Source organism: Chlorocebus sabaeus, chromosome X (assembly GCF_047675955.1).
Source record: "Chlorocebus sabaeus isolate Y175 chromosome X, mChlSab1.0.hap1, whole genome shotgun sequence".
Classification (NCBI taxonomy): domain Eukaryota; kingdom Metazoa; phylum Chordata; class Mammalia; order Primates; family Cercopithecidae; genus Chlorocebus; species Chlorocebus sabaeus.
In genome coordinates this window covers 18,957,765-19,071,154 of record NC_132933.1, presented here as the reverse complement: position 1 = coordinate 19,071,154, position 113,390 = coordinate 18,957,765, and the positions used below count along the sequence as shown (strand labels likewise).

The window sequence follows — 113,390 nt, the reverse complement described above, 5'->3', positions numbered from 1 at the left end:
TATCCTCTTCAGTGAAATGTCTGTTTATATATTTTGCTCATTTTCTAGTTGGATTGTTTTCTTGCTGTTGAGTTTTGAGAGTTCTTCATGAAATTTTGATACTACTCCTTTGTCAGATATGGGGTTTGCAAATATTTTCTCCCAGTCTGCCAGTCTGTAGCTTGTCTTTTCATCCTCTCCACACAGGCTTTTGCTGAAGAAGTTTTTAATTTTTATGAGGTCCAATTTGTCAATTTTTCCTTTTATTGACCATATGTTTGGTGTCTAGTCTAAAAACTCTGCCTTGTCCTAAATCCTAAGAATTCTCTCCTATGAGAATGGCGTGAACCCGGGAGGCGGAGCTTGCAGTGAGCCGAGATCGTGCCACTGCACTACAGCCTGGGTGACAGAGCGAGACTCCGTTTCAAAAAAAAAAAAAGGAATTCTCTCCTATGCTTTTTATGTTTTACATTTAGGTCAGTGATACATTTTTAATCAATTTTTGCATAAGATGTGAAGTTTAGTTTGAGGTTTTTTGTAAATGGATCTTCAATTGTTCCATTGCCATTTGTTGAAAAGGCTATCTTTTCTGGTACTTTTGTCAAAAATCAAATGTCAGCTGGGCACAGTGGCTGACACCTGTAATCCCAGCACTTTGGGAGGCTGAGGAGGGTGGATCACTTGAGATCAGGAGTTCGAGACCAACCTAAGCAACATAGTGAAACCATGTCTCTATTAAAAATACAAAAAAATAGTCAGGTGTGGTGGTGCACGTCTGAGGTCACACCAACAACTGAAGGATGGTGAAGGTAGAGAATTTTACTGAGCAATTAAAATGGCTCTCAGCAGAGAAGAGAGCTGGAAAGGGAATGGGAAGGGCAGGTCATCTTCCCCGAAGTCAGGAGGTCTCTTCCCTGAAGTCAGGCCATCTCTTTCTCTCTACTGACTGAGTCTGGGGTCTTTTTAGGTACAGGATGTGCGCAGGGTGGGCCCTAGGTAGTATTGGAAAAGGCAACATTCAATTGGTTAAAAGGCATTATTCAGAAAGAACCAATCAAGAGAGAGCAGGCAAACAGGAATAGAAGTTCTCACTCTGGGCCCCGGGTTTCAGGCTGTTTTGAGTTTGAAGGTGGGGTTTAACCAGGGACCCACCTCTATCTGCCTAGGCATTTGGCTGCTTCCAGTCACTATCATTGTAATGGAATATTACTTACTCATAAAAATGAATGAAGTACCAATACAGGCTACATCATGAATGAACCTTTAAAGCATTATGTTAAAAAGACAGACACAAAAGATCACACACTGTATGACTCCATTTTTATTTATTATCTGGAACAGGCAAATCCATAGAGATAGGAAGTAGATTAGAGGTTGCCAGGGGCTCAGGGGGAGGGGAGAATGAGGAATTTCTTTCAGGGTTTCTTCATAGGATGTTATTTGGTACAGGGTTTCTAAAGTTGATTGCAGCGATGATGGCACATGTCTGTGAGTATACTAAAAATCTGAATTGTACACTTTAAGTGAGTTAATTGTATGGTGTGTAAATTGCATCGCAATAAAGTTGTTTACATATATATTTACATATATATATTTAAATAAGAGATGGAGTCAACATCACCAATACCCCCTCATAAAGCCAAGACAATTTTTTAAGATAAAGAGAACAAATTTTACTCATAAGATATGAAATCATACTGTAAAGTTATAATAATTAAATAAGTGTGGTGCTGATTTGGGATTAGGTGAGCAAATCACTAGTGCCCAGAAACTAACCCGTGCATTTGTGGATTTGATTTATGATAGACATAATATTTCAAATCAATAGGGAAAGAAGACTGACTCCTCAATAAATGAAATTGAGACAATTTGCTATCATCTGGAAAAAGGTAAATTTCTACCTCCTACCACACACGTACACAAATTTTGGAAGGGATGGATTAAATCTTTATATATGTAAAACCCAACTAAAAATGTATTTAAAGAACATGTAAGAGAATATGTTTTTTACCTTGAGGTGAGGAATAGCTCTCTAAAAAGAACCAAAACAAACCAACAAAAAGCAACCAAAATCATAAACAGTAGCCTTCCTTAAATTGCATCCCAGAATTAGGCAGATTTACTAAAGTGGACACTGCCAACCCTTTAACGACGAGTGCACCCACCCTCCAGTTCCTGGGAGTGCTGCTGCTAACAGCTTATAACTGCAACCTTCTCCATAGAATTGCACTCAGTTGTTGGGAAATACCTTGTTCTATTAGTTTTCTATTGATGCAGTTACAAATGGCTACAATCTTAGTGACTTAAAAAACACACACAAAGGTATTATCTTAAAGTTCTGTAGAAGTCCAACAGGGGTCTTTCTGGGCTAATTAAGACAGAGGATGCAGCAACAAGGAAGCGGAGATCAAGCCCTCACCCACGTCAGAGGCGTTTGAACCAGAGCAACTCCATCTTGAATAGGAGCTGGGTAAAATGAGGCTGAGACCTACTGGGCTGCATTCCCAAGAGGTTAAGGCATTCTTAGCCACAGGATGAGATAAGAGGTTGGCACAAGATACAGGTCATAAAGACCTTCCCGATAAAAACAGTTTGCAGTAAAGAAGCTGGCTAAAACCCACCACAACCAAGATGGCAATGAAACTGACCTCCGGTCATCCTCACTGCTACACACCCACCAACACCATGACAGTTTACAAATGCCAAAGCAACATCAGGAAGTTACCCTCTATGGTCTAAAAAGGGGAGGCACGAATAATTTACCCCTTGTTTAGCATATAATCAAGAAATAACCATAAAAATGGGCAGTGCCCTCGGGGCTGCCCTGCCTATGGAGTAGCCATTCTTTTATTCCTTTACTTTCTTCATAAACTTGCTTTCACTTTGCTCTATGGACTTGCCTCGAATTCTTTCTTGCACAAGATCCAAGAACCCTCTCTTGGGGTCTGGATCAGGACTCATTTCCAGTAACAACCGGACACCAAATCTGTCCATTCCTTTATCTTGGACCTTCCAGATTCTGGAACTATGAGAAATAAATCTCTGTTGTTTATAAATTACCTAGTCTGTGGTATGTGATTATAATAGCACAAACAGACTAAGACACCAGGTTACCATTACCATTGTGTTAGCTAATTGGCTTTATCCAGGGGAAAAATAAAATTCTCATATATTTATGACAGGAAGTGATTCTGACATTTGGAGTAAGATGGCGACCGAAGTTAGGCTGCTACCCTCCCACAGGAACTGGGAAATGAGGATGCTTTCTCCCTTGATGTTTACATTTCAAAGAGATGACTCTTAGGTCCATTCTTGAGAAAGTTATTTGTGGGTCACAAAGATGGCAAAAGACCTATTTAGTCTGCAAAAGGATTTATGCACATTTAAAAGAGAGGAGAAAGTGCTTACAATTATAAGTTTTCTCAAATAAATGTTCTGGAAAAAAGGAGGGGAGAGAAATCTCATGCCTTATTTTCAACTGGGGTAACTAAGCCTCTTATTGTTAATTTGTATCTGTCCTTACAATCTCCTACCTGTATTACTATAAAATAGTAACGTGAAATTTTTTTTAGTTATCTTTATTGTGGTTTTTTTCCCTTTCTCTGGGCAGTTGTAGCCATCTAAAATCAGCAAATCTGTAGTAAAATACAAAGCAAAGCAATTATTAGAAGCATGATAGAACATCAGAATTACTAAATTTGTAGAAAGTGAAATTTTTAGAAATTTTTATCTGCCTTGGGGAAAAAACCTTTGAATATATTATACTAATGCTGAATAGTTAAATTAGATTTTTAAAAAATATTTGAAATACACTTTTATTCTGATTCTAAACAAAAAGGAATGGCAATGACAGGAACAAACAAAATTTCCCCACTGAACAACATAAGGATGTTTCACATACTCATACCAAATCTCTATGCCAGTTAGGCACAACTGAATATTGTGATGTGACAGTAGCAGTCTTACATTTGAAACTCAAGAAGAAATCAATTGCATTCCCAAACAGCTAAATATGCAGGTCCAAACAATGAAGGTATTTTTTAAACTGTCACATTCACTCCAAAGCCCATTCATCTCCTTCAGCATCCCACAGATGGAGCACATGTTGCCCTTAGCTAGATAATAAAGTGGCACACACAGTATACCACTTGACATCACAGAACAGCTGCCTATAATAGTAGACTTTTGACACTGGGCTCCAGCTTCATTCTCACAGGTCATCATCCTCATCTGTGGGAGCAGTTGTCCAAGCAACCTCTGATTTAGAGTATGTTCATACTACACTGCCAAAGTTGGGTCCATGACAACCTCTGGTGAGGCACGAGCAGGCATGGCAACAAATTCCAAGTTAGGGTCTCCAATGAGCTGTCTAGCAAGACAGAGGAAGGGCTTTTCAAAGTTATAGTTACTTTTTGGCATTTATGACAGAAATGTCATAATACTGAAGATTCTTTTTTCAGTAGAAGACAATAGATGTTTCCTTCAGTTTCCCATCTTTAATATCCATTTTGTTGCCATACAACATGAGGATGTTTTCACATATTCATACCAGATCTCTATGCCAGTTAGGCACATTCTTATAAATAACTCAGGATGTTACCTCAAATGTTATAATGGCACACTGGGCTTGAATATAATAGCCATTTCTCAGTATACCAAATTTCTCCTGGCCAGCTGTATCTCATACAGTGAACTTAATAGATTCTCTGTTGGTGTGGAACACAAGGTGATAAACCTCAACACCTAAGGTGGCTACACACTTCTCGAATTCACTGGTCAAATGACATTTCATGAATGCAGTTTTTCCAGTACCACCATCACCAACCAATACCAATTTGAACTGGACTTGGGGCTCTCCTTGGGCAGCCACCATTATGTTCCTTTCAGAAGTGTCTCTGTGCCTATCCAGCTGAGGCTGAAAAGATGGCAGAAGCCCGGAGTCTTAATTAGCAACAAAAAAAGTTTCATTCATACATTAATTTTACAAATTGTTGTGATTTCTTTATTGCTTGCACTTTCAAATAATTAACTATGGAGCAATATTTTGTAGTTCCTCATGAAGTCTTGCCCAATCCAAGCCTATAGAGTAGCTTAACTCAGAACCATGCTAATTTCAGTTTTTAATTAAGAGTTTTTCTTTGATGCCCCAATAAATTTCTCCGAGTTTCCATCAATTACATGAGTAACATCACATTTACATGGTAATTTAGGCCATTCAGTGATTGCTCCATCTTCCTAAATAACTTTAAGATGAGAAGTAGAAAGAAATCCATGGCCATCATCTAGTTAAAAGTCTTATAAGGCACTGATTTTAGAGTACGGATTGAACTTCTAGTGTTTAATGTGCACAACTTTAATTTGCTTTGTGTTTGGTTTTTGGGTTTTTGTTCGTGTTTTCTTTTTTTGTTTTTGTTTGTTTTGTTTTGTTTTTTGAGACAAGGTCTCACTCTGTCGCCCAGGCTGGAGTGCAGTGGCATGATCATAGCTCACTGAAACCTCAAACTCCTGGGTTCAAGCAATTCCCCCACCTCAACCTCCCAAGTAGCTGGGACTATAGGCACACACCACAACACCCAGCTAATTTTTATATTTTTGTAGGGCATGAGGCCTCGCTGCGTTGCCCAGGTTGGTCTTAAACTCCTGGGCTCAAGCGATTCACCTGCCTTGGCCTCCTAAAGGGCTGGCATTACAGGTGTAAGCCACCATGTCCAGCCAACTTTAGTGTTTTAAGCCTTAAGGAAAAATCCATCCTATGGGCCATTTTTTCCACTGGTCTAAATAGTTATATAACAGTCAGCTAAATCTCTATAAATAACAAGCATCCACCTTTGTTTATCCACCCATACTGGAGAAAATCTGCCTCCCAATATTAGTAGTGACACTATATCTGTCTTTTGTGGTTGCTAGTAATCTGTAGGTGCCAGATTTCTGTTCATCTGTTAATTAGATATTTTTCTTTTTTATGTCATTCTTTCAATCAAGCCAGTTAATAAAACATTTTTGTGTTAAAGTTAGAACTTGAGTACCTGGATGCATACTAATTACTTTAACTTTGTTATTATCAAAAATTACTAATGAGGATGATCTCACTTGTACTCGGCCAATAATCCAGAGCATATCCACAATGGGAGTACAGTTTAGAGCTCATTGGAAATATGTAGTTGGAGGAACCATTACTGGGAGTGCAGAAATTTGGTGTAATAATAATGTTTGCTTTCTAATAAATGTGATTCTTTATTGTGGTGATTCAAATAACCTCTGCCTGAGTAGTACTATGAGAATAGCAATCAGTTTTTTAGAATACATCTTTTTGAGGCAAGAGAATCATTAGAATCTGGGAGGTGGAGGTTGCAGTGACCAAGATCACACCATTGCACTCCAGCACTCCAGCCTGGAGGACAGAGTGATATCATGTATGAAAAATTTTTTTAAAAAATAAAGAATACCTCTTTTCAGTTGAGTTCAGTACCAATATCCATTACTCTAGCAAAGTTCTTTGTGGGAACAACTGTCTAGTCCTCCTGCGGTGCTGGCTTCACATAGAAAGCATGAATCCAGCTATGGTTCTCCTTCACTTTGATAGCAGTATGAGTGATCAGCAGCACCTGAAAGGGTCTCTCCCAATGGTGTGACAACCTGTCTTTCCTTTGAAATACCTTTATGTGGATGAAGTCTACTGTTCTATAAGGGTGGCAGACTGACTCAGGCAAGTCCTTATGACTTTAAGTCTCAGGGTTTCTAGGGGAAAGAGAAGGCCTTTTAACTATTGAACATCATTATGAGAGGATTCAGTTAAATTGGGAACAGAACATGGTCTCAGACCCAAGTTCATAGGCCTGCCAACCATAAGTTCAAAGGGAGAGATACTATGCTTACTTGCAGGGGTCACTCTAATTTTTGATAAGGCTAGTGGCAAAGCTCTAAGCCATTTTAACGTGTTAGATTACTAAATCTTGGCCAAGTAGTTTAATTTTAGAGTTTGATTCATTCACTCTACTTCTCCAAAGGACTGAGGTTTATAGGAATCTACACACATTTGGCATAATTCCTGGGCAACAGTAGAAGTAAAATGACTTCCTCTGTCCTAGTCAATGTGCTCTGGTATCCCAGAAGTGGGAATTGTGAGTTTTAAGATACACTTTACCACTGCCTGAACATCAGTTTTTTATTTTTATTTTAAGTTCTGGGATACATGTGCAGAACGTGCAGGTTTGTTACATAGGTATACATGTGCCATGCTGGTTTGCTGCACCTATCAACCCGTCATCTAGGTTTTAAGCCCTGCATACATTAGGTATTTGTCCTCATGCTCTCCCTCCCCTTGCTCCCCATCCCCTAACAGACCCCACTGTGTGATGCTCCCCTCCCCATGTCCATGTGTTCTCACTGTTCAACTCCCACTTATGAGTGAGAACATGCGCTGTTTGGTTTCCTGTTCCAAACATCAGCTTTTTAAATTGTATTTGATTGTGGTAAGAACATTTAACAAGAGATCTACCCTCTTAACAAATCTCTGAGAGTACAATATAGTATTACTAGCTATAGGCACAATGTTGTACAGTAGATCTTTAGGTTTATTCATCTTGCTTAACTGAAGATCAGCTTTTGAAGACAGAAAGATTTCAGGCCATCCAAACGTCATACATACCACAACTAGACAATATCTCTTGCCTTTTATAAGCATTAGTTCTGTGAAATCTAACTGCCACCACGTTCCTGGTAAAGTTGGTTACAGAGAATTTCCTGTGCTTATATATGGAGTGCCCGTAAAGAATAGCATATCAATAGCATACATTACATAGCAAATCTCTTTAATATGTTGTGAACAATTGTATCTTTTTGGTAGGCCTAGTAGGGGTCTAATGCCTTTAAAATTCCTCTTTTGTTCACATCATTGTGTCCACATAACACCACTAACCAAGCAAATTGGGACTGAAGTATAGGAATTACTGTTAGGTAATTCCCACAGTCCAATCAAATTTCTTTTAGCTCCTTTTTCAATTCATTTGCTCATTTCTTTTTGTGAAGCACATTTTAAAAAATGAACAAAAACTTCTTGTCGTATTAAAAATAGAGCTTCTAAGTTTGGAGCCAGCCATGTTTTAGAAGCAGCTTTTGGCAGGGCGCAGTGGCTCACGCCTATAATCTCGGCACTTTGGGAGGCCGAGGCAGGCAGATCACCTGAGGTCAGGAGTTCAAGACCAGCCTGGCCAACATGGCGAAGCCCTGTCTCTACTAAAAATATAAAAATCAGCTGGGTGTGATGGCACATGCCTGTAGTCCCAGCTACTTGGAAGGCTGAGGCAGGAGAATCGCTTGAACCCTGGAGGCGGAAGTTGCAGTGAGCCAAGATCGTGCCATTGCACTCCAGCCTGGGTGACACAGAGAGACTTTATCTAAAACATAAAAATCAAAAATAAATAAAAGCAGCTTTTACAGCTCTATCAGCAAAATGAATTACTGGTACCTGAGAAAGCAGGTGTGAAGTCCCTAACAAATCAGCTATCAATTTTCCATGTGATTTTTTTAGTTGTTATTGAAGTCAAAAATCCTCTATTTAGAAAATGTTATCTGTTGCATGACAGACACCAAACATATATTTATTATGTTTATATTTTTATGTTTATTTTTACTCCAGAACTAAGAATTGCAGTTCTACTAACTGGTATTAACTCATCTGCTTATGCAGAATTAATTGCAGATAAAGCATAAGCTTCCGAAGCCATGTGATAAGTCGCTGCAGCTAGGAAGCTTTTTAAGTGGGTCACTTTTAGCCATACTACATTACCAATTCATAAACATTATTATATCATTTTGAACAGGAATATTACATAAATCAGGTCAGATTTTTCAAACTTTGGACATTTCAAAGCTAACAGAGAGGCTATCACCAATTTCTGCTGTTCAAAAGCCTCTTCAGATTCTAGGAACCAAACCAGAAGATCTGAAGGATTATCATGGAGTTGCTCCATCAGAGGTTTTGCCCACTCTGCAAAACCTGGAATCTACTCTCTTTAATACCGCATTAGTACCAAAACTGTGTCTCAGTCCATTTGGGCTGTTATAACAAAATACCATAAACTGGGTAGCTTACAAACAACAGGCATTTATTAATCACATTTTGGGAGGCTAGAAAGTACAAGATCAAGATGCTGGTAAATTCAGTGTCTGGTAAGGATTCACTTCCTCATAGATGGTGCCTTCTGGTTGCATCCTAACATGATGGAAGGAGCCAGGAAGCTCTCTGAGGCCTTTTTTTATAATGGCATTCATCCCATTCATTAGGGCAACACCCTAATCACCTCCTAAGGCCCTATTTCTAATACCATCACATTGGAGATTAGGGTTCAACATACGAATTGGGGAGAGAATGAGACATAAACATTCCAACCACAGCACTACATTTGGCTGTTAGATCTGCAAAATGAGATGACTCTTAGATTGTACCACTCTAAGACCCACAGCTGAACACAGATGCCTTAAATAGTTTACTCAGAAAAGCAATGTTGCAATTTATCTAGTGAGGCCTTATGCCCTTGTGAAGCAAAGAATTGTAACAAAGTCAAAGTGTTCGTTTTGCATTGCTCCTTAGTTTCTGAAGCTACCAGCAAAATCATCTATATTTTGAAAAATTATAGATCCTTCTGGTGAAACAAATTTCTCTAAGTGTTTCTGTAAATGACTAGATAAAACAGTAGGGGGAGTCTCAAAACCCTTGAGGAATTGTCTGCCATAAGCATCAGACTCCTTTATGAGCAAATAAGAATTTAGACTTGTCCACTTACAAGAAAAGAAAGAGGGGGAAGGAACAAAAGAAGGAAGGAAAAAAGGGAAGAAGGGAAGGAGGGAAGGAAGGAAAGAAGGGAGGAAGGGAAGGAGAGAGGGAGGGAGGGAGAGAGAGAGGAAGGGAGGGCAGAGCGTAGAAAAACAAAAATCAGACGATACTGACATCAGAATAGATGAAGGATTAGTAACTACAGGTGTTAACGGGAAAACAAATTAATTTACTTCTCTAAAATCAGTACAAATCTATACAGAGCTTACCCACCTTTATCAAATTTACCTTTCTTCTTTACTGGAAATATGGGATTACTACAGGGTAAGTACCCCTTCTAAATTATCCTTTGTTTTTGTTTGTTTGTTTGTTTGTTTGTTTGAGACAGGGTCTCATTCTGTTACCCAGGCTTGAGTGCAGTGATGTGATCATGGCTCACTGTAACCTCAAACTCCAAGGTTCAGGTGATCCTCCCATCTCAGCCTCCCAAGTAGCTAGGACTACAGGCACCTGCCATCACGCCCGGCTAATTTTTTTTTATTTTTATTTTTTGTAGAGACGAGGTCTCACTATGTTGCCCAGACTGGTCTCAAACTCCTAACCTCAACTGATCCTCCTAACTTGGCCTTCCAAAGCATGGGGATTACATGTTTTTCTCATTCTTTTATAACTGGTTTTATTATGTTTAATTGAGCTCTCAACAAAGGATATTGTTGACACATAGCCATGGCTCATCTTTTTGTTAAGCTATTTTTTATATCTCAAATTAATCCAATATTGTCATTCCCTTTGATTAAATGCTCCTTCAAGTCTTTTGTTTACTTTTAAATTCAGTTGTCTGACTATTATTATCATTATTATGATTGAGTTGTCAGAGTTCTTAATGCATTCTGGATACAAGTCCTTTATCAGATATATGATTTGCAAATATTTTCTCCCAGTCTGTGGCTTGTCTTCTCATTTCCTCAATGGAATAGTTTGAAATGCAATTTTTTTTTCATTTTTTATGAAGTTCAGTTTATTTATTTTTTCTATTATGGGTCATGCTTTTGGTGTTGTATCTAAGAATCTTTGTCTAACCTAAGCTCATGAAGATTTTCTCCTGTGTTTTATTCTAAAAGATTTATAGTTTTTTACTTCACATTTAGGTGACTTGTTTCAGCTTATGGGGACTTTTCCAGCACAGTATGAGACTGCCACTCTTTGCCATACCTCTTTTCTTTCAGAAGTATATAGTATCCAAATCAGGTGGCTTTTCCCAAAAGGCTCCACAGACACTTCATCCACAGTACAGAATCCAGTAGCTATTAAGTTGCACAGCAGGTCTCTCACCAGTAGGTTTATAGGAGATTCAGGAGAAATGAAGAACACATGTTCCTTAGTCAAAGGACCTATCTCTATGGGAATGACAGAGGAAAGCGGACAAGTAGAAGGCTGACCCAAAACATTCATAACCTGTATTAACCTGTCATCAGATGGGAAAAGTTATTGACACATTACAGTCCACTAGTTCTCACCTTTGGGATTCCCTCAATTTGTCAATTTTGAACCATCTGCCAAGTATTTCCTCGCTGAAAGTTTTGTTCTAGGCTCTCCTAATTCTCTTACCTTTGCAGTTTCTGCATCATCCAGAGTGTCCTTCTGCAATCCCTCTTCCAACACCCTGGCTTCTTGCAATAACAACATATAGCCTCCCATCTTTCTTTCTTCCCTTTCTGGATTGGTCATTGCGGGGTTATTCCCTTCAGTAAAGAGTTCTAACTAAGCAGAGAACAAAGCAAACTTTAATCACTTCTTTTCTTTTTTTGTTCTTAAATTATCCCAAAACTGAGTAGCTGCTGCTAAGATTTGAATAATAGTTTGCCTTTGCCATCCTACTATCTTTTCCTTAATTTGGGTTTGGATAGTCAGTGACAGAGCTAAAATAAAGGTGGTTAGAGCCAGAGGGCAATTTTTATATGACCTTGGATCCATGCCAATAAATTTTTAGAATGCCTGAACAAGTCACTGATGGAAATTAACGAGGTACTCACCTGTCGTATGAGTGAACATCTGCAATATCTTCCAGTTCCTCTTTACAAGAAAGGTTTCAAGGAACCTCTATCCTCAGATTATCCATATTTGTGGGGGATGGTGGATAGTCAACTTCTCTTGGCCACTATACCCCTGATGTGGTAATCTTCTGGGCACCAACATCCTTGCTCCATCAAAGGATCAAAGTCTGCTCATTGCAAAATTCCATGCAGTAGCCAGTACACATCTCCACACATGGGGCTGTAAACTGAAAACATGCTGCATAGTACTGCATATTTCTGGGGCACAGGGAAGAGAAGCCTTTAAATGAGTAAGAAAAGGATCTGAACCACCCAAGAGTCCTGATAGCTAGCTACTCAATGGCATCAGCTTTGCTGGCTATCCAAATAGGAAGGTCTGGTTTTCCTCACATTGAGACAATAAAAATGTAAACTACACAACACTTCAGTTCCAGTTTTGACATTCATAAGTTTAATACCTTGGTTGCCTGTCTTTTTCCAAGTGACAAGTGCAGCTATTCTCCATTCTGTTGCCTCAACAATTTTTTGTTGCTATAATTGAATACCATAGACTGAGTAATCTATAAAGAACAGAGGTTTATTTACCTTATGATTCTGGAGGCTGGGAAGTACATCAAGGAGCCAGCATCTAGTGAGGGCCTTCTTGCTGTGACATAACGTGCTGGAAGGTATCACATAGCAAAAGAGTAACAGCATGTCAGCTAAGGTCTCTCTTCCTCTTCTTATAAAGCCACCAGTCCCATCATGGGGGCCCTACTCTACTGAAATTATCTAATCCTAACTGCCTCCCAAAGGCCCCACCTCCAAATACTATCAAATACGAATTTGGGGATTAAGTTTCCAACACATGAAATTTGGAGGACACATTCAAACCACAGCACAGTCTTTTATCCAAGTTCTCAATCATCCCATGATAATGTCTCTTTATTATTTCTGCCTTTCTAGTTGTGTGTTGTGTGGTATGTAGATGATAAGACCTCCTGGAGGTGGAATCTGGTCTAAAACATAAAGTAGACTCAGGGCTAGGCCACCAGGCAAACTTGTATCCTCAAATAGAGCAGGTAGTTGTAGAAAGTTGTACCTTCATCTCCCTTTACAGGGAAATCTATTCTCTAAAAGATCATCACCTCCCCCTTGCCTGGGAGCCACTACAGTCAGTTAGAAGCAAAGAAGGATAAGGACATGCAGGGGAAGCAGAGGGAGCAGGCACAGCAGAGAAAGGAGGAGGAGGTCTCCATGAAAAAGAAAGTGCCTTTAATTTTTGCATTTCCCCTCTTTTTTCTTTTCATCTGGCTATCTGAATCTTTTGTTTTGTTTTGTTTTGTTTTGTTTTGTTTTGTTTTGTTTGGATAGAGTTTCGCTCTTGTTGCCCAGGCTGGAGTGCAATGGCGCTATCTCGGCTCATCACAAGCTACAGGCATGCACTACCATGCCTGGTTAATTTTGTATTTTTAGTAGAGACAAGGTTTCTCCATGTTGGTCAGGCTGCTCCTCAAACTCCTGCCCTCAGGTGATCTGCCTGCCTGGGCCTCACAAAGTACTGGGATTACAGGCATGAGGCACCATGCCCAGCCTATCTGAATCTTTTTTAAGGCTAGTCAAGTAAAACAGTTGGAGTGGAGAAGACACCAAGAAATCTATAATCAGTTGTGATCAATTAGTTGTAAACAGCACTGTACTTTGACCAGCCCTAAATTATTTTTAACACTACTCTTAGAACAATATTTATCCCATAAATACCAGGAACTCATTCATTCAGGATGAAACCCCTCCAAGGTTCTATTCAAATCAAAAGAACCATCCTCCCACCACTACATAACTGGATTCTCATGTGCATAACCATCACAAATGTGACAGAGAGATATTAGCTATTTAAGAGAGAGACTTGAAGGCAATATTCCTGTCTTCCCATATTTTTCAACCATATGATGACCCTGATTGAATTTTAGAGTCTACATTACCCATGTTTATTTAATAGTAACATATTGAATTTGGACAGGTTGGATTGTCTAGGTAGTAATCCCAAAAAAGAGAGCACTAGAAAGAAGACTTTTTATAATTCCGGGTCTCCTACCTGATTGTTTTATGGTTACAGACTGTCAGTTGTCTGCTCATGTCAGGAGCTACCATATATTTCCATGTTCTCATCAACAAAATTGTTGGGGAAATATAATTAAACACAAAATCTTCTCCTAACCCAGAATTCCTCTCCACAATGGTAGTAGAGAAAGAACGTTTTATTATTGAGTCAGCATTAAACCAGAGCATGATTCACATTCCAAGTAACTCACTAAGAGACTGCAAAAACAGAAAGGAATCTCACCCGCTAATACAGCCAAGCAGATACAATCCATTATTTACATGTTTTCAAGTAAATAAATAATGACTAGTCCTCAAGTAAGAAGATTTGGCAGCATTGTTGTCACACATATTTCACCCAAACTTTACCTAGTAATTGAGGTGACATTCTGTGCTAGTTAATTGGCTTTATCTAGAGGAAAAAAATAATCATATCTTTATAACAGGACATAGTTTTGCAATTTGGAGCAAGGTGCCCACCAAAGTTACATTTCTACACTCCCACAAAAACTGGGAGATGGGGTGCTACCTCACTTGATGTTTACATTTTAAAGAAATGGCTCCCAGGTCTTTGAGAAAGACATTTCTGCGTCATGAAGCTGATAAAAGGTCTATGTAGTCTTCAAAAGTCTTCACTGAAATTTCAATGAAATACACACACACACACACACACACACGAAGAAAATATAGTTGACCCTTGAACAATGTGGGGGCTAGAGGCACTCCCTGTGCAGTTGAAAATCTCCATATAATTTTAGACTCTTCAAAAACATAATCACTAATAACCTACTGTTGACCAGAAGCCTTACTGATAATTCAGTCGATTAACAAATATTTTGTATGTTAAATGTATTATATACTGTATTCTTATAACAAAAGCTAGAGAAAAGAAAATGTTATGAAGAAAATCATGATAAAAAATGTATTTGCTATTAAGTGGATCATAAAAGTCTTTGGCCAGGCACAGTGGCTCATGCCTGTAATCCTAGCACTTTGGGAGGCTGAGGCAGGTGGATCACCTGAGGTCAGGAGTTCGAGACCAGCTTGGCCAACATGGCGAAACATCATCTCTACTAAAAATATAAAAATTAACTGGGCGTGGTGGTGCGTGCCTGTAATTCCAGCTACCCAGGAGGCTGAGGAAAGAGAATCACTTGAACCCAGGAGGTGGAGGTTGCAGTGAGCCGAGATCACGCCACTGCACTCCAGCCTGTGCAATGGGAGCGAGACTCCATCTCATAAATAAATAAATAAATAAATAAATAAATAAAATAAAAGTCTTTGTCCTCGTCTTCAGGTTGAGTAGGCTGAAGAGGAAAGGTGGTCTTACTTTCTCGGGGTGGCTGAGGTGGAAGAGGTTGAAGTGTAGTCAGGAGACACAGGCACACTTAGTGTAACTTTATGGAAATTAAATACACGATAATTTCTGTCTGACTCTTTTGCTATTTAATTTCTCTAAAAATGTGCCTATATGGTACCAATTCTTCCACAGTTTGCTTTAGTTTCAGTGCATGCATCATAGAAGGGTACATGTCATAAAAGAAGTCAAAAGCAATCTTGAATAATCAGAACCCTTCTGCAAAATTGCCTAATGTCAACTTATTTTCTCATACCGCTTCTTCTACATCTTCTTCATTGTCTGGCACAGGTTCAGAAACACTCATCTCTATCAGGTTGTCTTCTGTTCATTCCTCTGGTGTGGTGCTGATTAGCTCTTTAATTTCTCCAAGATCCACATCTTGAAACCCTTCCCACCACCCACCACCACCTTTTTTTTTCCACCTCCACAATCTGCTTCATTATTTCCTTGATTGGCTCTGTTGTAAATCCTGTGAAGTCACGCTGGACACAGTTTTCTCCAGCAGGAATTTATTGTTTTAGGCTTGATGGCTTTTTCCATAACAACGATGGCTTCTTCAACGATGTAATCCTTCCGGATTTTCATGATGTTCTATCAGAGTTCTCTTCCATAGCATTGACAATCTTTTCCATAGTGTACCATGTGTAATGTGCCTTAAAGGTCCTTATGGCTACCTGATCTAGAAGCTGGATTAGAGACATTGTGTTTGAGAACAAGGAGACCAATTCAAGGCCTTTGGTGTTGAACTCATAGGGATCTGGATGGCCAGGGGCATCATTCAATATCAAAACAACTTTAAAAGGCAGTCCCTTACTGGCAAGGTACTTCCTGACTTCAGAGACAAAGCATCTATGGAACCAATCCAGAAACAGGGTTCTTGTTGTCCAAGCCTTCTAGTTATACAACTGGAAGACTGGCAGCTGGTGTTTATGTTTTCTCTTCAAGGCTCAGGGGTTTAGCTGTTTTATAGATAAGAGCAGTTCTTATCATAAAACCAACTGCATTTGCACAAAACAGTAAAGTTAGCCTGTCCCTTCCTGCTTAAAATCTTGGTGCTTGCTTCTCTTCCGTACTAACAAATGTCCTTTCTGGCATTCTTTTCCAGAATAGGCTACTTTAATCTGTACTAAAAACCTGTTCAGGCAGATATCTTTTCTCCTCAATGATTGTCTTAATGACATCTAGAAACGTGTCTGCTGCCTTTTGATCAGCAGAAGCTGCTTCTCCAGTTATCTTGAGTTTTTTTTTTTTTTTTTTTTTTGAGATGGAGTCTTGCTCTGTCGTCCAAGCTGGAGTGCAGTGGCGTAATGTCAGCTCACTGCAACCTCCACCTCCTGGGTCCAAGCAATTCTCCTGTCTCAGCCTCCTGAGTAGCTGGGATTACAGGCATACACCACCAGGCCCAGCTAATTTTTGTATTTGTAGTAGAGATGGGGTTTCACTATGTTGGCCAGGCTGGTCTCAAACTCCTGACCTCAAGTGATCCGCCTGCCTCAGCCTCCCAAAATGCTGGGATTACAGGCATGAGCCACCATGCCTGGCCTATCTTGACATTTCTTTTTTTTTTTTTTTTTTTTTTGGAGATGGAGTCTCACTCTGTCACCCAGGCTGGAGTGCAGTGACGAGATCTCGGCTCACTGCAACCTCCACCTCCTGAGTTCAACTTCAGTCTCCTGACTAACTGTGATTACAGGCGTGCACCATCATGCCTAGCTAATTTTTTTATTTTTAGTAAAGACAGGGTTTCACCATGTTGGCCAGGGTGGTATCAAACTCCTGACCTCAAGTGATTCATCCGCCTCAGCCTCCCAAAGTGCTGGGATTACAGGTATGAGCCACTGCGCCTGGCCAAAAGCTGCATTTTCAATACAACATAAAAAGGTATTTTGCAAAAAGTTCAAGGTTTTCATACCTACTGGCACAGCTGCAGCAACAACTTCATCAATTTCCTTTTCTTTTTTATAATTAGTCTTTACACTGGATTCATTTATCTTGAAATGGTGGGCAACCAAAGGTCGGGCACGGTGGCTCACGTCTGTAATCCCAGCACTTTGGGAGGCCGAGGCGGGCAGATCATGAGGTCAGGAGATCGAGACCATCCTGGCTAACATGGTGAAACCTGTCTCTACTAAAAACACAAAAAATTAGCCGGGCGTGGTGGTGGGCACCTGTAGTCCCAGCTACTTCGGAGGCTGAGGCAGGAGAATGGCATGAACTTGGGAGGCGAAGCTTGCAGTGAGCCGAGATTACGCCACTGCACTCCAGCCTGGGTGACAGAGCGAGACTCTATCTCAAAAAAGAAAAAGAAAAAGAAATGGTGGGCAACCACAGCTGCAAATCTCAATCTATGTTACATATCAAGCAATTCACCTTTTTTCTTGTAATGTCATGATTTTTATCTGCTTCTTAGGAGTACATCACTAGTGGCTCTTCATCCTGTGGCATTATTCAAGGTTTGTCCCACCATAGGTCCCATGGTGATATTCAAGGTTTATGGTATTGCACTGAACACAATGAAAAACACATGAAAATTGCAAGAGATCACTTTTTATTGTGATATGCAATTTACTGGAGAGACAAACTACTCATGCAGAGATGATTAGTGTCCCACGAAGTTCTAAGCAGATGCCCACAACACTTGGGCTCACAACAATAGCAACAGGAGGTGGCTACAAAATTGTTACAGTAGTACAGTATATACTACAGTTAATTTTATGCAGTTATGACTTAACATTGCATCTCTACTGTTGTTTATATTTCTCTCTTGGACTGCACATGTTACTATGTATGGTATATGTTTGTGTGTACATGTGAGATGCCCCATACTTTTAAACAACCAGATCTTGAGAGAACTCACTCACAATTGTGAGAACAGTACCAAGGGGATGGTACTAAACCATTCATGAGAAATTCAACTCCATAATCTAGTCCCCTGTCATAAGGCCCCATCTCCAACCTTGGGGATAACAATTGAACATGAGATTTGGTTGGGGACACAAATACAAACCATATCACAAGGATCAGAAGCAAATCATAAGAGCAGCTAAAATTCAGAGAAGGTTGAATTCTCAGTTTTGGTGAGTCTCCTACACCAAAATCAGGGTCCCAGTAAAGAGTGGGACCCTAAGACTCGGAAGAGAGATTACTGAGTAGATGCATTTGGGAACCTTGAACTCCAAGATCCTCCAGAAACTTCTGGACATGCAGAAGTGCTGCAATCCTCATTTTAGAGGACAGCAGTCCCCCCACCTCTGGATTGAATATCATGAAAGGAACTCAAATGAGGCACTGTCTGGGACAATGCCTGCCCTTCTCAGGATCTGCCCCCCTCCCTTCCCAGCAATTAGAACAATAACTATGGTCAAATTTCAACATGGGATAACTGGAGAAGTGCTTGACCTGCTGAGGGAGGAGAGGAATTATACACAAAAAGAGAGTCATTACATACACAAAAGGAGCTACAGAACTTAGCTGACGTTTACCAGCAAAAACTGGAAGGGTATATCCGAGGATGCTGGATCTACAGGACAGATTACAAAACTGAATAGAGAAAAGTGTGTTAATATGGAGGTACTCTCCTGTGACACAGGATTCAGCACACTGGCAGGGGCCCCAGAGGCCAGTTTTGAAATGGTTTTAGGAAGGCAGAAAAAAGCAGTGGTCCACACTAAATGAAGTAGCAATACTAGAACTTAGTGGTAGACTATAGAGGAATAGATCAAAAGGCTTAGAGAAGTGAACATGTTAGGATGGATTTATTACATGAGACAAGAAGACCGACCAGTTGACTATGTTCATTGGAGGGGCCCAGAGTATAGTTCACTTACCAAAACAATAAGGAATGTGATAGTGAGGGGACACAAGCATTATTGAAAAGCTTCAGCCAGGCGCAGTGGCTCACACCTGTAATCCCAGCACTTTGGAAGGCCAAGTGGGGAAGATCATTTGAAGTCAGGAGTTCGAGACCAGCCTGGCCAACATGGTGAAACCCCGTCTCTACAACAAATACAAAAATTAGCCAGGCATGGTGGCACATGCCTATAGTCCCAGCTACTTGGGAGGCTGAGGCAGGAGAATCACTTGAACCTGGGAGGCAGAGGTTGCAGGGAGCCGAGATTGCACCACTGCACTCCAGCCTGGGCAACAGTGAGACGCCGTCATAAATAAATAAATAAATAAATAAATAAATAAATAAATAAAAGCTTCATAGTTCGTTGGGCATGGTAACTCATGCTTGTAATCCCAGCACTTTGAGAGGCCAACGTGGGTGGATTCTTTGAGCCCAGGAGTTCAAGACCAGCCTGGGAAACATAGGGAGATCCCATCTCTACAAAAAGAAGAAAAAAAAAACAAAAGAAAAGCTCCATAGCAGTAGCTGTCCTCTGTAAAACTGGGCTGATGATAGGAGATGCTCATACAGAACTGGGCTCCCTAGTGCTAATAGAGGTGATAGGATTCTGAAATAGGGGAAACTAGGTGGCGACACTTAACCGTCAAAAGTGAATTGGTTCTAAGTATAGGCAGCAAGGTTGAAATGACACGAAGGGATGCCTCCTGACTTACAAGGATTTAATGAGATGGCCCATAGAACACTGTGTTCCTAGGGGCAATTCAGATAAACAGCCAGCAAAGGTATTACTATATATAAATATATAGATAAGCAGAAGTCTGAAGTCAGTTGCCTCAATGGAAAGTCACAGCTTCTTTTCTAACTTCCAGACCTAAGCCAGTTCTCAGACCCCAAGCCCATAAAATGAAGAAAAGGTCAGGTTCCCATGAGAAAGGGCCCTACAACAACATGGTAAGTATATTTAGTAGTATTCTCCAAGCCTTCTCCAAAAGTGTCTATGACCATTTACTCAGATAGCTGGGGAAAGGGGAATACAGAGACTCTTTCAAGTCTGCTGGACCCAGGAAATAAGTAGACACTGATACCCAGGGGCCAAAGTGTTACTGTGGCCCACTTGTTAGAGAGAAGCTTATGGGGGTCAGGAAATAATTGGGATATTGGCCCAGGTTTGTCTCACAATGAGTTCAACAGTCATCTCCATGACTCCCAAATGAATCATCGGATTGAATACATTAGCAGTTTGCGGAATCCTTACCTCAGTTCTTTGCTCTATGGAGTGAGAGCTATTATAATAGGAAAAGGCCTATGAAAGCCCCTGAAAGTCACCACCATCCCCGAAGAAAAACCTTTCAATGGCCAAAACAGTAAATAAAAACCAATATTGCATCTGGGGGAAAGGAGAAATAGCAAAGATTAGTGTCACCCTCAAAATATTAAATAATGCAGGAGGCATGGTCCTCGTCATATCTTTCTTTAATTAATCAGTCTGGGGGCTGGGCATGGTGGCTCACACCTGTAATCCAAGCATTTTGGGAGCCCAAGGTGGGCCGATCACTTGAGGCCAGGAGTTCGAGACCAGTCTGGCCAACATGGTGAAATCCTGCCTCTACTAAAAATACAAAAATTAGCCGGGTTTGGTGGTACACGCCTGTAGTTCCAGCTACTCAGGAGGCTGAGGCAGGAGAATCACTTGAACTCGAGAGGTGGAGGTTGCAGCAAGCCAAGGTCACACCACTGCACTCCAGCCTGGGCAACAGAACAAGACTCTGTCTCCAAAAAAAAAAAAAAAAATTAATCAGTCTACCACCTGCCCAGTAAACAAAATAGTCCCAGTTGTATCTACTGAACTTGATGTAGTATCTTTACTAAAGCAAATTAACACACCTCTGGTAGACGGTATATGGCTACTGATTTGGACCAATACATTTCTTTCATACGTGTCAGGAAGGAAAATCAGAAACTGGTTCTATTCACATGGCACAGACAGCAGTATATATTCCCAGTCTTACCCCAAGGCTAAGTTATTTTTCTGCTCTCTCTCATAACTTAACAGGACCTGAACCAACTAAATACTTTATAGAACATCATATTGGTCCACTCTATTGATGGTATCATGTTAACTGGAACTGATGAGCAAGCAGCAGAAGTACCCTGGGTGTCATAATAAGATGCACATTCTAGAAAGTAAAAAAAACCCTGCAAAAAGATTCAGGGAGGAGCTACATGAGTGAAGTTTTTAGGGATCCAGTGGTCTAGGGTCTGGGGAATGCTGGGACATCCACTCCAAAGTGATAGACAAATTATTGCACCTTTAACCGCCCACCTTTAAGAAAGAGTCCAAAGGTGGGACTCTGGGTCTCGAAGCAATATGGTCTACACTTAGAAATACCATAATAACCCATTTACTGAATGACATAGAAGGCTACTAGTTGTGAGTGGATCCCAGGACAAGAAAGGCCTCTGTAGCAAGTCCAAGCTGCAGTAAATGCAATTGCACCACTTGGGTAATATGCTCCAAAAGATTCCTTGACATGAGATGTATCTGTGGTAGAAGAAAAATGTGGACTCCCTAAGCAGCCCAAATAGGAACCGTGCAGTGCAGACCCTTAGGGTTCTGGAGCAAGGCCATGCCATCTAGAAGCAGAAAGCTACATACCATTTGAAAGGAGCTCCTGGTATGCTCTTGGGCCCTGGTAGAGACTGAGCACTTGCTCTTCAGATTTTTTTTGTTTTTAAGAACCGGAGTCTCACTCTGTCACCCAGGCTGAAGTGCAATGGTGCGATCTCGGCTCACTGCAACCTCTGCCTCCCGGGTTCCAGTGATTCTCCTGCTTCAGCCTCCCCAGTAGCTGGGATTACAGGCATGGGCCACCACACCCAGCTGATTTTTGTATTTTTAGTAGAGACAGGGTTTTGCCATGTTGGCCAGGCTGTTCTCAAACTCTTGACGTCAGGTGATCCACCCACCTCAGCCTCCCAAAGTGCTGTGGTTGCAGGTGTGAGCCACCACACCTGGCCCAGATTTTTTTTTTTTTTTTTTTTTGAGTACTTGCCCTTTGGATATCAAGTATCCGTGTTCCCAGTATTACTCATCACGAGCTTGGGTCTGTCAGACCCATCCCATCATAAGGTTGGGCAGGCCCCAGCAGCAATTTATTGTAAGATAAAGTGGTACATCCAGCAGGATTGGGTGCTAGCAGGCCAAAAGACCCAAGCAAGCTATAGAAACAGGTGGTCCAGACACCAATGTCACCCACAACTGATGCCCTGGTGCTTCTTCCTTAACTGACACCAATGGGCACACGGAAGGGGAAGTATTCCTTATGATCAGCTGGCATAAAAGGAAAAATCTCAAATTTAGCTCATGGATATATCGGCTCAGTACTTGTGTACCAGCTGAAAATATGTAGCTACTGCCCTACAACCCCACTCAAAGGTGTCTCTGAAAGACAGTGAGCAGAGCTTTGGGTGGTACACTTGGTCACCCACTTTGTGTGGAAGAAGTGGCCCAAACTTATTATACTGATTCATGGGAAACAGTGAATGGTTTGGCTGGTTGGTCAGCGGATTGGAAGGGAAAGATGGAAAGATTGGGATCAAGGAGGTCTGGGGAAAAGGCATATGAGTGGGACTATGGGAATGGGTACAAAGTGTGAAGGGTTTTGTCTCTTTATTTTAACATTAATCAGAATGCATTCACTGCAGAAGAAGCACTAAATGACCAAGAGGACAGGATGATCTGGCCAGTAGATGTCAGCCAGTCTGTCCTCTGCCATCCCAGTGCTTACACAATAGAGTAGCCACAGTGGCAAAGACGGAGGTTACGCATGCCCAACAACATTGGCTTCCTCTCACCAAGACTAATGTAGAGATGGCTGTGGCTGAATGTCTAATCTTCTAGCAACAAAAACCACACCAAGTCCCCAGTATGGCACCATCCCTTGAGGATATCAACAAGACATGTGGTGTCAAAATGATGACATTCAACCCCTTCCCTCTAAAAAGGTCAGTGGTTCATTATGACAGAGATTGCCACATATGCCACATACAAATTTTTCCTTCACTGCCTGCAAGGACTCAGTCAGCACCACTACCTGAGATCATGATGTATCTGATCTACCAACATAGAATCTCTCCTAGCATCACCTCAGACCAAGAGATTCACTTTATGAAAACTGTGATGCAGCAGTGAACACATGACAATGAAATTCATTGGCCCTACAACATTGTGCACCATTCAGAGGCTGCTGGTGTAATAGAGTGATAGAATGGCATTTTAGGGCCGGTTGCAGTGGCTCACGCCTGTCATCAATCCTCGCACTTTGGGAGGCCGAGGCGGGTGGATCATGTGAGGTCAGCAGTTCGAGATCAGCCTGGCCAACATGGTGAAACCCTGTCTCCATTATAAAATATAAAAATTAGCCGGGCATGGTGGTGGGTGTCTGTAATCCCAGCTACTCAGGAGGTTGAGGCAGGAGAATCGCTTGAACCCAGGAGGCAGAGGTTGCAGTGAGCCGAGATCGTGCCATTGCACTCCAGCCTGGGCTACAAGAGCAAAACTCTGTCTCAGAAAAATAAATAAATACATAAATAAATGATTTTTTTTAAAAAGGCACTTTAAAGGCACAGACGAAGCACCAGCTTTGAAACTGTCCCTGTGAGGATGGGGCACTATCCTTCAAGATGCAGTATTTGCAGACAGTCCCTGACTTATGATGGCTCCACTTAGAATTTTTTGACTTTATAATAGTGCGAAAGTGATACACATTCAGTAGAAACTACACTTCTACACTTTGAATATTGAATCTTGATCTTTTCCTGGGGAAGTGATATGCAATATGATACTCTCTTGTGATGTTGGTCAGGGGCAGCAAGCTGAGCTCCCACTCAGCCGGGCAATCACAAGGGTAAACAGCCAATCCTCTACAGTGTACAACGTTGCCAGATGAGTTTGCACAACTGGAAGCTAATATAAGTGTTCTGAGCATGTTTAAGATAGGCTAGGCTAAGCGATAATGTTCACCAGGTTAGGTGTATTTAATGCATTTTTGACTAACAAAGTTGAGGAGCATCTGTACTCTAAACCAGGGATCAGCAAATTATGGACAACATGCCAAATCCAGCCCACTGCCTGTTTTGATAAATATGATTTTATTGGAACATAGCCATGCTCATTTGTTTACATACTGTCTTTGGCTGCTTTCATGTTACAACATCAGAGTTGAGTAGTAGCAACAGAGACCATATGGACTGCAAAGTCTAAAATATTTACTGTCTGGCCCTTTATAGAAAAAGCTTACTGACTCTAGCTCTAACTCAGAGATCATCATATAGTGTTCTGGCCCCAACAGGGTAAATACATGGGTGTAAGAACCAAGACATGGAAGTAAGAATGACCCTCTCATCATCACTCCTAATGAACTACTTGAGGAATTTATGCTTCCTGTCTCCACAACTTTAGGATCTATGCATCTAGAAGACCCAGTTCCCAGATGGGGATCACTTCCACAAAAGGACATAGTAGGAGTCCGACTACACCCAAAGCTACACCTATTAGCTGGTCACTTGGGCTCCTTCTGCCAATAGATCAGTAGGTATGAAAAACAGTTGCCATATTGACAGTGGGGATTGGCCCTAGATTATCGTGAGGATGTAAAGTTGCTGCTATATAATATGAGCAGGGAAGAGTATGTTTGGCATTCATGTGACCAACTGGGGCATCTCTTGCTACTGTAATGCCCAGTTTTAGCCATGAATGAGCAAGTGAAGCAACCACAGACCTGATACGGGCATGAAAACGAGCTCAGACACACAGCGATAAAGGTATAGGTCACCCCATCAGGAAAGCCACCCAGACCAGCAGAAGAACCAAACAAGTTAGGGAAATCTAGAACGGGTGATGAAAGAAGAAAAGGAGAATATCAGTTAAAGTCTCAGAACCAATCAGAGCAGTCAAGGCTGTGGTTTGTTTAAATCTCCTCTTTAAGGCTGTGGTTTGTTTAAATCTCCCACCAACTAGAATCCTGGAAAAACCATGCCCAAATACAGTGAACTTAATAGGAAGTAGCAGGTGGATCTGATTGGTCCAAGGAATGAACTGTAGACACTGTTGGTGCCTTACATTGATCACCTTCATTAACTGGTGCATCCATTCCCCAGCTACATTGAGTGCTGTGGCTAAGAGTTTACACCTTTAAACATCTCCAAATAATTACCCTTTGCTAAGAGGAGCCACCTCTTCTGAAGACAACTGGGAAATTCAAACACCTCCCACCCCCACCCCACACCACTACCAACAATGACCAATGACTGACTGATAGGCCTAACTCCCTTGCCTCCTAATGGAAGAACTCCTCAAGTTCCTCATTGCTACATGAAACAACTCCTGACACGTTACAGGCCATGACCACACGCATTCCTCCCCTGTATCTTCCTACTGTCATTCTTTTACAGGTTTTTCCTAAAGAGCCCTCCCTCAATAAATCACATACACCTAAATGCCTGCCTCAGGCTCTGCTTCTGGGCCTTTCATGCAAAGGCAGAGCCATTTTCCTTAAGCTTACTGACCAGAGCACATGCTCCTTGCAGGCAGGAATGCCCCAAAGAAAGGGGATAAGTCACAGATGCCAAATTCTTAGTCCCAAATCACAATTCAGCAAGTCACTCCTCCTCCCATGAGGAGCAACAAAGGGCATAGAAAAGCCTGGAGTGTGACCTGAATATGTGTCCCTTCACCTGAAAACTGGGTAAATTAGGAATAAGTAATCCCCCTTGTCTTGGGTTGGCTCCCCAGAAGCAGGCTCTGAGATAAGGATTCAAGTACATGCAGTTAATTTAAAGCAGTGCTCCCAGACCTCAATAAGGAAATTGAGGAAGCGGGACAGGAAAGCGGAAGTAGCTAAGCAAATGTGTAATTTCAGGCAACATCCCATGGAGGGTTCCTTCCATATGATCCCACAGGAGAATGCCGAGCATAAATTATGTCACAGGGTTTGTCCCTACTCAAGACAGAGGAATTAAACTTTCACCCAATAACCTTCATTTGGTAAAGACTATCCAGAACTTGCAAGCGGAAAAGGGTGGGGTTGCAAAAAGATGAATGTAAATTCTCAGGCATTGTCAGTTCTCTGCATGTACAAGCAAAGCAGCTCCTGAAAACAGGCTTCCAAGAGAGCCAGAGAGGCAAAGGTGCAGGCCTTTAGAAGTAAATATACACAGCCAGGCATTGGGGCTCATGCCTGTAATCTCAGCACTTTGAGAGGCTGAGGCAGCCAGATCACCTGAGGTCAGGAGTTTGAGACCAGCCTGGCCAACACAGAGTGAAACCCTGTCTCTACTAAAAATACAATTAGCTGGGAATGGTGGCATATGCCTGTAATCCCAGCTACTCTGGAGGCTGAGGCAGGAGAATCACTTGAACCCGGAAGGCAGAGGTTGCAGTGAGCCGAGATTGTGTCACGGCACTCCAGCCTGGGTGACAAAGCAACACTTTGTCTAAAAAAAAAAAGGAAGTAAATAAACACAAAAGCCAGGGAAGGAGTTCAAGAAATTGTTAAAGGAATCTGAGAGGATCTGGGCAGAACAACAGTAATCAGTACAACCTCCTAACATTTAACAGGTTTTTTTTTTAACTGTCTTTATACATATTTTATGTATCATATAATTCACCCATTTCAAGTGTACAATTCACTGATTTTTAGTAAATTTACCATGCTGTGTAACTATCATCATAAATCCACTTTAGAATGTTTTTATAACCCCAATAAGATCCCATTTATTGCTACTCCTTTTCCCCATCATGAGCACCAAGCAACTACTTTCTTGTCTCTATGGAAAATCATACCATTTGTAGAATTTTGTGACTGGCTTCTTTCACTTAATATTACGTTTTTAAGGTCCATCTAGGTTGGAGCATGTATCAGTACTTCCTTGCTTGTTATGGCCGAATAATATTCCATTGTTTGAATATACCACATTTTGTTTATCCAGCCCTTAGTTGATGGACATTTGGGTTGTTTCTACTTTTTGGCTATCATGAATAATTCTGCTCTGCAAATTCTTGCACTAGCCTTTGTGTGCACAAGTGCTTTCATCCCCTTTGGGTATGTACCTTGAAGAGGAATTGCTGGGTCATATGGTAAATTTATGTTTAACTTTTTAAGAAATTGCCAAACTGTTTTCCAAAGTGAGTATACCATGTACGTGCCCATCAGGAATTTACGAGGATTACCATTTCTCTGTATCTTTGTCACCAATTCTTTACTGTGTGCTTTTTTCTTTATTTCTGCAATTCTAGTGCATATGCAGTGATATCTCATTGTAGTTTTAATTTGCATTTCCATAACTAATGATATTGATCATATTTTCATGTTCAATGTATTAAAAACACCTTTCTTGAGGCACAATTTACATACCTTAAAACTCACTGGTGTAACTGCTCAAATCAACAATTTTTAGTAAATTTCCAGGGTTGTACAACCATCACCACAATCCACCACAAAGTTTCCATCAACCAGAGGAGATCCCTGATGTTCATTTGCAGTTAATCTCCACTCCCTTAAGCCTAAGGAACAACTACTCTATTTTCTATCTATACACATTTGTCTTTTCTGGACATTTAATATAATACTGGCCAGGTGTGGTGGCTCATGCCTGTAATCCCAGCACTTTGGGAGGCCGAGGAGGGTGGATCATTTGCAGTCAGGAGTTCAAGACCAGCCTGGCCAACATGGTTAAACCCCATCTCTGCTAAAAATATAAAAATTAGCCAGGCACGGTGGCACGCACCTGTAGTCTCAGCTACTCAGGTGGCTAAAATATGGGAATCGCTTGAGCTCAGGAAGTGGAGGTTGCAGTGAGCTGAGATTGTGCCTCTATACTCCAGCCTGAGCAACAAAGCGAGACTCTGAAAACAAAACAAAACAAAACGTCAGTTTATAGCATTGCTCAAGTCTTCGGAATACTTGTTCTATCCATTACTGAGAGCAATAATGAAGTCTTGAACTGTTCATTTCTGTCTTCAATTCTGTCTGTTATTCTTCTTGTATTTTGGGGCCCTGTGGTGAGTATGTGTACATGTTTATAATTATCATTACAATTCATATCTCTAATGAATTGACCTTTAGTCATTATATAATGTTCTAATTTCTCTCTAGTTACATTTCCTTGTGTATTAGAGTCTAGTTTACCTGATATTAATATAACCACACCAGTAGTCTTATGTCTACTGTTTGCATGGTACATCTTTTTTCTTTCTTTGTTTTTTTTTTGAGACAGTCTCACTCTGTCTCCCAGGCTGGAGTGCAACAGCGTGATCTTGGCTCACCATAAGTTCTGCCTCCTGCGTTCAAGCAATTCTCCTGCTTCAGCCTCCCGAGTAGCTGGTATTACAGGCGCCTGCCACCACACCTGACTAATTTTTGTATTTTTAGACAGGACTTCACCATGTTGGTCAGGCTGGGCTCGAACTCCTGACCTCAAGTGATTTGCCTTTCTCAGCCTCCCAAAGTGCTGGGATTACAAGTATGAGCCAACATGCCTGGCCATCGTTTTTCATCCTCTTAATTTCAACCTACTTGTGTCTTTGAAATTAAAGTACATCTCACGTAGACAGCATATAGTTGGATCTTGGGATATTTTTCCCACTCCGACAATATCTTCCTTTGATTCAGTTGTTTAATCCATTCACGTTTAATATTATTGGTATGACTGGATTTATGTTGGCCATTTTGATAATTTTTTCTGTATGTCTCATCTTTTATGTTCATTTGTTCCTCTTTTTTCTTCTTTTGTATTAAACATATATTTTCTACTGTACCTTTTTAATTCGTTTGTTGAATGATTTCTCTATTTTGAGGGTTTTTTTCTTTTTAGTGATTGCTCAATTCTTTTGTACTAACTTATGTATTCACCATTTGTGGTACTCTTCAATTTTTTCTGTAGTTTCAAATTCTTTTTGGTGTCATTTACTTACTGTAATGTAGTTTCATCCCTGTCTCCTCCTTTATGCTATTATCATCATATATATCACATTTTGGCTGGGCACAGTGGCTCACGCATGTCATCCCAGTATTTTGGGAAGCCGAGGCAGGTGGATCACTTGAGGTCAGGAGTTTGAGACCAGCCTGACCAACATGGTGAAACCCACCTCTACTAAAAATACAAAAATCAGCCAGGCGTGATGGTGCACACCTGTAATCCCAGCTACTCAGCTACTCAGGAGGCTGAGGCAGGAGGATTGCTTGAACTCGGGAGGCAGAGGTTGCAGTCAGCTGAGATCATGCCACTGCACTCCATCCTGGGCGACAGAGTGAGACTCTGTCTCAAAAAGTAAAAAATTTAAAAATTTTAAAAATCGTACATATTACATCTTTATATGTTAAAAGTCTAAGAATATGATTTTATAATTGCAGTTTTATGGAATTATTTTAAATCTATTAAGAGAATAAAAGATTAATTGTACACATACACGTATAAGGGACTTCAAAACGTTTGTGGGAAAAATGGAATTAAAAACAAAAATGTAAGGTCGGGCGTGGAGGCTCATGCCTGTAATCCCAGCACTGTGGGAGGTTGAGGCAGATGCATCACCTGAGGTCAGGAGTTCGAGACCAACCTGGCCAACATGGTGAAATCCCATCTCTACTAAAAATATAAAAATTAGCGCTGGATGTGGCAGTGGGCACCTGTAATCCCAGTTACTTGGGAGGCTGAGACAGGAGAATCACTGAACCCAGGAGGCGGAGGTTGCAGTGAGCCAAGATTGTGCCATTGCACTCCAGCCTGGGCAGTAAGAGCAAAACTCCATCTCAAAAAAAAAAAAAAAGTAAATATAAACTTTATTTCTCAACATAAACTCCATCAAGTTCAAGACACTTCGGTAACAGATGATACCAGTCATTTAGTCCATCCCTAAAGAACTGACCATCCCTAAATGGTCCTGGGAATTTAACCATGTCTATGCTGTCTGTTTTATATTACTAGCAGAAGAAAAATGGGTGCCCTTTACAGATTCTTAAGATTAGGAAACAAAAAGAAGTCAGAAGGAACCAAATCGGGACTACAAGGCAGATGCCTAATTATTTTTCATCAAAATTCTCACAAAATTGCCCTTATTTGATGACAATGATGAGCAGGAAAATTATTACTGTAAAGAAGGACTCTCTGGTGAAGCTTTCCTAGGTGTTTTTCTGCTAAAACTTTGGCTAACATTCTCAAGACATTCTCATAATAAGCAAATTTTATTGTTCTTTGGCCTTCCAGAAAGTCAACAAGCAAAATGCCTTGAGCATCTGTAAACACTGTTGCCATGACCTTTGTTCTTGACTACTGTGTTTTTGCTTTGACTGAACCACTCCAACTGTTGGTAGCCATTGCTTTGTGCTTTGCCTTCAGGATTGTACTGGTAAGGCAACGTTTCATATCCTGTCACAAGTCTTCAAAGAAGTGCTTCAAAATCTTGATCCCACTTATTTAAGATTTCCTTTGAAAGCTCTGTTCTTGTCTGAAGCTGATACAATGGTTTTGGCACCCATCAAGTAGAAAATTTTCTCAACTCTAGTTTTTCGGTCAGAATTGGGTGAGCTGAACCAACTGAAGGGTCTATGATGTTGGCTATTGTTTCTGTCATTGATCATTGGTGATTATTAGGTACTCCTTCAATTAGGGCATGAGCAAGATGAACTCATGCCTTAATTGAAAGAGTACCAATTAAAGGAGCAACTTTTCTCCTCACAAACTGATATGGATGGTCTACCACTGTGGGCTTCATCTTCAACATTGTTTCATCCCTTCTTAAAATGAGTTATCCATGCTGGGCACAGTGGCTGACGCCTGCAGTCCCAACACTTTGGGAGGCCGAGGCGGGCAGATCACTTGCAGAAGTTCAAGACCAGCCTGGGCATTATGGTGAAACCCTATCTCTACAAAAAACATAAAAATTAGCTGGGCATGGTGGTGCACACCTGTAGTCCCAGCTAATAGGGAGGCTGAAGTAGGAGGATCACTTGAGCCTGAGAAGTTGAGGCTGCAGTGAGCCACGAACATGCCACTGTACCCCAGCCTGGGTGACAGAGCAAGACCCTGTCTCAAAAAATAAAAAGGAAATGAGTTACCCATTTGTAAACTGCTGATTTATTTGGATCTTTGTCCCCACAAACTTTTCATAATGCATCAACGATTTCACCATTCTTCCACCCAAGCTTCATCATAAAGAGGCATTAAGGATGTTATAACAAGTTAGTACAGGTTTATTTGGATACTAAAATTTTTGGAATCCATGTATAGTTTTTTCATAATATGCATTTCCATGAACTTTTAGAAAACTCCTTGTGTGTGTGTATGTGTGTGTAGATACATACACCTTACACTGTTTATTTATAATTGCCTACATAATTACTTTTACTTGTGCTTTTCATTTGTTTGTGTGGATTCGATTTAATATCTAGTGTTATTTTCTCCCTAAAGAACTTATTTTGGGCCAGGCGCGGTGGCTCAAGCCTGTAATCCTAGCACTTTGGGAGGCCGAGACGGGCAGATCACGAAGTCAGGAGATCGAGACCATCCTGGCTAACCCGGTGAAACCCCGTCTCTACTAAAAATATACAAAAAACTAGCCGGGCGAGGTGGCAGGCGCCTGTAGTCCCAGCTACTCGGGAGGCTGAGGCAGGAGAATGGCGTAAACCCGGGAGGCAGAGCTTGCAGTGAGCTGAGATCCGGCCCCTGCACTCCAGCCTGGGCGAGAGAGCGAGGCTCCGTCTCAAAAAAAAAAAGGAACTTATTTTGGCATTTCTTTTGGGTTTATTCTTATTCTTCTAATTTCTTGTAAGGCAGTTATGCTAGCAATACATTTTACCATTCATTTGGGAATTTATTTTGCCTTCAGTTTTGAAGAATACTTTTGCTGCATATGGATTCTTGCTTGAAAGACTTTTCTTTAAGCACTCGGAATATATCATCTTACTGCCTGCTGGCATCCATTGTTTCTGATGAGAGGCCAGGTGTTAATCTACACGTTTCTTACATTTGTAGATTCATGGAATCATCACCACAATCAAAATGTAGAATTGTTCCATCATGATAATGCTCCTTCATTCAGTCTCTATAGCCACATTCAGCCCCTCCATCCCCACTCCTTGGCAACTATTGATCTGTTCCCCATCTCTATAATCTTATTATTTTAAGAATGTTATTTAAATGAAATCATACATTATGCAACTTTCTGAGGTTGACTTTTTCACTCAGCATAATTCTTTTATCTAGGTATGTGCATGTATTGATAGTACATTTTTTTTTTTTGCTGTGTAGTATTTAATGATATGCATATAGCACATTTTGTTTAACCATTCACCCACTGAAATGTGTTAGGGTCATTTGCAGTTTGGGCTAGTATAAAGAAAGCTGCTTTCAGCCAGGCACAGAGGCTTACACCTGTACTCCCAGCACTTTTGAAAGCCAAGGTGGGCAGATCACTTTGAGGTCAGGAGTGAGACCAGCCTGGCCAATATGGCAAAACCCTGTCTATACAAAAAAATACAAAAATCAGCCAGGGGTGGTGGCAGCAGAGGTTGCAGTAAGTCGAGATCGTGCCACTGCACTCCAGCCTCCTGGGTGACAGAGCTATGCTCTGTCTCACAAAAAAAAGGATGGATGGATGGATGGAAGGAAGGAAGGGAGGGAGGGAGGGAGGAAGGAAGGAAGGGAGGGAGGGAGGGAGGGAGGGAGGGAGGGAGGAAGGAAAGGAAAGCAAGCTGCTTTCAACATTCACATACAGGTTTATGAACCTAAGTTTTCATTTCTCTAGAATAAGTGGTGGCCAAGAGTGCACTTGCTGCATCACATAGTAAGTGAGGTGTAATTTTTTTAAGAAACTACAAAAATATTCTCCAGAGTGGCTATACCATTTTTACATTGTTACCAGCAATGTATGAGTGATCCAGCTTGGTAAATCCTTACCAGCATATGGTGTTGACATGGTTTGGCTCTGTGTCCCGCCCAAATCTCATCTTGAATGGTAACCCCCATAATCCCCATATGTTGAGGGAGGGACCTGGTAGGAGGTGATTGGATCATGGGGGCATTTCCCCCATGCTGTTGTCACAATAGTGAGCAAGTTCTCATGAGATCTGATGGTTTTATAAGTGTTTGACAGTTCCTCCTCACATACTCTCTCACCTGCCACCATGTAAAACGTGCCTGCTTGCCCTTACACCATGATTTGGTAAGTTTCCTGAGGCCTCCTGAGCCATGCAGAACTGAGTCAATTAAACCTCTTTCCTTTATAAATTATCTAGTCTCAGATAGTATCTTTATAGCAGTGTGAGAATGGAGTAATACAGGTTATCACTATTTTTTTTTTTTAGTTTTTGCCAACCTGATAGTGATATAGTGATCTCACCACAGTTTTAATTTTCATTTCTGTAATGTCTAATGATGTTATCTTATGATGTGCTTACTTACCATCCATTGTCCTTTTCAGTGAATGTCTGTTCATATCTTTAGCTCAATTTCTTTTTCCTTTTTTTTTTGAGACTAAGTCTCACTCTGTCACCCAGGCTGGAATGCAGTGGTAAGATCTCAGCTCACTGCAACCTCCACCTCCCAGGTTCAAGCGATTCTCCTGCCTCACCCTCCCGAGTAGCTGAGATTACAGGCACCTGCCACCACGTCCTGCTAATTTTTGTATTTTTAGTAGAGACAGGGTTTCACCATGTTGGCCAGACTGGTCTCCAACTCCTGACCTCACGTGATCCACCCACCTTGGCCTCCCAAAGTACTGGGATTACAGGTGTGAGCCACCACACCCAGCACTCTTTAGCTCAATTTCTAATTGAAATGCTTGTTTTTTTAACTGTGGAATTTTGAGAGTTCTTTGTCAGATATGTGGTTTGCAAATATTTTCTCAGTCTTTGCCTAGTCTTTTTATTCTATTAATGGGGTCTTTTGTAGATCAAAAGTTCTTTATTTTGATGAAGTTCAATTTATCCATTTTGTTTCCTTTGTGGATTGCACTATGGTGTCAAATCCAAAAACTCTTCACCTGTCTTTAGGTCCAACAGGTTTTGTCATACTTTTTTTTCTAAAAGTTTTATAATTTTACACTTAATATTTAAATATGAGGTCCATTTGGAATTAATTTTGTATAAGTCATGAGGTTTAGGTTAAGATTAGCTTTTTTATTTTTAACCTAGATATCCAATTGTTCCAGCACTGTTTATTAAAAACGCTATTCTTCCTTGAGTTACTTTTATGCCATTGTCAAAAATCTTTTAGGCAGCTAGGCATGGTGGCTCATGCCTGTAATCCCAGCACTTTGGGAGGCTGAAGCAGGCGGATCCCTTGAGGTCAGGAGTTCAAGACCAGCCTGGCCCACATAGTAAAACCCCATCTCTACTAAAACACAAAACTTAGCCAGGTGCGGTGGTGCATGCCTGTAGTCCCAGCTACTCGGGAGGCTGAGGCAGGAGAATCACTTGAACCCGGGAGGCAAAGGTTGCAGTGAGCCAAGATAGCGCCATTGAGCTCCAGCCTAGGCAACAAGAGCGAAACTCTGCCTCAAAAACAAAAAACAACAAAAATCTCTTAGGTATATTTGTATGAGTCTATTTTTGGGTTCTCTATTCTGTCCTATTAATCTATATGACTACCCCTCAACAAATACTACATTGTCCAGATTATAGGATTTGTGTATTAGGCTTTAACATCAAGTAATTTCTCCTACTTTACTCTTTCTCAAATTTAAGTATTTTAGAGACTGTTCCTTTTCATGAAAAATTTTGAATAATCTTGTATATGCTATCTGCATCAATCGATATATTATTATTTTCTTTTTTGGGGGGGTTGGAGGAGGGCTTGGGGAACAGGGTCTCACTCTGTCGCCCAGGTTGGAGTGCGGTGGCGCAATCTTGGCTCACTGCAACCACCGCCTCCTAGGCTCAAGCGATTCTCCCACGTCAGCCTCCCGAGAAGCTGGGACTATAGGTGTGTGCCACCATGCCCGGCTAATTTTTGTGTTTTTGGTAGAGACAGGGTTTCACCATGTTGGCCAGGCTGGTCTTAAACTCCTGACCTCAAATGATCTGCCCACCTCGGCCTCCCAAAGTGCTGGGATTACAGGTGTGAGCCATTGCATCCAGCCTATTTTCTTCCTTAGTCTATTGATACGGTGGACTACATTAATTGATCTTTGAATATTGCACCGGTCTTGCATTACTGGTTTAAATCTCTTAATCTGTTTTAGTCAAGGTTCCCCAGAAAGAACCAATGGAATACACATAGAAAGAGATACATAAGAAGGGATTTATTAGGGGAATTGGCTAACTCAATTATGGAAGCTGAGAAGTCCTACAACAGGCCATCTGTAAGTCTGAGAACCAGGAAAGCCAGTGGCATGGCTCAGTTCCAGTTCAAAGACCTCCAACCCAAGGAAGCTGGTAGTGTAATGCTCAGCCTGAGGCTCAAGGGCCCAGAGCCCAGGGGGCTGCTGGTGTGAGTCCCAAAGGCCAGAGAAACAACTGGATTTCTTACATCTAAGGGCAGGAGAAGAAGGGTGTCCCAGCTCCAGAAGAGAAAGAATTTTTCCCTTCCCCCAACTTTGTGTTACACCCAGGCTCCCAACTGATTGAACAGTGCTTAGCAACATGAGGGCAACTCTTGTCCATTCAGTTCACCAACTCAAATGCCAATCTCCTCTGGAAACACCGTCACAGACACACCTGGAGCAGCCAAATCATTCTAATCTAATGCCAAACTACCTGAGCTTCCCTTTAAGCAAAAGAGGGATGGGCTCAGTGCTTAATGAAACATTAATAATTGAATGATCTACCAGTTTTCCAGAATTCCTTAACCAGTCGACACCCAAAATCAATCATCACAGTTGTGGTGTATAATTTGCTTTTTGTGTTACTGCATTTGATTTGAAATACACACACACACACATACACATATATATGAGACAATCTGGCTTTGTCACCAAGGCTGGAGTATAGTGGCACAATCATGGCTCACTGTAACCTCCCATCTCCCAGGTTTAAGCAATTCTCCTGCCTCAGCCTACCAAGTAGCTGGGATTACAGGCGTGCACCACCACTCCCAGCTAACTTTTGTATTTTTAGTAGAGACAGAGTTTCACCATGTTAGTCAGGCTGGTCTCGAACTCCTAGCCTGAAGCAATTTGGCTGCCTCAGTCTCCCAAAGTGCTGGGGTTACAGGCATGAGCCACTGCACCCAGCCTGATTTGCTAATATTTTATTAAGGATTTTTGTTTCTATGTTTATGAGACACATCAGTTTATAGTTTTTATAGTTTTTGCTTTTGTGCTCTCTTCAGTTTTGGGATCACAGTAATACTGGCCTCATAAAATGAGCTAGGAAGTGTTCCATCCTCTTCTATTTCTGGGGGGAGATTGTGTAATATTGATGTTAATTCTTTAAATGTTTGGGAAGATTCTTCAGTGAACAAAGTGATATAAGCACGGAGATTTCTTTTTTAGAAGACTTGTAGTTATGAATTCATTTTCTTTAATGGTTAAAGGACTATTCTGATGATTTGGAGTTTTTGTCGTTGTTATTGTTTTGAGATGGAGTTCCGCTCTTGTTGGCCAGGCTGGAGTACAATGGCGCCATCTCGGCTCACTGCAACCTCCACCTCCTGGGTTCAAGCGATTCTCCTGCCTCAGCCTCCTGAGTAGCTGGAATTAACAGGCATGCGCCACCATGCCCGGCTAATTTTGTATTTTAGATAGAGACGGGGTTTCTCCATGTTGGTCATGGCTGGTCTTGAACTCCCGACCTCAGGTGATCCGCCTGCCTCAGCCTCCCAAAGTGCTGGGATTACAGGCACAAGCCACCGCGCCCAGCCGTTGTTGTTTTCAAACTACTGTGCTCAAGTGATCCTCCCCTTATCCTCCCAAAGTGTTGGAATTACACGCATGAGCCACTGCGCCTGGCCCGATTTGTTTTATCTTGATTTAGTTTGGGTATCTGCACAGTTTTGGAAACACTGACCAGTTTCCTCTAAGTTGTCAAATTTATAAGTGTCAAGTTGGTCCTAATATTTTTTCATTTTAACAACTGTAGGCTCTGTAGTGATATTCACTGTTTGATAGGGGTACTTACGTCGTCTCTCCTTTTACCTTTGTCAATCTTGCTACAGGTTTATAAATTTTATTTTTATTTTTTAAGAATAACTAGGTTTAGGGAGGCAGAAGTTGTAGTGAGCCAAGATCACACCACTGCACTCCAGCCTGGTGACAGAGCAAGACCCTGTCTCAAAAAAAAAAAAAAAGAATAACCAGGTTTTTCTGCAACATATATTTTAACATTTTTTATTTTAATTGCTATTGGTACATAATAGTTGTACTTACTTATCAGATACATGTGATATTTTGATGTGTGTACAATGTGTGATAATCATATTAGGATAATTGAGGTATCCATTACCTCAAGCCTTTGAACATTCCAATTCCTCTCTTTTAAAGTTATTTCAAAATGTACAATAAATTAGAGATAACTATAGTTGCCCTATCATGCTACTGAACATGAGATCTTATTCCTTGTATCTAACCGTATTTCTATACCCATTAACCATCACTTTTTATCCTCTCTTCCCACTACCCTTCCCAGCCTCTGGTAACCACCATTTTACTCTCTATCTTCATGAGTTCAAATTTTTTTTTTTTTTAAGCTCTCAAATATGAGTAATAACATGCAATATTTGTCTTTCTGTGCCTGGCTTATTTTGCTTAACATAATATCTTCCAGCTCCATCCATGCTGTTACAGATGACAAGATTTTCTTCTTTTTTTATGGATGAATTTCATTGTGTATATGTACCACATTTTAGAAGAACGGATTTTTGTTTTATTGATTTCTCTACTGTTTTCCTGTTTTCAATTTCAGTGATTTCTTTTCTTTTTTTCTTTTTTTTTTTTTTTTTTTTTGAGATGCAGTCTCACTCTGAGGCCCAGGCTGGAATGCAGTGGCGCAATCTCGGCTCACTGCAACCTCCAGCTCCTGGGTTCGAGCTATTCTCCTGCCTCAGCCTCCCGAGTAGCTAGGATTACAGGTGTGTGCTACCACACCCAGCTAATTTTTGTATTTTTTTTTTTTTTTTTTTTTTTTTGAGACGGAGTCTCGCTCTGTCGCCCAGGCTGGAGTGCAGTGGCGCAATCTCAGCTCACTGCAAGCTCCGCCTCCCGGGTTCACGCCATTCTCCTGCCTCAGCCTCCCGAGTAGCTGGGACTACAGGCGCCCGCCACTGCGCCTGGCTAATTTTTTCTATTTTTAGTAGAGACGGGGTTTCACCATGGTCTCAATCTCCTGACCTTGTGATCCGCCCGCCTCGGCCTCCCAAAGTGCTGGGATTACAGGCGTCAGCCACCGCGCCCGGCCCTAATTTTTGTATTTTTAGTAGAGACGGTGTTTCACCATGTAGGCCAGGCTAGTCTCAAACTCCTGACCTCAAGTGATCCTCCCGCCTCGGCCTCCCAAAGTGCTAGGATTACAGGCATGAGCCACCACGCTTGGCCTCAGTGATTTCTGTTCTTACATTGTTTCTTTTCTTCTGCTTTCTTTGGTTTATTTTTATTTTTTAATATTTAATTTTTTTTTTTTTTAGTAGAGATAGGGTCCCACTATGTTGTCTGGGCTGGTCTTGAACTCCTGGGCTCAAGCAATCCTCCCACCTCAGCCTCCCCAAGTGCTGGGATTACAAGCATAAGCCATTGCGCCCAGCCCTTTGGTTTCATTTGCTTTTCTTTTTCTAGTTGCTTGAATCAGGAACTTAGATTATTAATTTAGATTATTAATTTGAGATCTTTCCTTTTTTCTAATATAAGCATCATTTAGTATTACAAATTTTTCTTTCATGGAATTGTAAAATGGTATAGCCACTTTGGAAAATAGTTTTGTATTTCCTCAAAATGGCAAACAATGAGTTACCTTAGGACTCAGCAATTCTACTCTGAGGTATATACCCCAAAGAACTGAAAACATAGGGGTTCATACCAAAACCTGCTCAGGAATGTTCATAGTAGCATTATTCATCATAGACAAAAACTATAACTCCCAAATATCTATCAACTGATGAATGGACAAACCAAATACGATACATTCATACAATGTAATATTATTTGACCAAGAGATGAAGTGCTGATGTATACCTCAATGTGCATGAACTTTGAAAACATCCTAAGTAAAAGAAGTCAGTCATGAAAGACTAAATATTGTATGATTCAATTTATATGCAAGCACAGAATAGGAAAATTCATAGAAATAGAAAGTAGTTATTTCTGGGCCCAGAGGCAGAAAGGAATAGAAAGTGACTAAGAGTAAATAAGGGGTTTCCTTTTAGGGTGATGGAAATTTTTTTTTTTTTTTTTTTGGAAACAAGGTCTCACTCTGTCACGCAGGCTGACATACAGTGGTGTGATCATAGCTCACTGCAGCCTTAACCTCCTGGGCTCAAGCGATTCTCCTGCCTCAGCCTCCCAAGTAGCATGGACTACAGGCACGTGCTACCTACCATGCCTGGCTAAAATATTCTTAAGTTAGATAGTGGTGATGGTTGCACAACTCTGTAAATATGCTTTAAAAAGAAAAAAAAAACCCCAAAACACTGAATTGTACACTATAGAAAGTAAATTAGACCAGGTACAGTGGTTCATGCCTATAATCCCACCACTTTGGGATGCCAAGGCAGGATCACATGAGTCCAGCAGCTCTCGACCGGCCTGAACAGCAAAGTGAGACCCCATCTCTACAAAACTAAAATCGGCCAGGCGTGGTGGCATGTATTTCTATTACTGATTTCTAGTTTGGTTCCACTACAGTCAGAGGACATATTCTGTGTGGTAGGCAGAATAATGGCCACCCAAAGATGTCTACATCTTAATCATTGGAACCTGTATGTTATGATACATGGCAAAGAGGAATTAAGACTGCAGATGAAATTAAAGATGCTAATCAGTTTACTAAAAATAGGAGATTACCCTGGTTTATCCACATGGGCCCAATCTAATCATAAAAGTGGAAGAGGGGCCAAGCGAGGTGGCTCACGCCTGTAATCTCAGCACTTTGGGAAGCCGAGATGGGTGGATTACCTGAGGTCAGGAGTTCGAGACCAGCCTGACCAACATGGTGAAACCCCATCTCTACTAAAAATACAAAATTAGCAGGGTGTGGTGGCGCATGCCTGTAATCAGAGCTACTCGGGAGGCTGAGACAGGAGAATCGCTTGAACCCAGGAGGCGGAGGTTGCAATGAGCCAAGATCACACCACTGCACCCCAGCCTGAGCAACAAGAGCGAAACTGGGTCTAAAAAAAAAAAAAAAAGTGGAAGAGGGAAGCAAAAAAAAGAGATGCAGCGTGACAAGGACTTAATCTGCCATTGCTGACTTTGAAGATGAAGGAAGCGGGACACAAGCCAAGGAATCTGTTAGCCTCTAAAAGCTGGGAACAGCTTCAGTTTACAGTCTGCAAGTAAACATGGACCTCATTCCTATAACCACAAAGAATTGAAGTATGTCAACAATTGAGCAAGGAAATGGATTCTCCCTTAGAGCCTATAGAAAGGAATGCAGCCGGCCAGGCACGGTACTTCACACCTGTAATCCCAGCACTTTGGGAGGCCGAGGCAGGTGGATCACCTGAGGTCAGGAGTTCGAGACCAGCCTGACTAACATGGTGAAACCCCATCTCTACTAAAAATAGAAAATTAGCCGGGCATGGTGGTGCATGCCTGTAATCTCAGCTACTCCGGAGGCTGAAGCAGGAGAATCGCTTGAACCTGGGAGGCAGAGGTTGCGGTGAGCTGAGATCGCACCATTGCACTCCAGTCTGGGCAAGAAGAGTGAAACTCCATCTCAAAAAAAAAAAAAACAAGAAAGGAATGCAGCTCTTCTGGTGCCTTGATTTTAACCTGAGACCCATGTCAGACACCTGACTTACAGAAATGTAAGATAATATATTTGTAATTATCTAAACCACTAAGTATGTGGTAATTTGTTATAGCAGCAGCAGAAAATGAATATGTTCTGAGTTGAATTTTTTTTTAATTGAGTTTTATGACCCAGGATATGATTCTATCTTGGCGAATATTTTATGGGCACTTGAAAGTAATGTGTATTCTGTTGTTGGTAGAGTGTTCTATAAACGTCAACTGGATCCTCTTAGTTGATGACATTCTTCAGTTCTTCTATATCTTTGCTGATTATATTTACAGTAGTCTGTCAATACTGAGTGTGGATATTGAAATCCCCGTCTACAATTATGGATGTTTAAATTTCTTCTTAATTCCATCAGTTTTTATTTATAAAGGTTAAGCTTTGTTGTTTGGTGATTATGGATGTTTAAATTTCTTCTTAATTCTATCAGTTTTTATTTATGAAGGTTAAGCTTTGTTGTTTGGTGCATACAAAATTAAGGATCATTGTCTTCTTTAGATTGATCCTTTCATCATTAAATAACGCCCCTCTTTATCCCTAGTAATTTTCTTTGCTTTGAAGTCTACTGTATCTGATATTAATACATTCCTGATTATTTCATTATATACTTATATGACATCTTTTTCCATCCTTTTACTTTCAACTTACCTATGTCAACCATGTTTTGAAATCAGCTTACTGTACATAGCACATAGTTGGATTACATTCTGTATCTACTCTTCCAATTTGTGTTATAATTAGTATATTCAGATCATTAACTTTCATAATAATTATTGATGTGTCAGGGCTTATGTTTGCCATTTATTTTTTTTTTCTGTCCCTTCTGTTTCTCAGTTTCTCATTCTTCTGTTTTTCTTAACTTTTTTTTTTTTTTTTTTTTTTTGAGACAGTCTTGCTGTGTTGCCCAGATAGGAGTGCAACGGCGCCATCTCGGCTCACTGCAAACTCCGCCTCCCAGGTTCAACTGCTTCTCCTGCCTCAGTCTCCCGAGTAGCTGGGATTACAGACATGAGCTACCACGCCCGGCTAATTTTTGTAGTTTTAGTAGAGATGGGGTTTCACCATACTGGCCAGGCTGGTCTTGAACTCCTGACCTCAGGTAATTCACCCGCCTCAGCCTACCAAAGTGCTGGGATTACAGGCGTTAGCCACCACACCCGGCCTCATGTGAGTTTCTTAAACATTCTGTAGAATTGTATCTTGAATTAGTTACAGTATTTTTGAACATATCACTTTGTATTGGCTTAGTGGTCACTCTATCACAATATAAATACATAACTATTCACAGTCTAGTGATATCAACAATGTATACAATTTATGTTTTGAATGAAGTGTAGAAACTTTGCTTCCATTTAAGTCTCTTCACCCTCCCCACTCTTAAAACATATTTACATATTACATCCATTTAAAAATATAATTATATGCAAAGCATATGTAGTGACAATGTACATTTCTTCTACATACAGTGAGCACCGTATCAGATGATATGACTTTGGTTCAACCACCAAATATTTCTAAAACTGTTGAAGATAGTCTATTATTCTTATTCCTACTTTTACCTACTCCATTGTTCTTTTTTCTTTTTGAAGTTCCACATCTTCTGTTTAATTTCCTTTCTGTTTGGAGAACTTCCATCAGCCATTCTTTGAGGGTAGGTCCACTAGCATCAAATTCTCTGTTTTCTTTTGTCTAAAAATGTCTTTATTTCTCCTTCATTCCTCAAGGATATTGTCACCAGAGAGAGAATTTGTGATTGATAGTTATTTTCTTGAGATAATTTATAAAATATTGTGCCACTGCCTTCTGACCTCCATTGTTTCAGGTGAAAAATTTGCTGCCATTCAAATTGGTGTTCCCCTATATACAACACATCATTTCTCTGTAGCCGCCTTCAAGACTTTTCCTTTTAGTTTTCAAAAGTTTAATTAAGATATGTCTTAGCGGGTCAGGCGCGGTGGCTCATGCCTATAATCCCAGCACTTTGGGAGGCCGAGGCAGGGGGATCACCTGAGGTCAGGAGTTCGAGACCAGCCTGGCCAACATGGTGAAACCTCGTCTCTACTAAAAATACAAAAATTAGCTGGGTATGGTGGTAGGTGCCTGTAATCCCAGCTACTGGGGAGGCTGAGGTTGCAGTGAACCGATGAGATCATGCCACTGCACTCCAGCCTGGGCGACAGAGTGAGACTCCTCTTGGAAAAAAAAAAAAAAAAGTATCTTAGCATGTATTTATTTGAGTTTATCCTCTGGCATTCATTCACAACTTCTTGAATCTGTAAGTTTACACCTTTCACAAAATTTAGGAAAATTTTAGCCTGATTTCATCCAATATATCTTCAACTCCACATTTTCTCTCACTTCTTATTCTGTAACTCTTACAATATGTGTTATTTACTTCTTTTGTTATTGTACCACAGGTCTCTGGGGCTCTATTCTTTTTTTTTTTTTTTTTTTGAGACTGTCTCGCTCTGTCACCCAGGCTAGAGTTCAGTGGCACAATCTCGCTGCAACCTCCACCTCCCAAGCTCAAGCGATCCTCTCACCCTCATCCTCCCAAGTAGCTGAGACCACAGGTGCACACCACCATGCCTGGTTAATTTTTATATTTTTGTAGGGAAGGGGTTTTGCCACATTGCCCAGGCTTGTCTTGATTTTCTGAGCTCAAGCGATCTGCCCACCTCAGCTTCCCAAAGTGCTGGGATTACATGCACGAACCACTGCACCTGGCCATATTTTTACGTTTACTTTCTATCTGTTGCTCAGATTAATTTTTTTTTTAGACAAGGTCTCACTCTGTCCCCCAGGCTGGAGGGCAACAGCACAATCATAGCTCACTGTAGCCTCCATCTCCTGGGCCCAAGCGATCCTTCTACCTCAGCCCCCTAAGTAGCTTGGACTACAGACATGCACCACCATGCCCGGCTAAATTCTAAGTTTTTGGTAGAGATGGGGTCTCACCATGTTGTCCATACTGATCTCAAACTCCTGAGCTCAGGTGATCCTCCTGCCTCAGCCTCCAAAAGTGCTGGCATTACAAGTATGAGCCACTGCACCTGGCCTCAGATTAGATAATTTATATTATTTTATATTCATGTTTACTGATTCCTTCCTCTGTCATATTCATTCTGCTATTGAGCCCGTTCAATACATTTACTTATTTGCTCAGTGCAAGTAATCCCCACCCCACCACACCAGCAATCTCATCTTCTTGCCACTTTATGATCCCTCTACCCACCAAGACCCTAAAACTTTGAACTCTGGTGAACATGCTATCCATATGCCTTTGTGTAGCTCTCCCCTTACTTCTTTGATGCCCCGTGGTGACCCACTGCCAACTTTTCCATACAGGGAAGGGAAGGTACGAAGAGAAAAAATGATTAGAAGTGAGGGAAAGGGGCCAGAGGCGGTGGTTGACGCCTATAATCCCAGCACTTTGGGAGGCTGCGGCGGGTGGATCACAAAGTCAGGAGTTCAAGGCCAGCCTGACCAAGATGGTGAAACTCTGTCTCTACTAAAACTACAAAAATCAGCAAGGCGTGGTGGTGGGCACCTGTAATCCCAGCTACTCTGGAGGCTGAGGCAGGAGAATCATTTGAACTGGGAGGCAAAGGTTGCAGGGAACTGAGATCACGCCACTGTACTCCAGCCTGGATCAACGAGAGACTGAGACTCGGTCTCAAAAAAAAAAAAAAAAAGAAGTGAGGGAAAGGAAGGAAATAAAGAAAGGGATTGGGAAATGAGAAGGGAAAGGAAGAATGTGGGACACGATGGTTATATGGGAAAGAAAGATGGTAACAGAATAAAAGAAAACATGGAAAGGGAAAGAAAGAAGAGGGCTGGTCATGGTGACTCACACCCGTAATCCCAGCACTTTGGGAGGCCCAGGCAGGCAGATCACAAGGTCAGGAGTTAGAGACCAGCCTGGCCAATATGGTGAAACCCCGTCTCTACCAAAATATAAAAATTAGGTGGGCGTGGTGGTGGGTGCCTGTAGTCCCAGCTACTCAGAGGAGGCTGAGGCAGGAGAATCGCTTGAACCTGGGAGGCAGAGGTTGCAGTGAGCTGAGATCACGCCACTGAACTCCAGCTTGGGTGACAGAGCGAGACTCCATCTCAAAAAAAAAAAAGAAAAAAAAAAGATGAGAACAGATGGAAAATTGGAGGTGGGGGGCGAATGAAAGGAAATAGGTAGAGAAAGGAAAGAAAGGGAAGAGGTGCATAGAAAAAAAAAGATGGAAAAGGAACAGAAACAGAGAAGGAAAGGGAAGATAGAAAGGGAATAAAAAACGGGAACCTACGGCATTTTTTTCTGTTTATGGGTCATGTTTTCCTGTTTCATGGCATGTTTAGTAAATGTTTCATTGTAGACTGCACACTGTGAGTGATATGTTGTAAGGAATCTGGATTATGCTGCATCTTTTGAAAAGTATTGAGTTTTGTTCTGAGAGGCAGTTAATTTTCTTGATCCTTGATCCTAGTGAGGCATAATTTAGGCTTTAATAGGGCAGTCTTAGTCTTTTTTTTTTTTTTTTTTTTTGAGACAGTCTCACTCTGTCACCCAGGCTGGAGTACAGTGGCACGATCTCGGCTCACTGCAAGCTCCGCCTCCCGGGTTCACGCCATTCTCCTGCCTCAGCCTCCCGAGTAGCTGAGACTACAGGCGCCCACCACCACACTCGGCTAATTTTATTTGTATTTTTAGTAAAGACGGGGTTTCACCATGTTAGCCAGGATGGTCTCGATCTCCTGACCTCGTGATCCGCCCGCCTCAGCCTCCCAAAGTGCTGGGATTACAGGCGTGAGCCACCGCACACGGCCTTTTATTTTTTCGAGATGGAGTCTTGCTCTTCTCCCAGGCTGGAGTACAGTGCCCTAATCTCAGCTCACTGCAATCTCTGCCACCCGGGTTCAGCGATTCTCTTGCCTCAGCCTCCCAAGTAGCTGGAATGACAGGCGCACGTCACTATGCCCAGCTAATTTTTTTGTATTTTTTATAGAGACGGGTTTTCACCACGTTGGCCAGGCTGGTCTCAAACTCCTGACCTCGTGATCCGCCCACCTTGGCCTCCCAAAGTGCTGGGATTACAGGCGTGAGCCACCACGCCCCGCCTAGAGTAGTCCCTACTCTAGGAGGTGGTTCTTTCCCCGAAGGTGTGGTTTTTCAAGTGAATGCCTATGATGTTAAAAAGTTCTCTCCACTCTGGCAAGGTCAGAACCTCATATTTCTCAGCACTGTGCAACCTCTAGTATCTCCATTCTTTTTTTTTTTTTTTTTGAGACAGACTCTTGCTCTGTCACCCAGGCTGGAGTGCAATGGCGCAATGTTGGCTCACTGCAACCTCTGCCTCCTGGGTTCAAACCATTCTCCTGCCTCAGCCTCTCAAGTAGCTGGGACTATAGGCATGAGCCACCATACCCGGCTAATTTCTGTATTTTCAGTAGAGATGGGGTTTTGCCATGTTGGCCAGGCTGGTCTCAAACTCCTGACTTCAACTGATCCGCCCACCTTGGCCTCCCCAAGTGCTGGGATTACAGGCATGAGCCACTGCACCTGGCCTTCTCCATTCTTCTTTCAACCCCATAGCAGCTGCTCTTTTCTAGGCCTCAAAGGATCTCATACTACACATGTACAGCCCAGCCCTCAACAAAAGACCCACAGGGGGCAGAGGGAGAAGAGATTGGCAAGATGGCACCTGGCGAGAGATTCTCCAGTAGCTGCTGACATCGAGCAGACAAGTGAGGTACTGTCCCCACTACCTCCCCTTCTTCCTTCCTCACCCCTGGAGACATTCTCCTTCCCCTCCTCCCTCCACCTGGGGGAGGGGGGTGGGCATGGTTCCTGGGACATCATGTAGGACTCTAAGGAAGAGAGCCAGGAACAGCACTGAAAATCATCGTGCTAGGGAACAGCACCTCCCGGAAGACCTCCTTAGCTGCAGATTTTGCTCAGAAACTTTCAAGAACCAGTACAAACTATAGGACTGGATTTATTTTGAAAACGATAACATTGCCAGGAAACTTGAATGCTACTCTCTAGTCTGGGATACAGGAGGCCAGACAATAGGAAGCAAAATGTTGGACAGATGCATCTATGGAGCACAGGAAATCCTCTTGGTATATATTACAAGTTATCCAAGCTTTGAGAATTTTTAGAAGATTAATGAAGAAAGTGAGTGAAGAGTCAGAAACTCAGCCACTGGTTGCCTTAGTGGGCAATAAAATTGATTTGGAGCATAATCAAACAGTAAAACCTGAAAAACACTTACGGTTTTGCCAGGAAAATGGTTTTAATAGCCACTTGGTTTCAGCCAAGGCAACAGACTCTGTCTTCCTGTGTTTTCAAAAAGTTGCTGCTGAAATCCTTGGAATCAAATTAAACAAAGCAGAAACAGAACAGTCACAGAGTGTGGTGAAGGCAGATATTGTCAACTACAACCAGGAACCTATGGCAAGAGCTGTTAACCCTTCTAGAAGCTCTGTGTGTGCAGTTGGGTGAGCTCATTTTTCCATTGTGTTGATAGTTCCGGCTGCCCTTCACCTCTGGGTGTGTCTGAGAAATTCTAAGAACTTGTTTTATCAGTGACCATCTCTGTAGTTCAGTTAACACTTTCCTCCAAACTTGCTTCATCCTTAAGTGTTCCTCCTAGCCGTAGGCATGTACTTGGATTCAAAAGAATTCAACACTGGGACCACACACATTGCATTCAAACCGGAAGGCTCATTCTCCGGAATTAGACTGTTTCACTGAAAAAGAATGGTGTCTGGCCAGGAACAGTGGCTCATGCCTGTAATCCCAGCACTTTGGGAGGCCGAGGTAGGTGGATTGATCACTTGAGGTCAGGAGTTTGAGACCAGCCTGACTAGTATGGTGAAACCCCGTCTCTACTAAAAATACAAAAAATTAGCCGAGCGTGGCGGTGTACACCTGTAATTCCAACTACTCGGGAGGCTGAGGCAGGAGAATCGCTTAAACCCGGGAGGTGGAGGTTGCAGTGAGCCAAGATCTCACCATTGCGCTCCAGCCTGGGCAACAAGCGAAACTCCATCTGGAAAAAAAGAAAAAAAAGAAAAAAGAAAAAACAATGGTGTTGCTTCTCTGTATGTTCTTGCTTTTTTTCCCTGATGTAAATGTTTTAAACAAATATGAAAAGTATCCTAGTCTTGATCATCAGCCAGGATCTTGTCACAGTGGTTTCATTCTCTCATGTGAACTCACACATGTCGAAGTATACTTCAGGGTGCAAATATCACACAACTAACATATTTTGCCTATAGATACTTGAGAAGGTATTCTGTTGCTATCAATTGCAAATAAAAATAAAGCTGTCATCTAACTGAACATGCTCAAAATAAGCCTGTAATAGAAATATTTTTTCATTTTTAAAAAGGGGCCTGGCCAGGCACGGTGGCTCACGTCTGTAATTCCAGCATATTGGGAGGCCAACGCAGATGGATCACCTGAGGTCAGAAGTTCGAGACCAGTCTGGCCAACATGGTGAAACCCTGTCTCTACTAAAAATACAAAAAAAAATTAGCAGGGCATGGTGGCAGACGCCTGTAATCCCAGCTACTCAGGAGGCTGAGGCGGAGGTTGCAGTGAGCTGAGATTGAGCCATTGCACTCTAGCCTGGGCAACAAGAGCGAAATTCCGTCTCAAAATAAATAAATAAGTAAAAAGGGGCCTAAATTGCCTATTTTGTAGACTGTAGTCATGATGTATTGCGTAATAGGTTAGATGACTTTATGAATTTAGATAAATGTTCAGCTGATGCTCCACCTGGAATTTCTCCTGCAAACTGCGTAAGAATAGTCCAGGAATGAGTTATGACATAGGTTTTGTTTGTTTTGGGGGTCTGTTGTGGTGGTGGGTTTTATTTTTTCAGATTTTTTTTGTTTTTGAGACAGGGTCTCCGTCACCCAGGCTGTGCAGAACCACAACCACACTCACTGCCACCTCGAACTCCCAGGCTCAAGCGATCCTCCCACCTCAGCCTCCCAAGTAGTTGGAACTACAGGCATGTACCACCACACCCAGCTAATTTTTAAGTTTTTTGTAGAGATGGGGTCTCGCTATGTTTCAAAGGCTGGTCTCAAACTCTTGGCCTCAAGTGATCCTTCTGCCTCGGCCTCCCAAAGTGCTGGGATTATAGGTGTGAGCTACCACACCTGGGCAGTGATATACTGTTGAATCTTTGCGAATCAGACTGTACCTGATGTTCAGATGTTTTTCTCTCACAAATTTAAATTTTCTTAAAAGACCCACAGGGTGGTGGCTCACGCCTGTAATCTCAATACTTTGGGAGGCCGAGGTGGGCAGATCACCTGAGGTCAGGAGTTCAAGACCAGCCGGCCAACATGGCAAAACCTCACCTCTACTTAAAAATACAAAAATTAGCCAGACATGGTGGTGGATGCCTGTAGTCCCAGCTATTCGAAAGGCTGAGGCAGGAGAATCACTTGAATCTGGGAGATGGAGGTTACAGTGAGCCAAGATGGCACCACTGCACTCCAACCTGGACAACAGAGTGAGACTCCATCTCAAAAATCAAAAAAAAATTTTAAAAGACCCGTAGGGAACCCCCACACCAACATCTGGGGGACACTATGTTTTCCCACTTCAAAACCCAAACTGTGATCTTTGCTTCCCTTGTCCAGTGAGTGAGAACAGTGTGCTGTGTTTGAACTTCACCTTCCTGTGCTACAATCAGAAAATTGCCCCGTCAGAGAATTGAGTGAACATGGGGCTCCATGGGGCTCTCCTCATGTGGTTTTCTTTTCTCAGGGATTGTATTTCTAGAGTACTTATTGTGCAATGTCTCAAAATAGTTGCCTCATTATATGTTGGTTAGTTTTACAGTTGTTTATGGGGAGACAGCAGGTGCTGTATCGATTACTCCATCATTTCCAGAAGTGGAAGTTGCTTTGTTTACTTTTCTGTGTATTACACTTCAATTTTTAAAATCTTTTTCATGCTCATTTTTGTGGTGGAATAAAAACGGTTTTATTTGTTTTATGAGACATGGTCTTGCTCTGTCACCCCAGGCTGGAGTACAGTGGTGTGATCATAGTTTACTGCAGGCTTAATGGGCTCAAGCAATCCTCCGGCCTCAGTCTCCTGAGTAGCTAGGACTATAGGCAAGTGCCATCATGCCCAGCTAATTTTATTTTTCATGGAAATAGGGTCTATGTTGCCTAGGCCTCAAGCTATCCTCCCAAAGTGCTGAGATTACAGTTATGAGCCATCACACCCAGCCAAAATGTTTTTTAAAAGCTAAAGGAGGCCAGGTGCAGTGGCTCACGCCTGTAATCTCAGTACTTTGGGAGGCTAAGGCGGGCGGATCACGAGGTCAGGAGATCGAGACCATCCTGGCTAACACGGTGAAACTCTGACTCTACTAAAAAAATTAGCTGGGTGTGGCGGTGGATGCCTGTAGTCCCAGCTACTCAGGAGGCTGAGGCAGGAGAATGGCATGAACCTTGGAGGCGGAGCTTGCTGAGCTGAGATCACACCACTGCACTCCAGCCTGGGCTACAGAGCAAGACTCTGTCTCCAAAAAAAAAAAAAAAAAGCTAAAGGAAGATTATTACAACATCACACAGGCTTAGACCCCTCAGGACTGAAGGATTAGTAAACCAAGTAAAATACCAACCATTAACTGAGGTAAAAAATATATACATATATACAAAATGGGTATTTTAGGAAGAATATTATAATTACCAATTATTGCCTTGTGACTAGTTACCTAAGCAAGAGTTATAGTCTCTACCTGAATTTCTCCTTTTACTGCATCATACTGTTGTTTTCTCTTCTCCCAATATTTTATATAGAATGTTTAGGGATACAGTTTAACATTTTCAGTTTATATATTGGAAAAATAAGATTGCAGACATTCTGCACTTGGAGTTGAATGCAACTATTCACAAAACTTAGGGTTGTCTTTGGGGTAGCCATAAAGCAGTACACTTGAAGATGTATGCCAAATAGTTAAAGTATGTTAGGCAATGGTATTTTTGGAAGAACAAATGAGAAGTGAAGCACATTCATTCAATTAACATATACTTGCTGAACTACTACTATGTTCTAGGCATCATCTCAGGCTTTGGGGATGCAGGAATAAACAAAACAGGCAAAGATCCCTGATCCTATGGAAATTATAATTCTATCAAGAGAAGACAAAAAGAAACAATGGGTTTTTAAAAATTGGTACGTCGGCCCGGCACAGTGGCTCACACCTGTAATCACAACACTTTGGGAGGCCGAGTCGGGCAGATTATTTGAGGCCAGGAGTTCAAAACCAGCCTGGATAACATGATGAAACCCCGTCTCTACTAAAAACACAAAAATTGGCTGGCCATGGTGGTGGGCACCTATAATCCCAGCTACTCAGGAGGCAGAGGGAAGAGAATCCCTCAAGCCTGGGAGGCGGAGGTTGCAGTGAGCAGAGATCATACCACTGCACTCCAGCCTGGGTGACACAGTGAGACCCTGTCTCCAAAACAAAAAAAAATAAAAGTTAGGGAAGAGGATCAGCAAGAGACTGGAAGTAGTGATCAATAGGGTAGAAGAAAAAGAAAGTGTAGTATCCTAAAATTAGGATACTATCAGGGAAGGAGTCAAATATGAAAGTAAGAGGAAAATTTAGATTGAATCTAACAATGTGCAGGTCACTGGTGACCTTGACAAGAGCAGTTTCACTGAAACTGCTTTGACTGAAATGCGAAGTCTTTTTGCATTGTGAGTGAAAGCTTGACTGAAATGAATTAAAGAGAATGTGGTAAGGGGAATTGTAGGCAGCAGGCACAGGTAACTCTTTCAAGACATTTGGCCACAAAGGAGAATAAGGAACTGGGGTAGTATGTGGACAGCATTGTGTAGTGCATAGTTATTGTTGATTTTACTGTCCCATATCCATTCTACCTTCTCATGGTACATCAATTATCTTCGAGCATTAACTTCTCCCCCATTGTATACTTGCTTTGTGGAACCACCACCTGCACTCAAGCTGTAAGTGTTGGTAGAGAAAAATATATAAACATGTTTAACTAGTTTCTCTATAAATTCATGATACAAATCTCAAATGGGACTTAAGACTACCAAATACTTCTCTAGTTTGTTCACTTTCCAATTTTTCAGATAACTGTCTCATTTATTATCTCTCCTCAAACCTCCTCACTTTCACCTGATAACTTTGCCTCTAAATAACTAGAAGAAACAAACAATACTAAAAGTTTCCTGGCAGGGTACAGTGGCTCACGCCTGTAATCTCAGCACTTTGGGAGGCTGAGGCGGGCAGATCACGTGAGGTCAGGAGTTCAGGACCAGCCTGGCCAACATGGTGAAACCCTATCTCTACTAAAAATACAAAAATTTGTCAGGCATGGTGGCAGGCACCTGTAATCCCATCTACTCAGGAGGCTGAGGCAGTAGAATCCCTTGAACCCAAGAGACAGAGATTGCAGTGAGCCGAGATCATGCCACTTCGCTCTAGCCTGGGGAACAGAAGGTGATCCATCTCATAAATAAATAAATAAATAAATTTCCTTATTTTCCCACAACCTAATCTACTAATCTCTTGCTTGTCCACTCTCATTCTTTGCCATCCTTCCCTCGTAATGTGGTGGATGAAATACTTCTGCTCTTTTTTTGTTGTTGTTGAGACAGAGTCTCGCTTTGTCGCCCAGGCTGGAGTGCAGTGGCCGGATCTCAGCTCACTGCAAGCTCCGCCTCCCGGGTTTACGCCATTCTCCTGCCTCAGCCTCCCACATAGCTGGGACTACAGGCGCCCGCCACCTCGCCTGGCTAGTTTTTTTATTTTTTAGTAGAGACGGAGTTTCACTGTATTAGCCAGGATGGTCTCGATCTCCTGACCTCGTGATCCGCCCGTCTTGGCCTCCCAAAGTGCTGGGATTACAGGCTTAAGCCATCGTGCCCGGCCAATACTTCTGCTCTTAACGTCACCCTATAACTTTTTTGGCTTCCATCTTCCCTTATCTGAAGACTTCATTAATACTGTCATCCCCTCATTCTCATGTGTTAATTTCTGCCCCTTTACTGGAACAGTCCCACAAACCTATATTCTAATGCCAGGCACAGTGGCTCATGCCTGTAATCCCAGCACTCTGGGAGGCCGAGTTGGGCAGATTACCTGAGGTCAGGAGTTCGAGACCAGCCTGATCAACATGGAGAAACACTGGCTCTACTAAAAATACAAAATTATCCGGGCATGGTGGCGTGTGCCTGTAATCTTAGCTACTCGGGAGGCTGAGGCAGGAGAATCACTTGAACCCGGGAGGCAGAGGTTGCCGTGAGCCGAGATCACACCATTGCACTCCAGCCTGGGCGACAAGAGTAAAACTCTGTCTCAATAAAAAATAAAAAATAAAGATATTCTAGTATCTCCCATTTTTAAAATACCTCCCCTGACCCCACATCCTCCTACTTTTCTGTCCTTCACCACAGCAAAACTTCTCGAAATAGCTCACTCTAGTTCTTGTCTTTGTTTCTGTGCCATCCTCACCTCAACCCACTTCAAATACGGTTGTGCACCCTCCATCCCCCTGAAATGGCTTTTGTTGACTGCATGTTAGTACGCCCAACCCATGTAGCATGTTGTGTCGAATGCTCACTCCTTTTTCTTTACCTGAGTAGCATTCAACAGTCATTCTTGCAACTTTCTCTTGGCTTTCTAGAAAACACACTATCCTGATTTCCTCCTACCTCTGAGCCCACTCCTTTTCAGATTTCATGTTACATTCTCACCTCGTGGGCCTCTAAAATGTTGGAGCATGCCAGGATTCAGTCCTTGGACTTCTCAATTTACATTCTTCCTGAGTGATCTCACCCACTTTGATATTCATACCTTATAGTGCCATCCACATGCTTATGACTCCCAAATTTACCTCCAACCCATACAACTCCAACAACCTCATTACTTACACCTAATTTTACATGTGACATTTCTGTGTGGATGACTAAACGTCACCCTAAGTAATGATTCATAAAGTATTACATGTATTAATATACACGACAGGTCATGTAGCATACTAGTTAAAAACATGATTTCTGGAACAACACTACTTGAAATCCAAGTCTATCAGTATATAGGTATGTAACTTGGGTAATTTACTTAATTTATGTAACTGAATTTCCTCATGCCTTCAATGAGGAAAATAATAGTATTTACCTTATAGGTTCTTGTGAGGGCAATTTTTTTTTTTTTTTTTTGAGACAGAGTCATGCTCTTGTCGCCCAGGCTAGAGTGCAGTGGCGCGATCTCAGCACACTGCAACCTGCACCTCCAGGGTTCAAGCGATTCTCGTGCCTCAGACTCCCTGAGTAGCTGGTATGAGAGGCACCCGCAACCATGCTCGGCTAATTTTTACACTGTTAGCAGAGACGGGGTTTTGCCATGTTGGCCAGATTGGTCTTGAACACCTGACCTCCAGTGATCCGCCAGCCTCGGCCTCCCAAAGTGCTGGGATCACAGGCATGAGCCACCGCGCCCGGCAATGAGGAACAAATATGTTCATGAAAAGTACATAGAACAAAGTCTGGGCCTGGAGCCATGAATCACACCTGTAATCACAACACTTTGGGAGCCCAAGGCAGTTGGATCACCTGAGGTCAGGAGTTAAGAGACCAGCCTGGCCAACATGGTGAAACCCCATCTCTACTAAAAATACAAAAAATTAGCTGGGTGTAGTGGAGGACACCTGTAATCCCAGAATCTCAGGAAGCTGAGGCAGGAAAATCACTTGAACCAGGGAGGCGGAGGTTACAGTAAGCTGAGATTGCACCACTACACTCCAGGACACAGTGAGACCCTGTCTCAAAAAAAAAAAAAAAGGTTAGTGAAGAGAATCAGCAAATGACTGAAAATAGTAGTGATAAATAGGGTAAAGGAAAAAGAAAGTGTTGTATCCTAAAATTAGGATACTATCAGGGAAGGAGAGACTAACGGAGTCAAATATGGAAGAGGAAAATGTGGATTGAATCTAACAATGTACAGGTCACTGGTGACCTTGACAAGAGCAGTTTTAGTGCAATGAGAGTGACAGCTTGACTGAAATGAATTAAAGAGAATGTGGGAAGAGGAACTGCAGGCAGCAGGTATAAGTAACTCTTTCGAGAATAAGTAACTCTTTCAAGACATTTGGCCACAAAGGAGAATAAGGAACTGGGATAGTATGTGGACAGCATAGTGTAGTGCATAGTTATTGTTGATTTTACTGCCCCTATCCATTCTACCTTCTCATGGTACATCAATTTATCTTCAAAGAGTTACTTCTCCCTCACTGTATACTTGGTTTGTGGAACCAGCACCTGCACTCAAGCTGTAAGTGTTGCTAAAGAAAAATATATAAACATGCTTAACTAGTTTCTCTACAAATTCATGATAGAGATCTCAAATGGGACACAAAACTACCAAATACTTCTCTAGTTTGTTCGTTTTCCAACTTTTCAAATGACTGTCTCATTTATTATCTCTCCTCAAACCTCCACTTACTCCTCCTTACTTTCAGGTGATAACTTTGCCTCTGAATAACTAGGAAAAAGAAACAATATTAAAAGTTTCCAAAAGTTTCCTGGCAAGGTACAGTGGCTCACGCCTGTAATCTCTATACTTTTAATCTCAACACTTTGGGAGGCTGAGGCGGGCAGATCACTTGAGGTCAGGAGTACAAGACCAGCCTGGCCAACATGATGAAACCCTGTCTGTACTAAAAATATAAAAATTAGCTGCACGTGGTCGTGGATGCCTATAATCAATCCCAGCTACTCAGGAGGCTGAGGCAGGAGAATCCCTTGAACCTTGGAGGCAGAGTTTGCAGTGAACCGAGATCGTACCACTGCACTCCACCCTGGGGGACAGAGGGAGACTCCATCTCAAAAAAAAAACCATAAAAGCTAAAGGAAGAGTATTACATCACACAGGCTTAGAACCCTCTGGATTGAAGGTTTAGTAAACCAAGTAAAATGCCAGGATTAACTAAGGTAAAAAAAACATATACAAAATGGGTATTTTAGGAAGGATATTGTAATTACCAGTTATTGCCTTGTGACCAATTACCTAAGCAAGAGTTACTCTACCTGAATTTCTCGTTTTACTGTATCATACTCTTGTTTTCTCTTCTCCCAATATTTTATATAGAATGTTTAGGGATTCATTTTAACATTTTCAGTTTATGTATTAGAAAATTTGGAGGTAAGATTACAGACATTCTACACTTGGAGTTGAATGCAACTATTCACAGAACTTTAGATTGTCTTTCTTTGGGGTGGCCGTAAGGCAGTACACTTGAAGATGTACGCAAAACAGTTTAAAGTGTGTTCAGAGATATTTTTGGAAGAACAACTATGAGAAGTGAAGCATATTCATTTAACACATACTTGTTGAACTCCTACCATGTTCTAGGCATCACATCAGGCTTTGGGGATGGAGGAATAAACAAAACAGGCAAAGATCCCTCATCTTAGGGAGATTATATTCTATCACGGGAAGACAAAAAGAAACAATGGGTATTTAAAAATCGGTACCTTGGCAGGTCGCGGTGGCTCACGCCTGTAATCCCAGCTCTTTGGGAGGCTGAGACAAGCAGATCATTTCAAGTCAGGAGTTCGAAACCAGCCTGTCCAACATGGTGAAACCTTGTCTCTACTAACACTAGAAAAATCAGCCAAGTGTGGTGGTGAGCGCCTGTTAATACCAGCTACTCAGGAGGCTGAGGCAGGAGAATCACTTGAGCCCAGGAGGCGATTGCCGTGAGCAGAGATCACACCACTGTACTCCTGCCTGAGCAACAGTGTGAGACCCTGTCTCAAAGGAAAAAAAAAAAAAGGTGGTTAGGGAAGATGATCAGCAAGAGACTAGGAGTGATCAGTGGGGTAAAAGAAAAAGGAATTGGGCTGGGCACAGTATCTCTCGCCTATAATCCCCGCACTCTGGTAGGCCAAGGTTACTGGATCACCTGAGGTCAGGAGGTCGAGACCAGCCTGGCCAACGTGACAAAACCGCATCTCTACCAAAATTACAAAAAATTAGCTGGGGGTAGTGGCGGGTGACTGTAGTCCCAGCTACTCAGGACACTGAGGCAGGAGAATCACTTGAACCCGGCTGGCAGAGGTTGCAGTGAGCTGAGATCACGCAACTGCACTCCAGCCTGGGAAACAGAGTTAAGACTCCGTCTCAAAACAGAAAAAGAAAAAGCGTAGTATCCTAAAATTCAAAAAAAGATATTCTATCGGGGAAAAAGTGACTAATGGAATAAAATATGGAAGTAAGAGGAAAATTTGGATTGAATCTAACAATGTGCAGGTCACTGGTGACCTTGACAAGAGCAGTTTCAGTGGAATGATGAGAGTGAAAACTTGACTGAAATGAAATTAAACAAAATGTGGGAACAGGAATTGCAGGCAGCAGGCATGAGTGACTCTTTCAAGATATTTGGCCACAAAGGAGAATAAGAAACTGGGGTAGTATGTGGACAGCATAGTATAATGCATAGTTATTGTTGATTTTACTGTCCCATATCCATTCTACCTTCTCATAGTACATCAAGTTATCTTCGAGCATTTACTTCTCCCTCACTGTATACTTGCTTTGTGGGATCAACACCTGCATTCGAGCTGCAAGTACTGCTAGAGACAAATACATAAGCATGTTCAACTGGTGTCTCTATAAATTCATGATGCAAATCTCAAATGGGACTCAAAATTACCAAATACTTCTCTAGTTTGTTCGCTTTCTAACTTTTCAAATGACTGTCTCATTTATTATCTCTCCTCAAATCTCTACTTTTCACTCCTCACTTTCAGCTGGTAACTTTGCCTCTAAATAACCAGGAAAAAGAAACAGTATTAAAAGTTTCCTGGCAGGATGCAATGGCTCACACCTGTAATCTCAGCACTTTGGGAGGCTGAGGCGGGTGGATCGCTTGTGGTAAGGAGTACAAGACCAGCCTGGCCAACATGGTGAAACCCCGTCTGTGCTAAAAATACAAAAATTAGCCAGGCATGGTGGCGGGCACCCATAATCCTGTCTACTTGGGAGGCTGAAGCAGGAAAATTGCTTGAACCTTGGAGGTGGAGGTTGTGGTGAACTGAGATCATGCCACTGCACTACAGCCTGGGCAACAAGAGCAAGACTCAGTCTCAAACAAAAAAAAAAACACACATATAACAAAAGGACATACATTAAATGCATTAAAGTGATTGCCAGTGGTAGGTGAATGTATGGGAGTCGGAATGGGGAAGAAAAGTAAAAACAAAATGAGGGCAGCTCTGTATGTACTAAACAGAATACACCAAAATATTTGAGGAGTATGACGAACTCAGGAGACAAAGGAAGAAATTCAGCTTTATCCTGTCCTTGACAAGATGCTGATCTAACAAAGTGCTGGTTCCTTCCCCTCATTCTAGCCCTAAAGATGACACACAAGAAGAAAATTGATTAAAATAATAAAATCTAACACTTATGCAGCATTTACCATATGCCAGGAACTATTAACTCATTTATCTTAGCAGCCAATGATATAATTATTATTCCCATTTTATAGATGAGAAAACTAGCGAGGTTAAGCAACTTGCCCAAGGTCACACAGCTGGTAATGCTGAAACTGGGATGTGAACTCAGTCTAGATAGAACAGAGAAACACCTAGAGACAGGGGAGGGCGAGTTTGGGGTAGGAACAAAGTCAGGTAAGGGTAGCCTAAAACGGAGGAGGGGGCTCCATGGACAGAGAAGCTAGGGGTGAAATGTGTCATTGTGCCCTTTGTCCTGCAACATTGCACCAGAAAGATCATCTCCCACCTCATCACCACAGCAAGACAAAGAACATCTGTGCCCAGCCAGCTGGAGGTGGGTTCCATTTAGGCAGCACTGGAGCCCAGTTGAACGGGGGACCATATTACATGTGCAGGCACACAGGCCACCCTGAAAACTACACCTTCAGCTGGTCAATACAACCTACACTTTCAAGGCAAGAATTTGGCCATATGTTCCTTGACGAATTATTTCCAATAAAAAAATCCCTGAAGAAATTGACATCAGGGTATCTCATTCTGTTTTCTGAGTACCTGTGACTGGGTAATTTATAAAGAATTGATTTATTTTAGTTTTGCTTGCTGAGAAGTCCAAGGTCAAGGGGCCACATCTGCTGAGAGCCTCCTTGCTGGTGGGGACTCTGCAGAATCCCAAAGCAGTGCAGGGTATCACATGGTGAAGAAGCTGAGTGTACTAGTTCAGGTATCTTCCTCTTCTCATAAAGCCACCAGTCCCACTCCCATGATAATCCATTAACCCATTAATCCATGAATCACTGGGAATTAAGTTTCAACATGGGCCAGGCATGGTGGCTCATGCCTGTAATCCCAGTACTTTGGGTGGCCGAGGCGGGCAGATCACCTGAGGTCAGGAGTTCGAGATCAGCCTGGCCAACATGGTGAAACCCCATCTCCACTAAAAACACAAAAATTAGCTGGGCATGGTGGCGCCCACCTGTAATCCCAGCTACTTGGGAGGCTGCAGCAGGAGAATCGCTTGAACTTGGGAGGCAGAGGTTGCAGTGAGGCGAGATCACGCCATTGCACTCCAGCCTGGGCCACAAAAGTGAAACTCCATCTCAAAAAAAAGTTTCAACATGAGTTTCGGAGGGAACATTCAAACCATAGCACAGGGGTTCACCAAAAAACAGCATCCACAGTGAAGCTCAGTAAGAAAGCCCTCAGAGCTTATAAACATGTTAATCCTCTCTCTTCTTATAATCATGAACACAGAGCCAAAACTTTCCAATTATTTGAGGAAAGTCCCTAATAAGAAGTTTGAAGTAGAAAAACACAGCAATAGTAACTTCAAAGAAAAAGAAATACACTCTGCAAGAAGAAAACTTTAGGACTTTAAGAAATTAATATCCTTAGAAAGCTTACTATAGAACTACAGTAATCAGGCCGGGCACAGACGCTCACGCCTGTAATCCCAGTACTTTAGGAAGCCAAGGCTGGTGGATCACCTGAGGTGAACAGTTCGAGACTAGCCTGGCCAACACGGCAAAACTCCATCTCTACTAAAAATACAAAAATTAGTCAGGCATGATGGTGGGCGCCTGTAATCCCAGCTACTCGGGAGGCTGAGGCAGAAGAATCACTTGAATTGGGGAGACAGAGGTTGCAGTGAGCTGAGATCGTGTCATTGCATTCCAGCCTGGGTGACAAGACCAAAACTGTGTCTCAAAAAAAAAAAAAAACCCTACAGTAATCCAGATAAAAATAGACATAGACATTACCGATCAATTTTTTTAAGTACAGTAATGGACACAGGTTATGTATGTTTCCTATTAAGATACTGAAGTACTGGAGGCTAGTCTTTTCAAAAAAAGATGCTCAAATGCCCATCTGTATTTGAAAAAATCAATTTCAACACCTACCTCATACCCAAAAAAATTCAAAATGGATTACAGACATAATACAAAAGTTAAAACCACAAAACTTGTACAGGCATGGTGTCTCATGTATGTAATCTCAGCACGTTGGGAGGCCTAGGCAGGTGGATCCCCTGAGCCCAGGAGTTGAAGACCAGCCTAAGCAACATGGTGAAACCTTGTCATGAGGTTTTGAGACCTGGTCTACTTACAACACTTACAAAACTTCTAGAAGACAGGAAAAAATATTTATGACCAGGGAGTAGGCAATTTTGTTAGGTCACAGAAACCAAGAACCATTTTTGTTAAACTAGATTTCATTTGCTCATTGAAAAAAATAAAAAATAGGCAAGATAGACTGGGAGGAGAAATTCAACACACATCTGACAATTTGTATCCAGAACACATGGAGAAATTCTGTAACGTTTAAAAGCAAGCAACCCAATTTTTAAGACGGACAAAAGTCTTAGACACTTTGTGATAGTAGTTATGCACATGGCTAACTAAGCACATGAGAAACTGCCCACCAGCCTGGCCAACATGGCAAAACCCCACCTCTACTAAAAATACAAAAATTGCCAGGCGCGGCGGCTTATGCCTGTAATCCCAGCACTTTGGGAGGCTGAGGCGGGTGGATCATGAGGTCAGGAGTTCAAGGCCATCCTGACCAACATGGTGAAACCCCATCTCTACTAAAAATACAAAAATTAGCTGAGCGTGGTGGTACACGCCTGTAATCCCAGCTACTCAGTAGGCTGAGATAGGAAAATCACTTGAACCCAGGACGCAGAGGTTGCAATGAGCTGAGGGAACGCCACTGCACTCCAGCCTGGGCAACAGAGCAAGACTCCATTTCAAAAAAAAAAAAGAAAAAATACAAAAATTAGCCTGGCATATGGGCCGGACATGGTGGCTCACGCCTGTAATTCCAGTACTTTGGGAGGCCGAGGCAGGTAGATCATGAGGTCAGGAGATCTAGACCATCCTAGCTAACACGGTGAAACCCCGTCTCTACTAAAAATACAAAAAATTAGCCAGGCATGGTGGCAGGCACCTGTAGTCCCAGGTACTTGGGAGGCTGAGGCAGGAGAATGGTGTGAACCTGGGAGGCGGAGCTTGCAGTGAGCCGAGATCATGCCACTGCACTCCAGCCTGGGCCAACAGAGTGAGACTGTCTCTATATAAATAAATTAAATTAAATTAAATTAGCCCAGCATAGTGGTGGATGCCTGTAATCCCAGCTACTTGGGAGGCTGCAGGAGAATTGCTTGAACCCAGGAGGTGGAGGTTATAGTGAGCCGAGATTGCACCACTGCACTCCAGCCTGGGTGACAGAGCGAGACTGTTTCAAAAACAAAAAAACAAACAAAAAAATGTCCCAGTATGAAGTGCAATGTGAGACATTGGAGTAGATCCTGGAATGGAGAGAAGACAGCAGAAAATATGTGAAATCTAAAGTCTGTTTTTTCTTTAAGACATGGTCTGTCACCCAAGCTGGAGTGCAGTAGCACCATCACGGCTCACTGCAGTCTCAACTTCCTGTGCTCAGGCCATCCTCCCATCTCAGGTTCCTGACACCACACCCAGCTAATTTTTGTATTCTTTTGTAGAGTTGGGTCTCGCTATGTTCTCCAGGCTGGTCACCTGGGCTCAGGTGATCGCCTACCTTGGCCTCCCAAAATGCTGGGATGACAGACATGAGACATCACACCCAGTCTAGTCTGGAGTTTAATGGTAACATACCAATATTAGTCTCTTAGTTGATAAACACCATAGTTACGTAAGATATTAAAATCAGGGGAAATTGGGTAGTGCATATACGAAAACTCTATACAACTTCTGAAAATATAAAATTATCCCCAAATAAAGCTTTTTTAAAAAAGTGCTCAGCATCATTAGTCATCAGGGAAATGTGAATTAAAATCACAATACTACTCCACCCACCAGAATGGTTAAAATGAAACTGATCAACAGCAGCACATGTTGTTAAGGATGTTATGGAGCAACCAGAATTCTCAAAAATTGCGAATGAGGCCATGCACGGTGGCTCATGCCTGTAATCCTAGTCCTTTGGGAGGCCAAGGAGGATGGATCACCTGATATCAGAGACCAAACTGGCCAACATGGTGAAACCTCGTCTCTACTAAAAATACAAAAATTAGCTGGGTGTGGTGGCAGGTGCCTGCAATCCCAACTACTTGGGAGACTGAGGCAGGAGAATCATTCGAACCCAGGAGGCAGAGGTTGCAGTGAGCCGAGATCGTGCCACTGCACTCCAGCCTGGATGAGAGACTCCCTCTCGAATTTAAAAAAAAAAAAAAAAAAAAAAATGCTACTGAAGGCATAAAATGGTACAACTACTTTGGGAAAACATTGGTAGTTTCTTAAAAATTAAACATACAGCAGGTCCTTAAAAAATGTCATTTTGTTAATAAATTAAAAAATTAAAATTAAAAAAAAATGTCATTTTGGTTGGTCAACATCATTTTGTTGAAAAAAAAAAAATCAACTCCTGGCTGGGACCACTGTGTGGAGTTAATACATCCTTTCTGTGTATGCATGGGCTTTCTCTCTGGGTACTTGGTTTCCTCCCACATCCCAAAGGTATACTTGCAAGTCTGAATGGTTCCAATCTGACTGAATGTGGGTGTGAACATGCCGGGCAATGGGACGGTCTCCTGGCCATGATCAGTTCCCATGTTGACCTTCAGCTGGCTAGATAGGTTCTAGTTTCTTGAGACTCTGAACTGAAACAACTGGGTGAATAACTATATAGCTTTTCAATTTTTCTTAAATTGAACTGGGTAAATAATTATATAGCTTTTCAACTTTTCTGAAATGCATGCTCAGCTCACGTTTATTTCAATGTTTAGTATTAGATGTGTTTTGGCTTTTATTTGGTGCCAGGTGCAGTGGCTCACACACCTGTAATCTCAGCACTTTGGGAGGCGGAGGAAGGATTGCAAAGTTTAAGACCAGCCTGGGCAACAAAGGGAGACTCCCCGTCTCTACAAAACAAAAAAAACAAGCCAGGCATGGTAGCACATGCCTGTAGTCCCAGCTACTTGGGAGGTTGAGGTGGGAGGATTGCTTGAGTCCGGGAGGTCAAGGCTGCAGTAAGTCATAATGGTACTACACGCCAGCCTGGGCAACAGAGTATGATGTCTCAAAAAATAGTCTGACGTTTCTAACTACAAATATGCTGTAGGAACTTAATTCTTGTGTTAATTAGCCTATGGTAAAATTGGTTTCATCATAAAATTTTCCAAGAACCCTTCAATAAATCTTCAACAATGTTGAAGATTACTGTATTATCTACCCTGTCACTTCATGAATTCCACTCAAGATATTTATCCAAACGAAACTGTTACATCCAAGACTCGTACAATACTCAAAGCAGAATTTGTAACACCCAGAAATTGGAACTAGCCCAGATGTCCATCAACAGTCACATCATACACTGCAATTCTACTCCGCAATAAAAGGAATATACATGCAACTATGTGGATGAATCTCAAAAACATTCTGTAAACAGCTAGACATAAATTACATCAACAGAATTTACATAATCAAAATATGCAAAAAACATCTTATGATGGAAACCAGGTCAGTGTTTGTTGCTGGTGTTGGGAGGTGGTCTACTGACTGAGAACGGGCACACACAACTTTCTAGAGCCATGTTCTGTGTCTTGATGTGCTAAACATTTCTCAAAACTGATCAAACTGTACATGAGATCAGTGCATTTCACCATATACTTTTTTTTTAAGTGCTACTCATTCCTCAGTGGATAAGCCACAAATTCACCATAAGGACTAAACTTTAACACCAGATACTGAGGAGGCATGGATTAATAACTCACACATCATTGGCTAAGTGTTTCCAAAATATTACTTTGGAAAAAATGCCTAGCGATCTCTCAAAAATGTACATCTATCCTGATTCAGCAATTCTGCACCCGTTGTCATCTCAGTAGTTACAAAAACAAAAACTAGTATAAGAACATTTATAGCAACTTTATGAATGAAAGCCAAAAACAGGTTTCCACGAATGGGAAAGCATACTACACTCATACTTGGCAATATGGAACTACTGCTGTATACATGGCTAAAACTCTAGTACTTTGAGATGATGGTAATTATCTTGATAGGGTACACATTTCTCACAGTTCATAAAACGGTACACTTAATACAATTTCAGATTTAAATGCTATTTTAAAAATCGATTAAAGTTGAACTCATTGATAGAAAAGTTCAAGTTATTTTTCAGGAAGTATATTGACATGTACAACATAAAGTATTGATGGGATGGGTAATGTTTTCCTGGAACAATAGGTATAGAGTTGGCTAGGCGCAGTGGCTCACACTTGTAATCCCAGCACTTTGGGAGGCCGAGGTGGGCAGATCACTTGAGGTCAGGAGGTTCAAAACCAGGCTGGCCAACATGATGAAAACCCTGTCTCTATTAAAATACAAAATAAGCTGGGTATGGTGGCACATGCCTGTAATCCCAGCTACTTGGGAGGCTGAGGTAAGACAATCGCTTGAACCCGGAACACAGAGGTTGCAGTGATCTGAGATGTCGCCACTGCACTCCAGCCCGGGGGACAGAGCGAGACTCCATCTCATTAATAAACCCCCAAAAAACAATAGGTGTAGAGCTGACACTATTTACAGAATACTTAGGGCTTTCTCTGCCATCTTAATGCTTAGCTGCATCTTTCTCCACATGAGTTCTGTTCAACTGACTACATAACCCAAATGCAATGTCCAGTTTTAGATGCAAATGAACATCAACTAATCAGATATATACAGGACACTAGGTAAAGAAACTGAAAACTACAAATTCAGAAACATATTATCATATGCTTCGCTTGACCCAAAGCATTTGGAATCCACAGCCACAACTGAGTAGCTGCTGACCTGTTTATCCCGAAGAGTTAAGCAGGAATTAAATAAAAGCACTACAGTTGTTTCCTGGTTTATTTAGCCTCTGCTTCTTAGGTGTGTGATTGTGCTTCCACTTAACTTTTACAATGAGAATTGAAGTTATCTACATTCCGCCCGAAGCTTACTCTCAAAAAAAAAGGGAGGCCTAGTCACATGACCAGCCTCAATGACTCTGGACATTCCCATGCAAAATTGACTTAAGTGTCATCAATGCAACAGAGCTAGTGTTTGGGGGAGGTGGACATGGGAAAAACACTTAAAAACATAAACCTCTAATTTTTTAAAAGTAAAAAAAAGCCCCTTGCCACAAAAAAGATGCCATGTTAAAGTTTTATTAAGTTTCAATACAAAACATTCCAAAAAGTGAAAAGTGATCTATAATACCCAAGTTCTATGTTCAACTACCAGTTAAACAAGGAAAACATTTTCTGTATCGTTTTACAACCAGTATAAACCCAGAAGAATCAAGATCCGATTCTTTTTCCACACGTCTGCTAGGTCAGTAAACTATTTATCAAACAGGTATCTGGTCATTTTAACATACTCCTTGCTTTGAACTTAATATTCCTATTTGGTACAATCTCTATATCCTATACTATCTTAAAGATATCTAAATACCTTAAATATTTAGGATATCTCAAGAGCCAAAAGGTCCTCACAGAAGCTGTAACCCAAGTAATCTTAAGAGTATAGAAGGTTTGGGCTGAGACAACTATGGTGCAAAAACCACATAAATTTGGTCATTAACCTTGGGGTCTGTGATTAGTAGTAGGTTGTCAAATGAGAGTTAAAAATGTGGTACTATCCCCAGTTGCAAATGTTCCAAACAAGACAGTGCCATAACTACACGACCAAAAAAAAAAAAAAATCATAGAGGTTGGGTAAGTTCCTCTAACAACTCAAGTCTGTTTCCTTTGAGAGCATTATACTATTGGCTCTAGTCTCCAAACCAATAAACTAAAACTTGTTTCCAAGACTGGGAGGTAAAGTAGGCTTATAAAACAATACAGCAAAAGAAAGCCAAGTGGCCTACATGTTTCCAGTGTGCTTACCATCTTATCATGGTTACTTTCCAGATGTCAATCATAAGTTTTATTCTACAACTAAACTGTTTGTGGATAAGTCACCACCAAAAAATGTTTCACTTTCTGACAGGAACTTCACTAAATAGAGCTACCACCTATATCCATCATTTTTATAATTCAACTTAAGTTCTAAATTGAAGAGTTGTCCCCATGACTTTAGCTAAACAAAATGAAAGCCAAAGCTGTAAAATCTATGTAAAGAACCACAAGAACTTCCTGACTACCTCCACTTACCAATTTCCTTAATTACTTCCCCTTTTCCATTTGGCCAATTACCTGCTTTAAGTAACTACCACTCACTCCCTAGTTATGAGTGTTAATCAACACTGATGCCTTCCTCAGATCCACAGGAACCCCTGAAGGCAAAATCTATTGCCTGCACCAAACCAATTCTGACAGCACTGCTTATGCAACTGTAGTGACTTATTGACAATCAGCCGCCTTCTGCTTCAACAACTCTGTAAAATGAAAAACACATGGGATCCTGTTACATAGTATTTGTTTTACTGTGAAGTACTTCCCCCCAAACTATCATTTAAATGTATTTTTTGTTGTTTTAGCTAAAAATAAAATTGCTTTAAAAAGCAAGCTCTGGGCAGGCGCAGTGGCTGACGCCTGTAATCCCAACACTGGGAAGCTGAGACAGGCAGATCACTCAAGGTCAGGAGTTCGAGACCAGCCTGGCCAACACAGTGAAACCCTGTCTCTACAAAAAGTACAAAGATTAGCCGGGAACGGTGGTGCACACCCGTAGTTCCAGCTACTTGGGAATCTGAGAGGCAGGAGAATCGCTTGAACCTGGGCGGCACTGAGTTGAGATCGTGCCACAGGGAGAAGCCATCTCAAAAAAAAAAAAAAAAAAAAGCAAGCCGGATGCAGTGACTCACGCCTATAATCTCAGCACACTGGGAGACCAAGGCAGGCAGATCACCTGAGGTTAGGGGTTCAAGACCAGCCTGGCCAACAGTGAAACCCCATCTCTACTAAAAATGCAAAAAAATAGCTGGGCACAGTGGCAGGCACCTATAATCCCAGCTACCTGGAAGGCCGAGGCAGGAAAATCGCTTGAACCTAGGAAGCAGATTGCAGTGAGCTGAGATCACACCATTGCACTCTAGCCTGGGCAACAAGTGCAAAACTGCCTCAGAAAGGAAAAAAAAACAACACACAAGCTTTAAAAATCAACCACAGGTGGCCGAGCTTGGTAGCTCACGCCTGTAATCCCAGCACTTTGGGAGGTGAGGCAGGCAGATCACAAGGTCAGGAGATCGAGACCATCCTGCCTAACACGGTAAAACCGCGTCTCTACTAAAAATACAAAAAATTAGCCAGGCGTGGCAGCGTGCACCTGTAGTCCCAGCTGCTGGGGAGGCTGAGGCAGGAGAATGACGTGAACCCAGGAGGCAGAGCTTGCAGTGAGCTGAGATGGCGCCACTGCCCTCCAGCCTGGGCAACAGAGCAAGACTCCGTCTCAAAAAAAAAAATTGGTAACATTAAAATTACACACACAGTCATCATTATGTCAAAATTATGTTAAACAGGGAACTTGCAGCCACAGTTGCATCATTAACTCCACATTTAGTCAATTTGTATTGTGGCTGTGCAAATGAGCAGGCACTAACTAGTAACAATGAGAGTATATCCTTTTACAAAATGCACTGAGCAAACTTTTTTCTCTTCTTGAGATGGGGTCTTGCTCTGTCACCCAGGCTGGAGTGCAATGGCGTGATCTCGGCTCACTGCAACCTCTGCCTCCTGGGTTCAAGCAATTCTCCTGCCTCAGCCTCCCGAGTGGCTGGGATTACAGGCGAATGCCACTACTCTCCGTTTTTTTGTTTTTTTTTGTTTTTTTGTTAGTAGAGATGGGGTTTCACCATGTTTGCCAGACTGGTTTCTAACTCCTGACCTCGTGGTCTGCCCGCCTTGGCCTCCCAAAGTCCTGGGATTAAAGGCATGATCCACGGCGCCCAGCCAAGCAAACTTCTTACGTGTGTACTTCCTGTTGAGAATGCTTGCATATGAAGAGCTATTAGCAAGCTTTATGGGTTCAAAAGTAGCTAAGAATAATCGCATGAATGAGCCAGAATCATTAAAATGTAACCTCACTCTATCTTCACCATGAAATGTGCAGACATTACACATTAAAGCACTTAATTTCATCAATTCCAAGCACTATTTTTACAGATGAAATGAGGACCACAGTAACTTGCCAATGTCACAGCTAAACTAAGTGGTAGTTACACAGCATTTAAACCTTCAAAGGCCACTGCTTTCAACACTTACCTTAGCATTTGATTTCTCTTACTGCCAGCTTTATCTACTGTGAATCAATCAGCACTCCACGACCATAATGAGCATAATCATCAACCTGCAAAAGTTAAATAAATGAAAACTAGTTATCTCTCTTAAGGAAATTCTTTAAAACTTGCCTATTACTGCCCTCTTTTCCAGAGAGAAAAGGCAAGTTCAGACTTGCAGCTTAATATATTTCATGTTCTACTACTTCTCTTAAGTGGTGGAAGATTCACTGGCTCGGGATGGACTGGAATGGCTTAAATGGTTAAGTTGCATGGCTTATGGATTGTCATTCTGTTCCAATGGTGCACTGCCACGTTAAATCCATAAGTTGAACGAACAAAACTTATTTGAAGGAATAAGTGCAGTATAAGGATTTTTAGTTGGAGGTCTTCAAGTTTACTATATTCAAGAGCATCTTTTTCAACTTCATGGCTGGACCTGGGTCATGCTGCCTCAGGTTTTGCTTTTTAAAGACCACTTGCAATAGATTTTCTCCATACAGTGTAGTTTCATAGAACTAAAAACAAGTCAGGCATCCAACTAAATGTCAAGTTTGCAATGGCTTACAGGGGTAAAAAGGGGGACCCCAAACTTAAGCCATTTCCTATATTGACTAAAAGACTAATTTGAAAAAAATGTTAAAACATATGAAGCATGTTTAAAGGTCTTCATCAAAAATGGACTTTGAAAAAAATACCCCCTCCCAAGCCCCAGATCGCCATTGGTAAACAACAGCTTTATTAATAAAGCCTTTAAGTGTCACACATGCTTAAAAAAAAAAAAAAGAATCCAAGTGTTGAATTTGGAAGACTTCTAATATGCTATTGAATATTTCTTTTCTCCAAAAGTTTTTTTAATCTAGAAGGCATTTCCATTGCCTTGAGGTACAGTATGTTTCACTGTACTATGAGGAAGGTAAGTGTTCAATTTCGACTTAGACGGAAAAACTAGTTTGCTTTGCTTACCATCTTTGCTGTTTCACAGGCATTTGATGCTTTAAATCTGATGTGGAATGCTGATAGATTCACTTTTTAGAAGTCATAAGCCTTTAGGAAGTTGGAGATAACTTCATTGCTTATCTATTTTCTCCTTTGCAATCAAGCTGTTCCTTTAAAAGTGAGACACTACAGAGTTGCAAAAATTTGAAACAGTAAGAGCAAGCACCTTTGCAGCTTCATGGTTGGTTTTGGCCAAACTTTTTATTTAGTATTCTGTAGTTGTTTAACACACACTTAAATGGTCTTACTGGGGGAGGGGAAAGGGGAGGTTCTTGCAGATTCCCAAGGAAATGTGAGAAAGGCAAAATGGCCAGCATTATCCATTTGCTTTTTTGGGTTTACTGGGTGAATAGCACTTTCCTTACACAGGCATGTGATTTCAGGTTTTTCATACTGAGAACATTGAGATTTCAGTTGGAAGACACCCTGAAATCTTATAAGTAGCATACCCCAACCACCCTCTAGTAGCTAGCTTGTTTGTATAGGTAGAATGATTCATCTCTCCATTTTAGATGGCTAGATGTTTTGTGGAAGATCTTAGAATTGCTTGCCTCATTTACTGGGAAAAATCAAGATAGGAAGTGGCCTTTAGGGATACTTTTACTTGGAAAGTTGCAACACTAGTACAAGTCTTAACACATTTAACATTTGCTTGTTGAAAAGCAATGTCATAAAGTCAAATAAAATTAAACATGTTTTACTTTTTGCCTCACAAGAACATAAAAATTATGGAGGGAAACTTAACAGGGAATTTAAAAAATGTAACACAATTTTTCCTTTTAGTAGTCCTTGGGTAGTTATGACAGAATAGTTTCCACTTTTTGTTTCTTTGAACTGGGATTTTGGTCCAAAGTTTTGTTTGTTTCTAGTATCTGCTTCTGCCTCCCCCTCTATCAGATCGGCTTCCTCCACGGCCACCACCTCTTGGTGCTCCGCGGCTTGAACTGCTGTAGGAATCACGTGGAGGAGGGTACCCCCCTTTCCATAGAAGGGGGAAGCCCTCTTTCTTGTCTGCCAACCCGATCACGACCACTTGAGTAGAGATCACTTCGGCTGCTTGAGTAACTGTCTCGACTTCCACCATATCCGTCACGTGAGCTGCTGTAATCATCATAGCGACTGCTTCCACCATAAGATGGCGGGGGCCCTCGTGTAGGTGGAGCACTACGTGAGTTACCTGCAGGGTCAATGGTCAGGTAATATGGCAACACTATAAATTGTATATATACAACATTTTAAATCTGAATTTACAGAATTCTTGTATTAAAAGTTTACTTTCTCAACTGGGTGGGAGGTTTTAAACTCTGCCATTGCTGGCCATAACAGGGATTTGCTCATCTGCTGAGATATGGAAATGGATTCATTTTAATGTTTGTTTGAAAAGACTGAAGACGGTGTGTATTTCAAGAGGATATTCCAGAGAGCTTGTTATTTTATAGTAGACACTCAGCCACTTTCCAGTGATAAGTTGCAATTTTGAACTGTAGAACTTGCCTTCATATTGCAATGGTAAATATTTGATCTTGTTAATAAAATTTTTAAATTGTATTTTCACTGTTGGGGGAAAACACATAAGGCTGCCAATTTAAGCAAGCAAAATCCCCTCCAAAGCAAGCAAACAGCCTCAAAAGAAACTTAGAAAAACAAAAAAAGCCCCTCACAAAACTAGGAAAAGCCCAGCTGATAAAGTTACCCCTTTAAAAGCAAGCAAACATCCCTTTAAAAAGCAAGCACCACGCAGCCTAAAAAACTGGCTCACGAACCTAAAAACTCAAGCTGGTGATACTCAAGACCCTTAACCAGTATCTTACCATAACTCTCATATGAATCTCTGTAGGAACCTCCACTTGGATGATCTGAATAGTCACGATCACGACCATATCCATCTCTATCACTAAATTAAAGAGAAACCTTTAAGTCCCAGAGCATCAACTTTTATAGCAACTTTTCTTACATGCAAGCCACAGAAGCAGTCACTTACCTATAGCCTCTTGATGGATAGTCATCACGTGAACTGGAATGACCATAATCACGGTAAGTATAATCTCGTGGTGGTGGTGCATAATCTCTAGTATCACGAGAACTTGGGTAATCTCTGCTTGAATAGCTACAAAAACAAAAGTTTTGGTTCATGCTTTTGATAAGCTTTCCTTCAACCTTAATTATTAATTTAAAAAGCTGCAATTTTCTATTACCTGTCTTTAGTAGAATACCCATCATCTCTTGGGGACAAATAAACATCTCTACGAGAGGGCAGTGGCTCCCTTCGAGGTGGACCTCCGTAACTATCTCTTCCACGTGATACAGGAGCTTAAGGAAAATTACATCACTTTTTTTAAACACAGAGAAAGAAGTTAAAACGTGAACTTACGTTCAGGCTATGAAAACGAGACTGACTTCAAAGATGACATTACGGAGGCTAGATCATCTCATTTTTTCTAGAATTTCCCATTCACATTTTAAATTTTTTTCAGTGCTAATTCCATTTATCTAGATCACCTAGAACACATGACCAAAAGTTTTTTTTTTTTTTTTGAGATGGAGTCTCGCTCTGTCACCCAGGCTGGATGGAGTGCAGTCGTGTGATCTCAGCTCACTGCAACCTCTGCCTTCTGGGTTCAAGTGATTCTCCTGCCTCAGTCTCCAGAGTAGCTGGGATTACAGGAACCTGCCACCGTGCCCGGCTAATTTTTGTATTTTTAGTAGAAACAGAGTTTCACCATGTTGGTCAGACTAGCCTCAAACTCCGGGCCTCGTGATCCTCCCACCTCAGCCTCCCAAAGTGCCAAGATTACAGGTGTGAGCCACCGCGCCCAGACTCCATGAATAAAGGTAGGTGTGTGTGGGTGTGTGTTTTGAGACGGAGTCTCTCTGTTGCCAGGCTGGAGTGCAGTGGCATGATCTCGGTTCCCTGCAACCTCCGCCTCCCAGGTTCCAGCAATTCTCCTGCCTCAGCCTCCCAAGTAGCAGGGATTACAGGCACCCACCCTATGCCCAGCTAATTTTTGTATTTTTTTAGTAGAGACGGGGTTTCACCACGTTGGCCAGGATAGTCTCAATCTCTTGCCTTGGCCTCCCAAAATGCTAGAATTACAGGCATGAGACACCACGCCCAGCCAATTAAACTTTTAAGCATCATTCACCTCTCAATTCTTTGTGTTACTGTGTTAGCACAGATTGTCATACATGGAACATTTACCTCTCCCTCCCATTCCACTGCTACTGCGAACTGGTCCTGAAGGTGCAGATCTCTTGGGAGGAGGACCCCCACTTCTTGGTGGTGGTCCTCTTTTTACTGGGAGTGGTCCCCTGGAAGAACTCATGTTAAAATTCATGGAATATCCACCGTCATCTACATCAAGAATAGAAAAGAAAAATATTACTACTCACAAGAATCAAGAAAGATATGAGAGTTTTCTTTTTTTGATACGGAGTCTCGCTCTGTCGCCCAGGCTGGAGTGCAGTGGCTTTATCTCGGCTCACTGTAACCTCCACCTCCTGGGTTCAAGCAATTCTCCTGCCTCAGCCTCCCGAGTAGCTGGGATTACAGGTGTGCGCCACCATGCCCAGGTAATTTCTTGTTTTTTTAGCAGATACAGGATTTCACCATGCTGGCCAGGCTGGTCTCGAACTTGACCTTATGATCCTCCTGCCTCGGCCTCCCAAAGTGCTGGGATTGCAGGCGTGAACCACCAAACTCGGCCACTATAAAATTTCCTTTGCTTCATCAAGAATATTACCATTAGGCTGGGCACAATGGCTCAGGCCTGTAATCCCGGCACTTTGAGCGGCCGAGGCAGGCAGATCACCTGAGACCAGGAGTTCAAGACCAGCGTAACATGGTGAAATCCTGTCTCTACTAAAAATACAAAAATCCAGGTGTGGTGGTGCATGCCTATAATCCCAGCTACTCGGGAGGCGGAGGCAAGACAATCACTTAAACCTGGGAGGCAGAGGTTGCTGTGAGCCAAGATCGTGCCACTGCACTCCAGCCTGCACAACAAGAGCTAAACTCTGTCTCCCAAAAACAAACGAACAAACAAAAATGACCATTATTAATTTGGCTAGTCTAGTTTCACTTGTACTTGATGGAACATGCAGTGCAGTTATATAGACTGGGGAAGTAAGAACTGAAGGTAGTCTTAAACTTTTTTTTTGAGAAGGAGTCTCACTCTGTTCCCCCAGGCTGGAGTACAGTGACACAACTATCTCGGCTCACTGCAACCTCCGCCTCCTGAGTTCAAGTGATTCTTCTGCCTCAGCCTCCTGAGTAGCTGGGATTATAAGCGCCCACCACCATGCCCAGCTAACTTTAAAAAATAAAAATGGGCTGGGTGCGGTGGCTCAAGCCTGTAATCCCAGCACTTTTGGAGGCTGAGGCGGGCGGATCACGAGGTCAGGAGATCGAGACCATTCTGGCTAACACGGTGGAACCCCGTTTCTACTAAAAAATACAAAAAACTGGCCGGGCGAGGTGGCCGGCGCCTGTAGTCCCAGCTACTCAGGAGGCTGAGGCAGGAGAATGGCGTAAATCCGGGAGGTGGAGCTTGCAGTAAGCGGAGAACCCGCAACTGCACTCCAGCCTAGGCGAAAGAGCGAGACTCCGTCTCAAAAAAAATAAATAAATAAAAGAAAAATGATTTCATTTTCACGTCCAACACCTTGGCTTATCAATTTTTAAATGCCTTTCCTACAGAGTAAACTACTTGGACAAGAAGTAACACTGTCCACGGTTTAACACTATAATCTCACATGCTTCCCATGCTTTCAACTGGCAATCACTTTGATAGATGAACAAGTGTTGTCAATTTCAAAAGCTGGCACCTTTCCTCAAGGACTTAACCAAAGCATCCATTTGGTGGGAGCTTGCAGTCCCTAACTTACACACCAAACCCGAGGTCCACGCAAGTTATTACCCATGTGTCCTCCCCGTGAGGGAGGTCCCCTGGTTCCTCCACTTCCTCCTCTTCCACCTCTAAGACCTCTTGGAGGGCCTCTACTTCTTGGAGGTGGAGGCGGTCCACGTCTACCACTTTCAAATGATGGTTTGGTGGCTTGTTCCACTTTGATGGCTTTTCCATCTAATGACTAAAAAAAAAAGACATGGTTAAATCAAGATTTAAACATAATTTGCACATCTACTATGCACTAAGACACTAACGGGTCCTTCAAAATACAGTTATGGATAAGTGTTGCTCACTAATTAGTCTAAGAAAAAACACTGCAAATATAGCCAGTTAAATGGGGCTTTTCCACTTAAAATTCTTAATACTTAAAAATGATACTGATGATCTGGATTGAAACATAAGGTGAATCCACTGCATTACTGTATGGTAAAATTTAAAACAAGGCCAAGTAGGTATCAGTTTGTTATCAAAACTAAAAGCCAAGTTATCAAAATATGGCTTATGGATCTCAAGACAAAATGTATCATGTTGGCTAGGTGCAGCGGCTCACACCTGTAATCCCAGTACTTTGGGAGGCTGAGGCGGGTGGATCACCTGAAATCAGGAGTTTGAGACCAGCCTGGCCAACACCGTGAAACCCGTCTCTACCAAAAATACAAAATTATCCGGGTGTGGTCTCGCGTGCCTGTAATCCCAGCTACTCGGGAGGCTGAGGCAGAATAATCATTTAGAAGTCGGGAGGCAGAGGTTGCAGTGGGCAGATCACACCATTGCACTCCAGCCTAGGTGACAGAGGGAGACTACCAAAAAAAAAAAAAAAAGGTATCACGTAATGTCATAATTATTCTGAACTGAGAGAATGTTAACAGCGTTAAGATATAACTCACTACCAGATTTGGTTCTGCAATTACAGAATACTCTTTGGAACGAGATCACAAACAGGATGAGTCCCACACAGGTATATACTGAAAAACGACGAAAACGCAAAAGCTGCCCTAGACCAGACTTGGGCAACTATATGTTATGTTATGCACTGTTAACAGGTTATCATCCATTGTGTAGACAATCTCACCTTTCCATTCATGTCTCTGGCGGCATCCTTGGCGTCTGCTGGGCTTTCAAAGGTGACAAAAGCAAATCCTCTTGATTTGTTGGTTTCTCGGTCTTTCATCAAGAGTACTAAAAAGTAGTTTTCAGAAAAATAAAGTGTTACCCTAGTTCAAATGAAATAACCAAAGTAAATGTGTAAACAGAAAGCTCAGAACTTCTTAGAGGACAAAATACATTATCATGTCAGACAATCAATGCAATCAAATTCATCATAGCTTATATTTTAATTATCACAGCCCAGCCTGTACTGCCAGACAACTCACCTTCCACTATTCGTCCATATTTGCCAAATACGGCTTCAAGAGCTTTCTCATTTGTTTCCGTATTAAGCCCACCAATGAAGAGCTTTCCTGGGCGATCTGCTTCAACCATTTTTTTTTTTTTTTTGCCGGTGAGTCTGTTGAAAAGGAATAGTATTACCTCACTGCAAAAAGTTCCTCAAGTTTATTGGACACTTTTACTTTGGCACATTTTTCATATTTTCCACTAAAACCATTGTTCCTTAATAACTAAAGAAAAGGATAACAAGCTAAGCCTCAGTCACAGTAGGAAGCAATTTGAATTAAGTAGATTAGTAACAGTGCAATTTACATAAAACTGGTTAAAAGCGCCAGTTTAACTCTTACCACTACCCTTGATCACCCATAGCTGTTCTTAAGCAACAGCTGCTTAACATCTGAAAAACCAACTTCTGGTTCTAGTTCTGTTGCCTTTGAAAGATTCAATTACTCATCACGCCCTTCCTAACGATGGGGTTTTAAAAGACTCCCAAGGTCACAGGCCAGGCACAGGACCGTAACACCAAGCCCTCTTCCAACGTCCTCTTTTCCTATTTAGAATTTCCTACTAAATCCAAGGAGAAATGTGAAGTTTGAGCCAAGTTACGCCGCCTCTTCTTCACCGGCCCCCGCCCTACCTAAAATTCTACTATCCAGCCAAAAAGATAAAAACAAATTGTCAACCTCGTTTCCTATTAAGTAACGGAACGCGGACGCACACACTAACACTCGACACTCCATGACTGCAGCGGAACCTAATTAAAACTCGTCATTAAAAACCGCGTGTAAAAGACAAAATGGCGACACTTGGATTCAACCCAGAACCACCGACACTGGTCAGGGGACTAACTTTTACCACCAACATTGGCTGGGAACATTCAGAGGGCTTCTTCTCCGGGGCCGCCAATGAATACGTAGCCCGCAGCCCGCATGGAAGTCCACATGCCCATCATTAGCGCCAGCGCCATACCAATGCAGGTATCGCGGTGGTGCGGTCGATCCTCGCACCGCTCCAGCCTACAAAGCCTCGACCTCCGCTACCAACTCCCGCAGGCGGCAGCCAAACTTTCTCGAGAGGCATACAACCAAACGGGCCCCCTCATTTGTTTTCCCTCGACCCCTTCTGCTTTATTTAAATAGGTCGGAACCTTTGGGTTCTTAAAATGGCGCCCGCCACCCCCATCTCCAGGGAGATATAATCCCCAGTCCTAACACGGCGAGAGTGTCACGAAAAACGGACTGAGGAAAGGAGACACGTACCGGAGGGGTGACAATGGGTTCAAGCTCCAACGAGCTCGCCGACACGGGCCTCCTAGCAGCTCAGCACCAGTGGCGGCTGCCCGGTCCGAGGACCAAACCGCGAAGCCGCTAGCACTACTGCGCAACGAGGGCGAACAAAGGAGACAGCAAACTTTATACTGCCCGGGAACGAGGCTGAAGGACCCGGATGGAAACGGAGCTTAGAATTTGAAACGCAAAGGGAGGGGGGAAGTAGTTCCCAGTCTCCCCATTGGCTGCCTCCTCTGTCACTCACTCTTCTCTCCTCCCTTTTTCCCGGGCCCTCCGTGTTGGGTCGGCGGACCTTTCTAACCGTTTTCCCTACCCCCACCCGTTCTTTACAAACGCGCTTTTTTTGCTTTGCTCCAAAATGGTGCACAGGCTTCATTTAATAAACAACTGAAATTATTGAGCGCCTAGTGGGCCGGGCACGATGCAAAACTTTACTTTTACTTTTCCATTAACTCTTCTAATTGTCAAAATGTGATAAGGGAAAATACTCCTACTATACCAATTTTGCAGGAACGGAAAACAAAGAAGTTTTGGCAATATAATATATTTTCAAAACTTGTCTTTAACAAGTGTTTTTAGTGGGTGTGGGCATTTCTGATAAATACATGTAAATTTCAGATGAGTAAAAAACATACAAAACAGCATGCAGATAGTTAATTCACATAGAACAATTACTGAGCACCTTGTAAATAGTGGGCTCTGGGCTAGGCCAGGAAGATACAACCCCAGGAAAAGACAAGAGTCAGGCCTGTGGGTAAGGGTGCCGGATTTAAGAAATGAAAATACGAGGCCGGGCGCGGTGGCTCACGCCTGTAATCCCACCACTTTGTGAGGCCGAGGCCGGTGGATCACGAGGTCAGGAGATGGAGACCATCCTGGCTAACACGGTGAAACCCCGTGTCTTTTTAAAAATACAAGAAATTACCCAGGCGTGGTGGCACGCGCCTGTAGTCGCAGCTACTCGGGAGGCTGGGGCAGGAGAATCGCTTGAAACCGGGAGGCGGAGGTTGCAGTGAGCCAAGACTGCGCCACCGCACTCCAGCCTGGGCAGGCGACAGAGTGAGGCTCCGTCTCAAAGGAAAAAGAAAATGCGGGACGCTAATTTATTCTGCGAAGCTGTTAAAAATAAATAAAAATATGGAACGCGGCCGGGCGCGGTGGCTCACGCCTGTAATCCCAGCACTTTGGGAGGCCGAAGTGGGCAGGTTGCCTGAGCTCAGGGGTTTGAGACCAGCCTGTGCAACATGGTGAAACCCCGTCTCTACTAAAATAAAAATTAAAAAATTAGCCGGGCGTGGTGGCGTGTGCCTGTAGCCCCAGCTACTTGGGAGGCTGAGGCAGGAGAATTGCTTGAACCCGGGAGGTGGCGGTTGCAGTGATCCGAGATCATGCCACTGCACTCCAGCCTGGCAACAGAGCAAGACTCCGTCTAAAAAGAAAACAAAAATGTGATGCCCAGTTAAGTTTAAATTTCAGATAACAAATACTTTTTTTAGTATATTATGTCCCAAATCTCATATTTTAAAAATTCACTGTTTATCGGAAATTCAAATTTGAGCATTCTATATTTCATCTGCCCATCCTACTTGTTGGGGGGGGAAACTACAAAATTTTTTAACTTAATTTTTGTGTTAAAGAAATTGAATACAATTAACAAAAGAATGTCATGTTGTGATTAACGCCAGAGAGGAAATAAACTAGTTGCTTTGATGGACAATATTAGGGAGAACAAATTTGATTAAAACATCAGGGAAGGTCTATGTGAAAAGGTGACTTTGGAGATCAGAACTGAAGGAAGAGAAGAAACTAGCTATGGGAACAGCTGAGGGAAAAGCCTTCAGGAAAAGAAGAGAATACTAAGCACAAAGTAGAGAAGAAGAGCTTGGCATATATCAAGGGACAGAAAGAGGGCCAGGTGACAAGAATTCGAGGGGCATGAAATGAGGGAGCCAAGACTGGCAGGACCTTTGAGCCCATTAAATGACTGTAGGGGTTAAGTGTGGGGAAAAAGACACTAATAGGGCTGTGGGAGCAGACCAGAAAGAGAGGATGGTGGCTTGAATTAGGGTGGTGGCAGTGGGCACGGGGAGGAAAGAACAATTGTTAGATGACTATGTCTAACAATTAATGGTGTTATGGTCTAAATGTTTGTGTCATCCCCCAAATTCATATGTTGAAATCATAATACCCAAGGTGATGGCATTAGGAGGTGGGGATTTGTGGAGAAGATTAGGTCACAAGGGCGGGGTCCTCATGAATGGGATTAACACTTTTATAAAAGAGGCCCCTGCCCACCAATGTGAGAATACAGTGAGAAGGTACCACTTACATGAACCAGAAAACTGGTGGTGGTGGGCCCTCACCAGACCCTGAATATGCCGGCATCTTAATCTTGGACTTACCAGCCTACAAAAATGTGAGAAATAAATTTCTGTTGTTTATAAGCCAGCCAGTTTATGGTCTTTTGTTATAGTAGCAGGAATGGACTAAGACAGATGGGAAAGGGGTGGGGAAGAATTGCGGAAACAGAAAATCATTATGGATGACTACAAGTATCTGGTATTAGTGGGACAGATGGTAACAGTTATTTACGAAAATGGTTTCAGAGGAGCAAGTTTGGGATATAGGGGCAGAAAAATCTGAAGCTCAGAGCATAGATCTGTGCTAAATTATCATCTCAGAGATGTAATAAAAGCCATCAGAATGTATGAAACCACCAAACAAGAGAGTACAGTGGGAAAAGAAGGCCCAAGATCACATAATAAGAGCTATTAAAAAAATATATGTGGAGACAAAACAACTGGGAGGAAATGTGCCAAAATGTTACCAGTTTATCTTGGAGTGGTAGAATTTATGGACAATTTTCACTTTTCTTCTTCTTCTTTTTTTTTTTTTTTTTTGAGAAGGAGTTTCGCTCTCGTTGCCCAGGCAAGAGTGCACTGGTGCCATCTTGGCTCACTGCAAACTCCGCCTACCCGTTTCAAGCGAGTCTCCTGTCTCTGCCTCCTGAGTAGCTGGGATTACAAGCATGCGCCACCATGCCCAGCTAATTCTGTATTTTTAGTAGAGACAGGGTTTCACCATATTGGCCAGGCTGGTCTCAAACTCCTAACCTCAGATGATCTGCCCGCCTCGGACTCCCAAAGTGCTGGGATTACAGGCATGAGCCACCGTGCCAGCCCTTTTCTTCTTCATAGTTACAATTACCTGCCCATGGTGAATTTTGATATATGCCAGGCAGGTTGTAGTAAATAATACTCAGGTCATGGGTAAAAGCCCCCAAGGAGCTTTGAAACCAGCTCTGAATTATTAACATTAATAGGGGGAGTAATGCCCAGTAGGACGAGAATATTTGTTCTTGTTTTTTTTTCCCCCAGCGAAATAATAAAAAGTAAATCAAAAGGCATGTTCATTTGCCTTTTGAATGAGTTATGTAAATTATCGAGTCTGGAGCCATTTGGGAATTGGCAAAAATGACTTAAATACCAGGCTCAGCAAGCAGAACCTGTACCCCCAGAGGGAGCCAGGATAAATCCCTCACCCTGTGGAAGCAGGCACTCTCTTTCTCTGTCTCAAATCCAAACAGAGACTACAGGACTCTCCTGTAGGCTCTGAGCGTAAATCAGGTCTCCTCTAATCTTGGGCAGAATGGGGCAGGCTCGACAATAGATAACTCTGTCCTCTTGGGTCTCAAAAAGGAAATGTGCATCCCCGTAGACCAGCTCACTTTGGCCTCTGCAGTTCACACGCAGGAATGTGGGGGAGGAGAAGTAGCATGCTGGCGGTGTTGGGTGCAAACACCACTTCCAAGGACCAAAAGCGAGTGGGTGGGGTAGGGATGGCTAAGTTAAAGGAATTGTAGGAGGGGATCAGTTGGCCATGTCGTCCAGTAGGGACAGAGAGGAAAAAGAAGAAGCTTGAGGGGGAAGCAGAGTGCTACTGACTAGATCCGAAGGGCATTAGAGAGGGGAGCCTTCTTTTTTTTTTTTTATTTGAGACAGTATTTCGCTCTTTTGACCAGGCTGGAGTGAAGTGGTGCCATCCCGGCTCACTGCAACCTCCGCACCCCAGGTTCAAGTGATTCTCCTGTCTCAGCCTCCCAAGTAGCTGGGATTACAGGTGTCCATCACCATGCCCAGCTAATTTTTGTACTTTTAGTAGAGATGGGGTTTCACCATGTTGGCCAGGCTGGTCTCGAACTCCTGACCTCAGGTAATCCACCCGCCTCGGCCTCCCCAAGTGCTGGGACTACAGATGTGAGCCACTGAGCCCGGCCGAGAGGGGAGCCTTTTTAAGAGGTGGAGTATGGTAATCAGATTTCATCTTAGTGAGATTACTGTGGTTGCAGTCTGGAGACTGTATTGGGGGAGGGAGAGACAGGAAGCAAGGAGACAAATCAGAAGGGTATTGCTGATGTAATGCAGGAGAGGGGGACGTGGGCGTGCTGAGTGTGAGGGACTCTGGCCAACAGGCAGTTGGATAAGCAGGTCTCACACTGCCCAAAAGTAATTTCCGAATCCCATCCCTCCTCCTCATGGATCTTCTAGATTTTTCTCTTTGCCTCTTTCTATTTACTCTTTTATATTGTCATTAAATGTAGTTGCATTTTTTTTCTTTGCTATAATCTTTCCTTTGCCTTATTGTTTTGTCTTCAGATGCCATCTCAGTGATCGACAGATATACTGAGTCAAACGATATTACTTCACTACTGGGTAACCTTGGAATATAATCAGTGCTAAATAAATGGCTGAATTGACTTGCAATCTCTTCTTATTCTTCATGGCACTCAGCATGAGATGGGTGCATAGGAAGTTTTGATTTTAATTTTGTTTGATTTGATTTTTGAGGTGGAGTCTCACCCTGTTGCCCAGGCTGGAGTGCAGTGGTGCAATCTCAGCTCACTGCAACCCCCACCTCCTGGGTTCAAGCAATTCTCCTGCCTCGGCCTCCTGAGTAGTTGGGATTACAGGTGTGCACCATCACGTCTGGCTAATTTTTTGTATTTTTAGTAGAGATGTGGTTTCACCCTGTTGGCCAAGCTGATCTCAAACTCCTGACCTCAGGTGATTCACCCGCCTCGGCCTCCCAAAGTGCTGGGATTATAGCCGTGAGCCCCCGCACCTGGCCGGAAGTATTTAATAAATAACTGGTGTCCTTGTCTTAAATCCCGATTTAAATACAAGGGGCTCATATTTTATATTAAAAAAAGGAATAACAATATGCAAACCCATACTTTTAAAAGTTGCAACCAACTAAATTTAAGAAATAACTCTTCAGGCCAGGCACAGTGGCTCACCCCTGTAATCCCAGCACTTTGGGAGGCTGAGGGAGGCGGATCACAAGGTCAGGAGATCAAGACCATCCTGGCTAACACAGTGAAACCCTGTCTCTACTAAAAATACAAAAAATTAGCTGGGCATGGTGGCGGGTGCCTGTAGTCCCAGCTACTCAGGAGGCTGAGGCAGGAGAATGGCAGGAACCCAGGAGGCAGAGCTTGCAGTGAGCCGAGATCGCCACTGCAACACAGCCTGGGTGACAGAGCAAGACTCCATCCCAAAAAAAAAAAGAAAGAAAGAAAGAAAAAGAAATAAACTTTCAGTCATCAAACTGGGAATCACTCTGGGATGAGTAAACTGAAGTTCTCCTGTCAGGCTTGCATTTTTACAGGAAGGGCATTTGTAATGTCACTCTGTTTCCAGTTATGCTCGTTCTCCAAACTACAGAAAGATAACCCTGCCACATGCTTTTTTAAAAAAAAAAAAAGAAAAAAAAAGTCTGTTATCTAGAGCAAAGCAGGAAGGAAGAAGGGAAGGAAGAAGTAGACGTGATTAAAAATTGGGAAACTTTCCAAACCACTTTAAGTAGCCGCCATCCAGAAGATAGCCTACTTAGCTTAGCTACAAAGAGCAAGAAATAAAAACTTTTTAACCAACATATGGCTCTGGTATCTATATTGGAACTGACTAAATAAAGATAAAATTCTACTGTATCTTTCTCCACAATGGAGACGATGCATTTTAACCAAACTTCATATCCAATTAAAAGGAACCAAAGTATGCCTTAAGAAACATTTGGGCCAGGCATGGTGCCTCATGCCCGTAATCCCAGCACTTTGGGAGGGCAAGGCAGGTGGATTGCTTGAGGTCAGGAGTTTGAGACCAGCCTGGCCAATATGGTGAAATCCCCCTCTACTAAAAATACACAAATTAGCTGGGGGGTGGTGGCATGCCCCTGTAGTCTCAACTACTTGGGAGGCTGAGGCATGAGAATCACCTGAACCCAGGAGGCAGAGGTTGCAGTCAGCCGAAATCGTGCCACTGCACTCCAGCCTGGGTGACAGGGCAAGACTCTGTCTAGAAAAAAAAAAAAAAAATCGGTGCGGTGGCTCACGCCTATAATCCCAGCACTTCAGGAGGCCGAGGTGGGCAGATCGCCTGAGGTCAGGAGTTCAAGACCAGCCTGACCAACGTGGAGAAACCCCATCTCTACTAAAATTACAAAATTAGCCGGTCATGGTGGCGCATGATGAAATTCCAGCTACTCGGGAGGCTGAGGCAGGAGAATCGCTTGAACCTAGGAGGCAGAGGTTGTGATGAGCCAAGATTGTGCCACTGCAGTCCAGCCTGGGCAACAAGAGCAAAACACCATCTTAAAAATTAAAAAATTAAAAATTAAATAAAAAATTAAAAAAGAAAAAAAATTTTAAAAAGAAAAAAGAAAAAAAAGAAACGTTTGGTGGGGTGGGGGTGTGATGAATTTTTTAATAAATTGTGTCAAGACAATTAGCCATTTGAAGGGAAAAAAATCTGGATCCGTGCCACACTTTTTACTCCAAAATAAATTTCAGCTCAAAAATTTAAATGTAAACACTAAAACCATTGAAGACTAGAAAAAAATGGGTAGATGCATAATCTTGTCATGAAGACGATTTATACATTTATTCATTCTTTTAGCACATATTTTTTCAATGCCTACTATGTGCCAGCACTGTTTTAGGTGCTGGGAATACATCAGTGAACAAAAAGACAACAGTCCCTGCTTGCCTGGTGCAAACATTTTATTGAAGGGGGGTGCTATGGTTTAAATATTTGTATGCTCCCCAGATTAATATATTGTTTCTGTTTTTTGTTTTTCTTGAGACGGAGTCTCAGTTTGTCGTCCAGGCTGAAGTGCAATGGTGTGATCTTGGCTCACTGCAACCTCTGCCTCCCAGCTTCAAGCGACTCTCCTGCCTCAGCCTCCCGAGTAGTTGGAATTACAGACATGAACCACCACACCCAGCGATTTTTTGTGTTTTTAGTAGAGATGGGGTTTTACCATATTGGCCAGGCTGTTCTCTCGAACTCCTATCCTCAGGTGATCCGCCCGCCTCAGCCTCCCAACGTGCTGGGATTACAGGCATGAGCCACCGCGCCCAGACTCTTCACCGTTTTTTGTTTGTTTTGTTTTTGTTTTTGTTTTCTAAGAGACTGGGTCTCACTCTGTCGCTCAGGCTGGAGTGCAGTGGTGTGATCCTAGCTCATTGCGGCCTCCAACTTCTGGGCTCAAGAGATCTTCCTGCCTCAGCCTCTGGAATAGCTGGGGCTACAGGCACTGATCACTACACCCAGCTAAAATTCACATATTGAACTCCTAACCTCCACGGTGATGGTATTAGGACATGGGGCCTTTGGGAAGTGATTAGGTCAGGAGGACAGGTGGAGCCATCATGAATGGGATTAGTGCCTTTATGTAAAAGACCCCAGACTGACCCTCACCCCTTTCTCCTTGTGAGTACACAAGGAGAAGTCAGCAGTCAGCAACTGTTCCTTGGTGAACAGGTATATACAAACCTACCCCCAAAACCTGAGCGAGGTGAGAGGCCAAAGAAAGGGCAAATCCAGGCCAGGCACAGTGGCTCACGCCTGTATTCCCAGCACTTTGGGAGGCCAAGGTGGGCAGATCACGAGGTCAGGAGTTTGAGACCATCCTGGCTAACATGGTGAAACCCCATCTCTACTAAAAATACAAAAAAAAGTAGCCGGGTGTGGTGGCGGGTGCCTGTAGTCCCAGCTACTTGGGAGGCTGAGGCTGAGCTCGCGCCACTGCACTCCCGCGTGGGTGACAGAGGGAGACTCCGTCTCAAAAAAAAAAAAAAAAAAAGAAAGAAATGGCAAATCCAGTTTGTCAGAAAGAAAATATTTAGGACGGGTGTGGTGGCTGACACCTGTAATCCCAGCACTTTGGGAAGCTGAGGCGGGCAGATCACCCGAGGTTGGGAGTTCGAGACTGGCCTGGCTAACATGGTGAAACCCTGTCTATACTAAAAGTAAAAAATTAGCTGGGCATGGTGGTGTGCACCTGTAATCCCAGCTACTCAGGAGGCTCAGGTGAGAGAATCGCTTGAACCTGGGAGGTGGAGGTTGCGGTGAGCCAGGATCACGCCACTGCAATCCAGCCTGGGTGACAAAGTGAGAATCCATCTCCAAAAAAAAAAGCAACAAAGAAAGAAAACATTTAATAGGGATTTACAAACAAAAGCAATGCTTATGGCAGCCACGAGATGGTGGATCCGTGCACCCGCCCTCCAGAAAATATCCTTATTAAGCAAGCTTTTAGGGTAAAACAGGTGTAACTGGTTACGTCTCAGACTGTCTTGCCAAAACTCATGACCGCTGGGGAAATTAGATAAGCGTTTTTATGAGGAGTTATTTATGCTTCAGGCATTGTTCTAAGACCTTGCTGCAGAACAACACTTTGGTATGCAGGAGTCAAACATCAAGTCGTTAAAAAAAAAAAAAAAAACCAGTCGCATGGTGGTTTCACTTCAAGATGGCATCACTCTTGCCATGCAACAGGCTCTTTTCCTAAAGCAACCCAGAAGAGGGTCCTCACCAGAACTCAGCCATGCTGGCATTCCGATCTTGGGCTTCTAGCCTCCAGAAAGGTGAGAATTAACTTTTTTTTTTTTTTTTTTAATTGAGACAGAGTTTTGTTCTTGTTGCCCAGGCTGGAGTGCAATGGCGCCATCTCTGCTCACTGCAACCTCCGCCTCCCGGGTTCAAGCGATTCTCCTGCCTCAGCCTCCCGAGTAGCTGGGATTACAGGCATGTGCCAGCACGCCCGGCTGATTTTGTATTTTTAGTAGAGACGGGGTTTCTCCATGTTGGTCAGGCTGGTCTCCAGCTCCAGACCTCAGCTGATCCGCCCACCTTGGCCTCCCAAAGTGCTGGGATTACAGGTGTCAGCCACCACGCCCAACCAATAAGTAACTTTTTATTGACCCAGTCTATGGCAATTTGTTATAGCAGCCTGAATGGACTGAGAGAAGATATAGAATATAAACAACAAGCCAAATAAGTAAATAAATTAGAAGTATGTTTGAATGTGGAAAGTGCTATGAAAGAAATAGAGCATAGCGGCGTTGGGGAGGTGGGGTCAGGGTGCAGGGCAGTAAGAAGTACGAGTGGAAGAGTGCAAATTTGAAATGGTTGGCCTCACTAAGTGACATTGGGCTGGGTGCAGTGGCTCACGCTTGTAATCCCAGCACTTTGGGAGGCCAAGGTGGGCGGATCACTTGAGGCCAGGAGTTTCAGACCAGCCTGGCTAAAATGGCAAAACCCCATCTCTACTAAAAATACAAAAATTAGCTGGGCATGGTGGTTGACACCTGTAATCCTAGCTACTCAGGAAACTGAGGCAGGAGAATCACTTGAACCCAGGAGGCAGAGGTTGCAGTGAGCCGAGATTGTGCCACAGCACCCCAGCCTGGGTGACACAGCGAGACTCCATCTCAAAAAAGTAAAAAAAAAAAAAAAAAAAGTCACACACACTTAAAAGAGGTGACATTGAAGCAAACACAAAGGAGGAAGTAGACACGTGGATATCCAGGAGAAGAGCATGCTGGGAAGACAAATATACCTACCATGTTCTAAGAACAGTAAGGAGGTCAGTATGGCTAAAACTGAGTGGGAGAATACAAGAGTAGTAGGAGATGAGGCTGATAAGTAGCAGAGGAGCCAAATCATGTAGGTTCATGTAGGCCATGGTAGACTTTGGCTTTTACTGCGTGTGAAATGGGAAGTCGCTGGAGGGCTTAGAGCAGAGAAGTGATGTATCTTACTTACATCACAACAGGATCACAATCACATTGGCTGCTGTGTTGAGAATACACTGTAGGGAGCAAGGGTGAAAGCAGGGAGACCAGTTAGGAAACTTTTACAAATAGTGCCTTGGATCACAGTGGTAGCAGTGGAGGTGGTAAGAAGTTATTGGCTTCTGAATATATTTTGAAGGTAGAACCAAAAGGATTTCCTTACATGAAATCCAGATGGCATGAAAGAAAAGACTGACTCATTTGACAAGAAAAGCATTCATTCATTCTCAAACTGCTTTGATGGTTCATTCTTCTGTAGTGGATCTTTAAATGTTAGAATTTCCCCAGCTTTATCACTAGACCCTCTTGTCTTTTCATTCTGTCCTTACTCCTTAAGCAATTTCATTCATACCCAGGGTGTTAATTACAATAAATATCCCTAAGACTCTCAGATTTATATTTCTATGCCAAATCTTAGTCTTGAGCTCCCCAACTTGCATATCCAACTTCCCACTTGACATTATTACTTGGCTGCCTTAAATTCATTCACTCATTCTGTTAAGACTATAGTATGGGCTGGTATACAATGGTGAATTAATAAAACAGACTTGGCCCCCTGCTCTCATGAAGCTTCCAGTCTAGTGAGGATGGGGGTCAGGGTTGGCGAGAAAATAAACAAGAAAACAAATAAAAAGTGAAAGTTGCTATAGAAAAACAAGTCACAGTAATACAGAATAAAAAGTATGTATGTGCAAGGGGAGGAAATCTACTTAGAGTAGTCAGAGAAGAGCTTTCTAAAGAAGTTTCATGGAAGCTGAGAGTTCAAGGATAAGAAATAACCACCTATGAGAAGAACTGTAGAAAGAACACTGTAGACAATAGCAACAGATATCGGGGGAAACCCCACCCCCGATATTCAACGTGGGTTCTTTTCTGTTTCCCTAAGCGTCGACTGGTCTGAGAAATAAAGGGAAAGAGTACAAAAGAGAAATTTTAAAGCTGGGTGTCTGGGGGAGACATCATATGTCAGCAGGTTCCATGATGCTCCCTGAGTTGTAAAATCAGCAAGTTTTTATTAGCGATTTTCAAAAAAGGGGAGGGAGTGTACAAATAGGGTGTGGGTCACAGAGATCACATACTTCACAAGGTAATAAAATATCACAAAGCAAATGGAGGCAGGGCGAGATCACAGGACCACAGGATGGGGCGAAATTAAAATTGCTAATGAACTTTCGGGCATGCATTGTCATTGATAACATCTTATCACGAGACAGGGTTTGAGAGCAGACAACCCGTCTGACCAAAATTTATTAGGTGGGAATTTCCTCGTCCTGATAAGCCTGGGAGCGATACAGGAGACCAGGGCTTATTTCATCCCTTCATCTTCAACCATAAAAGACAGCTGCCCCCAAAGCGGCCATTTCAGAGGCCTACCCTCAGGGGCCATTCTCTTTCTCAGGGATGTTCCTTGCTGAGAAAAAGAATTCAGTGATATTTCTTCTATTTGCTTTTGAAAGAAGAGAAATATGGCTCTGTTCCACCTGGCTCACCGGCAGTCAGAGTTTAAGGTTGTCTCCCTTGTTCCCTGAATATTGCTGTTATCCTGTTCTTTTTTCAAGGTGCCCAGATTTCATATTGTTCGAACACACATGGTCTACAAACAATTTGTGCAGTTAATGCAATCATCACAGGGTCCTGAGGCGACATACATCCTCCTCAGCTTACGAAGATGATGGGATTAAGAGATTAAAGTAAAGACAGGCATAGGAAATCACAAGGGTATTGATTAGGGAAGTGATAAGTGTCCATGAAATCTTCACAATTTATGTTCTTCTGCCATGGCTTCAGCCAGTCCCTCCGTTTGGGGTCCCTGACTTCCCGCAACAGCAAAGGCTCTGTTGAGGAAAATAATTTCATGTATTTGAAGAACTGAAATGAAGCCACTTGGCATAGTAATCAAGGAGTAACAGTGATAAATGATTAAGCTGGAGGGTTAGGAAAGTGTCAGATCATCCAGAACCTTGTAAATTATAGCTGGGAGTTTGGGAGTTTAGTCTAAGAACGAGAAACCATTGAAGGGCTTTAACCCAGGAAAATAATTTGAGCTGATTTGTGGGTTTTTTGTTTTTGTTTTGAGACAAAGTCTCACTCTGTTGCCCAGGCTGGAGTGCAATGGCACTATCTCAGTTCACTGCAATCTCTGCCTCCCGAGCTCAAGTGATTCTCCTGCCTCAGCCTCCCCAGTAGCTGGGATTACAGGCACATGCCACCATACCCAGCTAATTTTTGTTTTTTTAGTAGAGACAGGGTTTCACCACGTTGGCTAGGCTGGTTTAGAACTACTGACCTCAGGTGATCCGTCCACTTCGACCTCCCAAAGTGCTGGGATTACAGGCACGAGCCACCGCGCCCAGCCTGATTTATGTTTTTGAAAGATCACTCTGGCAGCTGTGTGGTGAATGAGTTACAGGGGGCCAAGTGTGGAAGCTGGAAAACCACTTAGGAGTTAAAGCCAGTGCTTTGAGTGAGAGATGATGTGACTCAGACTAGGTTAGTGGTCATGGAGATGGAGAGGAGTAGATAGATCAGAAATATATTTAGGAAGTTGAAACAATGCACAGTAGCCTAGCTAAGAACATGGACTCCAGTGATAACTGCCTGGCTTGAAGCGCAGCTCTGCCACTTCCTAGCTGTGTGAATTTGGGCAAATCCATGACCTCTCTGTGCCTCAGTCTCCTAATTTACAAAATGGGGATAGTCATATTTATAGGAAGTGTGAGGATTAATATTCACAAAGCATTTAGAACCATTCCTAGAGCACAGTAAGCACTATATTAATTGTTAGCTATCAATAATTATAGTAGATGGCTGGGTGTGGTGGCTCATGCCTGTACCCATCACTTTGGGAGGCCAAGGTGGGAGGACCGTTTGAGCCCAAGAGTTCAACACTAGCCTGGGCAACAGAGCAAGACCCCATCTTATTTAAATATTAACAATAAATGATAGCAGATTGACTGTGGGGAATGAGGGTGGAACCAAAGGTGATTCCAGGTTTTGGCATGAGCTACGGGATATTTTCTTGAGATACTAGGGTGGCAAAACCTCAGTCTTGGTGGAAGCCACTAATTCATTGTCCGCATCAACTGGAAAAAGTCATAGATTTTCAATGGAGTAGATTGAGTCTGTTATAAAATTCATGATCACAGATGTCAAATGACGGATCCACATATCACCTAACAATTCTACTTTACACCTTTGGTCAATTCACTCTCCTACCTTCTGCAATCATTTTTGTTAAACCTATTCCATTCTTCTGTAACCTTCTACTCCAGCACCAAGTTCCCCCTGCACTCACACTTTTAATATTTGACCCAAACTCCTATTTTACAGAGAAAATAGAAGCCATCTGATAGGAACTCCCTTGTCTTCTGGTTACCAAACATATATATCACCCATCTCTGTACCCATCCTATCTTCTTTTCCTCCTGCTACACAGAATAGTGATTCCCAAAGTGTTGTTAGTTCCCTCAGAATAGCAGCATCAGCACTGCCTGGGAAATAGTTAGAAATGCAGATTTGCAGCCTCATCCCTAACCTACAGAATCACAAACTCTGGTGTAGGGTGAAGGAAGGAGCAGCATTCTATGCTTTAACAATCCCTCCAGGAAGATTCTGATGCACTCAGCTTAGAGAACCACTGAAATAGAAAAAAATAATACCTTCTCTCATTTACGGCCTACCCTTCTACTTGTACTTCGGATAATGTCCTCCCTGTCTTTTTTTTTTTTTTGAGAGGGAGTCTCAAGTCTTGCTCTGTCACCCAGGCTGGAATGCAGTGGCACGATTTCGGCTCACTGCAAGCTCCACCTGCCGGGTTTATGCCATTTTCCTGCCTCAGCCTCCCAAGTAGCTGGGACTACAGGCGCCCGCCACCACGCCTGGCTAATTTTTTGTATTTTTAGTAGAGATGGGGTTTCACCGTGTTAGCCAGGATGGTCTAGATCTCCTGACCTTGTGATCCGCCCGCCTCAGCCTCAGCCTCCCAAAGTGCTGGGATTATAGGCGTGAGCCACCTGGCCTTTTTCTCTTTTTCTTTTCTTTTCTTTTTTTGTTTTAAGAGGGAATCTCACTCTGTTGCCCTAGCTGGAGTGCAATGGTTTGATCTCGGCTCACTGCAATCTCTGCCTCCCAGGTTCAAGCAATACTCCTGCCTCAGTCTCCTGAGTAGCTGGTATTACAGCCACCCGCCATCATGCCCAGCTAATTTCTGTTTTTTTATAGAGATGGAATTTCACCACATTGGCCAGGCTGGTCTTGAACTCCTGACCTCAAGTTATCTGCCCGCCTTGGCCTCCCAAAGTGCTAGGATTACAGGCGTGAGCCACCACGCCTGGCCGTGTCTTCTTAAGAGTTTTATATAATTAATTGTTCTTTTCTTCCCTCCTGTGTATTCAACCACTCCTTCTCAACTGGAACTTTCTTGTGTACATAAACATGCTCAAACCTTTCTCATATACAAAAACTCCTCTCTTAATGGTTCATCTCCTTCTAGCTACCTCATGATAGTTTTCCTCTCTTCCACAGCCAAACATGTTAAAAGAGCTGTCAGCAAAAAAAGAAAGGAAATCCTGCAGTATATGACAGCATGGGTGAATTGACATTATGCTAAGTGACATAGCCAGTCACAGAAGGACAAATACTGCATGATTCCACTTGTATGAAGTAGCTAAAATAGTCAAACTCATAAAAGCAAAGAATAGAATGCTGGCTGCCAGGGACTAGGGAGGGGAGGAAATGTGGAGTTGCTAATCAATGTGCATTAAATTTCAATTGTGCAAGATGAGAAAGTTCTAGAAATCTGCTATAAAACATTTTGCCTATAAATAACAATACTGGGTCAGGCATGGTGGCTCACGCTTGTGATCCCAGCACTTTGGGAGGCCGAGGTGGGCGGATCACTTGAGGTCACGAGTTCAAGACCAGCCTAGTCAACATGGTGAAACACCATATCTACTAAAAAACATACAAAAATTGGCCGGGTGTGGTGGCGTGCACCTGTAGTCCCAGCTACTCGGGAGGCTGACCCACAAGAATTGCTTGAACCCAGGAGGCAGAGATTGCGAAGACCTGAGATCATACCACTGCACTCCAGCCTGGGTGACAGAGCAAAAATCCGTTTCAATCAATCAATCAATCAATCAATAAAACATAAAAAGTTCAAGTAGTGTCTACTAAATTTTTATTTTATTTTATTTACTTTTTAGATACAAGGTCTCAGTAAGTTGCTCAAGCTGCCTCAAACTCCTGGGCTCAAGCAATCCATCTGCCTCAACCTCCTGAGTAGCTGGGACTAAAGACGTGCTCCACTGCACGTAGCTGTCTATTATAATTTTTTTTTTTTTTGAGATTTGAGATGGAGTTTCCCTCTTGTTGCTCAGGCTGCTGGAGTGCAATGGCACGATCTCGGCTCACTGCAACCTCCATCTCCTGGGTTCAAGTGATTCTCCTGCCTCAGCCTTCGGAGTAACTGGGATTACAGGCGCGTGCCACCACGCCTGGCTAATTTTGCATTTTTAGTAGAGACAGGGTTTCACCATGCTGGTCAGGCTGGTCTAGAACTCCTGACCTCAGGTGATCCTCCTGCCTCAGCCTCCCAAAGTGCTAGGATTACAGGAATGAGCCACGGCGCCCGGCCTGTCCATTAGAATTTTAAATAAGCATACCCTTTGTGTTGTCTACCCTAGAGAAGAACCATCATACAGGCCCAGGGCAGCATGTATGAAGCCAATTTTTTTTTTTTTTTTTTTTGCAGAATTGTTAGCGACTGGGAAAAAAATGAAAACAACTCAAATGACCATCGGTAGAGGAATGGCCAAGAAAATTATGACATACTGATAATATATAATATCAAGTATCTGTTAAAATAATGTACTAGTTTATTCTATACGTCATGTTATACTATACATAATGTGTATACGTAAATGATATGTATATGTAAAATTATACTATACATGATGATAATATGTTACTACTTAGAAAAAAACAGCAAGGACCCACACCAAACAAATAACAACGATTACCTCTGAAAGGTGGAGGAGAAGACTAGGTTGGTGGCAGTGGTTAAAGGTGATTTTAGTCCTCTCTGTCATATATTAATTTTTAATTTTATTTTATTAATTAATTTATTTTTGAGGCAGGGTCTTGCTCTGTCATGCTACCATGCCCAGCTATTTGTTTTTGTTTGTAGAGACAGGGTCTCGCTATGTTGCTCAGGTTGATCTCAAACTCCTGTCCTCAAGTGATCTTCCCATCTTAGCCTCTTCAAATGTTGGGATTACAGGTGTGGGCCATTGCACCCCCTTGCCTGTTTCAGTTTTTAAAAAGAAGAATATATATATATTGTTGTACTTATGTTATTAAAAACAAATAGAATGAAAGAAAGGGTTGTCTATACCAACTACCTCCATTTCATCATCTCTCAATTCTCAACTGCTCCAATTTGACTTTTATTCTGACCACTTCTCACAAATAGCTCTCCTTCATGTCACCAATGACATTCACATCACCAAATTAAAAAATATATATATATTTAAGAAAATTAGGCAGGCGTGGTGACACGTGCCTGTGGTCTCAGATACTTGAGAGGCTGAGGTGGGAGGATCACTTGAGCCAGGGAGCTTGAGGCTTCGGAGAGCCATGATCCTGCCACTGCACTCCAGCTTGGGTAACAGAGACCTTGTCTCAAGAAAAAAAAAAAAGAAAAGAAACAGAAAAAGAAGTAGTCCTACCAGATTGCGGCCACCCACTCTCATGACCTCATTTTAACTTAATTACCTCTTTAAAGACTGTCTCTGGCCAGGCGCGGTGGCTCATACCTGTAATCCCAGCGCTTTGGGAGGCTGAGGCGGGTGGATCACGAAGTCAGGAGATCAAGACCATCCTGGTTAGCATGGTGAAACCCCGTCTCTACTAAAAATACAAAAAAAAAAAAAAAAAATTAGCCAGGCGTGGTGGTGGGTGCCTGTGGTCCCAACTACTTGGGAGGCTGAGGCAGGAGAATGGCGTGAACCTGGGAGGCGGAGCTTGCAGTGAGCCGAGATTGCGCCACTGCACTCCAGCCTGGGCGACTGAGCAAGACTCCGTCTCAGGAAGAAAAAAAAAAAAAAAGCTGTCTCCAAGCACAGTCACATTCTGAGGTTCTGGGGGTTAGGACTTCAATATATAAATTTTGGGGCAGGGTGACACATTTCAGCTCATACCATGAGGTAACTACAAATAGCCTTTCTGCTGGTCCTTCCATATCTGGTTTGGCCCTTCTGTTATCACATCTTCATGAAGCAGTGAGAGGAGCTGATAATGTCACTGCCCCTCCTCCACAACATGCACATACACTCACATTGCTGTAATTCTCCAGTGACTTTCCAATGTGTTTAGGATAAAGTCTTCCTTTTTTTTTTTTTTTTTTTTTAATAGGGCCTACAAGACAATAGTGGTCTGACTTCTGCTGATGCACTTGTTTCCTTGCCTAAAACACTTCCCCCTAACCCAACTTGTCCGCTAACCTAATAATTTCACATGTTCTTTGAAATCTGGATTACTGCCCCCACCATTGAGTCAATTCTTTGTTTTTAAAATTGCCTTTATTAAAGTATATTTTACATATGAAACTCACCCATCTTAGGTGTATAATTCAATGATTTTCAGCAACTTTACTAAGTGGTGCAGTCATCATGAAAAATCAGTTCTAAGACATCTGTGGCCCCCAATTATTAGGGGTGCAAAAGTAATTGCAGGCCAGGCATGGTGCCTCACGTCTGTAATCCCAGCACTTTGGGAGGCTGGGAGGGGCAGATCACCTGAGGTCAGGAGTTTGAGACCAACCCAGCCAACATGGTGAAATCTCGTCTCTACTAAAAATACAAAAATCAGCTGGGCATGGTGGCGCATGCCTGTGATCCCAGCTACTCTGGAGCCTGAGGCAGGAGAATTACTTGAACCTGGGAGGCAGAGGTTGCAGTGAGCTGAGATCGGGCCAATGCACTCCAGCCTGGATGACAGAGCAAGACTCCGTCTTGGAAAAAAAGAAAAAAATGAATTGCGGTTTAGCCATTGAAAGTAATGGCAGCCAGGCTTGGTGGCTCATGCCTCTAATCCCGGCACTTTGAGAGGTCAAGGCAGGTGGATCACTTCAGGTCAGGAGTTCGAGACCAGCCTGACCAACATGGTGAAACCCTGTCTCTACTAAAATTACAAAAATTAGCTGGCTGTGGTGACACATGCCTATAATATCAGCTACTTGGGAGGCTGAGGCACAAGAATCGCTTCAACCCTGGAGGCAGAGGTTGCAGTGAGCTGAGATCACGCCACTGCACTCTAGCCTCTGCAACAGAGCAAGACTCCATCTCGAAAAAGAAAGTAATGGCAACAACTGCAATTATTTTTGCACCAACCTAATAAGTGCTCCCTCATGCCCATTTTTAGTTAACCCTGTACCCAGCTCCAGTGCCAGGCAACTACCAATCTACTTTCTGTCTATAAATTTACCTTTACTGGACATTTTATTTTATTTTATTTTATTTTATTGAGACAGGGTCTTGCAATTTTGCCCAGGCTGGCCTCTAACTCCTGGGCCCAAGGGATCTTCCCATCTCAGCCTGCTGAGTAGCTGGAACTGTAGGTGTGCACCACCACACATGCTTTTAGACATTTTTATTTTTATTTTTATTTATTTATTATTATTTTTTTGAGGCAGAGTTTTGCTCTTGTTGCCCAGGCTGGAGTGCAATGGCATGATCTCGGCTCACTGCAACCTCTGCCTCCGGTGTTCAAGCGATATTCCTGCCTCAGCCTCCTGAGTAGTTGGGATTATAGGTGCCTACCACCATGCCGGGATAATTTTTTTGTATTTTTAGTAGACACGAGGTTTCACCAGGTTGGCCAGGCTGGTCTCAAACTCCTGACCCACCTTGGCCTCCCAAATTGCTGGGATTACAGGCATGAGCCACTGCACCTGGCTGGACATTTTTTATAAATTAAATTATACAATATGTGGTCTCTTGTGTGTCTGGCTTTTTAAAAATTTTTTAATTTTTTTAAAATTTTTGAGACAGAGTCTTGCTCTGTCTCCCAGGCTGGAGTGCAGTGGCGCGATCAAGGCTCACTACAACCTTTGTCTCCTGGGTTCAAGCGATTCTCCTGCCTCAGTCTCCCAAGTAGCTGGGACTGCAGGCAAATGCCAGCACGCCTGTCTAATTTTTGTATTTTTAGTAGAGACAGGGCTTTGCCACGTTTGCCAGGCTGGTTTCGAACTCCTGATCTCAGGTGATCCACCTGCCTTGGCCTCCCAAAGTGCTGGGATTACAGGTGTGAGCCACCACGCCCAGCCGTGTGTCTGACGTTTTGCACTTAGTATGTTGTTGAGATTCTCCATACTGTAGCATGTGTCAGTAGCTCATTCCTTTTTACTGCCAAATAATATTCCATTTGATGGATACACTGTTGGGAGAAAAGCTGAGTGTTGGGAGAGAAACTGAGGCAGGGCTTGCGTGTCTGTTAGACTTGCTGGCTCCTTGCTTCTAGCACTTCCATTATCTCAAGCAGCCATATGTTTCTCATTCACTTGATACACTGTTTCCTTTCAACCCCCACATCCTCACCACCTGTTTCTTTGTTTGAGCACCAATAAATAGCACGGGCTTCCAGCGCTGGGGCCTTTGCAGCCTTCACCCTTGCAAGGGCTCCCTGGTCCCACTTTCTCTCTCAAATAGTCTTTTTCTCATTTGACTCTGCTGGACTTCATTGCTCCCACGACCTGGTGTTGGGTCTAATCACCCCAACAATACGCCATATATTGACTATCCATTCACCAATCTATTGACATTTAAGTTTCTGTTTACAGCTTTTGGCTATTATGAATAATGCTTTATTATAAATAATGCAAATGCTATGAATATTTGCATAAAAATATTGTTGTGGACACCTGTCATCATTTATCTTAGGTTTGTAACCAGAAGTGAAATTGCTTGCTTGTATGGTAGGTTTATGTTTGTCATTTTGAGGAGCTGCCAAAATGTTTTACAAAACAGCTGCACCATTATACACGCCCCAAGCAATGTAAGAATGTTGCAATTTCTCTACATCCTAGTCAACATTTGTTATTGCTTGTCTTAATTTTTATAGCCATTCTTGTGGTGATGGAATAGTATCTGTGCATTTCTGTACTGATAAATGATGCTGACCACCTTTTCATGTGCTTTTTATTTATATGTCCTCTTTGATGAAATGTCCACATATTTTGGCCAGTTTTCATTGAATTGTTTTATTATTGAGTTGTAAGAGTTCTTCATACATTCAGGTTACAAGTCCTTTATCTGATACGTGTTTTGCAAATATTTCCTCCAAGTCTGTGAGGTTTTTCTATTTTCTTATTTTCCTTTTTAAAATTATTATTATTATTTGAGATGGAGTCTCACTGTGTTACCCAGGCTGGAGTACAGTGGCTCGATCTCGACTCACTGCAACCTCTGCCTCCTGGGTTCAAAAAATTCTCCTGTCTCAGCCTCCCGAGTAGCTGGGACTCCAGGAGCATGCCACCACGCCTGGCTAATTTTTGTATTATTATTATTTTTTTTGAGATGGAGTCTTGCTCTGGCTCTGTCGCCCAGGCTGGAGGGCAGTGGCGCGATCTCGGCTCGCTGCACTCTCCGCCTTCCAGGTTCACGCCGTTCTCCCACCTCAGCCTCACGAGTAGCTGGGACTACAGGCACCCGCCCCCATGCCCGGCAAATTTTTTGTATTTTTCGTAGAGACGGGGTTTCACCATGTTAGCCAGGATGGTCTCGATCTCCCGACCTCGTGATCCACCCGCCTGGGCCTCCCAAAGGGCTGGGATTACAGGCATGAGCCACCGCACCTGGCCCTATTTTTTTTGTTTGTTTGTTTTTTGAGACAGAGTTTCTCTCTTGCCCAGGCTGGAGTGCAGTGGCTCGATCTTGGCTCACTGCAACCTCCGCCTCCTGGGCTCAAGTGATTCTCCTGCCTGAGCCTCCCGAGTAGCTGCGATTACAAGCGCCTGCCACCATGCCCGGCTAATTTTTTGTATTTTTAGTAGAGACAGGGTTTCATCATGTTGGCCAGGCTGGTCTCAAACTCCTGACCTCAGGTGATGCACCCGCCTCAGCCTGCCAAAGCGTAGGGATTACAGGCGTGAGCCACCGTGGTTGGAGTGTGGATCTCAGCTCGCTGCAAGCTCCGCCCTCCGGGTTTACGCCATCCTCCTGCCTCAGCAACCCGAGTAGCTGGGACTACAGGCGCCCGCCACCTCGCCCGGCTAGTTTTTTGTATTTTTTAGTAGAGGCGGGGTTTCACCATGTTAGCCAGGATGGTCTCGCTCGATCTCCTGACCTCGTGATCCGCCCGTCTTGGCCTCCCAAAGTGCTGGGATTACAGGCTTGAGCCACCACACCCGGCCTAATTTTCTTAATGATGTCTTTTGGAGTGCAAATATTTTGAATTTTTGTAAGGTCAAATTTACCATATTTTTTCTTTTATGGAACATGCCTATAGAGTTGTATCCATGAGATGTTTGCCTAAGCCAAGGTCTCAAAGATTTTCCTCTATGTTTTATTTTAAAAGTTTCGTTGTTTTAATCCAGTTTTTTTTTTGTTTGTTTGTTTGTTTTGTTTTTTGAGACAGTCTCACTCTGTTGCCCAGGCTGTAGTGCAGTGGCGTGATCTCGGCTCACTGCAACCTCCACCTCCTGGGTTCAAGTGATTCTCCTGCCTCAGCCTCCAGAGTAGCTGGGATTACAGGCGCCTACCACCACACTTGGTTAATTGTGGTATTTTTAGTAGAGACAGGGTTTCACCATTTTCACCAGGCTGATCTCGAACTCCTGACCTCACGCAATCTGCCTGCCTTGGCCTCCCAAAGTGCTGGGATTACAGGCGTGAGCCACTGCACACGGCTAAGTCCATGACATATTTTGAGTAAACTTTGTTTATAATGTGAAGAGGGTCAAGCTCATCTTTTTGCATGTTGCATCTTTCTGCAGCACCATTTGTTAACTATCCTTTTCCCAGTGAATTGCTTTAGCACTCTTGTCAGAAAACAACTGACTTTAAATACAAGGATTTATTTCTGGACTCTTAATTCTGTTTCATTGATCTATATGTCTATTCTTATGTCAGTACCGCATTTTCTTTTGTTTGTTTTGTTTTGCTTTGTTTTGTTTTCGAGACAAAGTCTCTGTCGCCCAGGCTGGAGTGCAGTGGCGTGATCTTGGCTCACTGCAACCTCTGCCTCCCAGGTTCAAGCGATTCTCCTGCCTCTGCCTCCTGAGTAGCTGGGATTACAGGTGCCCGCCACCACGCCTGGCTAATATTTGTACTTTTAGTAGAGATGGGGTTTCACCATGTTGGCCAGGCTGGTCTCGAACTCCTGACCTCAAGTGATCCACCTGCCTCGGCTTCCCAAAGTGCTGGGATTACAGGCATGAACCACCGCACCCAGCCTTGTTTGTTTTTTCATTTTTGAGATGTAGTCTTGCTCTGTCACCCAGGCTGGGGTGCAGTGGCGAAATCTTGGCTCACGACAACCTCTGCCTCCCGGATTCAAGTGATTCTCCTGCCTCAGCCTCCTGAGTAGCTGGGATTACAAGGGCATGCCCCCATGCCTGGCTAATGTTTGTATTTTTAGTAGAGGTAGGGTTTTGCCATGTTGGCCAGGTTGGTCCTGAACTCCTGGCCTTAAGCAATTCGCCTGCCTCGGCCTCCCAAAGTGCTGGGATTATAGACAGCCACCTCGCCGGCCCGATTAGCTTATATTTTATTAAGGATTTTTGTGTCTACATGTATGAGAGACATTAGTTTATACTTTTCTCTTTTGTGCACTCTTTTTTATATATTGATCTTATATTCTGCACTTGCTTTGCTCATTTATTAGTTCTTTTTTAAAATTTTTTTTTAGACAGAGTCTCGCTCTGTCACCCAGGCTGGAGTGCAGTGATGCGATCTCGGCTCACTGCAACCTCTGCCTCCCGGGTTCAAGCGATTCTCTTGCCTCAGCCTCCCGAGTAGCTGGGACTATAGGCGCATGCCACCATGCCTGGCTAATTTTCTGTATTTTTAGTAGAGACAGGGTTTCACCGTGTTAGCCAGGATGGTCTCCATCTCCTGACCTCGTGATCCACCTGCCTCAGCTTCCCAAAGTGCTGGGATTACAGGCTGGAGCCACCACGCCCGGCCTGCTCATTTATTCTAATAGTGTTTTTTGTGAATTTCTTAGGATAGTCTGTATACAGAATTATGTAATCTAAAAATATTTATTTACGTATGTATTTATTTATTTATCAAGATAGAGTCCTATTCTATTGTCCACGCTGGAGTGCAGTGGTGGGATCTTGGCTCACTGCAATCTCTGCCTCCTGGGTTCAAGCGATTCTCCTACCTCAGCCTCTGAAGTAGCTGGGACTACGGGTGTACACCTCCACACTCGGCTAATTTTTGCACTTTTTGTTAGAGACAGGATTTTACCATGTTGGCCAGGTTGGTCTGGAATTCCTGACCTCAAGTGATCCACCTACCTCTGATCCAAAAGTGCTGGGATTACAGGCATGAGCTACTGCGCCTGGCCCTGTCATCTACAAATAAAGGGAGTTTTACTTCTTCCCTCTCAAAATAGATGGCTTTTATTTCTCTGTTCTTGCCTTGTTGTACTGGCTACAACCTCTAGTATTATGCTAAATAGAGTAAGTGAAAGTGGACATTCACCTTCTTCTCAATCTCAGGAGGAAAGCACTTAGTCTTTTATCGTTCAGCCTGATGTTTACTGTAAGTTTTTTGTTTTGTTTTGTTTTGGTTTTGAGACAGAGTCTCGCTCTGTCGCCCAGGCTGGAGTGCCATGGTGCGATCTCAGTTCACTGCAATCTCCGCCTCCCGGGTTTGAGCAATTCTCCTGCCTCAGCCTCCTGAGTAGCTGGGACTACAGGTGCATGCCACCATGCCCGGCTAATTTTTTTTTTTTTTTTTTTTGTATTTTTAGTAAAGACAGGGCTTCACCTTGTTGGCCAGGCTGGTCTCAATCTCCTGATCTCATGATCTGCCCGCCTCGGCCTCCCAAAGTGCTGGGATTACAGGCGTGAGCCACCACGCCCAGCCTACTGTAAGTTTTTCATAGGTGTCTGTGATGGTTAATTTTATGTGTCAATTTGGGGTAAGGGATGCCCAGATAGCTGGTAAAACATTGTTTTGGGTTGTGTCTGTGAGGGTGTTTCTAGAAGAGATTAGTATTTGAATTGGTAGACTGTGTGATATGGTTTAGCTCTGTGTCCCCACCCAAATCTCACCTTGAGTTGTAATAATCCCCACATGTTGTGGGAGGGACCCAGTTGGAGGTAATTGAATCATGGGGGTGGGTTTTTCCTGTGCTATTCTCTTTTTTATTTTTATTTTTTATTTTTTGAGATGGAGTCTCACTCTGTTGCCCAGGCTGAAGTGCAGTGGTGCAATCTTGGCTCACTGCCACCTCTGCCTCCCAGGTTCAAGCGATTCTCCTGCCTCAGGCTCCCGAGTAGCTGGGACTATAGGCGTGCACCACCATGCCCAGCTAATTTTTGAATTTTTACTAGAGATGGGGTTTCATTATGTTGGCCAGGCTGGTCTCGAACTCCTGACCTCAGGTGATCCACGTGCCTTGGCCTCTTAGAGTGCTAGGATTACAGGCATGAGCCACCATGCCTGGCCTCTGTGCTGTTCTCTTGATAGTGAATAAGTCTCATGAAATCTGATAGTTTTATAAAGGGGAGTTCCCCTGCACATGCTCCTTTGCCTGCCTTCATGTAAGATGTGCCTGTGCTTCTCCATTGCCTTCCATCATGACTGTGTTCCACAGAAATGTGGAACTGTGAGTCCATTAAACCTGTTTCCTTTATAAATTACCCAGTATCAGGTATTTATTTATTTATTTGTTTATTTATTTTTGAGACAAAGTCTCACCCTGTGGTCCAGACTGGAGTGCAGTGGTACAATCTCAGCTCACTGCAACCTCCACGTCCCGGGTTCAAGCGATTCTCCTGCCTCAGCCTCCCGAGTAACTGAGATTACAGGGGTGCGCCACCACACCTGGCTGATTTTTTTGTATCTTTAGCAGAGACAGGGTTTCACCATGTTGGCCAGGCTGGTCTTGAACTCCTGACATCATGATCCACCTGCCTCAGCCTCCCAAAGTGCTGGGATTACAGGCGTGAGCCACCACGCCCGGCTCAGGTATGTCTTCATTAGCAGTGTGAGAACAGATTAATACACTGGGCAAAGACCAATGTGGATGGGCATCATCCAATCTGTTGAGGGCCTGAATAGAGCAAAAAGGCAGAGGAGGGATGAATTCATTCTCTGCTTGAGCTGTGATATCCACGTACTCTTGCTCTGAGACAATGGCACTTCTGGTTCTTGGGCTTTGGGACTCAGACCAGGACTTACATCATTGACTCCCTGATTCTCAGGTCTTCAGACTCACATCAAGTTACACCCCTGGCTTTCCAGGTTCAATAGCTTGCAGATGGCAGATTGTGGAATTTCTTGGCCTCCAAAACTGGATAAGTCAATTTCTGTAATAAATCTTTTCTCTCTCTCTCTCTCTCTTTTTTTTTTTTTTTTTTTGAGAAAGGGTATTACTCTGTCTCCCAGGCTGGAGTGCGATGGTGCAATCTTGGCTCACTGCAACCTCTGCCTCTCAGGTTCAAGCGATTCTCCCGCCTCAGCTTCCCGAGTGGCTGGGATTACAGGTGCCTACCACTGCACCCAGCTAAGTTTTGTATGTTTTTAGTAGAGATGAGGTTTCGCCATGTTGGCCAGGCTGGTCTCCTGACCTCAGGTGATCCACCTGCCTCGGCCTCCCAAAGTGCTGGGATTACAGGCGTAAGCCACTGTGCCCAGTCAGAAATCTTTTCATATTTTATTGCTTCTGTTTCTCTGGAGAACCCTATTACAATGTCCTTCATCAGGTTGAGGAAGTTTCCTTCTATTCCAAGTTTGTTAATTGTCTTTATCAGAAATGAGTGGAGGCATCTTAGACAAATTCTTTCATCAAATCCTTTCAATAATCTTATGCCAGCATTGGCAAAATAGGGAGACTTCGTCTCTACAAAAATATTTTAAAATTAGGCTGGGTGCGGTGGCTCTCGCCTGTAATCCTAGCACTTGGGAGGCCGAGGCAGGTGAATCACCTGAGGTCAGGAGTTCGAGACCAGCCTGACCAATATGGTGAAAACCAGTCTTTACTAAAAATACAAAAATTAGCTGGGTATGGTGGTACGAGCCTGTAGTCCCAGCTACTCAGGAGGCGAAGACAGGAGAATCACTTGAACCCGGGAGGTGGAGGTTGCAGTGAACCGAGATCACGCCACTGCATTCCAGCTTGGGTAACAGAGCAAGACTCTGTCTCAAAAAAAAAAAATTAACATGCATTCATTATTTGCATGACAGTCATGATTTATCTTTCTTTGAAAACTATCTTTTAACAGTGACAAGTATAGGACAGCAGGAAGCCAGAGATGAAAGTAAAATGACACAATTTAGTCATTTTAGACATGAGTGGCCCTCATGCCAGGATGTCCCACGCTTGGGTCCCCAGCCTTGCACCCACCTTGCTGCTCAGCCTGCTCGCTGACCCCCAAAAGGCTGCAGCCAAATGTGGTATCTCCTTCACTTGCTCCAAAGGATTCAAATGCTGTGGCGACAGCTGCTGCCAGGAGAACGAGTTCTTCTCCGGCTCCTTGAGGTTATTCTGAAGTCCACCCTGGGCCTAACCCACATAGAGCCACCCCCTCCCTATAGCTTCAGCCCTGAAGAACATAGTGGGGAACAGAAGGGCATTGACAATCCACCCTTCTGAGTCACCTCCTGCCTGGAATCTTGTCACCAGGAACTTCCTCCTCAGTGCCTCCTGGATCAAGCTAGAGACTGCTGGCACCCCGGGAGTGTCCCTCCCCATCCTGCTATGTCTCTGTTCATTCTCGGATTTAACTTATTGTTTTTTCTGCCCCTGTTCCACCCCAGCTGCCTCTCTTGTCCTGTGGGTTGGGCTGGAGTGACAGCATCTGTGCCCCCCAACAAGCCCAAGTGAGAGGCTGCCGGAAGGAAAATGCGAACCATTGGAGGTGCCCAGCAGCAGAATGGGCTACTCTGAGGGGTAGTAAGAACCCCATTTCAGGAGGTATGCAAATCTTGACTGAATAGCCAACTCTGAGATTTTATCAGGGCACTTCTGTATTTGTGGGAGATTGGAGTGGATGAACTCTGAGCCACCTTCCGAACCTACCTGAATAGAGAAGAACTCACTGTATCCCCTGCAACACATGTTAAACACACAGGCTCACTGAAAAAATAAATAAATAAATAAATGTTTAGACACTGGGATAAATGTAAGTAGGTTTAAGGAGAAGATAAAATCTTATTGCTAAGGTTAGGCTTGAAAAGCAAGAAAGGACAAAAGACTGTTGAGTTACCTAGAGAAATTGCTGTACATAATTAGGGTTTCTTTTTTTTCTTTCTTTTTTTTTTTTTTTGAGAGACGGAGTCTCGCTCTGTCACCCAGGCTGGAGTGCAGTGGCGCGATCTCGGCTCACTGCAACCTCCGCCTTCTGGGTTCACACCATTATCCTGCCTCAGCCTCCCGAGTAGCTGGGACTACAGGTGCCTGCCACCACCCCCAGCTAATTTTTTGTATTTTTAGTAGAGATGGGGTTTCACCGTGTTAGCCAGGATGGTCTTGACCTCCTGACCTCGTGATCTGCCCACCTCAGCCTCCTAAAGTGCTAGGATTACAGGCGTGAGCCACCGTGCCCGGCTAGGGTTTCATAATTAGTATTTAATGAGTATCCTTGCTAAATTTTTTAGTATATAGAAAACTGTAATAAAGGCATATACCCTTTTGTGGCCAGGCGCAGTGGCTCACACCTGTAATTCCAATACTTTGGGAGGCCAAGGGCTGATTGCTTGAACCCAGAAGTTCAAGACCAGCCTGGGCAACATAGTGAAACCCTGTCTCTACCAAAAATACAAAAAATTAGCTGGGTATGGTGGTGCGTGCCTATGGTTCCAGCTACTCCGCAGGCTGAGGTAGGAGGATTGCTTGAGCCTGGGAGGCGGAGGTTGCAGTGAGCTGAGATCACACCACACTGGTCTTGAAAAAAAAAAAAAAAGGGCATATACCCTTTTGATAAAAAGTTGATACTGGTGCAGGAATCAGATTCTCAGTCCAAAATCCAAGAGTTCAAAGGAAAAACCTAAAACTTTCCACTCTCACAATATCATAGAGTATGTAAATAACAAGAATAATTACTCATCTGGGCACAGTGGTTCATGCCTGGAATCCCAGCACTTCAGGAGGCCCAAGTGGACAGATCACTTGAGCCCAGGAGTTTGAGACCAGCCTGATCAATATGGAGAAACTCTGCCTTTACTAAAAATACAAAATTAGCCAGGTGTGGTGGCGCATGCCTGTAATCCTAGCTACTTGGGAGGCTGAGGCAGGAGAGTCACTTGAATTGGGAGGTAGAGGTTGCAGTGAGCCTAGATTGTGCCATTGCACTCCAGCCTGGGCAACAAGAGCGAAACTCCGTCTCAAAAAAAATAAAAATAAAAATAAAAATAAAAATTAGCCGGGTATAGTGGTGCATGCTCATAACGTACTCCCAGCTGCTCCAGAGGCTGAGGTGGGAAGATCACCTGAGTCCCGGAGATGGAGGTTGCAGTGAGTTGTGATCTCGCCACTGCATTCCAGCCTGGGTGACAGATCAAGACCCTGTCTCAAAAATAAATAAATAAATAAATACAAAAAAAAGGGTAATTACTCCAAAGGAAAACTTAATCCTCAAAGTGTTAAGCCTGTCACATCAAGCTATTTTGATGGCTGCTTCTCTATATGAAAGTGGTAAGTGTGGACCCAGCACAGTGCCTCATGCCTATAATCCCAGCACTTTGGGAGGCCAAAGTGGACAGATCACTTGAGTCCAGGAGTTCGAGACCAGCCTGGCTAACATGAAGAAACCCCATCTCTACTAAAAATACAAAACATTAAGCTGGGCGTTGTGGCGGGCGCCTGTAATCCCGGCTACTCGGGAGGCTGAGGTGGGAAAATCACATGAACCTGGGAGGCAGAGGTTGCAGTGAGCCGAGATTGTGCCACTGCACTCCAGCCTGGGCAACACAATAAGACGGAGTCTCAAAAAAAAAAAAAAAAAAAAAAAAGAGGCCGGCAGATCACAAGGTCAGGAGATGGAGACCATCCTGGCTAACACGGTGAAACCCCTCTCTACTAAAAATACAAAAAATTAGCCGGGCATGGTGGTGGGAGCCTATAGTCCCAGCCACTCGGGAGGCTGAAGCAGGAGAATGGCGTGAACTCGGGAGGCCGAGCTTGCAGTGAGCCAAGATCGGGCCACTGTACTCCAGTCTGGGTGACAGAGTGAGACTCTGTCTCAAAAAAACGGGGGAGAGGGGTAGGTGTGGATAGAAGAAGATTTAGAATTAACAATTGACTAATAAGGGAGGCCGACAGAACTATAATACCCTGTGATAAATGATAAATCAGAGGTACATGTAGGGTACTTGGGAGTGCATACCAGGGGCACTTAATTCAACTCTGTGTGTGTGTGTGTGTGTGTGTGTGTGTGTGTGTGGTGTATGTGTGGAGGTAGGGGTGCTGTCAGGGAAGATTTACTGGGAAAAGTAACTTTCAATTTAAGAGCTGAACTATTTACAATAGCAAAGACATGGAACCAACCCAAATGCCCATCATTGATAGACTAGATAAAGAAATGTGGGCCAGGCATGGTGGCTCATGCCTGTAATCCCAGCACTTTGGGAGGCCAAGGTGGGCGGATCATGAGGTCAAGAGATCGAGACCATCCTGGCCAACATGGTGAAACCCCATCTCAACTAAAGATATAAAGATTAGCCGGGCATGGTAGCACAGGCCTGTAGTCCCAGCTACTTGGGAGGTTGAGACAGGGGAATCGCTTGAACCCGGGAGGTGGAGGTTTCGGTGAGCCAAGATCCCGCCACTGTACTGCAGCCTGGTGACAGAGCAAGACTCTGTCTCAAAAAAAAAAAAAAAAAAAAAAGAAATGTGGTACATATACACCATGGAATACTATGCAGCCATAAAAAGGAATGAGAGCATGTCCTTTGCAGGAACATGGATGAAGCTGGAAGCCATCATCCTCAGCAAACTAACACAGGAACAGAAAACCAAACACCTGAGGTTCTCACTCATAAGTGGGAGTTGAACAATGAGAACACTTGGACACAGGGAGGGGAACAACACACATCAGGGCCTGTTGGGGCAGTGGGAGGTAAGGGGAGGGAGAGTTAGGACAGATACCTAATGCATGCAGGGCTTAAAACCTAGATGATGGGGCCGGGCGCAGTGGCTCATGCCTGTAATCCCAGCACTTTGGGAGGTCGAGGTGGGCAGATCACAAGGTCAGGAGTTCGAGACCAGCCCGGCCAATATGGTGAAACCCTGTCTCTACTAAAAATACAAAAATCAGCCAGGTGTGGTAGCGGAGCCTGTAGTACCAGCTACTCAGGAGGCTAAGGCAGGAGTATCACTTGAACCCGGGAGGTGGGGCTTGCAGTGAGCTGAGATCATGCCACTGCACTCCAACTGACAGAGAAGACTCCATCTCAAAAAAAAAAAAAAAAAAAAAAGGCCGGGCGCAGTGGCTCACGCCTGTAATCCCAGCACTTTGGGAGGCCAAGACGGGCGGATCACAAGATCAGGAGATCGAGACCATCCTGGCTAACACGGTGAAACCCCGTCTCTACTAAAAATACAAAAATTAGCCGGGCAAGGTGGCGGGCGCCTGTAGTCCCAGCTACACGGGAGGCTGAGGCAGGAGAATGGCGTGAACCCGGGAGGCGGACCTTGCAGTGAGTGGAGATCGCGCCACTGCACTCCAGCCTGGGCGACAGAGCGAGACTTGGTCTCAAAAAAAAAAAAAAATCTCTGTACAAGTTTTTTCTTCCTTTGATTCACATTCTCTTATGACCTCTCTGTACTGTTTTTGCATCATTTCTGTTAATCTGAAATTATCTCAAAATAAAAAGTTAAAAAAAATCATCTATTGGCTCTCCATTGGCCTAAGGATCAAGTCCAACTCTACCTTTGCTTAGGAAACACTGCATGATCTGACCCCCGCCCCATGCACACATACACCTTTCTAGTATTAAACTTCTGTATGGCTGAAATCTTGCTTGTATATTTCAGCTCTTAATTTTTTTTGTTGTTTGTTTGTTTCTTCCTTTATTTATTTTCTTTAAGTTCCGGGATACATATGCAGTGTGTGCAGGTTTGTTCCATAGGTATACATGTGCCATGGTGTTTTGCTGCACCTATCAACCGGCCATCTTGTCTTGTTTTTTTTTTTTTGAAATAGAGTCTCGCTCTGTAGCCCAGGCTGGAGTGCAGTGGCATGATCTTGGCTCACTGTAACCTCTGCCTCCCAGGTTCAAGCAATTCTCCCACCTCAGCCTCTCGAGTAGCTGGGATTACAGGCACCTGCCATCATGCCCAGCTGATATTTGTATTTTTGTAGAGATGGGGTTTCACCATGTTGGCCAGGCTGGTCTCGAACTCCTCACCTCAGGTGATCCACTCGCCTCAGCCTCCCAAAGTGCTGAGGTTACAGGCCTGACCCACCACACCCTGCCAGATACCTTTTATACTCCACTGAGCCTCATCTAATAACCATGGTACAATGATCAAACTAAGAAATCAATATTGGAACAGGGTGACTATAGTCAATAATAACTTAATTGTACTTTTTTTTTTGAGACAGAGTTTCACTCTTGTCATCCAGGCTGGAGTGCAATGGCATGATCTTGGCTCACTGCAACCTCTGCCTCCCAAGTTCAAGCGATTCTCCTGCCTCAGCCTCCCGAGTAGCTGGGATTATAGGCGCCCACTACCATGCCCAGCTACTTTTTGTATTTTTAGTAGAGACAGGGTTTGGCCATGTTGATCAGGCTGGTCTCGAACTCCTGATGTCAGGTGATCCACCCGCCTCAGCCTCCCAAAGTGTTGGGATTATAGGCATGAACCACTGTGCCCGGCCAATTGTACATTTTAAAATAACTAAAAGAGTGTAATTGGGCCAGGCACTGTGACTCATGCCTGTAATCCCAGTAGTTTGGGAGGCCAAGGCAGGCAGATCACCTGAGGTCAGGTGCTCAAGACCAGCCTGGGCAACATGGTGAAATCCTGTCTCTACTAAAAATACAAAAATTAGCCAGGTGTGGTGGTGCATGTCTGTAATCCCAGCTACTCAGGAGGCTGAGGCAGGAGAATTGCTTGAACCCAGGAAGGAGAGGTTTCAGTGAGCCCAGACCACGCCACTGCATTCCAGCCTGGGCAACAAGAGCAAAACTCTATCTCAAAAAAAAAAAAAAAGAAAAAAAAAAAAAAGAATGTAATTGGATTGGTCACAATACAAAACATAAATGATTGAGGGGATAGATGCCTCCTCATTCTCCATGATGTCATTATGTCACATTGCATGCCTGTATCAAAACATCTCATGTACCCCCACAAATATATACACATACTATGCACCCACAACAATTTTTTTTTTTTAGACGGAGTCTCACTTTGTCGCCAGGTTGGAGTGCAGTGGCATGATCTCGGCTCACTGCAACCTCTGCCTCCCAGGTTGAAGCGATTCTCCTGCCTCAGCCTCCCTAGTAGCTGGGACACTACGCCCGTCCAACAATGTTTTTAAAAGGTAATCATCACATAAAAAAGAAATAAATAGGCTGGGCACGGTGGCTCACGCCAATAATCCCAGCGCTTTGGGAGGCGGAAGCAGGCGTATCACCTGAGGTCAGGATTTTGAGACCAGCCTGGCCAACACATAGTGGAACCCCATGTCTACTAAAAATACAAAAATTAGCCAGGTGTGGTGGTGCACGCCTGTAGTACCAGCTACTTTGGAAGCTGAGGCAGGAGAATCGCTTGAAACTGGGAGTTGGAGGTTGTAGTGAGCTGAGACCACGGCACTGCACTCCAGCCTGGGCGACAAAGAAATAAATATTGGCACAATACTATTAAACTAAACTACAGACTTTATTCAGGCATCACCAGTTTCCCACTAATGTCTTTTTTCTGTTTAGGATCCAATTCAGGATCCCACATTGCATTGAGTTGTCTGTCCAGTGAAGGATTTTAAAGAGCAGTGAGACATGATCAGATTTGCACTATCAATTTGGGAGAAGCATATTTAGACTGGGGGAAATTGGGAGGAAAAAAGTGAGTCAAGGCAGGAAACCTAAGGGGTAGGCTAGTCTGGTCCTGTCAGCACACAGCATGAAAAGTAAGATGTGGCCTCTGGAGCTGGCATAGTTGGCCTACCATAGCACATTAGTTCCCTTTTGGAGGTTCCAATAAACTGATCTAGAAACATGGCTTAAATAGAGCATGATTCCACTGGATCACAGTATTCCTTTGTTCACTACTTAATTTGGGTATGTACATATTGAAGTGAACTGGAAAGAGGATGAAAACTGCAGCTGGGATACCTCTAACTGCATATGATTAGAAACTTGAAAAAATTATTTAAAAATTTCTTTATTAAAAAATTATTAAAGACCTAATAGTGGTAATAATCTGTCAACAACAAAAAGTTGTTGCTTGTTTTTGAGACAGAGTCTCTATCACCCAGGCTGGAGTGCAGTGGCGTGATATTGGCTTACTACAATCTCCACCTCCCGGGTTCAAGTGATTCTCCTGCCTCAGCCTCCCAACTAACTAGGACTACAGGCCCCCACCACTGCGCCTGGCTAATTTTCACAGAGATGGAGTTTCACCATGTTGGTCAGACTGCTCTTAAACTCACAACCTCGAATGATTCGCAGCCTCCCACAGTGCTGCGATTACAGGCGTGAGCCACTGCACTCCACCCTGTAATAGTGTTGGTTTTTTGTTTTGTTTTTGTTTTTGTTTTTGTTTTTGAGACAGAGTCCACCTCTGTGTCGCCCAGGCTGGAGTGCAGTGGCGCTATCTCGGCTCACTGCAACCTCTGCCTCCTGGGTTCAAGCGATTCTCCTGCTTCAGCTTCCCGAGTAGCTGGGATTACAGGCGCATGCCACCATGCCCAGCTCATTTTTGTATTTTTTAGTAGAGACAGTGTTTCTCCATTTTGGCCAGGCTGCTCTCAAACGCTTGACCTTAGGTGATCCGCCCGCCTCAGCCTCCCAAAGTGCTGGGATAACAGGCGTGAGCCACCGCGCCTGGCCAATAGTCTGATTTAGAAAATTTCCTTTTTCTTTTTCTTTTTTTTTTTGAGACAGAGTCTCACTCTGTCGCCCAGGCTGGAGTGCAGTGATGCGATCTCGGCTCACTGCAAGCTCCACGCCTCCCAGATTCACATCATTCTCCTGGCTCAGCCTCTCCTTACAGGCGCCCACCACCATGCCCGGCTAATTTTTTGCATTTTTAGTAGAGACGGGGTTTCACCATAGTCTCCTGACCTTGTGATCCGCCCGCCTCTGCCTCCCAAAATGCTGGGATTACGAGCGTGAGCCCCCGCACCCGGCCAGAAATTTTCTTTAATGTGGCCTGAAGCACCTGGTTTGCAAAGCGCCATTATTTGCTTTTCTCTCTTTTGAGAAATTGTTTGAGTGACACTACGTATCACAGATTTCCCAGTTAACTCTCTCTAGGCACTATTGTCAAAGCTAATGCCTAACTTGACATGCGTACAGTTCACTCAAGGTTTTTTTTTGGAGACTGAGTCTTGCTCTGTCGCCCAGGCTAGAGTGCAGTAGCATGATCTTGGCTCGCTGCAACCTCCACCTCCTGAGTTCAAGCGATTCTCCTGCCTCAGCCTCCCTAGTAGCTGGGATTACAAGCATGTGCCCCTATGCCCGGCTAATTTTTGCATTTTTAGTACAGACGAGGTTTCACCATGTTGATCGGGCTGGTCTCGAACTCGTGATCTCAAGTGATCTGCCTGCCTCAGCCTCCCAAAGTGCTGGGATTACAGGCATGAGCCACTGCACCCAGCCTTCACTCAATCTTTTGTTTGTTTCTGAAACATTTTTAAGGAACATAGCTGGAAAATTAACAGCTATATTACATCATAAAAGGAGTTTTAAAAACTACCAAATACTTTATACTTCCTTTTAATATCATTAATGAGAGGTGAAGCCAGCTGGACTTCCTGAGTGGAGTAGAGACTTGGAGAACTTTTCTGTCTTACAAGGGGATTGTAAAATGCACCAATCAGCACTCTGTGGCTAGCTAGAGGTTTATGAAATGCACCAATCAGTGCTCTGCAAAAACGCACCAATCAGTACTCTGTAGCCAGCTAGAGGTTTGTAAAATGCACCAATCAGTGCTCTGCAAAAACGCACCAATCAGTACTCTGTAGCCAGCTAGAGGTTTGTAAAATACACCAATCAGTGCTCTGCAAAAACGCACCAATCAGTACTCTGTAGCCAGCTAGAGGTTTGTAAAATACACCAATCAGTGCTCTGTAAAAATGCACTGATCAGCACTCTGTAGCTACCTAGAAGTTTGTAAAATGGACCAATCAGTGGTCTGTAAAACAGACCAATCAGCACTCTGTAAAATGGACCAATCAGCAGGACATGGGCAGGGACAAATGAGGGAATAAAAGCTGGCCATTCTAGCTGGCAGTAGCAACCTGCTTGGGTTTTGCTCTTCACAGTAGATCTTGCTGCTGCTCACCCTTTGGGTCCATGCCAATTTTAAGAGCTGTACCACGGCCGGGTGTGGTGGCTCACGCCTTTAATCCCAGCACTTTGGGAGGCTGAGGCAGGCGGATCACGAGGTCAGGAGATCGAGACCACAGTGAAACCCCATCTCTACCTGGCTAGCATGGTGAAAACCCCATCTCTACTAAATATACAAAAAAATTAGCCTGGCA

The 113,390-nt window shown here is 43.0% G+C and overlaps 1 protein-coding gene, 1 non-coding gene and 2 pseudogenes across 2 annotated transcripts; 1 reads left to right on the top strand and 3 right to left on the bottom strand.

Annotated features, from left to right (window-relative positions):
* Positions 1-1,280: 1,280 nt before the first annotated feature.
* On the bottom strand, positions 1,281-68,854 carry LOC103232642 (GTP-binding nuclear protein Ran-like; annotated as a pseudogene).
* LOC103232645 (ras-related protein Rab-28 pseudogene) lies at positions 46,888-47,534 on the top strand (annotated as a pseudogene).
* On the bottom strand, positions 65,718-77,527 carry RBMX (RNA binding motif protein X-linked). The gene is made up of 11 exons (XM_007992828.3): positions 77,338-77,527; positions 76,063-76,196; positions 75,762-75,868; positions 74,699-74,870; positions 72,982-73,134; positions 71,978-72,092; positions 71,764-71,889; positions 71,594-71,676; positions 69,750-70,959; positions 68,770-68,854; positions 65,718-66,944 (listed from the first exon to the last, which is right to left on the bottom strand). Exons 2-9 carry the CDS (start codon positions 76,169-76,171, stop codon positions 70,739-70,741), a joined length of 1,086 nt encoding a protein of 361 aa, XP_007991019.3. The 5' UTR covers positions 76,172-76,196; positions 77,338-77,527; the 3' UTR covers positions 65,718-66,944; positions 68,770-68,854; positions 69,750-70,738.
* On the bottom strand, positions 75,944-76,015 carry LOC119621007 (small nucleolar RNA SNORD61). The gene has a single exon (XR_005237545.1). It is a non-coding gene; the product is annotated as a small nucleolar RNA SNORD61 (small nucleolar RNA).
* Positions 77,528-113,390: the final 35,863 nt, after the last annotated feature.

What these genes read in the sequence shown, in the direction of transcription:
- RBMX (XM_007992828.3), bottom strand. Translation starts at nt 76,171, where the DNA reads ATGGTTGAAGCAGATCGCCCAGGAAAGCTCTTCATTGGTGGGCTTAAT. An exon ending in ATATGGACGAATAGTGGAAG is followed by an intron (nt 75,869 to 76,062) that starts GTGAGTTGTCTG and finishes ACTACTTTTTAG; the next exon opens with TACTCTTGATGAAAGACCGA. An exon ending in GGGTATTCTACTAAAGACAG is followed by an intron (nt 71,890 to 71,977) that starts GTAATAGAAAAT and finishes TTGTTTTTGTAG; the next exon opens with CTATTCAAGCAGAGATTACC.